This window comes from Myodes glareolus, chromosome 6 (assembly GCF_982192425.1).
Source record: "Myodes glareolus chromosome 6, mMyoGla1.1, whole genome shotgun sequence".
Taxonomy (NCBI): Eukaryota; Metazoa; Chordata; class Mammalia; order Rodentia; family Cricetidae; genus Myodes; species Myodes glareolus.
Window position 1 is genome coordinate 82,493,884 of NC_142031.1, and position 144,179 is coordinate 82,638,062.

The following is a 144,179-nucleotide window of genomic DNA, read 5'->3' on the forward strand; positions in this document are numbered from 1 at the left end:
ATTATGCAGACCAGGCTAGCCTCTAATTCTAGAGAGCCTTCTGCCTATGCCCCACCCCCATACTGGAATTAAAGGTGTGCACCACCATGCTAGGCTTAAAATTATTATTATTATTTTGTTTTTCAAGACAGGGTAGCCCTGGCTGTCCTGGAACTTGCTCTGTAGACCAGTCTCAAACTCCCAGAGTGCTGGGATTAAAGGCGTGCATCACTACCACCCAGCTTAATTTTTTTTTAATTATTATGTATGTGTGCAGATATTCATGGCCTCTCTTTTGAGATTCTATTTTGTACAAAGCCTATAGGTAATATCAGTAGAGTAAATGTATACAAGTCATATTGCAAAGAAATACAAGGCACCACTAACTCTACAAACTCTATGACTTTATTTATAAAATTCACCACGTTGCTTAAAGTTGTCCATGCCCATTAGACCCAGTTACAGATCTCAACTTCAGAATATTTTTGAAGACGTTTTTAGGTAAAATATCATTAAAAACTTGGGTACACTGCTCTCCCAGTCCTGATGGCAAGCACGGCAGAGCAGCACAAGGGCGAGCTTAGCCCTACTCTCTTCGTGCCGTTGGTGCTTTCTCATGTGACCTTTATTCGTGAAATGATTTCATTTACAAAACTATTATTCTGTGCGACCACCTCGGCTTTCAGCTGCTTCAGCTTCAGCATGATACTCTCCTCCGACATGCCAGTAAAGGGCACTTGCTTCACCTTGGACAGGAACTCCACAATAATCTTCTCACCTTGCTGAAAAACACCCATGTCCCACCATCATTAAAACGTCTGTTTAAAGTCGCTTTCAGCAGTAATGAACTTTTTCTTTTAAAGATTTCTTCTTATTCATGTGTCTGTATGACATATGCCCATGAGTGCCCTTAGAGGCCAGAAGATGGTGCTGGGTCCCCTGGAGCTAGATTTATAGGTCATGACCCAATTGAGTGCTGGGAACTGAACTGGGGCCTCTGGGAAGCAGCAAGCACTCTTCCTACTGTCCGCCAGAGCAATGAACTCTTTAACTTTAATCTAAATGAGCTACTCTATGTTTAGCAAGCACTTTATCATAGTAAGTGGGCAAGCAATTCTTAGAATCACAAAACCCTTGGTTGCTATGAATGTCTCCAGAGCAAGTCATTTATACTTATAATAATATACTCATAAGACATTTATACTTTTTGAGTTTTGTTTTGTTTTTCAAAACAGGGTTTCTTTGTGTACCCTGGAAGTCCTGGAACTTGCTCTGAAGACCAGGCTAGCCTTGAACTCACAAAGATTCGCCTGCCTCTGCCTCCTGAATGCTGGGATTAAAGGCCTACTGATATTTATACTTTATTCTCAGATGACAAGGAATTGAGATTTAGTAGTTCTTCAAGCCCTCTGCTTTAACTGACATGGAATTTAATCTCAGGGGAAAAGAATTTAAGGATTATAAGGCACACTTTAGTATAAACCCGAAATTCTCTCTTACATGCACATATGTGCACACATGCATGTACACAGGATGTTTCCATTTCTATTTACTGCTCAGTGTTGTACAAAGGACATGGTTGTTACTTTGAGGGCAAGCCCCTTAAGTCACACTCTCCATCTATAAAACGCAGCTATTATCAACTTCACACATCTGTCCTGAGGAGCCAAGTGACTGACAGCGGTCTGACGGCAGGCAAGGCACTGCGTCACTTACTGGAGCTGGAGTGGCACGCAGTGGCCTTTATCAGACGGGCACCAGCGAGCAAGATGGCGCAGAGGGCAAAGGCAAGCCTGGCCACCTGAGTTTGTTCTCTGAGACCTACATGGTGGCAGCTGAGAGCCAACCCTGTCAGCTGTCCCCTGAGCTGCACATGTGCACCAGGGCACACACAATCTCTCCCTGTCCCCCCGCCACCACTCACCCCTGCCCCAGGGGAACTCAAACTCCTGCCCGTACTTTCTAAAAAACAAAGACAAACCCTGTACTAACCGTAGTAAGAACATTTGTCTCCTTTAGCTTTAAAACTTTTCAAAGCATATCTTATTAACAAAAGAAGTACATGGTTTCAGTTTTCTTGGAAACCAGGAATTACATGGAGCAGACTGCCTGGTTCCAACCACCAGAATCTGTGAGTTTAATAGATGAAGGGGAAGGCGGATTTAAAACCACTCCATGCTCAGGGTGGCAGCATTCCACATCTAAAATTATGAGCAAATTATGGTTTTCCTTTTTGTATAGCAACTATCTACCCCTAAAAAACACGCTGGGTAAAAACTAAAGACATGCCAAGCCAGAGTCTCCCCAGTACACAGCACTGTGGTGCTGCCAGGGGAGGCGGCAGCGGAGACAAGTCAGACATCTGCCGCAGCACTGTGTGAGCATCTAAGTCTGACCACCAACTCAGAAGGCTCAACACAAGACCCACTCTAGGAACAAACATTCTGCCCACAAATAGCTCCTTAATAAGTCGGAGACACAGCCATTTCTCTTACTTGCTTAAATATATTCTAAACAAAATGAAGGGCAGGAACTGTTTCTGCTGTTTTATTTATTCAGTTTAGCAGGACATCTACAGCTATAAAACTTAATCTAGACTAACATAAATTTAAATTAATTCTTTATATTCCTTATTTCTAGTACTTTAAATGATACTGAGAAGCAGTATGGTGAGACAGGAGCTGGGGGAGCAGTGTGGGGTGAGAGGGGCGGGGGGCAGTGCAGTGACAGGGGCTGGCTCTAGAGACTCCTGCATACTAAGCAGGTCCTCTATCACAGGGCCCTTCTCTAGCTCCTGTATGTCCATCATACAAGGGAAGATGGTACAGAAAATAAAGAGAGAAAAGCTGGGAGCCAGATATGGTTGTTCACATGTTTAATTCCAGCGCTCTGGAGGCAGAGGCAGGTGGATCTTTGTGAGTTCTGGGTCAGCCCAGTCTAAACGGGGAATTCTAGCCAAAGCTATATCATGAGACCCTATGTCAAAAAACAAAACGACCCAGACAACAACAACAACAACAACGAACTCAGGGGATATTTTTCGTCATGCTAAGAAATGAGAGTCAATTAAGGCCGATCAAAGAGCAAGAACTGAAATCCCATTGGGGGAAAGCCCAGCTCACTGTGGTCCCAATATGTACAACAGAGGTACAGTGACTAAAGCCGAGATGACCAACCTCTCTGTCCAGGCAGCGTCTCTTTGCGGCCGGCTCCATTCCATCGCGTCCCTGTGAGGTCCCAATGTTCTGAAACTCCTCAAGCTCGAGAGCTTTCTGTCTGGCGCACTCTATTACATGCCGCGGGAAATCAGCAAGCTCAGCCACATGGATCCCAAAACTCTGATCACAGACACCTGCAGGACATCAGGGTGGAAAGAAAGAGCAGTTATGCTAATGGAGTGTCCTCTTTATTGTCCTGTTAGAAAATGTAGTTTAGATTATTTTAAATGCATTAGCCACACGGTTCAGGACACTCAGAGGAAACTTTCAACGACGTGGTTCACATCCTCACTCTCACTGCAGCGCTGAGCGCACTCGGCCTGAGTAACAGTGAGCTCAGAGGCTGTGCGACTGAACTAAGGACGAGTGACGCTACCACTACAAAGCTGCAGCGCCTCAATTATGCACCATCTGTTTAAAAAAACTAGGTCTACTTATTTATCTCACACACTCCCTAAAGCTGGACTGCTCAGTGGGACGTAAACAAGATCTGCTAGCACACCCACAACAAGTGTGAACTCACTTCTCTTCCTGAAGTCACAGCACACAAATAACAAAAGCAGAACCAGAGTTTCATGCTGAATGCTAGATCTACTACAAATACTGTCTTCTCTAACAAATATCAATAATGCAAACACAGTAACTCAAAGTACTTCCTAGTCAGCAAAAACAACAAAGAGGAAAACATCAAGACCATGTGAGCCGTGACAAGAACAAAAACATGTTCATGGGAAGTCAAGTCAGACAGCGAAAAACCTTATTCTGGTGACTGGTGAAATAACCATCCACTATGATAAAGAAGCCCCGATGGCTCATGGGAGGTCAGCACAATGGAGAGGGGACCACACCCATCAGCTTTTCTAAACCTATGCCGCAGCAGCAGATGCACACCACAGAGCCACTACTAACACTGTCAGTGAATCTGACTCACCAGGTTCAAATGAGCATGTTTCCAGAACACAACCTTAAAAACATGAAGAGCCAGAGATGGCTGAGTGGTTAAAAGCGTGGACAAGCCCTCCAGAGGACATGAATTCAGTTCCCAGCACAAGTCTCAACTCCAGCTGGAGGTCACCCAACCTCTCCTGAACTCTGCCTGTATTCACATGCACTAACCCATACACAGACAAGGCACACACAAACAATTCAAAAGAATGTAGATCCTTTGAAAATAAATCATGTCAACAGTCTCTCTCTTCCACACACACACTTCAAAAACAGTACCAACCTACATCTGTAACTGGAATAAACCAAGCCCTCTCCCCCTTTATCATTCTGATGCAGTAATGCAGATAATGTATACTGCTCTTTTCTCTCGACAACCAGTAGTAAACGTGTCCTTAAAAAACAACAATAACAGGGGCTGGAGAGATGGCTCAGAGGTTAAGAGCACTGCCTGCTCTTCCAAAGGTCCTGAGTTCAATTCCCAGCAACCACATGGTGGCTCACAACCATCTGTAATGGGGTCTGGTGCCCTCTTCTGGCCTGCAGGCATACACACAGACAGAATATTGTAAACAAAATAAATGGATAATAATAAAAAAAAACAATAACAATCAAGAATAAATAATGTGACAGACAGATACCACTTTAGGCAGGAAGTTCCTGCCTCGAGTTGCGCGTGCCCACCTTTTTTAACTTGGTAAAGCATAGTTAAGGTTTCTTCACTCGTTAGTGCAGTGACATGCAAATTGTTGACAGTTGGTATCTGGCTGGCCAAAGCAGTAAGTTCATGGAAATGGGTTGCAAACATGCAAAAGGCACCAATCTTCGTTGCAATGTACTCCGATATAGCCCATGCTAATCCAAACCCATCGTAAGTCGATGTTCCTCTTCCCAGTTCATCAATGATTATTAAAGAATCTTTGGTTGCTGATCTGAAATGTAGAATTACAGGACATAAAATGTAGTTTGAAGCCTGGTATGGTGGCACACATCTTTAATCTCAGACTTTGGAGGCAGAGGCAGGCAGATCCCTGTGAGTTCAAAGCCAGCTTGGTCTACAGAGTTCCAGGACAGCCAGAGCTGTTGCACAGAGAAATTCTGTCTCAAAAAGCCACACACACACACACACACACACACACACACACACACACACACACACACACACACACACACAGAGTGTAGCTCAGGGATCATCACAGAAGAGGGATGACAAAGAGGTCTTGGGTGTCTGCAGCAGAATATTATTTGTTGAACACAGGACACAGCACACATGAATCCACATCAGCGAGTTTGATATGTGTTATCTCTCCCCACACCCTCTCTCTTTTTGAGACAAGGTATGCCTTTGTAGTCCTAGCTATCTTACAGTTTATTATATAGACCAGGCTGGCCTCAAACTCACAGAGATCCACCTGCCACTGCTTCCCAAGTGCTGGTGTTGGACCCTATAGTCTAAGCACCAAGGAGGAGTCGCCCCAAGAGACCATCTCTCACATCTCAGCTGATATAAAAAGCATGAGGATTTTATTAATTCTGTCATGACAGGGTCTCTTAGCATTTGGGAAGCCGAAAAGACCTAATAATCAGCCCTCAACTGCTCAGAGATCTGGGGAATGCAATATTTAAATGTTTAATTATTTAAAAAAACTTTTCATAACCAAAAGAGACAGGTTGGCTCCTAGCAAACACTCTGTTTCCTCCAAGAAGACAAAAGACAGACGGTCACGTCACTGACCAGCATCCATCTGCAATTTGCTTTGACTGCCAAGCACTGACCAATGGGCAAAAACTGCCTATCACCTAAACTGGAGACCTCCAAATGTGGACAGGATCACTGGAATCGACAGTCTAGCTGCGCAGGTAAGGTAGACCTGTCTTCCTAAAGATTTCTTGGTCCACAGGGTCTTCAAAAGCTTGCCAGGCTCTATTAAACAACAAAGGTCAAATGCAACTTTCAGCGACCAGGGAGGACCAAAGAGTAGCTCTAGGTGCCAACCAAGTAAGTTCTCTGTCATTTTTTAATCAGTAACTCAAGTAAAATCTTATCCTTCTCAAAGATCTCTGACAGTTTGATAGCTGAGAGGTTTTGCCAGGTTGTTTCACCAAATAAAAATACTTTTCATTATAATTTCTGTTTTAACAAACCCAAGGAGTTCTTAATACAATATATATGTCTAAAACTTCTGTTTTTCTTATAAGTTCCAGGGAGCCAAATTAAAAAACCCACCATAAACAGGTCAGATACAAACCCCTCAATTCCCTGGTCCTAAAAAATTTTTTCCTCAATTTAACTTTGTTCTCTGTTCTGCCAACACCCTAACCAGGTACAAGAGACACCAGACATTTCCATGCCACAGACACCTGTCCTGTTGGGAGCAGAGACCAGCTATGCCAAAATGTGACCAACACCCAGCTTCTCTCGGATCTCCCTCACCGCCACACACCCCCCAAAGACGACGCCCACAAATCAGCTGGAAGCAGTCTTGAGAATTCGCCGCCCCAATTCCTTCAACCTGTAATGTCTAACCTTCTACTTTTTATTATAAAAAGGATCCGGGAATGTTATTCCATTGGCTCACTTTAAGAGCTAACCACGCCCATCCCAGCCACTTTTGACCCCTTCCCCTCGCCGCCATCTTCCTCTCTTTCTCTCGCATGTGTGTGTGTGTGTGGGTGTGTGCACGCACGTGTGTGTATGTGTGTGTGTGTATGTCTTTGTTTTATGTTTGTCTATATCTCCCTTTTTTAAGTAATAAATGTCTAGCTTTATGTATAGCCTTATGTCCATTTACTCTGCCATTCACCGTATCCAGCCGCCCGACTCTGCCGCTCGCCCAGGGACCCTGTACTGCTCCGGCGGCAGCTTCTGCCTGGCTTGCAGGCCGCCCGGGCCATCATATCATCATTAATAGCTGGTACAGGCTACTTTTAAAGGAAAAAGCCACAGAAGCAAGGGGTGTGTCTAGGAGTTCTTCTTTGACTATTATGATTGACTTACTCAGAAGGGCTATTACCAATAATTGGCTGGAGAGCAGTTGACAGTTCAGATGAGATTAAGAGGTCACTTTGATCCCGTTTCCCAGGGTCTGAGTCAAAACATACAAGCGTGGGTAATTGTTCAGGAACTGAGTCAACCTCTTAAAGGTTATCTTGCCCCAATTTTTGGAGAACATACATGCATGTGTAGCTGTTAGGCCCTTGATTCCGGGGGGGGGGGGGGGATAGCTCCAGAATTGTTTTTAAAGTTTTACACTGGGATTAAAGGTGTGCACCACCACTCCCCGAGTTTTACATTGGGATTAAAGGTGTGCACCACCACTCCCTGAGTTTTACATTGGGATTAAAGGTATGCACCACCACTCCCCGAGTTTTACATTGGGATTAAAGGTGTGCACCACCACTCCCTGAGTTTTACATTGGGATTAAAGGTATGCACCACCACTCCCCCGAGTTTTACATTGGGATTAAAGGTGTGCACCACCACTCCCTGAGTTTTACATTGGGATTAAAGGTATGCACCACCACTCCCCGAGTTTGCCTCTTTTTCTGTCAACTGCTGTCTCATTTTCTTTTTTAGTTTAAAGTTATAGATATAGATGTATTGATCAATTACTAAACCACTCATTAGTGTTAAACAGCAACCTCACAAAATATTTCAGTACCCTTTAAAACAGCAGTAGGAAACACAGCAAACAACCATGACTGTAAAAACCATCAGGGAAGAAGTATTTTCACCATTAGAATGTTAAAGATTGGGCTGGAGAGGTGGCTCGGTGGTTAAGAGCACTGACTGCTCTTCCAGATGACCTGGGTTCAATTTCCAGCACCCACATGGCAGTTTACAACTGTCTGTAACTCCAGTTCCAGGGAACCGGACACCCATGGCAAAACAACATGCACATAACAAAAGAACTTTAAGGAAGAGAAAGGATTTGAATAAAGGACAAGAAGGTTTTAGGTGTTGTGAACAGTGGAGGTGAAAGCAGAGGCGACCACTAGGAACAGTAAGGACTTAGTATTTATTTTATGTAGTGTATCTGTATGCGCTTGAGTGTATTATGTGCACCACGTGCACACAGGAACACATGCTGGCCAGAGGTTTCAGAGGTGTTACCTCTGCAACCAGAGTTACAGACAGCTGTAAACCACCATGTGGGTGCTGGGAACCAAACCAGCTCCTCTGCAAGAGCAGTAAGTACTCGTAAGTGGTGAGCCATCTCTCTGGTCCAAGAACTTTGTTTTTAAAAGATTACAAGCTGCTTCCCTTGCTTTGTTTTTGGACACTTGCTATGGAGCCCAAGCTCGACTCAAGCAACCAAGACTGAGTCACTCTCTGTCTCCAGATTAGCCGGGACAGCAGGCGTCCCAGCTCCAATCACCCCTTTAAGGTCACATAAAGTACATACAGCTCACAGGCAAACCATCGCTAACCTAAGAATGCCTATTTCATTTACAGATGAATCCATGAATGTAGTTTACACAGAATGGGGCCACGCGTCTCCACTTTCGGGGGACAAGGACACACACATACCTGAGGATAGACGCAGTCTCCAGCATTTCAGCCATGAACGTGGAGACACCTTTTAGCTGACTGTCACCAGCCCCAACTCGAGCCAGGATGCAATCCAAAATGGATACCTCTGCTGACTCGCATGGCACAAAACACCCAATTTGGGCCATGAGTACAATCACCCCAGTTTGACGAATGTATGTTGATTTACCTCCCATGTTGGGACCTATAAAATGAATTATATTAAAAAGGAAGACTTTTGATTTCTTTCACTAACAAGATACTGGTAGTTCAAAACAATATCTGAAGATTACTTAAGTCACAATGATACCCAAAGCGACACAAAAGCCATCAAGAACACATGCACAAAGTCACTGCCCACAGCCTCCAAATGCAACGTTCTTACCGTTTCTTCCAACATGCCTACACAGAGCCCTTTAACAGGAGAGAGCTCATGAAATATACAGCTAACCTGGAGTCTGACTGCGGCAAATAAATCTACATATACTACCCCGGCTAAAGATACCGGCAGACTAATTTAATGATGTCAAAGCAGAACCAACTGACAGTCAACAGTATTAGTCATTAATAAGTGGGCTAGTAGTGAATAATCAGCCTGGGCAAACTCCTCATATCACTTAAACTCCATGCTACACAACCCTTCTTTTTGGGTTAGGTTACACAATTTAAATACCCACTTGGGGAGGTGATAGAATGGAGTCACCACTTGCCCAGTGCCTGTGGCACTCTTACTTCCCTCCTGCTTTCTAGACTCTCCAGACAGCTCAGTTCCATTCTAGATGGAGCTACCCCAAGTTTTTCCAGCAAACAGGTCCAATCTTCCACACACTGACTCTGGTGAGCTTTGTGGGTGAAACAACGTTTCTTTTAAATGCTCTGAACACCTGAAACATTGTCTTCTAAACTTTAGTCACCCCAAAAGTTTTCCTTCTAATCAGGATCTGAAAGCATTACCAACCCGACAATGCATTCTTTCTCTAACATCAGAAACAGAGACTTCCTTCATCATTTATAACACATTATTTCCATTCCAGTGCTTTAAAGAAGTGTTAACTCTTTACACAAAGTCCAAAAATGGGTTTTTGGTTTGCGACTTTCCCCCTCCTTAAAGAATTTTTACCAGCGGAGTATTGGTGACTCACGCCTTTAATCCCAGCACTCAGGAGGCAGAGGAAGGTGGATTTCTGTGAGTTCAAAGCCATAGAACTGTGTTCCAGGACAGCCAGGCTACACAAAGAAACCTTTCCTTGAAAAACAAAAACAGTAACAAAAAACCTTACCGGTGATGATGTGAAACATCTGGGTGTCCTTTTCAAAGTGCACATCGTTCGGGATAAATGCAACTTCATCTTGGACCTCAACACAAGCATGCCTGGAGGCTTTCAGTGTAATTTTTCCTTTTCCTTTCTCCAAGATGACCGGCCGTACGTAAGGAATAGGTGCTGCATTTGAGACGTGTGCGAAGCTGACGACAGCGTCTAACTGAGCTAACACATCATTGAGCGTCTGCATCGGCTCTACGTAGCCTATAAAAACACGAAACAGGACATGCACACAGGACTATCAAATAGCAAAGATACATCTTAGAATTAAAGTTTAGCTCAAGACCATTTAAAAAATTGACAAGTTTGCTATAATGAAATTAGCCTAAAACTTGGGAGTAGAGAATTGGCTCAACACCAATGAAGAGCACCGGCTGCTCTTCCAGAGAACCCAGGTTCAATTCCCAGCACCCACATGGCAGCTCACAACTGCCTGTAACTCCAGTTCCAGGGAACCCAACACCTTCACACAGACATACATGCAGGTTAAACACCAATGCACATGAAATAAATAAATCTTTTTTAATAAAAAAAAGTCTGAAACTCAATGTCGTGTTAAATGTTTTTCTAGCCTTACATGTTTTTCTTATAAAATCTCAATTAACTAGCATAAAAAGGCACATTTCCCTGAATGCTGGGAAATTTAGGAAAGCCGTGACGACAGTGTTAGGATCACCACAAGACACAAGAAATGTGCAAGCTGCTGTCAGAATATTAGCTGAGTTTCAATTGTTCAACTGGTACATGCAGAGGATTTCTCCATAATTTGATCTGACAGCCATTTAGCACACATTTAAGTTCCACTCTGCCATAGCACTAGAACTAAAAGCCATCACATACAACTCCCTAACACAGGCTAGAAAAAAGACGTGAAGACAGCAATGGCCAAAATTTCAGAATGGATTCTAAATGCTAATGGAGTGAAGTGGCTGACAGAGCAAATCCACATGCCTCAAAACCTATCATGTGATTCAATCCACATGTCTCATAACCTATCATGTGATTACCAATGGCAGTACTTCTGGAGAGTTCAGGAAAATGCTCAATTTTAAGAATACATAAGATTTTCTGTTTAAACGGCTGAAAATCTGCTTCAAAATTTTGTTTTTTTAGATATGCTCTTACTGCATTAGGCCAGGCCGGCTGGCTTTGAACTCTGAGATCTGTTATGAAATTAAGAGTGTGTGTCAACTGGTCAGTAGTGGCACACGCCTTTAATCCCAGTAAGCGGAAGGCAGAGGCAGGAGAATCTCTGCAAGTTCCAAGGCCAACCTGGTCTACAGAGCTTCAGGACAGGCAGGGCTGTTAAACAAAGAAATCCTGTCTTGGAAAAACAAAAAACAAAACAACAAAAAAAGAACATGTGCCACCGTGTCCCAACATTACATTTTTTATTATCTTGTTGTACATAAAAGTAGATAATTAACTTAAAAATGGCCAAATAAAATAATCATCTCATATTATAAAATTATACTCCTGTTTTGTTGTTTGGAAGGAAATGAAAGTGTCACATTATATTATGAGAAAGCAGTAAGAACCTCTAGAAATTAATTAACCATAAATGTAGAACTTACTAAAATATACTTAATTTGAAATGGTAGGAAAAAACCAGGGCTCTGTGTGTGTTAGACGAGCCGCTCTCTACAGCTGTGCTGCACCCCCACTCATTATTATTTTAAACTTGTTAAGATTTCAACCACACTGGGGCTGGGGCGGTGACTTTGTGGTTGAGAACAATGGCCGCTCCAGCAGAGGACCTGAGTTCTGTGCCCAGCACTCACACTGGGTAGCACACTGTCTGGAACTCCATTTCCAGGGGTTCTAACGCCCTCTTCCGGCCAGTGCAGACACCTGCATGCATGGGTTGAATAGGGCTGTAATCTCAACACTTGGGAAACAAGAGGGTGATGAACTACTCAAGGCTAGCCTGCAATGTATAAACTATCTCAAACTTTAAACTATCTTTAAACTATTTTAAAACAAAACAAAATAACATTTTTATAATAAAAAATAGGCATTTACTTATTATGTGAGCATGCATGTGCACACACTTGGACATCAGAGGACAACTTCTGATGATCTGGCAACAGTCAGGTCTTTCCTCCCACCACGTGGGGCCTAGGGATCAAACCCAGGTCACACAGCCCAAAGCAAGCACCTTTATCCTCTAATGCATTTCACAAGCCCTATAGTTTTTGTAAAAGCATTTTTTCTCGACTTTGAGGCTAGCCTGGGTCAAAAACTGAACCCATAGAAAGGGACAGAAAAGGAAAAAGGAAATCTGAAACTGTCCACCGCATTTTAAAGAAGTCAGCATTAGTTCAGGCTGATGGCAAATGATACGAAGCCCAGGATTCAAAGACTAAAACCAGACCTTTACTAGCCAGGTAAAGACAGCTTCTGTTCTGTTTTAGGAAGACTCACAGTTGAAATGAACAGTATTTATAGTGCTCTTCAAAATGCAAATTAGATTCAAAAACACAAATCAACTTAATTACTGTGCTTCAGTTACCTGATATCATCAAGCAAGAATAAAATCTTCATAAACCACCCCATTCATTTCTGCACCAATATATACGGCATATTAAAATAAACCTTAAGTTGTTTCTTTTGCTTTATTATGAACACTCAAAAAGTAAAACAACTTATAGAATTAAACATGTATACAATCTTTCACATGTAATACACCTGATCACTGTAGTTCAATCCCTGGACTCACATAGCAGAAGAGAAAACCAACTCTTGCAAGTTGTCCTCTGGCCTCCACAAGCACACATGCATCCACAATTCAGATTAAATAAATATAACAATAAAAAATTAAAACAGAAGCAAAACTATCTTCAAATGTCCTGATGTTTTTCTATTAAACAAGAAAAAAACAGGAGATATTCAAAACATTCAATGCTCTATTAAATTTACCTGAAGAAATATTGACAATTTCTTTAACAATGGCATTCTGGGCCTCTTCATATTCGCCTTTATTTTTAGTATATTCTTCATTTAAAGAAGACAGTTCACTGCAAATCAAAACATGGCATTATTAAAAATATCAAAATGTTTGCCAGATATGTATTACGCAAAATATGACATATTTGTTTTATGAAGCATCTGAACAATGAAAATTAAAAATGGAAATACAAGTAGAAAAATGGGCAACCAAGCAGGGTGTTAGGATGCACACCTTTAATCCCAGCACTCAAAATGCACAGACAGGAGGATCTCTGTGAGTTTAAGGCCAGCTTGGTCTACATAGTAAGCTCCTTCCTGAACAGGATACACAAAGAAACCCTGTCTTGAATATCCAATACAAAATTAAAAAAAGCAAAAAACAAAAAACTTTTTACCTATGAATAAGTCTATCTAAAACTTCCTAAGATCAATTAAAAAAAAAGAAATTAAGTTTTTTCATCAGCAAACAGAAAATAGCTATAATATATAGAGAACAGATCCAGTAATGCAGTTAAATATCTCTCTTCACTAATGTATACATTCAGCTGAAATATCAGAATTTTTTTTCTTTCTACTTGATAAATGATAACTGAGACTTTCCTAGAAAAATAGACAGATGAGGGGACCAGAGAAACAGCTCAGCATTTAAGAGCGCTTGCTGCTCTACCAGGACCAGAGTTAACTCTCAGCACCTACATTAGGCAGCTCATAGCCACCTAACACTCCAGCTCCAGAGGATCCAAGGCCTCTGGATCCTTATGTACATACCCATTTGCAGTCACACATACCTAAATATAACTTAAAAAACAGATATAAACCTTTTTCTAAAAAAAATAAAAATAGTCAAAAATAAAGCAGAACAAGAGGAACTAGCTCAATGGACACAGAAAGATTAATTAATTATTCAACCTATCTGGATTTTTTAGAAGATGATGAGAAGATGAACAGACAGTCTTTCTGGTTTCGTTGCTTTGGGTAGGATCTGATGAATGAGATCACTTGAACTCACTGTGATTCCCCCACCCGTTGTGGAACTGGGACTCCAGACACAAGCGTGCCTCCTAGCTAGCAGAGCTGAATACATGATAAGCTTCTTGGAAGAAAGCAAAGCTTGACTCTTGTTTAAAAAACAGTGAACAATAATAAAAGTAAAAACTCTTTGTCGAAGGCATTCAATTTTTTCAGAAACCATCAACTACCAAAAGCTTGAGAGAACTTCATGTTCTCGGACCTGTTGGTGAACTTAACCCCGTTCTTCTGAATATCCACCGTGCTGAAGTTCTTGTTGTTGCGAAGGACTTTTTCTTCCTTGCAGGTTACACGAAAATAATATCCAAACTGTGTGCTGGAATCCAACTTAATCTGTTTGCCAGGATCCAATCCTTTATGATCAGAAAGAACAATTAGGTCATAACTGCATACTCTTTTCAGTGTAGATGGTCAAAATCACTACATCTGAATGCAGCACACTTATGACAGGGCAACATACTGGAAATTATCATCTCACTGGGAAAGATGCGAATCCCACTTCCCTGGGAAACCATGCAAACTATACCTATGAAATCCTAACCCCTCTTACAAATGCTGAGAAGATGCTTTTTATATGGGTGAACCCACCCAAGGGGGCAGAGTACCAATCGTGGGCAGCACACAGTTTCATATGTTGGATGCCGGTGGAAATGGTTATGGTACAGTGCGTGCTTAAGGAGCTTTGCACAGGGCTTAGTGCCTTTAACCACTGAGCTACCGTCCCAGCCAGGCTTCTCTAACCAAAGAATGTTTGAAAACTGGGGCAGAATTGAAAGTGGCCAAATGCGATTTCTAAAACAAAACTTTGGACAATGAAAGTCTAGAACTAGGCTTTATTCTTGTCAAGCAGAGCAAATTTCACAGAGCAAGCAAACTTTATGTATGTAAGATTTGTAAAATTTTCTATCATGGCCTCTGCTCATAATTTTACTCAAAGTGATTATTAAACCACACTAAAAATCAAAAATACTATACAGAAATTTGTTGGCTGAAGAACAGCAACTGAATTTAATGGCAACTATGGGCAGATCTCATCTGCAGAGAAAGAACAGCGGAGAGCCATGCGTAAATAAAACTAAGGTTAATAATAGAATCTCAGAATGTTCAATGTCCAGCAGTCACCATCTGCCATCAGCAAGTGCTCTCTCGGGTGGCAACGCGAAAGACTCAGGTACCAGTGTGAACACTTGAAGAATGATTCTTACCAAGCCCCCGGGCTGCGCTTATTAACGTAGACTGCATCTTCTTCTCTAGGCCGTCCATCACTTCTCTTAGTTCACTCAGGTTAGGATCAAATGAAGGCTTCACAAGAAACTCATGGTTTTCCACCTACAAACAGAACAAGGAGTTGCCAAATTATACAAACCAATGGGTGGGGACAGATTTTAGGAAGCATGCCATTTCTTCCACCTATGTAGTGGTGGCTAATAATGTGACTGACCACCCCTGAGTCACTCAGACAACACTGAGAACCTTCTACTCATTAACATTTTAATAGCTTAAGAGTTCTAGAAACACAGGAATCACCCATATGAAACAGCTACATAACAAGATGCACACATCCAGTGCTACCCTTACTACTAAAGAACGCTCAATATTCAGAACCATCGTCAAACTGCAGCTTTTCCCAAACCAAAGATCTAAAGAATCTCAAATAACAGTTCTAACACGGCACAACACCCCATTCCCAATAACCCACAACAACCACACTTAGAAAACCGTACCTAGAGAGTGCCGGCGAGATGGCTCAGTGGGTAAAAGAATTGCTACAAGTTACAGGCCAAGCCTGGAGACCTGAGCTCCACTCCTGGATTCCACTGCACGCAAGGTGAAAAATGACACTCCAAAGCTGACCTCTGATCAGCACATTTGTGCTATCCTTCCACAGATAAATACTTTACAACTGCCAGGTACGGTGACGCTTGTCTTTATTCCTAACACTCAGAAGACAGAGACGGGAAGATCTCTGTGAGTTCAAAGCCAGCTTAGTCTACACAGTGAGCTCCAGGCCACACAAAGTTTCATAGTGAGACTCTTATCTCAAAAAAAATTAAAAACCTGTTTTCCTCAAATTGAAGTTCAGCTGTGGCACTAGAGGGATGACTCAGTTATAAGAACACATTCTGAGTCCCCAGTCCCCACGTGTGTGCCTATAACCCAAGGGCCAGAAGCAGCCCTGGAGCTCATAAACGTATATACCACACCATGCACACAAAATCAGTGAGAAGATACAGTGCAGCTGGACATGGCGGTGCACACCTGTGATGGAGGGCAGTCTGGCTAAACGCGACCCCAGCTCAAAACAAGTCCCAAAAGTTCATCCAGATTTCATTATTTAAAAACACATTTTTGGGGTGTGGAGAGAGTGAGTGCTGGGTGAACCCCAGTCACGGCATTCTTAAATACCGTTGTTGTAAGCTGCTCCTACATGACTCCTCTGGAGACTGAGTCTCACTGTGGAGCTCCGCTTGCCTCTGCTCCAGAGCATTGGCACTAAAGGTGTGCACCACCATGCCTGGCTTTTGCATCTATTATTAACTAACAAGAAACTGTAATGAAAAATGACTATCATTTATAAGAGCAAAGACATACATGAAATTGTCAAGTCTTTATTATGTAGAGACCTTTATAAAGGCAATTTGTTTGAAGATTAAGTAGAACTGGTTTCAAGTGATGGGCCCCATGGAAACGGGCACTTACATCAGATGCTAAGAGCTCATCAAGCCCTAATGACTGTTCTTTTTTAGAAAACAAATGACTAAAATTTCAACAAATAAAATTACAAAGGAACATTTTAAAAAGCAGTCTATCTGTACCAGGCATTAAAATTATTAAATAGACAATTATACATAAAAGCTTAATAGGAGAGTGAGTCAATCTTCTAAAACAAGATGACAAAAACATATTCACTAAATAAGACTGAAACAAATTGCTCCTAATTATTATCCACTTAACCAGCGCACATCTTCACATTCCTAAAGTGAACTACATAAGAAATGAAAATCAAATTACAGAAAGCTAGCAGAAAATGAATAAAATATTTAAAACAAAATGTTTCAACTACATAAAATATTAAAAGCTAAAATTCTGAATAGATATTTTTAAAGATGAAAGATATACTATAGTTACCAAAAATAAAAAAAACATAAAGGACAAGATTTCTTTTTATCAAGGCAGTTCTTTGCATATTATGTATTAAGGTCATTAAATGAGCATGCATAAGTACCTAAAATGAGCAGCAAAGTAAGGGAGAGGGAACGCTGTAATAAGGTGACTGTTTAGACAGCCTTGATCTAGTCTACAGCTTCCTCTGCTCAGCGGTCCACCACAGCTTTTCTCCCACCTCCTGCCCCCCCTTCCGCCCCACCAAGAACAAGAAACCGCAGCAGACACTAACAAGGCTTCCCGAAACCACACTCTGGTGAGAGTGGACACTGATAGACTGCTTTCAGAAGGGCAAGGGCAGGTGGTGCACACACTTTAATTTTAATCCCAGCACTCAGGAGACAGAAGCAGACAGATCACTGAGTTTGAGGCCAACCTGGTCTACATTCAGAGCAAGTTCTAGGGCAGCCAGGGCTACAAGGAGAAATTGTGTGATGGACCAGCTCAGCCGGGGTATTGATTGGGGGTATTGGGACGTATGGGACAGGGTCTCAGGAACAGGTGGGTATGGAGTCGGTGAATGACAGACACAAGACTCAAAGGAATTGCATCTGAATGCATCTTTATTAGGCATGAGACTTATCCTTTTTTATAGAAAAAAACTGTTTAACTGCATGTAAAATTTTTATGTGATACAGATTATTTTTAGAATCATTATATCAGATACATGAGAATAGAATTTCATCAGACAGATGTCCCCAGTGTGGTCTATGGTTGCTCATGCTAGACATTGGCATTAATTTTGATATAAATTTCTATTTAGGTTATGAGTCTATGGCATTTTGAGCTGTGGGCAAGCAGTCTATAGTTTTTTTTATTTATATTTTTGTAATCTACGTAGAAGAACTTCTTTTCCATATTTTTAACTCCCTTTTAAACTTTCCCCCAAACCAATCTCAAGACATTATAGGCATCATCTCTCTCTTTTATTCTTATTCCATCTTTGTTGAATCTGTCTTAATTGTTCAATTAAGTTTGCCTTTTGTTCTTTATTCACTAAGCACCAGGTTAAACCTGGAAACCGTTTTCCTTGAATGCTAACCCATCTTCCTCCATCAGCATCATATGCTCCTGTATATGGCCATGTCTCATCAGTAGACTCTGGAAACGTAAACATACTATCTTCCCTTCCAGAAGAAACAAGATTGTGTTCCTTAGAACATAAGAAGGTAATGCCAAAAGTGCAAGGGCTCCAATGCAGGCAGCACGGCACACACACCTTCTCTGCCGGCACTCTTTTTTGAAGCTTGTGCCACAGCCTACGTGAGAGACCACGCAGACTCCACAGGAGGTGGCATAACAAGAAATCTTGTCTTGAAAAACAAAAACAAAACCAAGAGGTTGGAGAGATAGTTCAAGATGGTTCAGAAGTTAAGAGCACTGGCTGCTCTTCCAGAGGTCTTGAGTTCAATTCCCAGCAACCACATGGTGGCTCACAACCATCTGTAATGAGGTCTGGTGCCCTCTTCTGGCCTGCAGGCATACACAGACAGAATATTGCACACTAAATAAATAAATGTTTAAAGAAAAAAAAAAGGAAGTGTGGTACATAACGTGCTTCTTCCAGTGAACCTGCAGAGGTGAGGCAGAGGCCGGGCCAAGTTTCTACCCTCAACACCACCACCCAAAAACCTAATGCTGAGGCAGAACCCTGAGAATTCATTCTCACTGGCTCCAAATCACAAAACAAAACAAAACATACAGTTCTGAAAGTTGCTGGGAAACTGGAGAGATGGTTGGGCAGCTAATTGCTCTTGAAGAGGACCCAAGTTCAGTTCCCATCTCCAGCACCCACACAGAGACTCACAACCTCATAATTATAGTTCTAGGGGATGTAATGTCCTCTTTCTGACCATTTCTGGCTTCTGTATATACACATAAAATAAATATGCAACAAATAAATGTTTAAAACAAAAATGGAAAAGAAAGAGATGCTGAAAGACTTAAGCAAAACAAGGGGAAATGAACAACTAGGTTTTAACTTAACTAAAATAAAGGTTGCTAAAGGGAGTACATCAAATGGCCACCCTTCAGCAGTCTGTCACTTGCTCCACGTACGGCACAGTATTTCAAACACTATCACCTGTCCACAAGAACAAGTCACTGAGTCAGCAAAGGTGACAGACAAGCATGCGTGGGATGAAACCAAGAAACAAATGAAAGGAATGAGAAAAAGCGAGGTGGTGGTGGTGCTCACCTTTAATCCCAGCACTTGGGAGGCGGAGGCAGGTGGATCTCTATGAGTTTGAGGCCAGCCTGGTCTACAGAGTGAGTTTCAGGACAGCCAGAGATACACAGAGAAACCCTGTCTTGGGGGGTGGGGGAGAGAACAAGAAAGTTAGCCCTTCACCAAATCATTAGAAAACTCAATGCAACATAGATTTTGCTGAAATCAAATTACCAATATTGAAAGAATAGAAAGACTCCATAGAGGATGCATATCAAAAGATGAAGGAATTATAAAACTAATAAGTATAAAAGATATTATAAGTATCTTAAAATACTTTTAAGTTTTATATATTTTAATGTTTTGTATATATGAGTGATTTGCTTGCTTGTATGTCTGTGTGCACCATATGTGCCTGGTGACCTTGGAGACCTGAAGAGGACATGGAATCCCCTGGGACTGGAGTTACACAAAGTTGTAAACTGCCATTCCATGTGGGGACTAAAATCAAAGCTGGGTCCTCTGCAAAAGCATGTACCCTTAACTGCTGAGCCAATGCTAAATGCTAACTTTAAAAGCTCCACTACCCCATGAGTATTAGATAAAATATTATATATAAGCGTTCTTTTCCAAATAAATGAGCAGTTGGAGAATATTCCAGTCTAACTGCAGTCAAGGGAAGACTCTCCAACACACAATCAGAGGTTATTTCAAAATCTACTTCATGCCAGGTGGCATGAGCCTTTAATCCCAGAGGTCTGGAGACAAAGGCAGGTAGAGCTCTGTGCATTTGAGGCCAGCCTGGTCTTCTATACATAGCCAGTTCTGGAGCAGCCAGGGTGAGACTCCATTTTTTGTTGTTGTCTTAAAATATAGTCCAGCGGTGGTGCACGCCTTTAATCCCAGAATTTGAGAGGCAGAGGCAGGTGGATCTCAGTGAGTTCGAGAACAGCCTGGTCTACAAAGTTAGTTCCAGGGCAGCCAGGACTACAGAGAAACCCTTTCTCAAAAAAAACCAAAAATAATAATAACTCCTGACTACTAACTAGGTTTCCATCAATCTGACACAAGCTAGAGTTCTCTAAAAGGAGGAACCTTCAATTGAGAAAAGCCTTTATAAGATCCAGCTGTAGGGAATGAGTGATTGATGTGGGAGGGCCCTGTGGCCCGGCCCACTGTGGTGGGCAGGTGGTCCTGGGTTCTACAAAAAGATGGGCTGGGCAAGTCATACCAAGCAAGCCAGTAAGCAGCCCCCCTCCATGGCATCAGCTCCTGCCTCCAAGTTCCTGTCCTGCCTTCCTTTGGTGCTGAAGCTCCCCAAGCTGCTTTGGTCACGGTGTTTCGTCACAGCGATATAGTCTGACTAATTCTCAACAACGAGGAGAGTAAAGGCAGAACCCCCTCTACCAATAATGGGGTCTGGATAACAACTGCCTACAATTTATGCTGGCAAACAAAACCATGTTAGCTGCTGGCTTTTTTACTGCCCCTGCTTCTACTGTGGTCAAAATGATCTTTTTTTAGCAAAACATATAACTGAGATCAAAAATAATCTTTCCTAGCTTCCCTCAGAACCAGGTGTGGGGTTCTGAATCAATTCAGGCCAAGAGAATGTGAGCAAAAGCCATGTATACCATTTCCAAAATAAACGACCCATTGACGGCTGGAAAGAAGGTGAGTCCCCTTGCATCTGAAGATAGACGCAAGCTCAACAGTGGTGGGCAGCAAGACAGGAGCCAGGTCCTGCCACAGGGGTGCAGTCTGCCCCACTAGGCGGCGCTGACACCCTAGACTACCATCATGACACTGAAGCCCTAATCTCAGCACGGCGCCACCACACTGCCACTGTTTAAGCCGCCTGTACTCACTGCTGCACTGTTCTTATTTTCAGTGACAGCTAAATCTTCACCCGAATAAATCTGGACGCCCCAGGCTGAGAGGAAAGCTTGAAAGCTTCTCTGGGGATGGGCGTGGTGGTACATGCCTTTAGTCACTCTCAGGAGCTCAGGTAGGCAACTCGGGGTGGGTGACATCAAGGAAATCAGGGAAGATATATACAATTCATACACAATCCAGCTAAATACAAATTTATCATCTATACTCATGAAATGCATGAAGAAAAAGTCAACAGGACAACCATGTACCCACATATGCATACACACATACACACGCGAACACACACGTACAGAGATTCAACAGGAAACAGTGTACAGCCTAAGATCCAAGACCTAGGAGAAGGCTACAGGCACCACCGCGGGCAGAGTGTGCCACAGAGCATCTATAATGCACCTCCCCAACACCAAACACACACTGTAATTAACTTCAGATAAGGAAAATTAAATATTAAGACATTCAGGGCAACGGTGAGAAAGCAGCTACTACTTGAGATGGTAGGAAGCTAAACTGAACTGGAACACTCTTGTTGTTGGGTGGTGGCAGCGCACACCTTTAATCCCAGGCAGAGGTAGGCGGATCTCTGTGAGTTCAAGGCCAGCCTGGTCTGGTCTACAAGAGCTAGTTCCAGGACAGGCTCCAAAGCTACAGAGAAACCCTGTCTTGAAAAACCAAAAACCAAAAAATAGGGGGTGGGGAGAGAAATGCACATTACTTTCCCCAAAGCTAGAAAACATGATCGATCTTGAGTGGGTAAAGAACTTTTGAAAACTGGCACAGATCAAGCACAGATCAACATTCTTCTAAATAACTGATAATGGAAATAAACCAAACTGAGTAAATCATTCCTTCTTAATCCTGTGGAATGCATTCAGTTAAAGAGAAACATTGAAGGGAAGTAAAATGTCAAACACTTAATAAACCTCCAGACACGCCATGCCCACTCCCCCATCACACAAATGAAAGGGGACTGGAGAAATGGCTCAGTGGCTAAGAGTACTCGCTGTCTTCCAGAGTTTCCACCTGTAACTCTAGCTCCAAGGGATCCGTGTCCTCTTCTGACTGTCCTGGACACCTGCACACACAATACACTCAACATAAAAACAACAATAATAATAAGAGGGTACAAAATCAGTAATGTTTGAAAATAATGAAAGAGAAAGACAACTCAAAAGAATTGTCTTTAAGTCTTAAGTTCTCCAAACAGCTGAACTCCAAGGAGAGGGAAATGCTGGGGGAGGCATGAACATTTAATCAGAGAACATATCTTCAACAAGTACAGCAGCATCTTTAAAAATAACCACTGGGGTCAGAAAGACAGCTCAGAAAGTAAAAGTGCTTGTTGCCAAGTCTGACACCCTGAGTTTCAGCTGCAGGACACATATGAAAACTAATTCCCTCAAACTGTCCTCTGATCTCTACACGTGCATGCACACACACACACCATATGTAATGTATAATTAGCTAAATAATAAGGTCAAGCCAGTAGACATTCCAGCACGGATACAAGGGGTGCATGATGAAGCACTACTGACAGTCACAGCTACTGGGGAAGGAAGGGAAGGTCATTTGTCTCTGGAGTGTGGCCGTTGGAAGGTGGCCACTGGATGGCGCCACACTCACGAGCATGCAGGCAGGACTAACAAGACAGTCATTATTGAAAAAAGGAAGGCATGACAGTGGAGGGCCAGCGCAAGTGGACTTGGGTTGGATTATGTTTAAGATAAATTGTATACATGGACAAAATCGTCAAAAAAAAATCTTAAAAGAATTGATATAATTCACTAAAACACTAATAAAGGAAAAGTGTTTAGTTCTGTGAAAAATCAACGCCTTCTTGGAATCTTGGCTTAGGATAATTTTGATCTACATTAATTTTAAAAGTAGGAAAAACAGAGGACTTATGGAAAGCAGCCACAGAAACAGAGAGCTGGAGGGGAGAGGGGCACACAGCACACTGAGTAAATGAAGGCTCCATCACATGAACTCCTAAGAGCACAGTGGGAAAATAGTGAGGCTTTCAAAGATTAGATAGGAAAGTTGAAGAGTCCCTAGAGGATTTCTCAAAGTGGTTCTAAAACTGTAATTTAAATGCCTAAAATCATTACAAATATCTGTGTTAACTAACGGTGAAAGCCTGAATTTGCCTTATAACCTGGGATAAGGTTAGAGGCGGGGCATGGACACGAGGTAAGCTCCCAAGTGCAAACCGTGAGAGCCTCCAGTCACAGTGCAGGGCACAACAGTCCTCCCGCTCTGGAGGAAGCCAACACTGTAAGCAACTGTGCTTAGCTCAGACAATCATCACCATTACCCCACACAACCACTGCTTCAAACAGCCCCATCATGGCGCATGGCAGGGCTCAGGATGCTGGCTCACCAGCTCCTGGGAACTATTTTAGGGCCAAAAAGGAAACTGGCTTTGATTAAATTAAAATCCTAAGATCTCACTGGATCTAGCAATTCTAATTAAAATCTATCCTATCTTAGCCTTTTTAAACTATAATTGCTATTTTACTCTTTTTAGAATATGCTCTCACACCTGCATACCCACATAAATACAAATAACATACATAACTTAATACGACCAAAATAAATCAAGATCACATAGGGCAAATTACTAACTCAAATAAATTTACAAGTATTAAGAACCATAGACTAACAATTTAGCCAACCAAATCCAACCTGAATTACCTGGCTATCAATAATTTGAGTACATATTTCTTGCATGGTCAATTAATTGGAAATTTAGCTTAGGTCTTTGGGGGGGGGGGTACTATAGCTTTGGAGCCTGTTCTGGAACTCACTCTGTACATCAGGCTGGCCTTGAACTCACAGAGATCCACCTGCCTCTCCCTCCCCAGTGCTGGGATTAAAGACGTGTGTCAGCACCACCCAGGTTTTTTTTGTTTCTGAGGTTTTTATTTTTAAGTTTAGAAAAGTCTCAAGATGGATAGTGCGTTGCATGCCTGTAGTCCCAGCACTAAAAACGGGAGGCCAGGAGGACTGCCGTGAGTTGGAGACCAGCCTCGGCCAGAGGGACATAAGATTCTGTCTCCAAACACCCAAAGAAGGGCTGGAGAGATCATCAGTAGTTAAGAGCACCTGATGCTCTTGCAGAGGATCCAGGCTCGATTCCCAGCACCGCGTGGCAACTCACAATCATCTACATCTAGTTCCAGGCAATCAGATGACCTCTCTGGCTTCTGTGGGGGCCAGAACATACAGTGTAGACATGCATGCTGGCAAACACACACACATAATAAGTCTTAAAAATAAAATAAAATAAAAACCACTTATGCACATTTTAAGCAAACTAACCTCACCTCCCAAAAACAACTTCTCTACAGGAAAAACAGAAACGTTTTCGTTTACCCCTAACTTTTATTTTCTGAGACAATCTTACTTTATAGTCCACACTGCGCCTAAACTCAAACACCATGGCCAACTTCTCCAGCAACTAAAATCCCTTCTATGTTAGAACTAAAATATAATTCATTGAACATTCGGGGTTGTTATTCCATTGGGACACTTTAAGAACTAACCACGCCCATCCCAGCCAGTTTTGGACCCTCCCCTCGCCGCCATCTTCCTCTTTCTCTCTCTCACGCTCACACGCGCGCGCGCGCGCGCGTGTGTGTGTGTGTGTGTGTGTGTGTGTGTGTGTGTGCGCGTGCACGTGTGTCTTTGTTTTATGTTTGTCTATATCTCCCTTTTTAAGTAATAAATGTCTAGCTTTATGTATAGCCTTATGTCCATTTACTCTGCCGCTCGCCCGGGAACCCTGACCCCCCCCCCCCACCCCCGCCCCGCATAGCACTTCCACTTCCAGCTGCTCTGCAAGCTGCCCGGGACATTCCATCATCATATTCTTTTTAAAAGAACAATATTTTGGTGCCGCGGACTCAAGAGATTCACCCACCAAGGACCAGTCCCGGCTTCACATATCCTCCGGGATTCTGAGCTCCAACTTCCAGGACTGAATCGGAACCGAGGTCTCAACACTGACCCACCTGTTAGTGAAGCCGCTCCTCGTTCTGCTACAGAAATCGTGTTTGGACGACCCCGGGGGTTGGTCCGCTTGCGTTAGCACTGCATTCCCGTGCTGTGCATTCGACATTCGTCTGGGGACCGGGTCCTCAGTTTCTCTACCTTTTTTCATTTTCACTTCTTTTCTTTACTTTTTCTCTCCTCTCGTCATACCGCCGCTCCAGGAGCGGCCCCGGCCTCTGGTTTTATCCAGCTAGGCCCATAGCTCCCCACTCGTGACTTGAGGACGCTCATTCACGTGGTCTTGGGGTTTTCACGATTCAGACTCTGGATAACAATCGTCCGTGGCAGACAGTCGCAGGTTTTTCCATCCCAGCCATGACCTGGTGCAGTTTTTTTTTCGGTTCCAGACTTTTGCTCCCCTCTGTGGCTTATGGTTCGGCATGGCAGCTCAACAACAAACTGTAACTTTTCCCTTGCAACACATGGCCGCCGCCATGTTCATTGGGGTCAGGTGACTTTATCGCTAGATTCACTGAGAGCCAGATCACGCAACCAGGCCCTCCCACTGTTATGTATGTCCCGCTTTCCCCTCCCCCTCCTCAGTGTTCACTGAAATCTCTCCTTAGCTGTAATTACAGATGTTTTGCATAGTGACGTGCTTTCTGATAGGGCCCATCAGAAACATACACTTTGCCTAATTCCTGTTCTCTATGTATAATGATTGTTCATTTCATCTTGTTTCAGACTACAAAATCATAAACTGGTATGTACTTTTAATCTTAATGTTACAAACAGTTTTTTTTCTTTCTGTCTGTCTTTTTACAAATGTGGATCTTATTTATTAAGAGTCAATACAGTCAAACTCAAACCCAATCTTCCAGATAGATTCTATACTACAGCTACACCTAATAATCAGCCCTCAACTGCTCAGAGATCTGGGAAATGCGATATTAATTGTTTAATTATTTAAAAAACTTTTCATAACCAAAAGAGACAGGTTGGCTCCTAGCAAGCACTCTGTTTCCTCCAAGAAGACAAAAGACAGACGGTCACGTCACTGACCAGCATCCATCTGCAGTTTGCTTCGACTGCCAAGCGCTGACCAATGGGCAAAAACTGCCTATCACCTAAACTGGAGACCTCCAAATGTGGACATAATCACTGGAATCGACAGTCTAGCTGCGCAGGTAAGGTAGACCTGTCTTCCTAAAGATTTCTTGGTCCACAGAGTCTTCAAAAGCCTGACAGGCTCTACATTAAACAACAAAGGTCAAATGCAACCTTCAGCGACCAGGGAGGACCAAAGAGTAGCTCTAGGTGCCAACCAAGTAAGTTCTCTGTCATTTTTTAATCAGTAACTCAAGTAAAATCTTATCCTTCTCAAAGATCTCTGACAGTCTGATAGCTGAGAGGTTTTGCCAGGTTGTCTCACCAAATAAAAATACTTTTCATTATAATTTCTTTTTTTATAAATCCAAGGAGTTCTTAATACAATGTATATGTCTAAAACTTCTGTTTTTCTTATAAGTTCCAGGGAGCCAAATTAAAAAACCCATCATAAACAGGTCAGATACAAACCTCTCAATTCCCTGGTCCTAAAATTTTTTCCTCAATTTAATTTTGTCCTCTGTTCTGCCAACACCCTAACCAGGTACAAGAGACACCAGATATTTCCATGCCACAGACACCTGTCCTGTCAGGAGCAGAGACCAGCTATGCCAAAATGTGACCAACACCCAGCTTCTCTCGGATCTCCCTCACCCCCACACACCCCCCAAAGACGATGCCCACAAATCAGCCGGAAGCAGTCTTGAGAATTTGCCGCCCCAATTCCTTCAACCTGTAATGTCTAACCTTCTACTTTTTATTATAAAAAGGATCCGGGAATGTTATTCCATTGGGACACTTTAAGAACTAACCACGCCCATCCCAGCCAGTTTTGGACCCTTCCCTCGCCACCATCTTCCTCTCTCTCTCTCTCTCTCTCTCTCTCTCTCTCTCTCTCTCTCTCTCTCTCTCACAAGTGGGTGCGTGCACTTGTGTGTCTTTGTTTTATGTTTGTCTATATCTCCCTTTTTTAAGTAATAAATGTCTAGCTTTATGTATAGCCTTATGCCCATTTACTGTGCCGTTCACCGCATCCAGCCCCTTGACTCTGCCGCTCGCCCGGGGACCCTTAATCCCCCCCCCCATGGTACTTCCACTTGCAGCTGCTCTGCAAGCTGCCGCGGGACATTCCATCATCATATTCTTTTTAAAAGAACAATAGGTGTCACTTAGGACACTGACTTCTTTCAGGGGTGCACCCTTTAATCCTGCACTCTGAGCCGAGGCAGAGGACACTGAGTCACCCCTGTGCCCACCCACACACACTCGACCCCTGTTCCAGTACACACACTCAACAACCACTGCCGCAGCCTTTCTCTTCACTGAGGTGATTACTGGACTGGGCTGGATGGAGCACAGGGATAAGACACTTGCCCGCCACATTCAAGGCCTTGGATTTGAGCCTCAGGACTGCCTATCGAATCCACTTCTTCCTTGTCTGCCATTTAAATTTACGTCGACTGGCTTCCACAGGTGCCACACTTAAAAGCAAAAAAAAAAAAAAAAACAAACCCTCGAGAAATTAGACATTTTTCTCATTTTTTCTTATGTGCTCTTTTTGGCTTTCTTTATGCTTATTTTCTTTTCCAAAAATATTTTGCTGTGGGATTAAATGTAAACCGCATACCTGATCCATATCCAAAGTTGTTTCTATCATTTCTTGAAATTTTGAAAAATCAGAACGAAGATCAGTAAGAGGAGTCACAAAAACTGCCGACAACAATGCCTGGTGTCTTCCTAAAACAAAGAAAAACAAAAATAAAGGCAACAGCTCACAACAAAACTAAAATAATGAACACCATTTGAACCACAAAGCACAGACTGTGCAGGTCTCCAAACATAATTCTACTTTTATGTTTTAATCAAGAAGAACACTGAATTCATTCTACAGACACGGAAATACTGCGGCAGCGCCAACGCCTCCTACGAATGCACTGCCTTCCTGCGTGTCTGTCATCTCCTTCATAAGTGATGCAGAAACATTAATTACGACTAAATGAACACTGTTTCTTGCAGATCTAATAAGACAAAGTCAAAGCCATTAAAATAAGACCTCTAATTTACATTTCTAATTTCCATTAACAACATGGTGTTCCAGTTAACAGAGGCTAAATCAAGTCAAGTATTTACTGAACTTGGATGTGGAAGAGTCATGCTGGGGAATTAAGTGAGGAGGGGAACAGAATCAACAGAGTACGCAGACTCAGAGCTGGATGCCAGCCCCAAGCATTTTGCCCTTCGGCTTTCTCATCTGCAACTTGGTGTCCTAAGCCCTCTCTCCTTGTTGGTACAATGACGACCTGCCAGAGGACAGGTATGTGAAACAGCACCCAGGCAGTGCTCCACACTGAACAGTTACTGTACACGACCACTAGGAGTAGGTGGGTGTGGAGTAATCCTTCTGTATACTGCGTGAATATGTCACTATGATTGGTATAATAAACAAGCTGACTAGCCAATAGCTGGACAGGATAATAGCTGAACAGTTTAGCGGGAAAGCCAAACTCAGAAGGATGGAATGAAGAAGGGTGGATCAAAAAAGACGGAACCCAACCACCAAGGAAGCAGGACATACAGAAAAAGAGGTAACAAGCCATGAACAACCTGGCAAAGTACAGGTAAGAAATATGGGTTAATTTAAGTGTAAGAGCTAGTAACAAGCCTGAGCTATTTATAAATAATACTAAGCCTCTGGGTCAGCTATCTGGGAGCAGGTGGCCAGGGCAGGAAAACCCTATCTACAATTACTACTTGGGACACAAAGAATTTTTTTTCTCCTCATTGCCAATAAATTCTTAACAGGAATTCTGCAAGTGATCGCTGGCACACTGAATTTATTACTGAAGTAATACATTTCAATTTCAGTAGCTCTTGAACGAGAATTATGAAAAGCTATCATGGAGTCATGTTTCATTATTAATCACAACAGCCTCTGACACACTGAGAAAACAGTACATATGTGTGAAACATTTAGACAGACTGTAAACAACACTTTGCCTACATAGTGTCTGTTGTGTTACAATGCCTGGCTCTTTATCCCCTTGGCTTAGAAATTACTGGTAAAAGAATGAATGGAAGTCACACAAAACAGTGATACTGGATCATACAATGATTTTCTTCCCCTACTTCATTAATGTTTTCAATGGGATACAGTGGTGTGACCCTGCAACCCAGCACTTTGAAGACCGGGGTGGGAGAATCACAAGTTTTGAGGATGCCTAGACTATACTATGAGAGCCTGTCTCAAAAAAACAAAACCTACTCCCACCAAGAACGAACCTTAGCAACAAAGATCCCGAGCATTAGTTTAATGCCCACTTTGCTTTCAGCTGTGTTAAGATGTGCAGACCAAGGGTACACAAGGTCTGTCAACGCCTGAAAGAAAAGAAAGCCTCACAACAAACACGGGGGCGGGATTCTGACCCTCAGTGCAAATCTGAAACTTACTGAAACTGGACTCTAGAAAAAACAAACATTCTGCCATCAGGTAGGGTGGCACACGCCTTTAATCTCAATACTCAAGAGGTAGAGGCAGGTAAACCTCTGTGAATTCAAGGCCAGCCCAGTCTACAGAGTTCAGGCCAGCCACCAGAGAAACCATATCTTAAAAAAACAAGAATAAGGGACTGGAGAGATGGCTCAGAGGTTAAGAGCATTGCCTGCTCTTCCAAAGGTCCTGAGTTCAATTCCCAGCAACCACATGGTGGCTCACAACCATCTGTAATGGGGTCTGGTGCCCTCTTCTGGCCTGTAGTCATACACACAGACAGAATATTGTATACATAATAAATAAATAAATAAATACTTTTTTAAAAGAAAAAAGAAAAAAAACAAGAATAAAATCAAAAATAATAATAATAATAAAGGAAAAAGAAAAAGAAAAGAAAAAGTAAGTGCCTTTTGTTTTAATTTTAAGAAAAGAACCACGCTAGACTCCTACCATTTTTGGTCATTTTCTAGTAACTAACCACGTCTCTTAGTTCACTGCTTACACACATCTAACCCTGTTAGCCTTAAATGCTTCCCTGGCCAATACAGTGGTTCCCCAGCCTCTCACATCTTAGAAATTGGCTCTGTTTCATCATCCAAGTCCGATGTCAGAAAGAAATCTCTTTTGCTCACTCTGTCCCAGCTGCTCTGAATTCATGGCATTCCTCCTTCCTGCCTCAGTTTATCAAGTTGGGGTTACAGCTGTCAGCCACTACATATAATAGCAATTCCTTTTTTCAAAGTTTAAAACCTTAATTAAGTATATGGGTTTTCTACATGGTACCCCAGGAAGCCAGAAGAGGGCATCAGATGCCCTGGAACTGAACTTACAGATGGCTATGAACCACCAAGTAGGTGCTTGGAATCAAACCCAGGAACCCTGGAGGAGCAGCCAGTGCTCCTAAGTGCTGAGCTGTCTCTCCAGTCCCAATAGAGAAGCCGGACAGTGATGCTGCACACCTCTAATCCCAGGTGAATCTCTGTGAGTCCAAGGCCAGCCTGGTCTACAGAACTAGTTCCAGGACAGCTAGGGCTGTTACACAGAGAAACCTTGTCTTGAAACCCGCTGCCCCACCACCAAAATAAATATATATATATATACATATGCCTTTGGCTGCACCTAGCATTTCCCTAGGCTGCAGTTTTCTCTATCATATTTTACTATGCATTTGAAAGTCTCGCCTATTTATTTCCTTATTATCTCTTCTACCCTTCCATTCTCAAGGACTCTCCACAAGAGAAAGGTCCACAGCTGTCACTGTCACGCAGTCTTGTGGGACACCGTAAGCACAAAGCAGACACTTGGTAGTCATCTGCTAAGAGGACACGAGCAAGGAAACATGAAATCATCAAGCTCTGGCCATTAACTTTGACACTTACAGTGACCACATAAGGATTGTGGATTTCAGAGATCATGTTGGGAACTGTAAGCTTCCTAAATGAAGTGAAATGTGAAGTGTCAAGGTGGAGAGATGAACTGAAGACACCCATGCTCGTAGACTGGCAGAACACTGTGAAAATGGTACATTAAGCAACCTAAAGATTCAATGCATCTCCATCAATATTGCAAAAGCAGGGGGCTGGTGAGATGGGTCAGTGGTCAGGAGCACTGGTCGTTCTTCCAGAGGATCAGGGTCCGATCCCCAGCACCCACTGTGACTCCAGTTCCAAGGGATCTGACCACCTGTTTCTAACCTCAGTGAGCACCAGGCACGAACACGGTACATATACGGACACACATATATGTAACAAATGTGCAAGCAAAACACACACAAAATGAGACTTTTTGAGATAGTTGCAATATCTTAAACAAAAATCGAAGCTAAATTGGGCATGAACTAATCTGGACACCTACCTGATGAGCTGTTTAGCCTGCTGGAAATTTGTTCCTTTAGATTACACCCAGCATTTCTGAGATGACTGTGGGGGTCACTCTGCTGACAGAACTGGTCTGGCTGGGCAGGTGCTGTGGTGGTTTGACTGTGACTTGCCCCATGATCTCATATGGAGCGGCACTATTAGAAGCTGTGGCTTTGGTGGAGTGGGTGTGGCCCTGTGGAGGAAGTGTGTCACTGTGGAGGCGGGCTTGGAGGCTTCCTTTGCTCAGGATACTGCCAAGTGTCTTAGTCCACTCCTGTTGCCTATGATCAAGATGTAGCCAGTACCACATCTACCTGTAAGTGTAAGCCATCATGCTCCCCACCATGATGATAATGGATTAAAGCTCTGAACTGTAAGGGAGTCAACCCCGATTAAATGCTCTCCTTTATAAAAGCTGGTCATGGTAGGACAGTAACGAAGACAGGTGTCGTTCCTTCCCTCACGCTCCATGGGATCCCAACTAAAGCTACGCAGCCACCTTCCCCAAGAGAGAGATGTTCTTTTGTCAAGGGTGTTGAGCAGCTGCATCATCCCACTAGAACCTCCAAATAAGTCAGCAGGTGCCTATTTCTTACAGAGAAAACTTTAATCCCACAAATCTACTTTCCAAACCGTTGCTGCCCCCTGCTGTCTGGGAATAGACTTTACTTCCAAGGCTTTTTTCTAGACTGACAGTTAAGCCTAGAATTAATCAAAACTGGAATCACAAGATGACAAGTTATATGTAATTTCTAGAAATAATATATGCTAATATACTTTAAAATCATACCTTTGCTCTAAAAATATTACACTTGTTTTATTCTCTCTTATTACAAATTAGTCTGTTTGGTTTTCTCTGTGAAACTAAGGAACTGTGCTGAACTTTTCAAAACTAACGGAGATAGAATTACCCACAGAACAAGGAAATCAGGAACACAACAGAACAAGACGGCAGCAGAGAGTCTACCAGCTCAGGCTGCATCTGCTCGCTAGATTTAGCAGCAAACAGCTAACTCAGCAAACGCCAGTCTGGTCCTGTGTTCTAGGATGGAATTAAGCACATGGGTGAAGAGAAGAAGAAAAGAAGTGCAGGCTATCAGAGACTCAAATAGGAAGAGACAGAGAGAGTGGTATCAAAGACACAGACTTTGTAGTTAGTTAGTCTGGGTTTTGTTTGTCTTAGAACTCACTCTGTAGACCAGGCTGGCCCAAAACTCAGATTCACCTGCCCCTGCCTCCCAAGTGCTGGAACTAAAGGTGTGCACCACACGCCCAGCCTTAGAATCTGTTTTTGAAAACAGGGCAAATGTAGCCAAGCAGGGGTGGCACAGGCATTTAATACCAGCACTACTCAGGAAGCAGAGGAAAATGGATCTCTGAGTTCAAGGTCAGTCTGGTCTACAGCTTGATTTCCAAAAGGGCCAGGGATACGTAGAGAAACCCTGTCTCAAAATAAGAAAAAAAGAAAAAGAAAGAAAGAAAATACAGCAAGTGGGAAAATTTAAAAGTGCTAGTTCACACAGAGGTGGACAGCAGCGCACGCCTTCTATCCCAGCACTCAAGAGGCAGAGGCAGGCATCTCTGCGAGTTTGAGGCCAGCCTGGTCTACACAGGAAGTTCCAAGCCAGCCAGGGTACATGAGACCCTGTCTCAAAAAGACCAAAATAAATAAATTAGGTAATTGAATGTTTTAAAAAGTATGGGCTGAGATGTCAGAAAACAAAAAGATATTTGTTTACTTTATAAGGTGAGAGACACATTAAAAAAAAAAGTCCAAAATAGCTGACTTTATTATTTAGAGAGCCTATCTCCATAGTCATATTGCATCCCTAATGTCTGTCAATCACCTTATATTGTTTGATGATCTAGTTGAAAGCAGACAAAATGATATAATATGGAAATCGAAATGCTACTCATTTATGCAATGGGGAAAATGAGGTACAAAGAGGAGAAATTAATCAAAGTATGGAAACTGGAACATCCCAAGAACTCTTTTTTTTTTCCTTTTTTCTTTTTTTGGTTTTTTGAGACAGGGTTTCTCTGTGGCTTTGGAGCCTGTCCCAGATCTCGTTCTGTAGACCAGGCTAGCCTCGAACTCAGAGATCTACCTGAGTGCTGGGATTAAAGGCTTACGCCACTACTGCCTGGTCCCAAGAACTATTTTAAGTTTCTAAAGGTAAGATAAAATATAATGTGTATTCTGTCATCATGAATCTGAATTTAAATATATCTGGAAAAGAACCAAATTTTTCCACAATACTAAAAGATCTACTTCATAATACCGGGACTCAAACCCAGTCAGGCACACAAACCCTCCACTACTGAGCCACCGAGGGGTATGCTTTAATAGTTCTCAGAGTTGTTGATGTTTGGTTGAAACTTAAAATGCTTTACATATTAGATACTTAATAACACTACAGAAACTGAAATTGATGCTGAAGAAACTTACATTCATTTCAAGGTAAAAGCTACAGGCAAGGGCTCTTGTTCTCTTCTTCATATTCTTACTCATGGGAGTTAAGCTCAAATGCCAGCACCCAGACAAAGAGTGAGTAAGGCATGCTGTGCCTGCCTATCACCTCACTGAGCAGTAGCGCAGGTCCCCAGGCAGGAAGACAGAGAGCACAGGAAACACCTGACATGTTGCTCTTGCCACATGTATGCATGGGTGCATACACTGCGTTTACATACATAAACCACACAACATGCACACACACACATTTGTCAAGTAAGGTGACCTTACTCACTAATATTCTATTTGTTTATGTTAGTAACTTTTTTTTGAGACAGGATGCTGTGCAGTCTACGCTGACCTTGAACTCACATTAAGGGTTCTAGCAGGTCTGGGCATGGCGGACAGGCCTTACCCGTCCCCCTCCTTTTTCCCTAAAGCTAGTCACCAAGGTCTATCCCCTTATTTGGTCCCTTTCTTACGCCTGACTCATTCCTAAGATGGATCACCAAGATTCACCAATCAAAGATCCCCATTTGACTACCCGAGTTTAAATACCCCATCAGAACTTACCAACCCATCTCAGCTCATTCCAGCACAGAACCCCTGCCCCACTCTCTCTTTTCCTCTTAATATTAACACTTGCAAAGCTATTTGCTGGATTCTGACTCAGTCACCTTGTCTCTCTGCCTTGCTTAAAAAGGATCTCTTTGTATTTGGGCGCAGTCTGCGCCTAACCCAGGGTTCAATGAGGAGCATCCCGAAGTACACGGGTCCCTTCACTCACTATCAAGGACCACACAAAATTCCTGGTCTTCCTGATTCTACTTCTCAGGGACCGGCTAATAAGCTTACGCCACCACACCTAGCTAAGAACTTCACTCTGACCTCAATTGTGAGAATACCAAGACCCTTTGTCCTGTCATGGCATATGCACTGGGAGTTAATTCTACCAAGTCTGAAGTCAGCCTGTTGGCTAGATGTTGAGATACGGTTTTGCTGAATGGTCAGGCTGGTCTCAAACCCATGTTAGTCCTCCAACCTAGCATTCGGAAGAACTAGGAACACAGGTTCTGGCAGAGCCCAATTTGCCTGTTCCTTTTGTTAAGGCTCAAGTATGCTTGCTAAAGTCTAACTATAATAAACACACAAACGTAAACATACAAAGTGGTAGAATTTCAGAGTAGCTTGCTGAGCAAAATTCTCAGAGTCCGCTGTGGGGCTAAACTAAGCTTTTTGATAAGTTTGATAAGTTTGGCTTTGAGATAAGAATTCTAGCCCAGACGAGGCTCAAACTCTCAGCAGCTGAAGATGGCCTTTGCTTACTTCTGGGAGTGTGCCTCCACACCTATCCTTCCGCACTGCTGAGGACTGAGCCCAAGGTTTTGTGCAAGCTAGGCAAGCACTCTTCCAATTGAGCCATATCCTTTTGCCCCCAGAAAACATCTTAAAAGCCCCCATAGGACTCTCTGTGGCTCCAAAGAGCAAGATATACACCCTGATATCTCACGTTCCTGCTGGGCTGTTCTCTTCTACTACAGCCAGCTACAACTGTACACACTGTCCTATGAGTCCAGCAACGGCACTGTTTAACCGCCTGCTACCGTGTGACTAACCCATTAATAATAATAAACCCAGTAACATAACATTGCTCTTTAACTGGGTCAAAGTACTAGAAACTGTGTGTGCTAGGCAAGTGTTTGACCACTGAACCACATCCCAAGCTATTTCTTATTCCTTTTCTTGGAGATAGGGTCTTCTTCTGTGACTAGTCCAGGCTGGTCTCAAACTCAGAAATCCACCTGCCTCTACCTCTTGAGTGCTGGATTTAAAGGCTTGCACCACCATGTCTTGCCTACTTTCTGCTTATTTAGGTGGTTGTTTTTTACGAGCACAGCCCCGGCTGGCCAGAATTTGCTATGTAGGACAGGTTTGTCTCAAACTTACAGAGATGTGCCTGCCTCTTCTTCCTGAGTCCTGGACTCTTTATTTGTTTGTTTAGCTGCAGGAATCTCACGGAAATGCCCAGGCTAATTTTGAACTTACTCTGTGACCTAGGTAGGTCTTGTAGTTGCTAATTATTCTCCTGCCTAAGCTACACAGTAGCTGGGATACAGAACTGAGCCACCAGTCTCGGTGAACATTCATTTCGAAAGCGCCAAAGTCATGTCTAACTCCCCAGTATTGCAATATACACACATAGAATGCTAAGTAGCGGACAGTCCAAATTATCTGAAGACTTCCGACTTCTGCCATAACATACAGCTCAATACAAACCTATGAGAAACTAATCATCAGGGGGTTCTAGACCAGCCTTTCATAAAAAACAGTACATTTGCCCAGCATGCGAGAGTGAAGTAAAACAGGGCTGAGGAAAAGTTTAAAAACTAAATAAATAAAACAAGAGTTGTGGCTGGAGAGATAGCTCAGCACTTAAGAGCACTGACTGCTCTTCCAGAGGACCCAGGTTCAATTCCCAGCATTCACATGGCAGCTCACAACTGTTGTAGCCCCAGTTCCAGAGGACCTGACACCCTCACACAGACACACATGCAGGTGAAACACCAATGCACATAAAGTAAAATAAATAAAAAAAAAAAAGCAAGCGTTAAGAAAAATAAAGTTGTCATTACCCTGGTATTTCTTCAGAGCCTGCAGGACACTGGGGAGCTGGTTCACACCCTGATATATTCGGTAACAGTCTTGTAAGTTCGCTGCTTGTCTCTGAAATTTCTTGGCAAGTCGGTTAAGATCTGGAAATCGACGAAGTAAATCCTCCTGTAAAGTCTGCCTCAGTTCTGAATCTTCTACAAAAGCTTCCACTAAATCTAATCTGGAAAAAAATATTAGAGTAAAAGATAAGACGGCTCAATAGGTAGGCACTTGCCACCAAGCCTGAGTTCCTGAGTTCAAACACCAGGGGATCCGCATGGAGAGAACCGATGCCAAGTTGTCCTCTGACTTCCAGGAGTATGCCAAATACACACACATCCATTAAAAAAAAAAAACATATATATGTATTTTAAATATATATAAAGATATATAATAGATATTATTTATATATATATAATATATATTGTTTATATATATATTTATATATATTTTATATATAATAGATATTATTTATATAGATATAGATATATCTATATAAAGCCATGGGGCTGGACAGATGGTTCAGTGGTTATCAGAAGTTAAGAGCATTGGCTATTTTTCCAGGACTCGGGTTCAATTCCCAGCACCCACATGGCAGCTCACAGCTGTCTGTAACTTCAGTTCCAGGGGACCTAACACCCTCACACCAATGCACATAAAATAAAGTTAAAATAATTTTAAGAAGAGAGAGAGAGAAAAGAAAGAGAGAGAAAGGAAGGGAGGGATGGAGGGAGGGAGGCAAAAACCAACACACTAGCACTACATATGGGTCTCACTGTGGCTAACTTAAAAAAGGAAAAAAAGAAAAGTAGCTTTGAAAAATGAAGAAAGCTGGGTGGTGTGGCACACGCCTTTAATCCCAGCACTGTGGAGGTAGAGTCAGGTAGATCTCTGTGAGTTCAAGGCCATCCTGGTCTATGTGTGAGTTCCAGGACAGCCAGGGCTATACACACACAATAATAATAATAATAATAATAAACCTGTTGGGGGTGGGGGAATGGACAGGAGAGGAGAGAAAAAGAGTGAGAGAGAATGGGGACGGAGAAGAGAAGATGAGGCGAGAGAATGTCTACAAAACGAACCTAAGAGAGGCACAGTAAGTCATCTCAAAACGCCTAGAAGGTAAAGGCTATCCCTGCCTAACAAAGTGAGTTATATGACACCCTGCCTCAAAACAAAACCAATGCACTAGCACACAGCACTTGCAAAGCTCCCTCAGTCTGGCCCAGAATGAATTGCTAGTTTCAGAAGCCTGTTCAGTAAACCACTTCAGAAGTAATTACAGTGTCAGTTTACAATTCTAGATAACAGTAAAAACGGGAGAGACTTCTGTCTCCTTGACAATGTCACTTTAAAAATCACAAATTTAGACATATCAAAGCTACCACTGGCATTAACAGAGTATACCTATCAGTCACATTGAATTCAATCTCTCAGCTGCACAAAATTAGATATTACATTAAATCACAATTTAACTGGAATGCATGATAATTTTTAGGGTTAGTTAATCCCTAAAATTCCAACAGAACTCTTTGGAAATTAATCATAAAACATGTTTTTTTTAATTATTACACTTATCTCTCTGTGTGTGCACTTATACATGTACAGCACACACATGGAGGTCAAAGGACAAAGTTCAAGAGTCAGTTTTCTCCCTCGGATGAACTAGGTCACCAGACTTGGAAGCAACCACTTGAGCCTTTCACCAACTCAACATATGGTTTCTTGGGATCTGGAGAAATGACAGAGTGGCCAAGAGCACTGGCTACTCTTCCAGAGAAAGCAGTTTTGATTCCTAGTACCTATGTTCCAGCTCACTATGTGGGATTTCCCTCTGTATGCTGCGAATACCACTGGTTAATAAAGAAGTTGTTTTGGGCCTATGATAGGGTAGAGCAGAACTAGGTGGGGAAAACTAAACTGAATGCTGGGAGAAAGGAGGTGGAGTCAAAGAGAAGCCATGTAGCCCAGCCAGAGACAGACAATGGACAGAACCTTGCCAGGAAGCCACAGCCACGTGGTAATACACAGCCACGTGGTAATGGGTAAAATTAACATGTAAGAGTTAGCCAATAAGAAACCAGAGCTAATGGGCCAAGCAGTGGTTTAATTAATACAGTTTCTGTGTGGTTATTTCGGGAGTCCAACTGTGTATAACCTGGTTCGGGATCCGACACCCCTCTTCTGATGGCCTCAGGAGCTCACACATACATGATGTGCATACACTCAGATAGAACCTGGATCAGCGACAGGGTCCCGTGGAGGAGCATCAGTGATGAAAATATAGGAAAAAATTAGGAGAGTAGGGACCAGGAGGTCTTGCACAAGCTGATGGTTTATGTCAAATAAGCTTATTAAGAAGTAGAGCCATCACCAGGTGGTAGGTGACCCATGCTTTTAACCCAGCACTAGGGAGGCAAAAGGCAGGCAGATCTCTCTAAGTTTGAGATCAGCCTTGTCTACATAGTTCCAGGACAGTCAGGGCTAAACAGAAGAGAAAAAAAAATACCAAGGTTGGTTATGATAGGGCACACATTTGACGTCAGCTCTCTGGAGGAAGAGGTAAGACAACCAAGCTCTAAGGAGTTCAAGGCCAGCCTGGTCTACATATCCAGTTCCAGTCCAGCTAGGCCTACACAGTGTCTCAAAAATCAACAGTATTCTATCATTTCTTTTAAGCCAGTAAAGGCTAGAGAGTCAGATCAACAGTTAAAAGCACTTGGCTGCTCTTAAAGAAAACTCAGGTGGATTCCCAGCACCCACATGGCAGCTCAAAACCATCTGTAACTCCAGTCCCAGAGGATCTGACGCCCTCTTCTGACCTCCACAGGCACCAGGCACACATGTGGTACACAGACAAAACATTCAGACCCATAAACGAGATAACTCTAAACGCAGCAAGGCTGATCTTTTAAAGAAAAGTTGCTGTGGCAGTGGAAGGCTCAGCCAGAAAGAGGACCTGAGGTCAATCCTCAGGATGAAGAAAGCAGGCAAGTACCTTGGCCTAAGTACTACTGTTCTGACTTCAGATTCTATTTTATCTATGGGGTGACATCAAGTTCAAGTTCCCCAGCTGTAGGAAGGAGAGCTAAAACTTCCCAAAGGCTGATCAACCTCCTCCCCAAAAAACAGAAACAGTCCTTAGTCTTTCAGAAACATCATGGCTGTCCCTAACAGAAGGCTGCTCAGACTGAAAGGCTTGCACTGTATGTCAGTTGACAGCAATGGGAAACATAAGGAAAATCCCCAGTCATTAACTTCTGATCGGTGAAAATTGTAACTGTTAACAATTGTTTGTGACTGTTATGCTCATAAACCCCACCTCTGCACCTGCTTGGGGCTGCCGGGAGAACAAGGCTCCGGAGTTCTTGTCCTGCCGCCCTGCTCCATCAGTGACCGCTCCGGGAGTGAATCATTAGGGTCTCCGGAGCCTTAAGTGGTATCTCTCACCTTCCTCGTGGCGCACACAGCCTAGACCTAACAAGAACCTCAGAAAGTTGTCCTCTGCCCTCCACTTGTGCTCCTCCCACAAATAATAAGTAAAAATAACTTTTAAAACACGAAGAAAGGTTAGCTGGGCTAGGGATAGAGCTAAGTACAAGACCCTGGATTAAGTTTCCAGTTCAGCTTCCACCTTCAGCACCACATAGCTAGGGGTGGCGCCACCCACACCAGTGCCTGGGAGACGGGGGCCAGGATGGCTGGGATGACAACCCTCACTGAGAAACCTGACTATATCTGAGTTAGAATCCTGGAATCTACATTAAGGTGGAAGGAGAGAATGAACTCTACAGATGTATGCTCCACACCCTGTAAGCACCCCTCAAACACACACACACACACACACACGCTACATATAATTAAAATGTTTTTAAAAGTTAAAATTCATCCTCAACTAAAAATGAGTTCAAGGTCAGTTCAGGACCCACAACACAACAAAACAAGAAATAAACTGAGTGTAAACTGTCTATCAGAATATGTGGCATTATCATACAGGGTTAACAGTGAATTGCACAAAGGCAGGAGAAGCACACACTAAATGCTGTACCTCTCTTCTATTCTGTTCTTGTCCATGAGAGGCTGTTTAATCCACTGGTTAACCAATCTTTGTCCTTGAGCAGTTTTGCATTTATTCAGTAATGCAGCCAGAGACTGAGAGCCAGTGGTATCTTCAACAGAACCCTAGTAACACACGAAAGAAAAACCATCAGCAAAGACTTTATCCCGCCATGAAACAGAACTGGAATAGTGAGCACTGCTCTCCAAGGATAAACTGGGAACTGCCCACAATTAGTTCCCCTAAGGTGAAACCCGTGCATCTGCATTACTCTCAGCTGACTCACAGTGACTGCAGTGTCTAAATGAACTCAGAACTGTAAAGCCCTGCATTAACAAAGTCACCCAAATGACCAGGACAGTCTACACACACTGTCTGAGACTAGCAAAATAAAATACAATAGTTAAAAACAACTTATGGGGGCTGGAGAGATGGCTCAGAGGTTAAAAGCACTGGCCACTCTACCAGAAGTCCTGAGTTCAATTCCCAGCACCCACATGGTGGCTCATAACCATCTGTAATGGGATCTGGTGCCCTCTTCTGGCCTGCAGAACACTGTATAAATAAATAATTCCTTTTTTAAAACTATCTAGTTTAACTACAATAATGTTACAGAATACAAATTCCTTACATAGATCATTATTTGTGAAAGAGAACTTTTTAAAAAAAAAAATACTCAGTTTCTTGGTTTTCTTCTTCCCCAAGACAGGATTTCTCTGTGTATCTCTGGCTGTGCTGGAACTCGCTATGTAGACCAGGTTGACCTCAAATTCACAGAATTCACAGCCTGCCTCTGCCTCCCGAGTGCTGGGATTAAAGACCTGTGCCACATCGCCCAGCTAAATTATTCAATATTTTTAACCCATGTTGTCTATTTTACCTGGAAAAGGTTGAGGGCTCTAACTGCTGCCATGTCCAACTTCATGTATTGGTTGAAGTCAAAAGTAGTCAGTTCAAACTGTCCAAAATTTGAATCATCTGACAAGAGTTCTAAAAACTTGATTACTGCAGACAATGATGAAACTGCAACCTAAAAATAAATATTAAATAAAAGATTCTTCCATCACCAAGACTAGAAACTAGAAAGGCAAAACAAAAGCAAAGTAAGACTGAGCATGGAGGCATGTGCCTGGAATTCTAGTACTTGAAAGACCAAAAGAGGAAAATCTAGAGTTTGAGGCCAGTCTGGAATACATAGAGAATTTGGGGCAAATCTAGACTACAAAGAGAAACTTTGTCTCTCATGCTGGCGAGACAGCTTCATGGGTCTCATGGTCACAGCTTGATCCCTAAACCCACAGCAGAAAGTGAACTCCTGAGGTTGTCCTCTGAGCTTCACATACATACTGGGCACCCTAATGACCATACACTCATATTCATACCCAATAATTAATATTTACATGTATGTGCATGTTTAAAGTGAAACTCGCCAGGTAATATGGCACAGCCTTTATTTCCAGCAGTTGAAAAGCAATGGCAGGGGGATCTGTGAGTTCAAAGTCAGCCTAGACTACATTGTGAGTTTCAGGCCAGGCAAGGATACACAGTGATACTCTGTCTCAGAAAGGTAGAAAAACTCAGTCTCTTGGAATGGGGAACCAGCGGGAAGATGGTTTACATCTTCACTGTTTCATAACAGATCTTCTAGGGAATAGCAGAGTTTGCTGTTCTTTTTCTTTTTTCCTTTATTTCCCCCCCCCCCAAACTCTGCTTCAGCAAGATATAAAAAAATAAAAAAGAGGCTACGGGAGCTCATCTGATTCCAGGTCTGATGAAAGAAGGCCACCAAGAACCACATAGAATAAGCTGCACCAGGCAACGTCATGGCCCCTGCCCACCTCCAACAGCTGGTGGACGAGGAAGGTAAATGTACGGTCTGAGACACAGACAGCTAGGCATGCACCTGTGCGGAAGACAACCATCGAGACGTGGAGAACAGCTCAAGCTGGAGATGAAGGTGTCTATCTAAACACAGACTGCTGCGTCCTTCCTCACAGATGATGAGGTCATGCTAGGAATTCCCGCTCGAGGAGCTGAACTGGCTAGCATGCAATTCCGTGTGTCCCCTTACCTTCTTTGTATAGTTTACTGAATTAATATAGCTTTATTAAGTAAATATTTTTAGGTTGCAAAACTTGAATTTTTTTTAAAAGACTTTATTTAACTTTATTTCATGCGCATTGGTATAATGATGTCAGATTCTCTTGAACTGGAGCTACAGACAGTTGTGAGCTGCCATGTGGGTGCTGGGAATTGAACCCGGGTCCTCTGGAGGAGCAGTCAGTGCTCTGAACCACTGAGCCATCTCACCAGCCCAAAACTTGAATTTTTTAATCTTTATATAATTTAACACCAGTTCTCTGGTCTGGAAGAAATAAAGGCATGTATTCAGTCCTGCTAATGTTGCCTTTTTGCTGCTTCTTTGTTCTTTTTCCAAGACAGTGTTTCTCTGTGTAGCCCCTGATGTCCTAGGACTCCATCTGTAGCTCAGGCTAGCTTCCAACTCAAGAGAGAGCCTACCTATGCCCCCCGAGTCTCAAGTGGGTCTAAAGGCATGCGCCACCACTGCCACAGGCTGCCTTTCTACACTTCTAAAATACTGCTCCTTGAGACGGAGACCCACATTGGAACACTGGACTTAACTCCCTAGGTCCAAACGAGAAGCAGAAGGAAAGAGAACGAGAGCAAGGAAGGCAAGATCAGAGAGAACCTTCATCCGACGATGGATGGAGATACAGACGGAGACCCACATTGGAGCACCGGACGGAGTCCCCCAAGGTCCAAACGAGGAGCAGAAGGAGGAAGAACATGAGGAAGGAGATCGGGTCAGCGAGGGGTACGATCACCCACTGATACAAGGGGACTGATCTAATGAGAGTTCACCAAGGCCAGTTGTCTGGGATTGAGTGAGCACGTAATCCAGCCAGATTCTCTGATTGAGGTCAAATTCTCTGAATGTGGCTGGCCCGGAGTCTTTCTGAAAAGCCATCGACAATGACACTGGGACTTGTTTCCTCTGCATATACTGGTTTTTTGGGATCCAGTCTGTTTGGATGCTCACCTTCCTGGACCTGGAGGGAGGGGGGAGGAGCTTGGACTGCCCGCAGGGCGGGAGACCCTGACTGCTACTGGGGATGGAGAGGGAGGAGGGGAGGGAGTGGGGGGAGTGGGAGGGTGTTGGGAGGAGGGGCGGAAATGGAGACTTTTGTATTTTAATAAACTTGAGGAAAAAAAAAATACTGCTCCTTGTTATTTTGCACTCATTTATACATAAACCACACCATCATTTATTTTAGTACTTTTAGTATACATAGAAGTAGAAACCCTATCTCTAAAATCAAAATGGGGGAAAAAAGATATAAAAATATAGCCCTATAAATCATTTATATAAACAAACAAATAAAGGCAAACTAATCTATACTGTCAGAAGTCAGAACCAGAATAGACCACGACCACTAATGCAGATGAAGATAGTAAGGAAGTCTTAAAAAAACAAAAGCACACCGGCCGGGAAATACAAGAGAATCTCAATGATACTGAGTCATAGATGCTAATTAGTAACAAGCTGTAAGAATTTCAGTTACAAATTAGCATATGGGCCTTGTAATACACAAGACTATACAAGAATAAAGAACTAAACAAGTTTAAATTGTTTATATTCTATGTTACTGATAAACAATAAAAAATTAAAACAGCAATAACTTCAAGACATCAAATCATGACAAACAGTGGTTCAAGCTGCCCTTGAAAGCTAGCAAGATGCTTCACTGGTAAGCGTTTCCACTTGAGCACAGGGCTGCTGAACTGAGGTCTCTGAAGACTGTAGGAAAGTTGCCTTCTGACCTCCACACTCACGCAACCACACACAAAGAATACATACACTATATCCGACGAGCCGGACATGGTGGCCCCTACCTACAAACCCACAATTCAGGCTATGAAGACAAGATCAAGGTTCAAAGTTCACCTTGTCTCTATCGCCAATTCAAGGCCAGCCTGTATGAAACCCTGTCTCAAAACACTGATTCATTTCATATACTGATAATTGCCTGTGTCAAACTAATTAACAAACAAGGCTGCCCAAAGAACCTTCCCTATGTCACCAGGAAGCACACATCAACAGTCTTTGTTTTCTTTATGAGACAGAGGGACACTACGTGGCCTAGGCTTATTATGATCAGTAATTTTCCTGCCTCAGCTTCTTAAGTACTAGGACTAGTCACACCTAGTCATAAGAAATTAACAAAAAACTAACTAGATAGATAGATAGATAGATACATGAGTGAATGAACAAATGAATAAAAATAAAAGAAGAAAATATTGACTGGGCAAGGTGGCGGTGGTACACGCCTTTAATTCCAGCCTAGAGGAAGGCAGATTTCTGTGAATCTGAAGCCAGTCTGGTCTACAGAGTGAGTGCAGGACAGCCAAGGCCACACAGAGAAACCCTGTCTCAAAAAACAATAAACAACAAATAAAATATATACAAACTGACAAGCAGGGGAGCGCATACCTTTAGTTCCAGCACTCAAGGGGAGATAAATCTCTGAGTGTTCCAGGCCAACCTGGTCTACAAAGTGTGTTCCTGGCCAGGAAGGGTTACATAGCAAGAACTGGTCTCAACGAATAAGAAAGAAAGAGAGAGAGAGAGAGAGAGAGAGAGAGAGAGAGAGAAAGGAAAGGAGGGATGGAGGGAGGGAGGGAAAGAAAACTCCAAAATCCCAACAAGCTTCTCATTCTTAGCAAGGAAGACCATTTTTAACCCTTGAGACTTTCACTCATCCTTGTTTTTGCTTCTTCTTTTTTTTTTTTTTTTTTTTACTTTTTTTGTCTTTTTGAGGCAGTTTCTTATAGCTAACAAGGGTCTCCAACTCAGTATATATTTGAGACTGCCTCCATCTCCTGACCACGCTGGTTTCTTTAAAAAAAAAAAAAGGGGGGGGGCCGGAGTGCTCAGAGGTTAAGAGCACTGACTGCTCTTCCAGAGGTCCTGAGTTCAATTCCCAGCAACCACATGGTGGCTCACAGCCATCTGTAATGAGATCTGGTGCCCTCTTCTGGCTTGCAAGTAGTCAAGCAGACAGAACACTGTATACATAATAAAATAAATCTTTAAGAAAAAAAAGTAAACAGACAGGCAGTGGTGGCACACACTTTTAGTCCCAGCACTCAAGCACTCAGGAGGCAGGCAGATCTCTAAGCTTGACACCAGTCTGGTCTAAGAGGACAGCCAGGGATACACAGAGACACCCTGCCTCAAAACAACAAAAAAGTAAAAAAAAAAAAAAAAAGCGTTTTCTATTTCCATCCATTTGCATGCAAAATTCAAGACGTCATTGTTTTTTACCGCTGAGTAAAACTCCAATGTGTATATGTTCCACACCTTCTTTAACCATTCTTCTATTGAGGGGCACCTAGGTTGTTTGCAGGTTCTGGCTATTACAAATAGTGTTATGAACATAGCTGAGCCAAGGAAAATGGCAATGGGTTTTGATTCTACTGCATGGACTGACTTTGTGGGAGCCTGGTTTGTTTGGATGCTCACCTTTACAGACCTGGATGGAGGGGGGAGGACCTTGGACTTCCCACGGGGCAGGGAACCCTGACTGCTCTTAGGACTAGAGAGGGAGGGGGAAAAGGGGAGGGGGAGGGAAAAGAGAGGCGGGGAGGAGGTGGAAATTTTAAATAAATATATAAAAGTAGATTGGTGCTTCCAGGAAAAAAAAAAAACCACCAAAATAACAAAGAAAAAAACACTTCCAATAACAATTAACAATCCTTCAAATGCAGGCATATTTATCCTCATTTAACAGAACATTAAACTGTCTCTTAAAAAGACTAAGGGATTTATGAAAGACCCCCAAAACTGGTGCACAGCACAGCTGAGACATGCAACACTAGGCTATGTCTTACTCAAGTGACAGTAATCAGCTTCTTAACAATATTTTCCCTTCTCTCTCTGGAAACATGGACTCAGATCACCTGACCAGCCTCAAATCTGCTACAAATTTCTGACCCACTTTCAAGTTGCTGGAATCACAGGCTTCCATATCAGGCTCACACGCAAGTGGTAGACTCCTTCCATATAGAAACACCACAGAGATGAGCCATGTATGACCACAGGCGGCTGGAGAGATAGCTCAGTAGTAAGAGCCTGTGCTGCTCTTCCAGAGGACCCGGGCTCAGTTCCCAGCACCCACATTAGGTGGTTTACATCCACTGTAACTCCAGGTCTGTCCTCCAAGGGCAGCACAACACCCCACAGAGACAAAAATTAAAAATAAACCCTTAAATATAAGACTACCAGGTTATGCTAAAAATTTCCTAGTTCTTGAGTTTCCCCACAAACTTTATAGTACATAAAACAAAGAATACCACCGATGTGCCGCTTAGATGGGTGTGACACAAGCCTGGGCCAACAAGAGGCTCAGCAGGAGACGCACTCGCTGCCAAGCCCGGCAGGCCCAGTTTTGTCCCCGAGACTGACACGGCAGGAGAAAACTTCTTCAAAGTTGTCCCGACTGCCACCACTGTGTGTGCGCGAGAATACACACGAGCTGCTGCAGGATGTGGGGTCACACCGTGAACCCCGAGACTGTGGTGTGTCTCAGCCTTAACACACACCTTTAATCCAAGAGCTTTCTGCTTGAATACTGCAAACAGGATGGAATAAAATCAACCATAGGTCAAGATGCAGAGCAAGCACCAGTTGATAGGAAGTGAACATAGGATTATTAAGAAAAAAAAAATAGAGTAAAGAGGAGTTAGGAGGTCTTGTTGAGACTGCATGGGAGAAGGTAGGAGGCTTCTGGGACGCTGGCTGAGGAGGAAGGTCAGCGGGGTGCTCTCTCTGCCTTGCTGAGCTAGCAGGATTTCACCCCAGCATCTGGCTCCCAGGCCTTTATTGGTAAAACTGACCGACTGAGAATTTGTTAAAAGCAACACATGTAACCACACATGTAACAAATAAAGGCAATTTTTTTTTAAGTGACTGAATTAGTCTTTTAAAATGTTACTGTTATGATTTACAAATACATTCAACGCACATACCTGATTCTCCATCTCTGGTAAGACAGCGCTGTTTATCTGTTCTCCTTTCTTGCCTTTTAATAACCGGTTGAGATCCTGGCATATGTCTTTAGAGGAAAAGTCAGCTCTCTTTCTTTCTGTGATCAGAATCCCTCCTCTCTGAATGACCTGTTGATGGAAAACACTTCAAATCACTGAGCAAACCAATGACCAAAGGGAAACTCTAACATCAACAAATAGGAAGTAACGACTATGAACCCACCAAGTTTTGTTCACTGTACAAGTCCCTATGAACATCTTTTAAATCTATGAACAAACTCTGGAGGCAGAGGTAGATTCCTGTCTAGTCTTCATAAAGAGTTCCAGGTTAGCCAGGGCTACAAAGAAAGACCCAGTCATTCATTAAAGAAATAAAGAGAAAAAAAAAAACTACGATTAATTCAGCTTTAAAGTTATGAGAAAAACTTTCAAAAAAGTTCCTTGCTTGGTGTGGTGATGCACACCTAGCAATTAAAAGGCTGAGGCAGGATAGCAATGGGACGACAACCTGAGTAACAGAGTGAGACCCTTTCTGAGAGATGCTAGGGTTAAGTTCAGTACTAGAGAACTTGCCTGGCATGCTGGAAACCTTACCAATGCCAAGGATTGCAAGGGCAGTGGGTGTTCTCAGTCAGCAAGGCGGTACACACCTATAGCCCTTGGGAGGCAGGCCAGGCTGGACTATACAATTAGTAGATAGAATATCCCCTTTAAAAAAAATACCTACCAGGGTTGGGGACATAGCTCAGTGGCTAAGAGTACTGGGTACTCTCCCAGAGGACCAAGGTTTAATTTCCAGCACCTACATGGTGGTTCAGAACCTCCTGTAACTCTAGTTCCAAGAGATCCAAAGAAGCCTTCGAACGTCCATGAGCATCAGGCACTCATGTGCTGCGTAAGCATGTGTTCAGGTAAAACACCCATAAATTTTCAGCTGGGCATGGTGGTGCCCAGCTTTAATCCCTGTACTTAGGAGGTAGAAGCAGCTAGGTCTCTGTGAGTTTGAGGCCAGTTTGATCTACACAGCAAGTTCCAGGATAGCCAGGACTACATAATGAGACCCTATATAGTGGTCTGAATAGAAATGGCTCCTACAGACATGGGTATTAATGCTAGGTCACCAGGGAGCGCACTATTAGGAGGAGTGGCCTTGGTGGAAGAGGTGTATCACTGGAAGTGGGTTTTGGAGTTTCAAATGCTCAAGCCACTCCCAGAGTCTCTCTTCCTACTGCCTGCAAATCTGGATGTAGAACCCTCAGCTACCTCTCCAGTACCATGCCTGCCTGGGTGCCGCCATGTTTTCTACCATAAGGACAATGGACTAAACTTCTGAACTGTAACTCAGAATGTTTTCCTTTATAAGAGTTACCATGGTCATGGTGTCTCTTCACAGCAATAGAAACCCTAAGATACCATCTCAAAAAACAAAACTAAACAAAAAAATTCTAATTTTTTTTTAAAGTTCTATGTTAGGTTTGGCTACCTGAGACACTATCCTAAGCAAATCTAAATAGTAAAAAAAAACTACACACACACATACACACACACACACACACACACACACACACACACACACACAAATGACACAAACAAAACTTTGATAAAGATTAAAAAAAATCAGAAGCCATATGTAATGGCTTTTACCTGTAATCCCAGAACCCAGATACTGAGGCAGGTGGCTGAGTTCTAGGATAACCTGGACTATAATGTAAGACCATGACTCAAAAAAACTTTAAAAATCAGGACTGGAAAGATGGCTCAAAGGTTACAAGCACTGGCTGCTCTTCCAGAGGTTTTGAGTTCAATTCCCAGCAACCACATGGTGGCTCACAACCATCTATGAGATCTGGTGCCCTCTCTGGGCCTGTAGGCGTACATAGACAGAACACTGTATATATAATAAATAAATCTTAAAAATTGTTTAATTAAATAAAACTCTAGGTCTGGGTTGATACAGCTCAGTGCTACAGTAAGTACCTGCTCAGCATATTCCTGGCCAAGATTCCCAGAAGTATGCAAAATAAATATATCCTAAATAACTGTATGCTCTTTATAAACCATGCTAAATACAGTAATAGTTACCGTAATAATTATTTTCTTAAAGTGAAGACAGAAAGGGAGAGGGGGACGAGATCTAAGGCAGAGCAACTCTTATACAAACAAACACTGGTCCTGAAGACATTAAGGATTCCAAGTTTCTCTCAAAGCTAAGTATCAAATGTGGTTCCCCAAATAAACACAATTTTAATTAAAATTCACAGTTTCTTGCCCCACAAATGAACTGTCATCAGCTGGAATTACAGCTCAGCAGCAGAGCTCTTACCCAGCATTCCAGAGGTCCTGGCTTCAGTAAACATGGGGTAAGGGATATTAAAGACTTTCCTAGACTGGATTCCCTTACCTGCCTCAGATTTCCCATGTCGCCGGCGGTCTCTCCTCCAGGTAAAACGCATTCCTTTGGTCCAATCTGAATCAGCAGGGCCTCAAGGTTGGAGAACTGGTCATTATCAGGGAACTCACACAGTCCCAGCTTTCTCTGGATGGAATCGACGTACCCGACTCCGACTTGTCTCTGACCATCAACTGTGGACATTTTAACACCCACGACGCCAATGGAAGATGACATGTCATTGTTACCAAAAAGGATGTCTTCAAACTGAGAAAGGTTGCCAGGAGAAGCCTAAGCAAAAACATGGCAATTTTTAAGAAATTTTGAACATATTTAAATTTTTTGCTAGTGAATAAAACATCTAAACTTGATGAACTTTTTGTTCTCTTAAAAAAACATGCTTGTCTGTATACAATTTGTTTGTGTGTGTGCCTAAATTTGTGTTTGTGTGTATGTATGTGGGTTTTTTTTAATTTTTAATTTTATTTTATTGGTGTTTTGCCTGTATGTATGTCCGTGTGAGGGTGTTGGATCTTGGAGTTAGAGACAGTTGTGAGCTGCCATGTGGGTGCTGGGAATTGAACCAGGGTCCCCTGGAAGAGCAGTCAGTGCTCTTAACCACTGAGCCATTTCTTCAGCCCCTGCATGTATGTGGTTTTTCGAGGCAGAGTTTCTCTGGGTAACAGCCCTGGCTGTGCTGGAACTCACTTTGCAGACCAGGCTGGCTTTCAGCTCCCAGAGATCCACCTGCCTCTGCCACCTGAGTGCTGGAGTTAAAGGCCATCATGCCCAACTGAAGTTACCATTTTCTATCTAGATGGGCTTCCCTCGAAGCTTAGCCTGGCCTGAAAATAATGACACTGTCCTACCTTGAACACACAACACCATGCCTAACTCCAAGTTGCTTTTGTAACTTAGACACATCTAAAACCCATTCTGCCAAGGCCAGGTGTTGGCGCATGCCTTTGAACCCAGCACTCAGGAGGCAGAGGAAGGTTAATTTCTGAGTTCAAGGCCAGCCTGGCTGTTACACAGAGAAACCCTGTTTTGAAAAAAACAAAACAAAACAACAACAAAAAATTTTAAAAAATTATTCTGCTAAAAGTGATTTTCAAACTTTCCAGCACATGAGAGTCTAAGGCAGCAGGATGACAGAGCTCAATACAAGGTCAGCCTGGGCTATAGAAAGAGGCTATCTCAAATAAATAAAAAGTAAATTAAAAAAAAAAATCAAAACAAAAAAACATTCCAGGCTTATTTGAATCTACACCTTTAATGAGAAATATATATACAAAGATGCAAATATAATATTTATAAAAGAAATATTAGGCCGGGTGGTAGTGGTGGTGCACGCCTTTAATCCCAGCACTTGGAAGGCAGAGGCAGGCCGATCTCAGTGAGTTTGAGGCCAGCCTGGTCTACAAGAGCTAGTTCCAGGACAGGCTCCAAAGCTACAGAGAAACCTTGTCTCAAAAAAAAAAAAAAAAGAAAAGAAAAGAAAAGAAAAGAAAAAGAAAGATTAGGGACAATAAAAACAGTCTGACATACTTCAGAAATAATAAAATCTAAGCCAAATGTGGAAGAGCATGCTCATAACCATGTCAGCACAGAGGAAACTGAGGCAGGACAACCAGAAATTTGACGTTCTAAGCAAATAAAAAAGTGGCAACCTTTAATCCCTGACACGGGATGGTGAGTGAGACATTTTTCAAGGATCACCACGGACCAACCCTAGGCTACCCTGGGCTACACAGTGAGACCTTGACTCCAAAAGAAAAAAAAAATGGAGGCTGGAAAGAAAGATGTCACGTCTGAGGTCAAGAGCACTGGCTGTTCAGAGCGTCTAACTCACAGACAGCCCACGAGTCTAACTCCAGTCCCAAGGGTCCAGCGCCCTCTTCTGGACTCCTGGCAACAGGCACGAGAGTGGTGCAGAGACAGACCTAACACACATTGAAAAAATTAATATTTTTCATTAAAAAATTAAGTAAAACCAATCCCTTATTTAATAATATTTATGTTCAATTTATTATCCACAGTTATTTTAGGAACAGTGAGAGACAAGGCTCAGTGTTCAGAGACATTTTATAAGGACTACTGAACTTCTAAATTATGATTAAACTAAAAAACCAACACTAAGTTAGGAATGGTGGTGCACGCCCTTGATCCCAGCACTCAGGAGGCAGAGGCAGGCAGGTCTCTGTGAGTCTGAGGCCAGCCTGGTCTACGGAGCAAGTTCCAGGACAGGCAGGGCTACACAGAGAAACTCTGTCTCAAAAAAACAAAAACCCACTATATCAAAATTTCTCAAAGCATTTTGCTATCATAGCCTAGTTAATATGGTAAAACATGCACTGGATTTTTTTTTAACTTTCTAAAACAAACATTCAAAAGAAATATAATTACCTTAAATGCCAAATACCAATCGTTCTCCTTGGAGGCCTTGGTTCCAGCTTTATTCTTATAAACTTCAACTCTATACTGACGAACCAGAAGAAGATCTTTCACAAATGACTCAAAATTCATTTTACTAAGCACAACACTCTGCAGTGTCTTTGCCCCTGAAATAGACAATAAATAAATATAATTAAATGTTAAAGGTGAGATGCTGAGGTAACACATGTTCGAGCGCTCCACAACAAACTGTTAAACGAACAAACACACACTACAAGCCGGGCACAGGTACAGGTTCAGCTACCTGAAGTCTGAGGCTGAGGGATCCCTTCAGATCAGGAGGGCAGCCTGGACTAAACAGCAAAATACTATCTCAAAACAAATAAACACGGGGCTATCAGATAGCCCAGTGAGCTAAAGGCACTTGCCACCAAGGTGATCTTTCAATCCCAGGTACCCAGTTCCTGCACATCTACTGCACTGTTTAAACCCATATACAACACACAAAATAAATAAACGAATAAAAATAAATTTATGAAGGACTTTGGAGTTCTTTAAAATGAAATTGCTAGGGCTGGAGAGATGACTCAGCGTTAAGAGCATTGGCTACTCTTCCAAAGGTCCTGCGTTCAATTCCCAGCAACCACATAGTGGCTCACAACCACCTGTAATAAGACCTGGCGCCCTCTTTTGGACTGCAGGCAAACATGCAGACAAAACACTATGCATAATAAATAAATCTTTAAAACAAAATGAAATTGCTCAGGGCTCAGGTTTATGGCTCAGCATTAAAGCATTTTTCCAACACGGGTGACTCCTGGGTTAGAGTCTCAGCGACACAAAACAAACAAAACCCAGTCACTCACGGTCTGTTCACAGAACTCAGGAGTTAAGGGTTCAAGTGTTCGGTATCACTAAGTTTAATAAATGCGGAGCCTGTTCCAACAATACATAACTGGCTTTTATGTACTGGTAGATATGCATAGTGATTTCCAATCTTTTCAGCATCTTGAAATACTTCATAAGAACCCTTGAAATGCTTCAGGCTTCCAATGGGTTGAATGTGATAAACTTTTATCAAATAAAACATGATAAAGTTCTAAAATCCAACTTTATCACGTTTATGATTATAATAAACTGCCAGGCTATCCGCATCTTTTGGTTATGAGTAATCTATTTTCCTACAATCAACACAGAATTCTCAGAGGGCTGGGTGTGGCATATACCATTAATCTCAGCACTCAAAGCAAAAACAGGCAAGACCTCTGTGAGTGCAAAGTCAACTTGGTCTATATAGTTCCAGATCCAGGCTAGGCTTCGCACTGAAGACTCGGTCTCAAAATAACAAACATGAGTTTTCGAGGGCTGGAGAGATGGCGCAGTGGTTAAGAACACTGGCTGTTCTTCCAGAGAACCCAAATTAAAAGCCCAGCACCCATATGGTGGCTCAACCATCTATAACTCTGGTCTTAGGGATCGGGTGCCCTCTTCTGGCCTCTGTAGGAGTCAGACACACAGATGGTACACATACATGCAGACAAAATAGCCACACACGTAAATTTTTTAAAAAGTTTTCAAACTTTCTCATCAGTATCTCAACTGGGAGTAATTCTGCTCCTCCGGGGGAACATATAACAACACAAGGAGGCACATAAATTGTCACAAGGAAGCAGCACCACTTTGAGATCTAGTGACAGGAGCAGGCAAGCTGTTACTATGAACAGCACGGAAGAGCCATCACAATAATGAATTATTCACTCTCCAAAATATAAACAGTGCCAAGGTTGGGACCTGTCTTAGATGGAAAATAAGCATTTCAAGCTTAATTCTGATCTGCAAATACCAAGAACTTCATAAATAAAATCTGGGGCTGAAGAGATGGCCCAGAGTTTAAGAGCACCTACTGCTCAGTTCCCGACACTATATGGATAATAGCTCACAACTGACTGGAACTCCAATTCCAGGGGATCCAACACCTCAACTGTCATGAGGCACACAAACTGTATACACACAACACATACAAGAAAAACACCCATACACATAAAATACAGTTGTAAAGGGGTGAGATCTGGAGAGATGGCTTGGTGGTTAAAAGCACTGGCTGCTCTTCCAGAGGACTTGGGTTGGGTTCCCAGCACCCACAGATAACTACCATCTGCAACTCCAGGTCCACCTTCTCCTAGTCTCCTCAGGCACTGTACACTCGTGGTATACAGACAAGTATGCAGGCAAAATACCCATACACATAAATCTTAAAATACTATACTACATACACACACACACACATTCGAGTACATAAATAAAAAATAAAATCACCATCCAATAAAATAAAAACTTAATTTTCCCAGCACCCACATGGATGCTTACTATCTGTAACTCCAGTTCCAGGAAATCTGTACCCTCTTCTGGGTTCCACAGGCACCAGGCATGCACATGTGCACAGACAAGACAGACATGCAGACACAACACATACATATAAAAATCAAGTAACTCAATGTTTAAGAAGTCAGTCTGGTAGCGAATCCTATAATCTTAGTACTGGAGAAACAGGCAGGTGGACCACTGTGTGATCACGCTAAGTTCCAGACCAGCCAGGGCTACATACGGTCTCAAAAGCAAAGCAAAAAAAAAAATAAAAAATTTTAAAAATTGCCGGGCATTGGTGGCGCACGCCTTTAATCCCAGCACGGGAGGCAGAGACAGGCAAATCTCTGTGAGTTCAAGGCCAGTCTGGTCTACAGAGCTAGTTCCAGGATAGGCTCCAAAGCTACATAGAGAAACCCTGTCTCAAAAAGCCAACATAAATAAATAAAAATTTTAAATTATCAGCTTTCAATTTAGACAATAAAATGCAAAGTGTAACTTGGCAAAAATATTACAAGAAACAAATGGTTGTTTTAATTCTGGGACGGCTGTGAAACCAATCCACAAGCATGTGCCAGAACTCTTTTTGTTTGTTGTTTGTTTGTTTTTTCCAGACAGGGTTTCTCTGTAACAGTCCTGGCTGTCCTGGAACTCACTCTGTAGACCAAGATGGCCTCAAACTCACTAAGATCCGCCTACCTCTTCCTCCTAGGTACTGAGATTAAAGGTTTGCACCACCACTGCCCAATGTGGTCAGGGCTCTTGAGGCCCTGCAACGAAGGCTCATCGCTTCATGAAGTTCTCTCCAGACGTACAAGCCCCTCTGTTCTTTTTTATAGCTGATGTTTTTGTTGTTTTGTTTGAGACAGGGTCTCTTTATGTCCCTCTGGCTGTCTATAGACCAGGCCGGCCTTGATCTCATAGAGATCCACCTGTTCCCATGCTGGGATTGAAAATGTGGGCTACCTCGCCCAGCCTCTCTGCTTTTATGCCTAACTACTGTGCACAGCAATTGGCATCTACCAGTCACTAGCTAGAACCCAGAGAATTGTTTCTTGGTCTTTTCACAGCAGCTGAACTCACTGTTAAGTGTGTTGATTTCTAATGAATGGGAGTGAAGAGGTAAACGGGGTGACCCCCCTCTTCTAACCGTAGCATCACAGAGATACACAGACTTCCTCGGCAAGGTGCTGCACACCAGGATACTAAGGCAGCAGGCTGAAGACAGAGACCATCCTGTGCTATGCCAGAGATCATATCTCACAAAACGTTAGCTGGATGTCCACTGAAGACGCCATTTCTCTAGAAGGTGAGGTTCGTGTGACACACTGACCTGCAGTGCACACCCCTGACCTGCAGTGCACACCCCTGACCTGCAGTGCACAGCTGCTGGCCAACATCTGAAGGGCTTGTCTCTGTGTATTCTGTTCTTGAAGACCCACCTCTATAGGGAACAGGGCTGATTTTTCTACCATGAAACAAATGAGCAGAATTGAAAACTACCCATGTTCTACCCAAAAGGAATACACTCAAATTCGTACAAGATTCTCTTGAAAATAATTTAGAACCCCACTTACATTCAATTGTGCCAGGAGTTCGATTAAAAAAAAAAAAAAAAGATTTGAACCGGGTATTGTGATGATGCACATACGGAATTCCAGCATTTGAACTTGTGAGGGCTGGTGTAGGAGACTCTTCCCCAACCACAGGGTTTTATACTAATGGATCATTACATGATGACAATTAAGCAGGTAAAATGTCAATAAATAAATGCCAGATACAGGCTCCAGAGGAATATGAAAAACCAGTAGAAACCTTTCTGAGCCCATGGGATAGGATCCAGAATGCTGCAAAAAGCTGACTTACTTTTCTGCTGCATTGCTGGGAAGAACGGGCACACATGCGAATGAAAGTAAAAGTTCCAGAAACATGCCCAGTTGAGTGTGGTGGTGAATGCCTCCCAGTGCTCCGGGAGGCAGAGGCAGTGTGAAGTTTACAGACAACCTGAGAAACCACTGGGTTCCAGGCCAGCCAAGACTAAATAGTGAGACCGCATCTCACAAAAGCCAAAACGAAACAAATTCCCATGAACAAAGAGCTCAATAAAACGTGGGAAATCCACACAATTATTTAGCCACTAAAAGAAATGAAATAAAGACAACATGGAAGAGCCTTGAAAAAAAAAAGACAAAATATGACTTAATTTTCATGTTACATCCCAGAATAAACATATTTAGACAGAATAAACTAGTGGCAAGGGCTAGGAAGACTGTGGCAGAAACAAGTAACTAATGGACACAGGAGTAGGAGTGTGTGTGTGTGTGTGTGTGTGTGTGTCACTCTTTAACTCAAGGTAAGGAATAGCTGTCTAAAAAACAAATACAACTGGGTGTGGTGACACCAGACTACACACCCAGCCCTGGCCAGGTAGAAGTAGAAGGCTATCTTTTTCTGTCACGTCGTTTGCATATGACAGCTTAAGAATTAGAACTCACAATTCCAAAGTGTCCTAGAAGGCTCTTTCATTACAACTAAAAGAAAGAGCAATGGGGCGGGGGGAGTAGATAGATTATCTACTTAGCCTGCAAATGAGGTCTGCAACTGTTTTAGAGACGGACGATGCTAGGGGGCAGAGTCAGGTGAAAGAAAACAATGAGCAATGTAGCTTTCCAACAGGTCCAACACCACACAACAAACAGTGGTGGCGTGAGGGAGCTGCAACTGAAATCGGGGCAGTTCAGCTCCAAGACAGACCCCCCCTCCCGCCCCGGTACTGGCCACTTAGCAATACAACCCTTCAACAATGGTCCATCGCAAGGTCTCAAGCGGGACGGTAAAAAAATGGTAAGTTATGTTGGCAAAATGAGGGTAATGAAAAGGAATCTCCCAAGGAGCCCACTACTCCTCCCTCCTAGGCCGCTGACTGTAGTAAAAGATTAAAAGCTAAGCATGGAGGGACACGACTTTAATCCTAGCAACTCTGGAAGCTGAAACACGAGGGGTCAGGAGTTCGAGGACAGCCTGGACCAGGCGGTGTTTGATCATGTGCTCGACCGGGCCTAGCCAGCTTGCCACCCGCTATGGGAGGACGGATCGGAACAACACACTAAACGCGAGGCCCCGGGAGCCACCTCTCGCGCGCTGGGGGAGCAGCGCCGCTGTTGTCCCGCCGTTTGCAGGATGCGCGCAGGTTTCCGGCCCCGGGTCTCGGCGCTGCAAAAGTGCCCGCCGCGTTCCCGCCCCGAGCCGGTGAGTCGCCGCCGCTACCCTCCCTCACCTGCCGGACCCATGTACTTGATCACGCCCTGGGTCTTGAACACCTCGCGGGCCGCCAGCAGCGCGTCCTCGCCGTGCGCCGTGTAGAAGTCGCCGCGGTCGAAGAGGCGCACCGTGGTGCTCGGCTTCTCCGGCATGCCCTCGAAGAAGCGCACGAAGCCCACCTCCGCCGCGCCCTCCAACTGCAGCGTCTCCTTAGGCTGCACCGCCATTTCCGAACTCCTGCACACAACCCCAGCAGAAACAGCGCGACCCTGCGCCGGCCGGGTCGATTCCCGCCTCCCCTCCCACGCCGCAAGGCCACAGCGGACCCCCACCCCCCACCGGTGGAATTCGTCCAATCAACATGCAGCACTGGACCAGGTGGGTGGGACTCTTACCGCGATAGCCAATCATAAGCGAACGAGGCCTTAGCTTCCCGCGTTCTCTCAGACTCTAGCTCCTGCGCACGCTCGCTAGACCTGGGACTTGCAGCCTTGCAGGCGGGCATCCTTAAACCTCCTTCAGCAGCTATGCTTTAGGTCTGCACAGCAGGTGCCCAGGTGGGTGGGGGACTTGGGTGGGCGGGGTCATCGAGTGACCGGAAACGTGGGAGGGAAACAACAAAGAACTTGTAAACAAAGAACAGCTACTCTTTCTCCTCAACCCAGTCTTGAATATGTAACAAGACACAGTACTTTTTCCTTTTTCGGCAAACTGCCTACCTTAAGATTTCAGGGTGACCAGGTGGTAGTGGCACACGGCTTTAATCTCAGCACCCAGGAGCCAGAGGCAGATAGAGCTCTATGAGTTCGAGGCCAGCCTGTTCTAAAGAGCCAGTTCCAGGACAGCTAAAGCTGTTGTTACACAAAAGGGATAAATAAATAAATAAATAAATAAATAAATAAATAAATAAATAAATAAATAAGATTTCAGGGTTATCCACGACAACCTCCCACTAACGCAGTTTCTCATTTTATACGTCCGTTAACTAATTTATTTTTGGAAGCCAGGTGAGGTGGCAAAAACCCTTAATCCCAGAACTCAGGAGGTAGAGGCGGGCGAATCTCTGAGTTCGAAGCCAGCCTGATCTAACGAATACGAACGAATTCCAGGTCAGCCAGAGCTACACAGAGAAACCCTGAACACACAACAACAACAAGGTGACACTGGAGCACTGGAGAGATGGCTGAGCAGTTTCTCAACCTCCTAGTGCTTTTACAGTTGCCTACCTGAGTTCAGTCCCCAGCACCCATGCAGCTCACTCCAGATTCTCGGGGGGGAGGGGTGTTACATAAGCAATAATTTTTTTTTTTTTAATTTAAAGGAGAAACTCTACCTTGGAAGCAAGCATAGTGACCCATGCCTGAAAGCCCAGCTCTGAGGAGGTGGGAGTAGGAGGAACTAAAGTTCAAGGTGAGAACCTCAACTCAGTACCATCTGTGGATACACAGTCAGCTGCCGGTCTGAGCTCCCCAGACTGTAAATTATCGCTTAGAGGGAGTGAAAGACCCGGATAAATCCAGACCCCTCTAGCAGAAAGAATAGAGCCAAAAAGAATCTAGCAGGGAGAGAAGAGCCAAAAATCTAGGTTAGCTGGTTAAGTGACTGTTCCAGGAACTAGCTGAAGATAAAGTTAGATTATAATCTTGAGAAACGGGGAGTTACCCCCCTTGTAATGATCACTGGTATTTTCGGAATTTTCCAATGATCACTGGTATTTTCGGAATTTTCCAATGACGCCCTCCCTACCTCCTTTGGGTTATGGTTTCTTCCCCTAATATCCCCTCTCCCAGCTACTCGGGGGTCGAACTCCTCTACCCCTGCGTGGGAAATGAGTTTTGGCCCCAGCTGGTTCCTGTCCTGTCAATAAACCTCGTGTGATTGCACCAAGGACAGTCTCTCGTGAGTTCCTGGGGAGTCGTGTTATCCCCAAGACTTGAGTGAGAGTCTCCCCACTCTGAGGGTCTTTCAGGGGAAACCCCTGCAGTGTTATAAATATTCTACAGGGCTAATCAGCCGATCAAGACGTAAGTGATTGCAGACGGCTGAACTGTTGCAGGTCCAGCCTAATCATCCTGGGCTAATCTTGGTCTCCTAGAGAACTGTTTAATGCCCACTTCTGTGTTTACAGCCTTGTGACTGTCAGGTAAAGACTTTGTAAAATGTACAGACCCCTTAGTTTCTACTGACTCGAGACTAAAACTGTCATCCCAGAAGATCTAAGGCCCTGTAAGAGCACCACCCCCTCTGCCGCCCCTCTGCTGTAACTTGCCTACTTGATGTTTAACCAATACATTGGGAAAATGCTTTGATTTATAACTTTCTTTGTTCTGTTTCTGTGAAACTTCCTGAGGGCCATTGAAACGGCTCTGGGTAAAGTTTCTTGTACCAAGCCTGATGACCTAAATTCCATCCCTAGACCTGGGATGGGGTACCCACCAGAGAAGACTACTTGACATGGGTTTAAGTCAATAGAAGGTCTTTATTTGCTAACTGTTGACTACACTGGGTGTTCAGGATCCCAGTGTAGCGGAGCCTTTCTCAGGGTGAGCTTTTAAGCACAAAAACCATGTCCTGGCTTGACATGCTTCAGTTAACAAGAGCAGTTAGGAAGAAGTAGAACTACAGCAGCCAAAAAGCAAGGTTAGTACATTTAGAGATTTTCCCAGAACTCCAGACTTGGATGGATTAGGTCTTTGTTTTCGTTTTGGCAGGTGGTACTGTCTACCTGCTGAATTCTATGGCCTGACTCCTAACAAGGTTTTGTGTAGCCCAGGATGACCTCAAGCTCGGTATATAGCTGAGAATGATGGTGGAGTTTTGATGCCTCCACCTTCCTAGCAGTGAGATTGCAGGCATGAGCCGCCGTGCCTGGCTCTTTCCCAGTGTCTTTCTGACAGCCAGCTGAATTTAGAACTATTAGGCCCCATATGCACTGGAAAACACAGAAGCGGAGATGATCTAACTGCAGACTACCTCCCTGGCCACATTTCCTGGAGCTTGACAATAAGCTTGCCTCTTTCCCCAACACCCATCCGAGGCCTTGAGCTTAGCTTTCCCTGCAGCCTGAAGCTCCTAGACACACTTGACGTGCTCTAGAGCCATCCTCTCCTGGCCTTTCTTATGGAAGCTTCTGGTCATCCATCAATCCTCAGTCCAAATGCCTTCACAGGAAAGCCTACTCCGTTTCCCCACAAGTAATTAGTCTTCTAGTCTTCTTTCTTTCTTCTTTTAAATTTTTTTAAGACAGGGTTTCTCTTTGTAGCTTTGCAGCCTGTCATGGAGCTTGCTCTGTAGATCAGGTTGGCCTCGACCTCACAGAATTTGCCTGTCTCTGTCTGCCTCCCATGTATTGAGATTAAAGTTACTGTTTGTTCGGGGACTTTTTAATTACCATTTCTGATAGATGTTAATAGATATAAAATGAAGAACATTGGCTAGCCTCAGACTCAACATAGAGGTATAGCCTAGACTAACCTTGAATCCCTGCCTGTAGGGCCCGTGGGTCTACCCCTGCCCCCAGGGTTCATCTTGAGGACAGTTTCTGGCCAGCCAACTAAACATCCTATTTGTTCCTGTGCTCCCTCTGTCTTGCCTGGTAGTTAGTTATAGTACCATTGTTTACTCCACCTTGAGCGTGGCAATTTCCCACCTGCTTTCTCCATTGTGCAGAAGCTGGGTAAATAAGGATTTTCCTAAACTTGAATGAATGGCATTCGGCTGGTCTCCTTTCGAATGACCCAGGTCTCTTGTGTGTTCTTTCAATCTCCAGGCCCTTGCCCGACTTGCAAACGGTACAGTACCGAGAGTAATGTAGGAGTTACACCTGCCCTCTTGCCTACTTTCTGAAGTATTGGGATTAGAGGCACGTGTCCACTCTGAAAGGTTGTTTTAACATTTTTTTGCCAATAATATACATATATTAATGGCTAATAAACTCCTTTGTAAGTTGTTACCAATTTCTAATTCAAGCCTGGGCTTTTTTCCCTGTGAAGCTGTGGAATCACTAACAAAACTGTGGCAGTTGGGCAGTGAAGGAGACTTCACTTGGACAAGAATAGTCTAGCCCCTAGCCTGGCATAGTGAATGGCACACACTTATCTCAGCACTCAGGAGACAGAGGCAGGTGGATCTCCAAGGCCAGCCTGAGTTCCAGGACAGCCAGAGCTTATTACACAAAGAAACCCTGTCTCGAAAAACAAAAAAAACAAAACAAAAGTCTACCCTTTTCTGCTCTTGGTTATTCGAACCAAGGCAGGTGGGTGTGGTCACACAGGAAATAATCCCAGCACTTGGTGGGTAGGCAGGCGCAGATGGAGCAGGAGTTCAAGGCCAGCCTCAGCTATGTGTAGAATTTGGGCCCAGCCTGGGCACCAAGAGACCCTATTTCAAAACAAACAAAACCAGAACCCAAGAATGGAGCAGGAGAAAACTCTCAAACCACCTTCTCAATCAACTGGGGGCTGGGAGGTTACAGGTGCGGGTTAAGAGAACCCTAAATGCCTAGCGCTCAAGAGGCTGAGGCAGGGATGTTAGTTAGAGGATAGTCTGGGCCTAACTTGGGACCTTCTCCGAAAGAAAAACAAACCAGCCAAGAGCAAATGGCCCACACCTGTGGTCCTATTGCTCTGGAAGCAAAGACAGGTGAATTGCTGCACGCAAAAATATGGAGTGAAAAATTAGGGGCAAAGGATAGGCTAATGAAGGAAAAGAACATTCATGTGTTTTCCGGGAATGAGAGATTTTTCTTGAAATTGAACACCACCTCTTTTCCCATTGTTTACACAAGGCAAGAGAAAGAATAATATAGTGATTGCAGAGGGATCAGTGAAGACAAATTAGAGGAACGTGGATTTGTGATGGAGAACGACAGTCTAGTAACTTTAAAAAAAATGTAGGTTCTAGAGAATTTGGGGCTTGCTTCTTGTTGACACAACCAACAGATCCTTGCTTTTGCTTTGTGCTAGTGTTTGGTTTTTGAGGGGAGGTAGTCCTGGAGTTTACAGTGTATACCAAAGGGGCTGTAACTTCACAGGGATCATCTTGTTCCATACCACAAATGCTACCTGCCTATGTCACCAGGCCCCACTTGCCATTAAACGGTTGAGAGGAAACAGGCCAGATGTAGCTCAGAGGTGGTACACCTCACTAACACATGCAAGACCTGAGTCCAATCCCAGAAATGAAGACGGGAGGAAGTGAATCCCTGAAGGCTAGTTCTGTGAAACGGTTTGGAACTTAGTATGAAGGTAAGGAAATGGAGATTGTTGACCTGCTGTCTAGGTTGAATGGCAGGTAACTAAGGCAATGGATAGAGTCCTCCAGCAGGAGAAACAAATCCTGGAAACGTTAGTATTCAGAATTGGTAAGTGCAGAAAATAGCCAGGAGACACCAAAGATGACGTATAGACAACATTCTGGGTGGGGAATGTGGCAGATATCACCATGGGACGCCTTGCAGAGGATAAAAACAGAGGATAAAGACACGTTAACCTTAGCTGTAGCTTTGGAATAGAAAGCAATGGGTTAAATAATCTTAAAAAACAGATAAATAAATTTATGACCTGACAATGCTGAAGCACGTATGGGCAGCCTGTATATGTTGGTTCTATTGAACTTGTTCTTGTTGGGTTTCATGGTCTAAGTTGATGAGGACGACTGATCAGGTCTCTTCCTCAAGAGGGCGCCAAATCTTGTTACAGACCGTAGTGAGCCAGCATGTGGTTGCTGGGAATTAACTCAGGAAGAGCCATCAGTGCTGAGCCATATTGTTAAATAATGTACCGATTCCAAATTCGCCCTTTTGGCCGGGTTTGGCAAGTAAACATGGAGCTATGTCAGCAGAGGGCACTAGAGAGGCTCAGCAAGGGAAAAAGGGTTGTTCCTATTCAGATAAGATGCCCTGCGGCAGGTCCGTCATGCAGCCCCTACAGGATGTGTGGCTTCTCTAGCTCTCACAGACAGCAGCTTCTCCAAAACATCTGCTGGTGCAATTTTATAGAATGCCATTTAACTAATTAATTATTATTACTATTTCAGAAAGGGTCGATGGAGAAAGGTAGCTCTCTCGCGGCCCGGCTGGCCTCAAGCTCTCAGAGATTTTGTCTGGGAGTGCCTGAAGGATGCCTGTGGCTTTCAAAGTGGGCACTTCCTGCAGCTTTCTCCCAGGACATCAGCGGGTACCACTGGCTCTGCGGCTGTCGCTGAACTGCTGCAGTCGTGTTCCAAAAAGCTTTGCTTGTGTTTTGTATCATTTTCACATGCTAAGTAGCAGTATGCTGATTTTTTTCTCCGAAGCACCGAAAAGCACAAGTTTTAGTTACTTTTCCCATTGCTATAACAAAAAGACCCAACAAAGCATCATATAGAGGGAAAGGTCCACTTTGGCTCAAGTCCATCACGGTGATAGTAACCAGAGTGGTCAGCAGTGATCACTGCTGCAGCCTGGCTCATTTTCTGTGTGCATACATTCAAGTGAACATTGAACCCAGGGCCTCTCACATGCTAAGCATCTACCATCACTGAACCTCGATATCTCAGCCCTCGGAATGTTACTGGAATGTTACTGATGGTCGGGGTCTCACTGTGTAGCCTGGAACTCTGTATGTCTGCATAGCCTGAGCTGGCCTCAAAACCACAATCATGCCTTAGTCTCCCAAGTGTTGAGATTTAGGCATGAGCCTCAACACATCTTCAGAGTTCATTTCATTCAGATGGGGTCTCAGATAGCCAAGGTCAGCCAGTCCCTAACTGAATACGTAGCAGAGGATACCCCGCAAACCCTAATCCTCTACCATCTACCTCCCAAGGGCAAGAATTAGGTTTGTGTCACTTGACAGTACCAGAGCATTTAAAAGTTTATTATCTAATATATGCATATGCTAGGAAATTTGATTCAAACAAACTTAGAACTCAGTTTTAAAATGTTTTATTTCATTAAAAAAAGTTTATTATGTACAAGACTCAGGTATACAGAAAGGCAGCTTAAATCATCATATTCTCCCGTGGAATGTTTGTGCCACACACTCTCAATATTAAGCATAAATTATTTTAACTATGCAGGCTAAGTTCTGAGCTCCACACTGGACCTGCATATATAAGATATCTGTCTAATTTCAAGATTGGTAATGCCAATGTCAAGCTGCTTGTATTTATGAGTATAGATTTCCCTACTACAAAGATGTGATGGTAACCAGCAGGACAGGAACCCTGTAAAGGTCTTCATCTTGTCCCATGTTTGTACATTTGCCAGTTCTCCTTCTGGTAGTTCCATTCTCAAAGCAGGGCAGTTAGGCATTGAGTTCTCTGTGGATCTCACCCATCTCCTTTATCTGCAACAGAAAGGGAGGAGCATGCAAGAAAACTTAAGTAACTTCCAATTCTCCATTCAGAAAAGTTTTGTTTTTCACCCGCTTTCTCCAGGGTTTCCCTTTGTAGACCTAGACCTGGCTGTCCTGGAACTTGCTCGGTAGACCAGGCTGGCTTTGAACTCAGATATCCACTTGCCTCTGCCTCCCAAATGCTGGGATTAAAGGCATGGGACACCACTGCCCCCCTTTTTTCTTAAGTATCAGGAAGGGGTGGCGACTGCTGCATGACAAACATTGAGCATATCCCGTTGCCCGCTTACCTCAGCCTTCTGATATTTTGCTGATTTTTTCCTTGTAGTAATGATCTGAAAGAAAAACAATTAGTTTTAGAAACTACTACTCAGACCAAAGTGGCCAGAATGAACATCTGTGCTTTGATCCCATGTAAGCACGTGTGTACAAGTTTGGGGCAGGGTGTCTACAAACTGGTCATACAGGACCAATTCTTTGAAGAGCTATATCAATCCCATAAGTACGCTTCTGGAGCAAAAGCTTTTAACTGAGCGCAGATAAAATGTCTCATGTATGCATTTACCTAACCATTCTCCAGAAAATGAACACTCATTGCTTTCTAGATTGTTACAGATAACATAAATATATAGCCCTGAATGTGCTTCTTGGTGTTTGGTTGGCTGGTTGGTTCTTCTGAAACAGGGTCTCATTATGTAGCCCTGTGTGGCCTAGAACTCACTATGGGGACCAGGTTGACCTCGAACTCTGATGCCTCCTCGAGCAGCGCTGAGATTGAAAGCGTGTGCTACCACACTCAGTGAAGCTTCTTTACAATTACACTTCTGTCTATTCTGTGTGTTTATTTGCCAACTGAGTTCCTCATCTTTAAACCATCTAGCCCTACCTATTACCAATTTTTAATGAAAAGGAGGAGGTTGTTGTTTTAAGGCTCTAAAACATAGCTTAGGCTAGCCTAGAACCTTGACCTCATAATCCTCCTGCCTCGGCCACCTTGCTGGAATTATAGGTATATGCCACCATGTCTAGCTTTGTTGCATTTATTTCCATTCTGCGTGTGTGTGGAGGTGGAAGAACAGCGCTCAGGAGTCACCTTGTGACATCAGGGTTAAACTGTCCCCTGACCTGAGCACAAGTGTTCTACCACTGCCAGCCCGGCTGCTGTTCTTTGTAGGTTTCCTCATCAACTTGTAAGAATTCTTTGCATATTATGCATAATATATCCATTTTATTTTGTCAACTTGTAAGAATTCTTTACGTGTTATGCACATATCCATTTTATTTTATGGGTCATAAACATTTCCCCAGCTTATTTCTATTTTTGTTGTGGTTTTTTTGAGACAAAATTTCTTGTGTGGCTCCAACTGTCCTGGAATTCAGAGATCCACCTGCCTCTGTCTCCAGAGTGCCACCATGGCCAGCTATTTTTACTTTTTTACTTTGCAATATCTTTGCCATGAAAATGTGATTTTTTTTTTCTTTTGGTAGATGCCTAAACCATCTTCACTCTCAATCCTCCTGCCTCAGCCTCCTGAGGATCAGGATTGTAGGCATGAGCCACTAAGCCCAGCCCAAGATATTAAAATATTTAATTTTAGTTGGGCATAGAGGAACATTCATACAGTCCCAGGAAAGCAAGATGATCAACCAAACCCAGGAAGTCAGCGCCCACCTAGGCAGACTCTCCTGTCTGGAGAAAACATAACAAAAAACAAAAAGCAGAAGGCGCTGGAGATGACTCGGTGAATAAAGTACTTCTAGGTTTTTTTTTTTTTTAATTTAATTTTATTTTGGGTTTTTTGAGATAGGATTTCTCTGCCTCCCACGTACTGGGATTAAAGGTGTGTGCCACCATCATCTTTCCAGGCCCTGGCCTTAAGTCTTGGTCCTCCTGCCTCAGCTTCTCAAGGACTTGAAACACACAACTATGTCATCATACCCCGCTCAAATTGATTTCTGAATTCTGATATATTGATGGGAACACCTGATGCTAAGCACCCTGAAAGCCCTGGGATAACCTCCCAATGCTGGGATTATGGCCATGTACCCAGTGCAGATTTGCCGTTTATGTAGAATCACTGCTACATGTACTACTTTGATTTTTGTGTTGTTTTGGGGTCAGGCATAGCTCAGTGGTATGGTGATGGCCCGGAACACTTGCAGCCTGAGCTCAGCGCTCCAGCACCACCAAAAACAAAATCAAGTGTTGTGTTGTCCAGCTCTGAACATTCGGGAGCTCTCTGTTTCGCTACTGTGTTCTGGCAGGAGCGCCCAGTTCCTTGCAGAGGACTCAAGGCTATCTATAGCTGCTTGAAGGCAATGGAACTAGGCTGTGAGGTGGTTTATTCTTATGAGTAACCCTTTCTGACTACAGAAGGTGGCCATTGTGTAAAAAAGAACCGGAAATGTAGTACAGCCCTTCACTAATATTTTCAAACATGGATAGTTTTTTTTTTTTCCTTTTTGGTTTTCCGAGACAGGGTTTCTCTGTTTTGCCTGTCCTAGAACTCGCTCTATAGCCCAGGCTGTAGATCTCTGTAGATCACAGAGATCCGCCTGTCTCTCCTCCCCAGACGTGAATGGCACTGTCCAGCAAACATGGCTGTAGTTCTTGGCGATCACCCTCCCCGTAAGAACAACCCTTCAACGAGCCCAGACTGGTTCTGTACTCACCAGCACAACTACCCCCGCGATGATTGCTAATGCCACCACCACAATGACAGCGATGATGCCGGCCGTGAGACCCTGCATTGAGAACTCGGGGGCCTTTTCATCAACATAGAAAATCAGGGTCTGGCCAGGGTCCAGATCAAGCTGTTCGCCATTGACTCTCAGGTCCATTTTCTTAGAAGACTGGAACAAGGATTCCCCTTTCACCTACAACATAGGAAACAATGGAAAACGTTTACAAGGAGCAGCCGTGGGCACCGATAGTTACATGCCAGTTACATGCCAGAGGAAAACTGCCAAGAAGCTTTCCAGTCTTAAGGAGACCCCCTGAGCCAGTGAAATGTTGAGGCGCGTATTTACTCCAGGAATGTCATACACTAAAGTGGAAACGAAGCCTGGTCCCACCCTCCACGCTAGAACGCAGCAGCACCGTTCCTTCTGTCGCTTCATCTCCCATGCCCAAAGAAATATCTGACTGTAATGACTCGCACTGTGGGATCATGTCCTTCCTTTGTAACCCGAAGTCTTAGGAAGCTGAAGCAGGAGGTCTACCCTCTACCATGAATTCTGGGTCGACCTGGGCTGCTGTAAGATTCTGTCTCACACACACTAAAAGGAACAATAAGAAAAACCACAATAAATAAAAACATATACTTATAAATAGTTGGCCTTGAACTTAGTCCTTCTGCCTCAACCTCCAGAGTGCTAGGATTCCAAGAGCCAGGATATAGTGTGCACTATCACCTCTGGCTTTTACATAAATATTTTGAAAACAGAGACTGACTTGGCATCTCAGCAATTAAGGCACTTAAGAGGGCCTGAGTTCAGTTCCCAGCACCCACATCAGACAGGTCCCTGCGTCCACCTGGCCTCTGGTCTGCTGAAGGCAACTGCACCACCGTGCACACAGATACACAGACGCAGAATCTAAAATATCAGTCTTTAAGAAGGAGACTGTCTCCTAGTCTTAGACATGATTAGAATAACAGGTGGGGACGATAGATACCAATGTAGTAACTAACCAAAGAGAAGGCCAGGTGTACAGTTTAGTAGACTGTTTTTCCAGCATACTGGGGTAAACTACATACTGGGTTTAATCCCTAACAGCAGAGCCAGAGGGTAGACACTGGCAGAATGCTTATCTAACCTGTACAGGGTCCAGGATTAAGTCCCAGCATGACATAAACTAGTCATAGTGGTACGTGCTTGTAATCTAGCACTTGGGTCTAATACATCACGGACCCCTGTCTGCCCCCCTTCCCCCTAAGATAGCAGGCATACATTTCCCACCACCTTTGGTTTCTCTATCTCCTGCTAACAGAAACTGCATTTCCTTATCACTGCTGTTCCTAACAAACAACTCGGATGCCTGGCCCCCCTCCCAAACTGGCTTTGAGCTCTGGCCAGACTCCCCAGTTCCTAGGAGAGTTATTGGCCTGCTCCCCATGCCATGCCATCCAGGGTAGATCTCTATTCTTTTATTTTACATTTGCTTTAGGTTTATCTTTATTCTTAATTTAATTTCAGTTGACAGCTGCCTGATATGCTTGCTGGGGATCAAACCCAGGTCCTCTGGAAGAACAATACATGCTCTTAACTGCTAAGCCATCTCTCCAGCCTCATCTAACACCTAATGTTTTTACAAAGTCTGTATATAATGATCTCCCACCCCATGACTTCCGGAATGATGCACTGTCCCTCCAAACACTCCTACCTCAAAGCCCAGTCACAGCCCCCATGATCGCATGGCCCCTCGCCTTGTAGAGCTTGTTTCTGGAAAGCAAATTTCACATCACCTCCCTTCATGAATGGCTACTTCTCTTCTTTCTTTAATAGGGCCCAGTACTTAGGGCACGGAAGCAGGAGGATCAGGAGTCTAAAGCCAGCTCCACAGAGAGCTCAGCAGCCTGGACCGTATGAGAGCCTGTCTCAAGAAGGAACAGACACCAGACATGGTGTGTATGTCTTTAACCCCAACAACACTCGGAAGGCAGAGACCAGCAGATCTCTGTGACTACAAGGATAGCCTAGTCTATATATATCTTTAGTTCCAGGACACCCAGGAGCTATATAGAGAGGCCTGTCTCAAAACAAAACAAAACAAAAACAAACAGGGGCTGAAGAGATGGCTCAGCGATTAAAAGCACTGACTGCGCTTCCAGAGTTCCTGAGTTAATTTCCCAGCAACCACATGGTGTGACTCACAACCATCTGTAATGAGATCTGGCGCCCTCTTCTGGCCTGCAGGCACACATGCAGACAGAACACTGTATATATAATAAAAAAATAATAAATCTTAAAAACCAACAACAATCAGTCATAAACATAGTTTATACTTACATCTTTTTCAAAATAGTAAGCCACATCAGCTATGTCCACATCATCTTGAGTTTTCTGAGAAGAGTTTTGCATCAGATCGATAGTGATAACATTATTCTCATACTGGGGGGAATAAAAAATACAAATTAATATAATTAAAATATATGAAAATTTTGCTCAACAGTCAGAATATTTAGAATTTGATCTTCCATAATCTATACCCACAAGGAGCTCTTTTCATTGGTGAATAATTAAATGTATCACTGGTAATTTAAAAAAAACAATCTTTGAGAGAGGTCTTCCAATCTATCTTAAGAGAATAAAATAGCAATACAAACAATTTTTTTAAGAGTTAAGGAAAGGCTAACTGGGTAGGATGGTTAGCTGTCACCGTCAACTAGAACAAACATTTGAGTCACTTGAGAAGACAGTCCCAATGAGGGACTGTCTAGATCGGGTTGGTTGTAGGCTAGTCTATGGGGATTATCTTCATTATGTTAACTGACTGTGGGCTGTATCATGTCATGGGCTGCAGCCTGGACTGAATGAAAAGAAAGGGAAAGAGGTGGCCAAGGCGTGCATGTTTTCATTCTCTCTGCTCTTGACTGTGGACGGGGCTGGCTGCTGCATTCCTCCTGCACTGACTTCCCCGCTGAAATAAACCCTTTGGGGGCTGGAGACATGGCTCAGCAGCTAATAGCACTTGTTCTTCCTAGCTGCTAACCATCTGTAACACCAACTCTTTTTCTGAACTCCTGGGACACTGAGCAAACACGTGGTGCACATGGTACACATACATACACACATACAGGCACAACACACAAACACATGTAAAATAAACATAAAAATAAAATAAATAAACCTTTTCTCCCTAACTTGCTTTGTTCAGGGTATTTTATCAGAGCAACAGGAAAGGAAAGCAAGACACTGGGTAAGGACAGCCCATGGCAGTATATGCTGAGGCAGTTACCCCCAAGGACAGCACACTTCATGCGTAGTTGAGACAGTACAGGTTCTCAGGGGCAGTTGAGGCTTTCAAAGTCTATGGAAGGAAGACAACTTGGCTTCCATATTACGTGCCCAGGATTTAAACTGTTGCTAAAATCCATTTAGCTACCATTGAAAAATCACTGGCTGTCTCAGGGGGTGGCACACACCTTCAACAGCACTCAGAGGCACAGGCAGGAGGATCTCTGATTTCCAGGACAGCAAAGGGCTGCACAGAGAAACCCTATGGGGAGGGGGAGCAGGTTTATACCCAAACCATACTAACCTACCAACTTGCTGCTAAAGCTAACTTATTAACCAAGAAACAAAACCAACCAAACAAACAAACTTACCAGAATATTTTTGATAAATGTTGGATTCAGTTTGTATCGAGATGTAAACGTATCCTGAAGTGCACTGCAAATAATTTAAAAGTTTCTTTAGGGAAAAAAATTGTAACACATAATAGAACCTCTACTTTTTAGGCAGATAGACAAGAACTGGAAAGGGAGACTCTGCTTTGGTTTCCTGGCCGCCCATACCCAAATAATCACACAGAAACTATATCAGTTCCAACACTGTTTGGCCAATGGTTCATACATATTTCTAACTAGCTCTTACACCTTAAATTAACCCATTCCTACTCTTTTGTATTTTACCACAAGGCTCACAGTTTGTTACCTCTTGCTTCTTGGGCAGCTACATGGTATCTCCCTGACTCTGCCTACTCTCTTCCCTCCTGGCTTTACTCTGCTATGCCATTGGCCCAAATAGCTTTATTCCTCAACCAATATTAGCAACACATATACAGAAGGACATGCCACATCAAAAGACTGTTATCATTACTATTTTTTTTTCTTAAGAGATGATCTTACTGTGTATCCCTGGCTGACCTGGAACTTGCTATATAGACCAGGCTGGCTTTAAGCTCAGAGACCTGATTGTCCCTGCCTCTGGATGAAAGGTGTGCAACAGTGGCTAGGCTGTATAATTTTAATATCATTTTCCAACTATCATAGTGGTAAATGGTTTGCGCCAGCACCAGCCGTTGATCCTAGAGCTGCTGAGTGTCAGTTTGAGCTTCACAATGGAGAAAGCTGGCAGACACGGCTTGTAAAGGAACAAAGGACATCATGATTTCCTGACATGAGTACTGAGAAAGACACATGTCACTTATGTGGTTTTCTGTCAAGGGCATAATATGTACTATGTATGTAATTACCGTCCAGGTGCATAAATAAACTAGCATATATGTAAGTACTTACGTCTTCAGACTCTCAAGGTTATAAGGGTTTTCTCTTTCTTTGTGTTTTATTTCAATGATGATCCAGCTGTAGGACAAAATGGTTGACAGTCTTTAACTCATCCTTTTATGCTGTTTTCCAAAGAGGCAAATATTTAAATCCCAAAATAGAATTAGAGCTAACAGAACAAATAAAGTGTTGTGGTAAATATACTTCACACATCCTTTACAGAGAACACACCCAGAAGGAACCGCCCTTTCTTTTCTTTTCTCTTTTTTTTTTGGGGGGGGGGGTAGGGGGACGCGGGAAGGCTGGTTTTCAAGATACAGTTTCTTTCTCTGTAGCTTTGAGGCCTGTCCTGGAACTAGCTCTGTAGACTAGGCTGGCCTCGAACTCACAGAGATCTGCCTGCCTCTGCCTCACAAATGCTGGGGATTAAAGGCGTGTCCCGCCACCATCCAGCAAGTAACACCCTTTCTAATATTGACCTGCTGGTGACAATGACTAGACGTGAGGTCAACTGAAGTCAAGGCTAAGCTAGCCATGCTGGCCCTGTTCCAGAGAAAAGACAAAACGGATGGGCATGGTGGTGCCAGCCGGCACTGTGGAGGCAGAGGCAAGAGATGACCCAGATTCAAGGCAAGCCAAGATCCTAACATGAAACCATATCAAAAAGAAATGGGGGTGGGAGGTGGGGCGGGGGGAGAGAAAGAGAGAGCACAGAAAGAGACAGAAACAACAGACCACAAGGTCCCAAAAGTCGGAAGAAACAAAGTGCAGACTTTGGGCCTGCCGCCTTTCCAGTTGCTTGTCCCTTCCAATAGTCTTTTCTGCTTAAGAAAGCTTGAGTGGGTTCCGTTTGTTTTCATTGGACTCTCCTATCCCCTCCACCGTGCTAAGGTTCACCTTCAGCTTTTCTACCACGTCTGTCTCCGGCCCAAACACAATAAATGAGGAAATACAGTTTAAGTCATTTATATTCACTTAACACTAATCCAACTTCAAAATGCGGGACAGAGGTTGAACGGCAAATGGCATCAGTACGCTAACATCTCTGTAAACCCTAAGAGCCACCTATCTACAGAGAGAATTCATAAACCGGTTCTGGACACAACGTCAAACTGAAGAACAGCTACCGTTTCATGTGCATTAGGGAAAACCTTAAAGTCACATCAGGCCAAAGATTATTTCATGCGCCCTTCCATTTTCTCACACTTAATTACTGCCCAAGATAAGCTTCAGGCATCAGATGATTTCCACAAAATAACACGGTTGGTCCAGCGCCAATAAAATTAGCACAACTGGATTAGGGCCAATAAAACTCAACTCAAAACTGGTGGCACCAGTTTTATGAGGAATGGGACAGGACGGACACACTTATCACTCTACACCCTTTCCCTCTTTCTTGCTATGTTTGAGAGAGGATCTCAGCTCCCCCAGAGTACCCTCAGACTCACTATGTAGACAAGGCTAGCCCTGAACTCTTCACCCTCCTGCCCCCACCTCCAGAGCGCAGGGTTTACAGGTGTTTGTGACCATGCCAGCTTTTCCTAGCTTTTTTTTTTTTTTGGAATTCCAAACCACACAATCTTATTTCATATTCCAACCTAGATTCAATTAAACAAGTGTGAACAGCATGCTAACAACAAGAAAAACCACTCACTAGGTCCTCACTCGCTCGGAACACGTTATTTCCGTGTCTTTGTCGGTTCTGCGGACCCCTGCGGTGTTCACGCACCAGCACGTGGCGGTGCCATTGCACTGCTTGGCTTTAAAGAGCCCTTGCTCATCACAGTCGGGATCGTAGATGCCATCGTTGTTCTGGATCGCCCCCTCAGGTTTCAGCCTTCTCCCAGACTTGCTGTGAGTCATTTCCGCCTTCATCACCAAACATTTGGATGCCACTGAAAAGAAAACGTAACGTCGAACTGAAAAGTAACTACGATTTCACGTGCACATGGGGAAAACGTTTTAATTTAATGTCATAATCCCAGGCCAAAAATTATTTCACGATCCCTTCCGTTTTCCCACACTCAAATTTACTTGCTGGAAATAAGAACCTTGAGTCGGATAATTTCAACAAAATAACACAGTTGGATTAGAGTCAGTAAAACTGAGCTCAAGGGCTGGAGAGAAAGCTTAGCGGTCAAAAGCACTGACTGCTCTTCCACAGGTCCCTAGTTCAATTCCCAGCAAACACAAGGTGGCTCAACCACCTGTAATGAGACCTGGCGCCCTCTTCTGGCCTGCAGGGACATATGCAGGCAGAACACTGTATACATAATAAATCTTTAAAAACAAAACAAAAAACTTTAAGGTGCCTCAATTTAGAAAGTATTATCAAGATTAAACGTCCAGGCAATAAGAATCTTTTACTCGGGGCTGGAGAGATGGCTCAGTGGTTAAGAGCACTGACTGCTTTTCCAGAGGACCCGGGTTCAATTCCCAGCACCCACATGGCAGCACACAACTGTCTAAAGATCTAGTTGCAGGGGATCTAACACCTTCACACCAATGTACATAAAAAATAATGTTAAATAAACCATAAAAAGTATATTAAAAAAGAAAAAAAGAATCTTTTACTCACATTTGGAGCACACGACAGTATTCGTTGTGCCAAGGGACTTACACTCGCATTCTCCTCTTTCATTCAAAAAGCAGCTTGTCCCCAGCTTGTAGTTGTCACAGACACACTCTAGAAAATGTAAAGATTTAGTTTAAAATGAGCTACAACCCTCAACTCAGTCAATCATGCCTTTAGGAAGTGGGTCTGGGCCAGGTGTGAGGAGCACACCTTCACTTCAGCACTCGGGAAGCAGAGGCAGGAGGTTCTCTGAGTTTAAGGCCAACCTGGTCTACAGAGCAAGTTTCAGGACAGCCAGGGCTACACTGAGAAACCCCGTCTCCAAATAAACAAGCAAACGGACAAGAGGAGGAGGAAGAGGTGGACCTGGGGCTGGTGATGAGATGGCTCTGGTGCCTGCCATCAAGCCGGATGAGCCAAGGTCAACCTCTAAGCCCACATGGTGGAGAGAACAGTTAAACTCTAAGTGCTTGCGTGTCTACGCTCCCCAGTCTGTGACGCTAGAATGTCTAACCTTTGTATTCCTACTTCCACTTTTTTTGTATGTTGGGTTTTTTGAGGGGAGCAGCGTGAATTAAGATTTATTGGGGGGGGGAACTTGCACACCTTTACTTTCAGCATTTGGGAGGAAGAGGCAGGCAGATCTCTTTGAGTTCGAGGTCAGCCTGGTCTATAGAGCGAGTTTCAGGGCAGCCTGGGCTACACAGAGAAAGCCTGTCTCAAAAAACAAACAAACAAAAAAACCCAAGAAAACCTAAGGAAATGTGACCAAGACTGGGAAGAGCCCCAAGGGAGGAATAATTTGGGGCAATGTTGAGGATAAAGCCAGGGGCCCCACTCATACTAACTAAACCCCTCCCAATGAGCTACACCCTTGGCCTGATTTCATTATTATTGAGATAGCCCAGGTCAAACCCAAGATTCTCTCCTTTAAATGTATTACATTTATTAACTTATTGGGAGCAGGGATACCCTGTGGTATATTACAGAGGTCAGAGGATAAACTCTGGTCTGCAGGCTGATCCACGGCACCTTCATTCACTGTCCCCAAACTAGAGCACCCTCGGCCTCCTGAGTGCTAGGAAGAGAGGCGTTGGTTACTACCCATGGACAAGTTTGTTGTTGCTGGATTTCTTTTTATTTTTTAATTATTTTGTTTTTGAGGCAGAGCCTTGCTTACGAAACCCAGGCTAGCCTCAAGCTCACAAGCGTCCTGCTTCAGCCTCTTAAGGACTGGGATCACACCCATGCACCACTATAGCTGGTTCATCTGTTTCTGACTATGCAGTCCTGGCTGGCCTGGAACTCTTTCTGTAGACCAGGCCTTCTTCAACCCTTCTAGGCTTGCTTTGTACCACCGGCCCAGCCAGAAGCAAAGCTTTAAATACAGCGCTCTAAAGATCTTATCAGCCTTGCTTTTGCAATACAGGTCTTTTGTTTTTTAAAGCTACCGTTTACCTATTTACTTTGTGCATTTAGCTATATATTTTGCGTGTGCACACACATACACACACATGCCACAGTTCAAATGTGGAAGTCAGGTTGACTTGGGGAGTCTGTTCTCCCCTTCTGCCTGTGGGTCCTGGGGATCTAACTCAGGAGTAATTTTACTCACTGAGCCATTTTAATGGCTCGGTCGTTTAAAAAAAAAAGTTTGCCTTCCTTCTTCTCCCAGCAACACCCTCCCATTCTGGAAGTGTCTAATTCTACCGCCCAGGCTCACTACTGCCCTCTGGCCTCAGCTTTGCAAGTGCTGGTCTTAGGACTGAAGCTTCCTTTCAGTGTCTTCCTACTTTCCTTACACCGGGATCTACTCGTTCCTTTAACTTTTCAGTTCCAAGTCTGAGATCTATGGACCCTCCCCTTTTATCCCTCCCTTACCCAGTTTTCTTAAGGAAAGCCTGCCTTGGGGCCCAGTAGGTTTCTATTCAATCTTTTCTTCATTAAACAGGGTCTCCTATAGCCAGGCTAGACCCCAACACCTTGCCAGGCTAAAGATGACCTTGAACTGCTGATGCTCCTGCTTCCCCCTTCTGAAGTGCTAGGGGTTACAGGTACACACCTGGGGTGTTAGGAAATCAAGCCCAGGGTCTGCTAAGCCCGTACTCTATGCCCAGTCCTCAATCTACAATTTAGTCCCAGATTGAAGTTAGAAAAATATATATTGATTAAACCGTGTTACTTAAAGTGTGATTAGTGAATCTAGGCCACCTCTGTTGGTAGAGAATGAAATCCTTTTCAGGAAACAAAGCTAAACTACATTTAACTTAAAAACTGAGGAAGAAACCAAAGGGAGAATTCTTTCCAGCGTGTTTTGTTCAGTTGTCTCCGTTTCCAGACACCATTTTAGAAATAAATCATAAGTCACGGTCAGCTCTATAGTAAGAACAACTAGGATCAGACTCCATGTCCTCCTCTCTACAGATCGTCCGCTCACAGTTTAAGTGCAGTCCGTAAGGAATAAAGAAAGCGAGGGCAACGCGGAAGCTCAGGAGATAAAGGCCCATGACCAACTGAATTAGGGCCCTAGGAACGACGTGGTGGAAGGAACTGGCTCCCAAATAGTCTGACTCCATGCGCGCAAACACACACACATAAAAGACAAAAGGAAGTAAAAAAACTTCCTTTATGAATGCTGGATCACGATACAAATCCACTTGTATTCCGAAACCACGAATATGCACAATTTTTAACGAGGAATTCTTAAGAGTGGAAAGATTTTGGCATTTTTTAAAAAGGTTCTTACAGTTTATATCTATCCTCCCTACAGTAAACATGGCATTAGTCATGATTCTTAGAAAAGGAAAATCACACCTCCGGCAGGTAAGTCCCAGCAGGCCCGCCTCCGACGCGCAGGTGCATAGCGGCCTCTGGGGAGCTACCTGTCCCCTCCCGGGGCCCACATCCGGGGACTGCTGCAGGTACGGGAGGAAGGAGGGAGAACCGGCGGGTCGCAGCGACAAAGGCCCGCGCTTTGGGACCTGGAACCCCAAGTTGGAGCCGCTAGATCCCGGGCCACCGGTGGCCGCTCCGTCACCCTGGCCCCAGGTCCCAGGTCCCCGCTTGGTACCCCGCAGCTCTGCCTCATCCGAGCCTACGTCCGGCCCGAGCCGTCGGGTCTCGGGGACACCCGGAGGTCCCCTCCCCATCCCCGGCCCGACAGGACCCCCACACCTCCGCTGCAGGTCCCCGCCTCACAGTTACCTTGCTGAGCCGCGACCAGCGTCGCCGTGACCACCGCGAGCAGGAGCCCGAAGGCTCGGGCCTGGGGGGGCGCCATGCTGCGCGCGAAGCGGCGGGGACTCGCGGGGGCTGCGGCACGGAAAGGCTCCGGGGACAGACGCGCTGCGCTGCGCAGCGGCCGACGGACTGAGCGCTCTGGGCGCGCGGCGGGGCGGGGAGCCACCTGCGGACTTGCTGCCCCCGGGCCCCGCCCCGCGGTGAATCATCCGCCCCGCTCCCCGCCTCTCTCGCCAGGTGTGAGCCGCCCGGGCGACCCAGCGTGGGACGCGAGGCGGGGACAAGCCCGGGTACCCTGAAAGGACCGGATGTCGCGGACAGGATGACGAGACTGGACGTGAAGTCGAACGAGATACCAAGTCAAACCTAGAGCTTCCCGGACCAAAAGACAATAATAACGAACACTGCCTTGTCTTTGTGCTACGCCTGGCAGTTTGCTTTCCAGGACTTATTCAAACTCTTTTAAAGTACGTGTTATGTGCACGAGTGTTTTGCCCACATGTGTGCGCACCACGTGCTTGCCTGGTGCCCGCGGAAGTCAGAAGAGGGCTCAGAATCCCCAGGAACTGGAATTAAGGATGGCTGCGAGCCACCTTGTGAGTACCTGGAGTGGAACGGGGTCATCTGCTAGAGCAAAAGTGCTCTTAACCGCCTAGCCATCTCTCCAGCCCGAAGAAACTAAAAGTTTAGTTCTTGAAACTAAAGTGCTTCAGTTTTTATTATTATACATTTAAAATTGTTTCTTTTATGGTTTGAAATTATGATAGAATTACGTCGTTTCCCCCTTTTTGTCCCTCCCTCAAGCCCTACCATATACCCCTCCTTGCTCTCTTTCAGAGTGGCCTCCTATACGTATTAAAAAGAACAGTGTTGATAAATCAATTTTTTTCAAAAATTTAGGGAACGTCTTAGAAACAAAGGACAGTTTATTTCATTAGAAATTAATTCAGAGACATTTTAAGACTCTTTTTACAGTCTTAAAATAATTGTAATGACCTGACGATTTTATTAACTGTCGAAGTGCTAATATGTGAACTGAAGTTGGGAGAGTGAATGCCTGGGATCTTGCACAAGACCTGAGTTTGCTCCTCAGCGCCCATATGATGGCTCACAGCCCTCTTTCCTCTTTCCAGGGGACTGGTTGCCCTTTTCCGACCTCTGCCAGTACTGCGTGCAGTTACCCTCAGGCAAACACATACACATACCAAAATACATAGTTTTTAAAACACTAATATATTTGTGAGATTTCATAGCCAAATATAGTCCTAAAATCATTCTCAAAATTCAAATTTCTTTTCTAATAAAGTAGAATTGAAAATGTATGGGGGTTTTTTAGATTTACTAATTTTTTTGTGTGTATGAGTGTTTTTCCTGCAAGGATCTATGTGTATCACCAGTGTGCCTAGTGCCCACAGAAGTAAGAAGACATCAGAGATCCTCTGGAACTAGAGTTACAGCCGGCTGTGAAATTGAGAGCAACAATTTCTCTTAGCAACTGAGCCATCTCAGCCCCACCCCGCCCCGCCTCATTTTTTTGAGATAGGGTCTCTTTGTAGCCAGCCCTGGCTTTCCTTTAGTAACTCCCAGCTATCCTCCTTCCTCGGCCGGTAATCCATTTACCTCTGATAGGAGTAAAGGATGTTGTTTTCATGATAGGAGTATATATAGTCCCGTGGCAGCTCACTATGCGGCCAAGGATAACCTTCAGCTTTTGATGCTCCTGCATCCACTCCCCAAGTGCTGGGAGCACAGGTGTACACCATCCTTAGCCTCCTAGGAGCGTTCTTACCGATCTCTTCCAGAATGAGAATGCCTTAGGGGCAGGCAGGATGGCTCAGTGGATTAAAAACTTGCTGCTAGGGGTCTTGATCGGCTTCATTTTTCTCTGCCAAAGATTTTTAAAGGTAGAAAAAAATCTAGGGAAAGATGGGAAGCATCAGGGGAAGATCTCAAACACGACAGAATCAGGCATGGGAGTAAAAGGCTTTTATTAGGGAAGAGGAAACAGAGAGACAGAGAGAGAGAGAGAGAGAGAGAGAGAAAACACAGAAAGAAAGAGCATCCGCAAAGTCGAGAAGAACTGGAAAGCCCCAAAGTCCTACTCCTCCTCCGGGCTGGGTTGTAAGGGTCTTTGGGGAGGTCCTCATCCCCTAATTTGGGGTTGGTCAGTTTGAACAAAGACGGTGAGGCTGATAGGCTCACAACTTTGGGGCAAACTGTCCAGATCCTGTCTTGAACTCGTCAAACCGGTCCGCCAGCAGGGGGGCCTACTGGCGGGAGGAAAAGGAAGCCAGGCCTCTGGTGGCTGCCTGGCTTTTGTCTCAGTTCGGGAAGGTGAGGAAAAAGCCGGAAGTTTGACATCTTCATCCTCAATTTATGGCCCCTCCCTAAATGTCTGTGGATCAAAGATCTTCTAACTCCTAGTTCCTCACTGAGACCCGATGACCTAAATTCAGGCCCTGGGACCACCAGGTAGGACAGAGACAATCCGCATTAGTCAATTCTTTGATCCATGTGTCTGAAAAGTTGCTGTACCCCGATAAGCCTCTCCACAGATGCAACAATCCAAATCAGATCAAATCAAACCGAATTAGAAAGAGCCCAGGTTTAAAGGATACAACACTCCAGGGTGATTTTAAAACCCTCCAGAGAGGAGACAGAAAGGAAGGCCTGTCTATTTTTGGGAGTACAGTTTAACTACACTGTGGGCGTGGTCTTGAGCATCTCTGGGGGAGGGGTCATCATTTGGTGGGCTTTCTGAGATGTGACAGGGTTTGGAGAGAGATGGGGAGGAGGCTTGGGGTGGAGCATCCACGAGAACATTCTGGGTATAGGAAGGCCTAGGTTGGGATGCAGCTTCCACCAGTACAGGTTTCGCAGAAAGTATTAGACTAGATATCTCTGCATAGAGCACAGATAAAATTTTGAATGCAAAATTGTTTATAGCATTTCAAGGAGACTCCAACTCAGAAGCTGAACACATTCCCAGCCCTCTGGGGATGTGCATCACTTAGAAAGGTGTTTGTCTAGCATGCTTGAAGCTCTGCATTTGAAACCCTGGGTTTGGCCTCCAGCATTTCACAGCCTGGGCTTGGTGGCCCTGGGAAGAGTCAGAAGGTCATCCTCAGCTAGTTTATGCTGTTGGAGCCCAGCCTGGGCTATCTGAGACTCTGCCTCAAAAAAGAAAGCAAAACTGGGCTTGATAGCACAGGTCTTTAATTCCAGCACCCAGAAGGCAGAGGCTGGTGAGTCTCTGAATTTGTGGCCAGCCTGAGCTACACATTAAGCTCCAGGACAACCTGGACTACCTAGGGGGATCCTGTCTCAAAAACAACCAAGCAAAAGGCAGAGGCATTCACCTCCCATGAAGGGTTATGTGGTGAGTCCCTCCCTTTGCCACTGATGTTTGAGAAAGGATTGAACAGGTGACAACTTGCTTTATGTTGTTGCTGTTTGCTTTGTGAGACAGTTTCTTACTTTTATTAATATTTCATTTATTTTTATTTTATGTGTATGGGTGTTTTGCCGGCATGTGTGTCTGTACACCATACGTATGCAGTGCCTGCAAAGGCCAAAAGAGAGCATCAGATCCTCTGGAACTGGAGTTATAGACAGTTGTGAACTGCCATGTGGGTGCTAGGAACTGAACCTGGGTCTTCTGTGCTCTTAAGCACTGAGCCATCTCCCCAGCCCCAAGGAAGTGTCTTATGTATGGAAACTGCACTCAAATTCACTATGTAGTCCTCCTCCTCTTCCTCCCGGGTACTGGAATGCAAGTATGCGCCACAGTGCCTTTCTACTAAAGTATTTAGCAGCAGAGGAAACAGTGAGGGGATGAGGAGGGATGGAAGTTGTTTCCATAACCAGAAGTGATACAGACAGACAGACAGACAACTGAAAGTTTTCATTCTCATTGTTGACATCTTACAAAACCATGCTGCTCTATCAAAACTAAGACGTTAGCATTGGTGCAGTATTACTTACTAAACTATAGATTTTATTTAGACTTTCCCAACTTTTTTTTTAACTATTTTTTCCCCCTATCCCCACATTAAAGTAACAATAAAGGCCCTTTTAGGGGAAACTTCTGGTCAAGAGAATCAGTGATCCAGATAGAGACCTACTATTACAATTGTGCTGGGCCAATAGCCTGGCCCAGAGATCACCTTTAGGAAGAGGGGGTTCACCTTAAGTATGGCTAAATAGAAAGGTGGAATGTTTAGTCCTTTAATGAGATATTGTACATTACTTCCCAGATTCTGTCTCCCTAGTCCAGTCCTTACTAGCCAAGTCACCATGAGGTTCTGCTGGGTCAACGGTGTAATTTTTTCTTTTTCTCTTTCTGTTGCTGGTCTGAGCCTAAGTATGCTTTTCATGAGACCTGGAACTTCCTTATTTTCCACATCATGTGCTGCCAACTTCCATGTAGCTGACCCCTATGCTGGATTGACTCAGGAGGCATTGTTTTTCCATTTCTCTCCTCCAACTCCTCCATGGAAAGCTGCCAAGATTTATAGCTAGCCTGCCCTAGGATATTTTTCTTTTAAACTCTAATAAAAGTGTCCTTGAGCTTCTGGTTGAATTCATTCTTAAATTCTTTGGTTAGTGAGTCTAAGAACCCTGAGGGGATCCCAATCTCCCCTGTATCAAGACCAATCCCGAATCCCATCTTGCACTGTCCTTTGTTGTTGCTTGTTTTTTGAGATAGGTCTCAGGTAACACACACCAACTATAAATTTACTGTGTAGCCAAGGATAACCTTGAACTCTTGAATATCTTGCCTCTGGCTGGCAAGTACTAAGATTACAGACATAACATACCACACCTGATTGTAGCATAAATTCTAATTTTTCTTAAACACCTGGAGTCAGCTGGGCAGCGGTGGCGCATACCTTTAATCCCAGCACTTGGGAGGCAGAGGCAGGCGGATCTCTGTGAGTTCGAGACCAGCCTGGTCTACAAGAGCTAGTTCCAGGACAGGCTCTAAAGCTACAGAGAAACCCTGTCTCGAAAAACAAAACAAAACAAAAAAAGCTTGGAGTCAAATATTGGGGGGTGAAGGCTGAGAGTCCAGAGAAGCAGTGCAGCCAGCCACTAGAGAGACCTTCTACCTCTACCAAATCCTTCTACTGAAGAGGATATCCTGTCTATACAAACCTCAGACTGCATCTGTGGTCACCAAACCTCAGACTGCAATGAGCTCCTGTCTCCTCCCACGTTATATTCCTCTCTCTGCTCAGTCATATCCCTTCCTGTCTCTACTTCCCAAGTATTGGCATTAAAGATGTGAGCCACTATTACCTGGTTTCTCTTTGAGACTGGATCAATTTTGTGTAGCGCAGATTGGTGATGAACTAATAGAGATATGTCTGACTTTTTCTCCTGAGTCCTGGGAATAAATGTGTGAGCCACCACTGCCTGTCCTCTAGTGTCTTAGCTCTGCCCTCTGATCTTCAGGCAAACTTTATTTGTTAGAACACAAACAAAATATCACTGCACCTGACCTTGGTAATTTTGGGGGAGTTGTTTGATTGGTTAGAGTTTGGATTTTTTTCAAGACAGGGTTTCTCTGACTCTCCTGAAACTCACTTTGTAGACCAGGCTAGCCTTGAATTCACAAAAATATGCTGCCTCTACCTCTAGAGTGCTGGGATTAAAGGCGTTTGTTTAGTTTTGTTTTGGTGAGGGATCTCACTGTACCAAGTTGAACTCAACTCCTGGCAACCTTCCTACCTCAGCCTCCTAATTGTTGGCATTAGAAGCAAGAACCACCTTGCCTCCTACCTGTGACCTGAAACTGTGCTGAAGAGTGAACCCAGGACTTGACACATGCTAGGCAAGCTCTCTACATGTATCATGTATTAGCGTGTGTATCACCATCATCTCCTCCAGTCCATGGATGTCTAGTTCTCAGTCTTTCTATCCTTTCCTGAGCTTTCATTTTTGAACAGTGCTGTGTAGTTGGCAACTGCTTGCTCGTTTCCCGACTGCTCAGACCTGAATAATCACACAGAAACTATATTAAGTACAGCACTGCTTGGCCTATTAGCTCAGGATTCTTATTAACTGGCTCTTATATCTTAAATTAACCCATACATATTAATCTGTGTATTAGGACAAGGCTGTAGCTTACTGGTAAGGATCTGGCATCTGTCTCCTTTGGCAGCTACATGGCGTCTCTCTGACTCCACCTAATCTCTCTATATAGCTCTTCCAGCCTGGCTATATTCTGCCCTGCTATAGGCTTAAGTAGGTTCTTTATTAACCAATGGTAATAAGACATACTTATAATATAGAGAGGGGAATCCCACATCAGTGCTGTTCAGGTGTTTGATATACTATTCCTCAACTAGGGTCTATCTCATGTTTTCTCATGAGTGGATTGATGTAATAATGTGTCGTAATATTTTGTTTGTAATCTTACAAATAAAACTAGCCTGAAAATCAGAGAGCAGAGCTAAGCCACTAGATAGCCACAGAGGCCAGGTAGTGGTGGCACACACCTTTAATCCCACCACTCAGGAGAAAAAGGCAGATGGATCTTTGTGAGTTTAAGGCTACCCTGGCCTATGTGAAGTTCAATCTGTCTAAAAGAGAAACAGAGCTCACACAAAGGTGATCCCAGCACTTGGGATCCCACGCCTTTAATCCCAGCACTAGGGAGGTAGAGACAGGAGTGAAATGGCTGAAGGAGAAAGGAATATAAGGTGGAGGAGACAGGAGCTCAGATGCAGTCTAAGTATACAGCCTGAGCATACAGTCTGAGCATACAGTCTGAGAATTCAGTCTGAGCATTGAGTCTGAGTATACAGTCTGAGCATTCTCAGTCTGAGAATTCAGTCTGAGCATCCAGTCTGAGAATTCAGTCTGAACATACAGTCTGAGCATACAGTCTGAGAATTCAGCCTGAGCATACTGTCTGAGCATACTGTCTGAGCATACAGTCTGAGCATACAGTCTGAGAACTCAGTCTGAGCACACAGTCTGAGAACTCAGTCTGAGCATACAGTCTGAGTGTACAGTCTGAGCATATAGTCCGAGGTTTTGTAGAGACAGCCGCAGTCTGAGAACTCTTAGAGACAGGACGCCCCTTCGGCATGAGCATTGGTAGAGGTGGCAAGCAGACATTCTTCTGTAGCTGGGAATGGTGACACAATTATAATCCCTACATTTAGGAGGCTGAGGCAGGAGGATTGTGAGTTCAAGGCCAGTTTAGGCTCCACGGCTAGAGCCTATCTCAAAAAGGAGGAAGGAGAGACAGAGGAGGGTGAGGAAGAAAAGCAAGCCTCTGGATTGTGGTGCCTGTGGTGTCAGAGCAACATGCAGTAGGTTGGGCCAGGGTGGTGGTGACAGATCTGGAGTGACCAAGGCCTCAGAGGGAGTCTGAGAGAGGGACAGAAAGGACTTTGATGGGTTTAGAGGAAGAAATAGGTTAAGTGTGCAGAATTGGTATTGGATACCTAGAAGACCCTTCAGGGAATAGCTAGGGCAAGAGGAAATGTGGCACCGTGGGATTAGCATGCAGGGTTGTTGGAGGGGTATGGGAAATCTGCTTCAACTGGGGGAATTTTGAAGGTTAGAATCTCTGCTGCAGAATACTGGGATGACGTCTTCTACCTACGGAGAGGCAGGCAAGCTTGCTGAGAGCATCTGGTCCTGGGAAGGCAGCTGGTGATGGCTCACCTTAGTGAGCTAGAAAGGTTGAGTCACGCGTGATCATTAAGAATGATTAGAGCTGGGCGTGGTCACACACACTTTTAATTTCAGCCTTCACTCAGAAGGCCGAGGCAGGATCTCTATGAGTTCAAGATCAGCCTGGTCTACATAGAGTTCTAGGACAACTAGAGCTACATAGTGAGACCCTGTCTCAAACAAACAAACAAACAATAAAAAAAATCAAACAAATAACAAAAAGGGAATGATTTTTTGAAACTAGATGTGGCAGAGCAGACACTTCAGAAGGCAGAGACAGGTGGACCGCTGTGAGTTTCGGGCCAACCTGGGCTACATAATAAGATCCTGTTTCAAAATAACAAGACAAAGAATTATCTACTTGGTGTAAAATTTAACTCTTTAGCACTGTAAAAAGGATTTGCTGTCAGCCTGGCAAGAGGCTGAGTGAGGAGGATCGAGTTTGAGGTCTCTCTGAGCAACATAGTAAGACTGTCAAAAATAAGTGGGGGACAGGGGGACAGAAAGGAAGAGGCTGCATAAACAGTTAAGGGCACTTGCTTCTCCACAGGACCCAAGTTCCTAAGGCCCACATGGCGGATCGCAACCATGCATAACTCTGGGCCTAGGAGACCTGACAACCTTTTTCCACCTCTGTGGGCACCAAGTACACACAGTTGGTTCCAGAGAGCGCTCTGACTTAGACAGAAGGAAATGAGAGTGCAGAACAGAGCTGGACCTTCACCTTTGTCTTATCAGGGTTGGAGAGGGTGGGTCTTTATGAAGGGTCATTTACAGCGTGTGCCCTAAAGGAACCTCACGCTCTTCAGACATGGCAGTTTTCATGTTTAATGGTATCGCTGCCATGCATTTGCAGGGAACTACAAGGAAGTTGCCCCTCTCAGTAGCCACATAGTAGCAAAGAACTGTGCCTCTGTGGTTTCTCATGAAGCTGGTTGAGAGCTAATGCGTTGCTGTTTGCAAGCCATAATAAGGAGACAAGAAAAGTAAAACACATGCTTAGATGAATGTCCTTCCTGGAATAATCTGCCCCAATTCTTGAGCTGTTCCTATAAACCAAGATGTTTGTGAAGCATAAACATTACAGGGCTGGAGAGATGGCTCAGTGGTTGAGAGCACAGGCTATTCTCCCAGAGGATGCGGGTTCAGTTCCCAAACCCACATGGTAGCTCACAACTGTCTGTAACTCCTCACACAAACATACATGTAGGCAAAACACCAATGCACATAAAACCAAAGCAAATAAATTAAGAAAAAGTATAAAATTTTTCTTATAAATACTGCAAATGCAAAATGAGTTTGCAGTGTTCCTCAGGAGGCCAGAGTTATATGTCATAGTCCAGATAACCACACACAAACATCACTGCTTCAGAATGTGTGCGCTTGGAGATGTTCCTGGGAGTCTGCCTGTCTGTCACTACCCTGGCCCCTGACGGGCAATCCTTAGGACCAGGAAAGAATAGAGAGAATCAGAGACAGAAGAGGAAAAAGACATCAAGAGTGCAGGTGTGTTAGAAGAAAGGGACTTCTGGGAGCCTGGAGAGAAGTCTTGTTTGATTTCTGAGAGGGTCTTACTCTAAAGAGTTCAGCCTGGCCAGGGACTAGCTATATAGGCCAGGTTGGTCTCAACTTTGAAGTGACCCTCTCAGGTTCTATTCTACGTTCCTTCCCCATACTGCCATGTACCACCACATTATAAGTACGTACCATCAGGCCCTGTTGTTGTCGTCAGTTCTGGCCTCTCTGTCTTACACCTCCTACCTCTGCTGTTCGAGTTCTGGGATTATAGGTCTGTGTCTTTATTTGAAATGCTTCCATTTTAATGAGCAGTTAAGCAGTTCTGTGGAGACTGGGGTATATTTTCTCAAGGCGTTTGTTGCTTCAGTGGCCAGACCCCATTGCACAAAACAGACAGAATTGTTATCAGTCAGGCAGCTATCCAGTTCTAGACCATTATAATTCTTCTTTTTACTAAGATTATTTTATTTTTATTTTATGTGCATGGGTGTTTTGCGGGTCTGTAAGTCTGTGTACCATCTGTGTACAGAAGAGGACGTTGGATCTCCTGGAACTGGAGTTACAGATGATTGGTAGATACCACTGGTTGGTGGGAATTGAACCCGGGTCCTCTGGAAGAGCAGCCAGTGCTTTTGACTACTGAGCCATCTCTCCAATCCCAAAATAATTATAATTCTTAATGAGACAAACTCCTTTCCTTTATGACAGATTTTCTCAAAGATTCTCGTGCCCTTGGGAGCAGTGAGATGACTCAGCGGGCGAAGGCAATCGCCACCAAGCTTGAGACCTGACTTCAATTTCTGGGACCCTTCTGGAGAAGAGAGAACTGACCCTCACAAGCTGCACTCCAACCTCCATAGGCACACACAGTAGCACAGCTGCACACACACACACACACACACACCAATAATTAAAATAATGTGCTAAAAGTTAATTAAAAGGAAAAGAAGTTTCCCAGTGTGGGAGAGATGGTTCAGCAGTTGAGAACATGTACTGCTTTTCCAGAGGACCTGTTACCCATGTGGTCGCCCACACTAGGCAGCACTCATGTTGAGCACCCCACAATGGCCTGGAACTCTAGTTCCAGGACACCTGCATGAAATTAAATAATAAAATAAGAAGATCCCCTGACCCTGGATTTTCAGGGCCTCATTGGCTACTGGTCAGAAATCTTCCTAAGCAACTTGTCCACTCAGCCGAGCGTTTATAAATTGGAGAAGAAAGTGTTTGGAATGTTCTCATAGCGTTCTCCTTCCCTATCTCTGTCTTCAGAATGGAACACTTATCACTTATTCCCAATGACATGAGAAAACTGGTTTCAAAGCTATTTTATTTGGTGCGTGGGGACAAGACCTGGTCCTAGGTCTGTGGACTGCAAAGCCTATAGGCACAGCCCATGTGACCTCGCTGCTGCCAACCCAGAAACCTGTGTCTCGGTAGTCAACTGTTAGAGAGAGAGAGACATTTGTGTGTCTGATCCACACCAGCCCTTAACCTACATCCGAACCTTCGAGCTTGGGGATCAGGGCTCAGCTTTCTCCAGAGCCTTTACTCTTCCTAACCACCGTCAGTATCAGTCTCTCTGACCTCCTGGCTATAAAACAGTTGGACTTTGCTTACCTCTTGTAAAAAAAAAAATGTCAGAATGAAAGCAATAAAGAATAATAACCCTGGTAACCATAGGAACCTTCCCTGTCTGCTTCTTACTCAGTGTTGTGGGAGGACACGGAATTCTGCTTGGTGGCTGTCACCGGCTCACTCCCTTCAGTTGCTGCTGACTTCCGCCTTCTCAGAAAAACACACAAGGGCTGTTGTTAACATGGCGGCCCTCCCCATGGAACAGACAGACATGGGTGTATCTGTGTATGGACCCCAGCACTCAGAGGCCTGAGTCAAAGGACATGTCTTTTCAACCGGTTCCCACATGATTCTTCCTTTTCTTTCTGAACATAGATACTGGAAGTGGACTCAGACCCTTCGGGGTCACCATCCCTGGAGTGGGGTCGACTTTGTCTGGCTCTTTCCCTGGACACAATCCTTGGCCTAAACTCCCTGATAGAAATTTGTCACAAAATTAAGCTGGGCAGTGGTGGCACACGCCTTTAATCCCAACACTTGGGAAATTCGACTTCTCTGTGAGTTTGAGGCCAGCCTGGTCTACAGAGTGAGTTCCAGGACAGGCACCAAAGCTACAGAGAAACCCTGTCTCAAAAAAACAAACAAACAAACAAGCAAGCAAAAGCCCCCAAATGTTGACACTTTTTATTGTGTGTGTATACCTCTGTGTGTGTGTGTTGTGTGTGCGTGCATGCACACATGCCACAGCACAATCAGAGAGATCTTATGAGAGTCAGTTCTGTCCCTCTACCGTGTGAGTTCCAGGAATCAAACTCAAGCCGTCAGACTTGGCAGTAGGCACTTTAGCCGTTGAGCCAGCCCTCTTCCCTCCTTCCCTCAAGAGGGTTTGAAAGAAATGACAACAGACTATGCCGAGTGGGATTGCCTGCCCTATAATCCCAACATGGAAGAGGCGACGGCAGGAGGCTGAGAAAGCCAAGGCCAGCCTGGGGTACGTGAGACCACGTCAAAAAGAAGAGAAAAAGAGATGTATTTATTAAGAGCAATAATACTAGGGCCCAACTCAGAGTTCTTTCAGAAGAAGACACCAGTCTGTGAACCAGTTCCCAGAGGAGTGTTCAGAGGACGTTACCAACAGTTCTTTCAGAGCTCCAAAGTTCGGCTGACTACACATCACCTCTGAGCACCAAAGAGAATAATTATTATTTGAAAGTGTCCACGACCGGCCAATGAGCAAACATTTCAGCTGGAAAAGTACTTTGGCTAATAATTAAACATCATCGTTACTGTTCTAAGTTTCTATTCAACTATTTAGTTACTTCTAGCGATTTGTGCCTAAGAGCACAGCATTTCAGTAATTTGTGAAACCATGGCTTGCATGGTGTATTGACTAAGTTAATACTGTTGTCAACCCTATATTGATGTCTCAGTAGTCAAGGCTTGGAAAATGTTTGTATATTAAATAAGCAGAGGTACTTCTGATCGATCCCAGCAGGACTTTGTTACTGGTTGTTTGTCTTTATAAAGGGACTTTCACACTGCTGGAAAGAGATAGATGATTTATGTAATTGTGTTAGGAAACATGGACTGTACATTTACTGATTTATTTCTTTATTTTTGTGGTGTTGGAGATGGAACCCGGGGTGTGCGCATGCTAGGCGAATGTTCTCACTGAGTTACACATACATCCCCCAGTGGGTTATTTTTATCTTATTTATTTTGGTTTCACTATGGTGTCACTATGCAGCCCCAGTGGGGCTCAGACTCTCAATCCTGCCTCAGCCTCCCAAATGTTGGGGTTACAGGTATGCTCCACCACATACAGCAGGGCTATATTAAAAAGTCATTGATCTAAAGTCCCGATATCATGCTACGTTCTGATACTAACTCCACCTCAAATGACAAAATCATTTCCAAGAAAATCTAGACAAGGACTGGGGACGTAGCGCAGTGGGAGAGGCCTTGCCCAGCTTCTGCCAAACCTACTGTCAATCTCCAGTACTGGAAAAGAGTGACAGATAGTTATTTGCTTTCTGGGTGGGAAATTTCTACTAAATATAAAAGTAATGCAAGGTCTGATACGTGTAACTAACTGAGTATTAAAAAAGGAAATCTGTAAATTAAAAATAATATAAAATAGAACTGGAGAGATGGGTCAGAGGTTAAGAGGGCTTGCTGCTCTTGCAGAGGAACGGAATTGGTTTCCCAGCACTCAAGTCGGATGGCTCACAACCGCCTGTAACTCCAGAGGGACTTTTTCTGGCTTCTGAAGGTATTCATATAGAAATGTGTGTGTTCGTGGATCCCACACATGTGAGCACACACGCATACACAAATAAGTAAACGTAAAACATAATTTAAAGGTTTGAGAAATGCACTCAGTGGCAGTAGAGTGCCCACTTAGTGTGCTAATGACCTTGGGATCCATTTCCAGATGCAGCAAAAATAATGCTAAAATAAAATTACCCAAGTTCTGATGTTTTATTATAGAATAGAGTAATTACAGATAATGAGAATGCGCTAATTTTAGATTTATGTATTTTGCTTTATGTAATGAATGTTTTGCTGGCATGCATGTAGGCGCATTACAAGTCAGGTTGAATCTCCTCAGACTGGAATTGCAAATGGTTGCAATCCAACATGCGGGTGCTGGGAACTGAGCCCAGGTCCTCTGCAAGAGCAACAAGTGCTTTAAACCACCAAGTCATCTCTCAAAAAAACCCCAGTCCCCATTTTTTTTTTTAAAGGTAGGGTCTTAATTCATTCAGGCTAACCCTAAACTTACTGTGCAGAATCCTCCTGCCTCCAGGTTCTGAACTCTAGAGCACAGACGGAATTTACTCTTGAGCCACCAGTTCACAAAAAAGTCACACGGAGACTGACTGTTAATTTTGAAAGCTTGACTAATAGCTTAGTCTAGTTTTAACTAGCTCTTTTTCGTTTGTTTTGTTTTTCGAGACAGAGTTTCTCTGTAGCTTTGGAGCCCATCCTGGAACTAGATCTTGTAGACCAGGCTGGCCTTGAACTCACAGAGATCCACCTGCCTCTGCCTCCTGAGTGCTGGGATTAAAGGTGTGTGCCACCACCGCCAGACGCTCTTATAATTTACATTAACCCATTTCTATTAATACACTTTCTGCCTTGTGGCTTTACTGCCTCATCTCTGTAGTGCCCATCCCGCTTGCTCTGCATCTCCTGACGTCTCTGCCTTCTTCTTCCCAGCGTTCTCTCTGACCCAGAAATCCTGTCTAGCTATTAACTATTCAGCTTTTTATTAAATGAGTCACAGTGACATCTTTTCACACACTGTAAAGAAATATTCCAGAACATTTCCTCCCTTTTGTCTAAACAAAAATAGGGATGGGGGACTGGAGGAAAGGCTTAGAGGTTAAGAATACTGGCTGCTCTTCTATAGGTCCTGAGTTCAATTCCCAGCAACCATGTGGTAGCTCACAACCATTTGTAATGAGGTCTGGTCTGACATACAGACAGAACATTGTATATATAACAAATAAATAAATCTTTCTAAAAAAAAAAGCAAAGGTTTTAATTTTGTTATTTGTTTGTTTGTTTTTTTTTAAAGACAGGGTTTCTCTGTGTAGCTTTGGAGCCTATTCTGAAACTTGCTCTGTAGATCGGGCTGGCCTCGAACTCACTGCCTCTGTCTCCCAATTACTGGGATTAAAGACATGTGCCACCACTGCCCGGTGACTCATCTCTCTAGCCCCTAAAAGAAAAGGTTTTAAATATTTTTTGTTGTTGTTCTTTTGATTTTTTTTGCCACAAAGAAATGAAAATATTTGAGGAAATAAATACGTTTACCCTGATTCAAATATTATACAATGTTTGCAAGCACGAGGGCCAGTGAGGTGGCTCAGCAGGCACAGCAGGCACAGCAGGCTCAGCAGGCACAACAGGCACAGCAGGCTCAGCAGGCACGGGCTCAGGCACAGCAGGCTCAGCAGGCACAACAGGCACAGCAGGCTCAGCAGGCACAGCAGGCACAGCAGGCACAGGCACAGCAGGCACAGCAGGCACAGCAGGCACAGCAGGCACAGGCACAGCAGGCACAGGCACAGCAGGCTCAGGCACAGGCACAGCAGGCACAGGCACAGCAGGCTCAGGCACAGGCACAGCAGGCACAGCAGGCACAGCAGGCACAGGCACAGCAGGCACAGCAGGCACAGGCACAGCAGGCACAGGCACAGCAGGCACAGGCACAGCAGGCACAGGCACAGCAGGCACAGGCACAGCAGGCTCAGGCACAGGCACAGCAGGCACAGCAGGCACAGCAGGCACAGGCACAGCAGGCACAGGCACAGCAGGCACAGGCACAGCAGGCACAGGCACAGCAGGCTCAGGCACAGGCACAGCAGGCACAGCAGGCACAGCAGGCACAGCAGGCACAGGCACAGCAGGCACAGGCACAGCCAAAGACCTTGTCTCAAACAAAACAAAACATAATTTTTGGGTTTATACATGTAGGGATGTTGAGACAGGGTCTCTACACATCTTTGGTTGTCCAGGAACACACAATGTAGACCAGGCTGGCTCGAACTCACAGAGATCCTCCTGCCTCTGTCTCTGGAGTGCTGGGGTTTAAGGAATGCACCGCTGTGCCAGGCACAAAAGTTACAGTTCTTGATTAGCTTTTTGACTTATCCAAGTCATCTGTCTTTATTGTTTGTTTGCTCTTTAAGCAAGGTCTTGCTAGGTAACCCCGGCTGGCCTGTTTCCTTCGCCTCCACTGTTAATTATGGGTGTGATCCACCAGCCTTGGCCCAATCGCTCATAAGATCAACCATGGAGCTAGTCACAAGCAATTTACCACAGATCTCAAGTTAGAAACCAGACTCCACCACACAGCAATATTTCGTCTCAAAAAAGAAAAACCGAAAACAAAAACAAACAAACAACAAACAAAAAACAGAAGATAGGTGAACTCTACGACAAGTTTGGGAAACTGAAAGTGCCTGGACGTAGCTAGATTATTACAGAGTACGGAAGACGGGAGATGTGGCCGAGGGTAAAGGGCGGACGGTCAGGAGCTTGGCTGTTATCTCACTGATGACTCACTCACCTGGGGAGAGATGGGTAGTTGGTCAGATGTGTGGAAAAATTCCTTCGGTATTAATATGGAAGCCTGACTTAGGGGCAGAGGATGAGGCCCAGAAACCATGAGAAAGGAGAAAGCTCACTGGACCTGAGCTAACATGGTGCGGAGAAGGCCATGGAAACAGGGACCAAGTTCGAGAGGTCTTTGGAAATATGGCTGCCATAGTGTAGGAGCTTAGAGAGGAGATTTGGGATGACTCCCACCTTCCAGACCTGGTGACACTAAATTGTCCCACTCACGAGGACAGGGAGTAAGGACTGGGAGGAGCCTTGGAGACAAGAGTGAGCCTGAGGCACTTGAGCTACACAGAGACACAGATACTGGCGCAATGAAAGACATTATATCTCAGCCAGACATGGCGGCCTGTGAGTTCAAGGCCAGCATGGACAGGTGGATCTCTGTGAGTTCCAGGACAGACTCCAAAAAAAAAATTCTTAAATATAACTAGATAGCTAGATATAGTAGAATATCAGTCATTAGTATTAAGATTTGTGGCTGCTGTTTCAAGCATGTATGAATTAAGTACCTAAAAAGAGAAGAAAATTGATATTCTCTTCTAGGACCCGTGAGCCTCCACACATGTGGTATACATTCCTTCAGACACACACTGATACACAGAAATAAAAATAAACGGAGAAAAAAAAACTCCCACAAATAAGCAGCAAGATATGGTGAAAAAACCTGTAGCCTCAGTCAGGTGGTGACGCACACCTTTAATCCCAGCACTTGGGAGGTAGAGGAAGGTGGATCTCTAAGAATTCGAGGCCAGGCTGGTCTACAGAGTGAATTCCAGGACAGTCTGCAACACAGAGAAAGAGAAACCCTGTCTCTGGTGAGAGGAGGGGTGAGGGGGGAAGTTGAGGAGGAGGAGGGCAGGGAGGAGGAGGAGTACTTCTTACCTGGGTGTGGCACATGCCAATAAATCCCAGTACTTCGGAGACTGAGGCAAGAAGAGGAATGAGTTACACAGTGAGTTAGAGGGCGGGATGAACTATGTAAGTCTTGTCTCGACAACAGAAACAGAAAACAGGAGCTGGAGAGATGGTTTACGGATTAAGAGCTCTTCGTTACTCTCTCTCTCTCTCTCTCTTTCTCTCTCTCTTTTTTTTTTTCGAGACAGGGTTTCTCTGTAGCTTTTGGAGCCTGTCCTGGAACTAGCTCTTGTAGATCAGGCTGCCCTCGAACTCACGGAGATCCACCTGTCTCTCTCTGCCTGCCTCCCGAGTGCTGGGATTAAAGGCGTGCGCCACCACCGCCTGGCTCTTTGTTATTCTTATAGCCAGCCTGGATTCAGTCCCCAGTTCCGTACAGAGGCTCACAAGCACCAGAAACTCAGTTTCAGAGGATCTAATGCCTGCTGTGGCCTCCACAGGCACCAGGCATGAGTGCAGTGTGTGCTCGCCCCCCTCCACACGCATGCGCGCATAACATTTAAAAATCAATAAATCTAAAAGGAACCCCTCCACAAGCCCCACAGATATAGTGAAACAAAGAACAAAGTGAAACAACCCCACACAAAGTTCTGCTCTTGCCAGTTCAGCAAATAAGATTAACAATGACGCGCTGAAACGCGAGCTGGGGAAGAGGCAGAAGCGGGGTTTGGACATCACGAAGGTGGAGCAGAGGGACAATAAGGGGAGTGAAGGGTGCAAGACGAAGTCATATTTGGTCAGGTGTCTAGGACACCTCACTCGGCTCTACCCTACTCTTCCTCCTCCTCTCGTGGGAGGAGCACCTCATGCTTGGCACAGTGACCAGAGGGGAACGTGCTGGCTCCCTTCCCACAGCAGTGGCTTCCCACCGCTCTTAGAGGAAAGCCCTACTTCTCAACACCCAGGACTTTAGCTTCTCTGGCCACATTGGACAAAGCAGGATTATCTTGGACCACATTAAATACACAAACACTGAGGAAAGCTGACTGGGGATGGTGGTGGTGTCGGTGTATAATTTGTATGATATCTGCTACTACAAGGAAGCAAAATTTCCTCACCTAATAATCATAATTATGGGGCTGGTGAGATGCTCAGAGGGCAGAGGTGCTCATTGTCAAGGCTGTCATCCTGAGCTTGATTCCCGGAACCCCTGTGGTGGAATGACAGAGCCGACTCCCACAGGATGTCCTCTGACCACATACACGCACATGCACACGCGCGCGCACACACACACACATTAAATAAATTCCTCCTCCCCCAAAAACTCTAATTATGCAGCCCCCTTATTCAATAATAATCTTTTAAATTATTTTAACGGGTTCCCAAGTTTGTAATCACTAACAAAGAAAATGAATACACCTAAGTAATGAAAACTCACTGCTTGCTGGGAAGTGGTGGCACAGGCCTTTAATCCCTGCACTCAGGGCAGAGGCAGGCAGACCTCTCTGAGTTCAAGGTTCCAGGTCAGGCTGGTTCCAGGTCAGGCTACAAAGCTACAGAGAAACCCTGTCTCGAAAAACCAAAAACAAACTGTTTGGTTGGAAGTATCACCTCAGCCCCTAACATCTTTATACCCAAAGAGTCTGGAATATTTAGGTGGAAAGTTCCATTCCAAGCCCCCTTCCCCTGGGAGTTACCTCAGTCCAGACTCCACCTCTGAGAAAGCCCACCAAATGATGACCCCTTCCCAGAGATGCTCAAGACCACTCCCACAGGGTATTTAAACTGCCCCCAGAGAACAAACGTGGTTTTCCCGGTCTTCCTTCCGGTCTCCTTTCTGGGGCCTGAATGCCACCTGGGAGCTCAAGTATCCATTAAACCCAGGCTTCTTCTAATTTGGTTTGATTTGGTCTGATTTGGATTATTGCGTTGGTGGAGAGGTTTATTGAGATGTAAAAACTTTTCACAAACAAACAAACAAAAGTATAAGAAACGCCAATGTAAGACTAGGGAAGCATATGACATTGCATCTGGGACGCTAAGGTGTCTGTTGGACACAGGGGTGCATGCTACTCTCAGGGAGTCCTGCAGCGCTCCTCACATTTCGGTTCTAATTTACCCTTGTTGTCATTTGGTGTTGCCAGAAAGCAATGGTCTGACTTTTTCAACATTCAGACTCTATGCAATGAAAATTGGTAGGTGAAAAAAAAAAATTGGCAGGTGAGCCTGGCGGTGGTGGTGCATGCCTTTCGTCCGAGTACTCAGGAGGCAGAGACAGGGGGATCTCCATGAGTTCAAGGCCAGTCTGATCTACTAAGTGAGTTCCAGGACAGGCTCCAGAGGAACCCTGTCTCAAAAAACAAAAACCAAAAACCCAAACAAACAAAAGTGTTAAATATGGCCAAGTGGTGGTGGCGTATGCCTTTAATTCCAATACTTGGGAGGCAGAGACAGGTGGATCTCAGTGAATTCAAGGCCAGCCTGGTCTATAAAGCTAGTTCCAGGACAGCTAGGGCTGCTACACAGAGAAAACCTGTCTCGAAAAACCAAAAAATAAAAACAGTTACAAAAATGACCAGTGTCCTATAGAACAGTAGAAACATAGCTTCTATTTCCACCTGATAGTAACTATTTGTATCTTGCTGAACATAGCAGCACACATGAGCCTGCCATACCAGCCCCTCAAGCAGGCTAAAGTAGGGTTGGGAGCTCAAGGCTAGCTATGTCTGCATAGTAAATTCTAGGCCAGGCTCAGCTACAGAGTGAGGCCATCTTAAAACAAACAAAACAAAACTTTTTCCATTGGACAACGACCTGGAAATTAACATGTAACTTCAGGTATCTGGGCTATAATCACAGGAAATAGCAAAGACAGTGGATTCTTTGTTCTAGATACTGAATAACCCTCGGTGAGCCTGTCCAACCAGGCCAACCAACACTGAGGAGGCATGCGGTCATTTGGCTTCGTCTTCAGGTCTGGGGTTCTCTTCAGCACCGAGGCTGTCTGCAGGGAAGCAGATGGGCAAGGTAACGTTCTAGGGGTGTGAGCCCGAGATGAGAAGGGAAGCCCGAGGAAGTTCGTGAAGTGAGGTAAAAAGGAGAAGTGGCCAGATGTGGCCCAGGGAGGAAGGAAACAGGAGGAACAGGATTCTGTGTGGGAGAAGCTGAGGTATCTCAGTCCTGAGCGTTTTAGCACGCGGGGCGCCGGTAAGCTACAGCCTGCTGGGGTTCCCACTTGAGGAGCTATGCACTGTCCACATGGCTGCTGGCGTCTGTCTTTTGCAATATTAGTGGAGAAGCAGGGCTATGGTGAGCAGTGATTGTCGAACTTGTCGGGACTGTGTAGAATCACAACATTGGGGGAACTCGTGGAAAGCGGCAGGTGTTGCTTCTGTTTAGCCTGGTCTCTGTAGGTTATCACACTGGCAGCCAGGAAAGACAGCCTGACTCACGGAAGCAAGGACATACGGGAAATCAGGAGGACTGATTCTAGGCCAGGTCTGACTCTGGTTCCCTCAGAGCCTGATGCTGTGGGCACCTTGTAGTAGATGCTGACCTTCTTTAACTGGCACATGTGTGGCCCAGACCTTGGAAACTTCAGGAATTCTGTTAGGAGGTAGAGAAGCTGTGGGCCTGGTGTTGCCTTGTGCCTGTGGGTTTGCACCCTAGTAAGAATGCCTATGGGGCTGGGTGGTGGCGCACACCTTTAATCCCAGCACTCGGGAGGCAGAGGCAAGCGGATCTCTGTGAGTTCGAGGCCAGCCTGGTCTACAGAGCAAGTTCCAGTGCTACACAAGGAAACTCTGTCCAGGGTGGGTGTGGGTGTGATGGTGCGTGGTTTTAATATCAACACTGGGATGCCAAGGCCGGAGGACCTCTATGAGTCAAAAGCCAGCCTGGCTGCAAAGTGAGTTCCAGGACAGCCAGAGCTGCACAGTAAGATCCCACCTCAAAAGAAACAACAATAAGCTGGGCGGTGATGGCACAAGCCTCTCTTTAATCCCAACACTTGGGAGGGCAGAGGCAGGCGGATCTCTGTGAGTGTGAAGCCAACCTGGTCTCTAGTCCAGGACAGGCTCCAAAGCTACAGAGAAACTGGAAAAGCCAAAAAAAAAAAAAAGAAAGAAAGAAAAGGAAAGAAAAGAAAAATAAATGACAGGGCAGATTAAACACAACACTGAATTATAGAAATGAGTTTTTATTCCTTTCTGAAAAATTTAAATTCACAGTCTGCTCAACAGATTGTATTCATAAATTGCATCCATTTGGAAGTACGGAACTGTATTATGACAGCCACAAATATTCTAGATAATGGAAATCATAGATGTGAAGTCCGAGGTAACGGAGGACATGGGTCTCAGTATGAAAGCAGGTCCCGATTCATTAATATTCACTCACGTCTACCTCTCTGTGTGTCTGTTTGTTGGGGGCGGGCCCTGATTCTCGGCCAGTTTTCAACTCTCTTCTAGAGTGCTCTCATCATTCTGTTTGCATTTTCCTAAACAACATCAAATCTCTTTTCCAACGTTTCCGTTGGTAACAACCATTTGTCATAGGGCAATGTAGTTCTCCAAATATATGAATGTTGAAGACAGAGACGGAGAGGAAGCTAGTCCAGACCGCTCCAGAGGTGGGAGGCGACGCCTGACGATTGAAGGACACCCTAAAGGAGGCTCTGGTCGCGGGGCTTGAGCGGGCGGGGGAGCCCCTCTCCTCGAAGTGGGCTGGCGGGCAGGTGCAGCGGCTCAGTTAGCCCTTGCACAGCTAGAGTTAATTTTTAATATTCTTTGGATAAGGTAAAACACGAAGACAAACTCAGACAGGATGACTACTTCCTTGCAGGTCTAGTTTCCACAGCCCGCGCTCTTTGTTCCCAAGTCTCCTCCCTCGTCTTTGTCTTGGAGGAAGGCTCCAGGGTGGTCACGTGACACGCGGGGGTGGGGGTGCGGCGGTTCCTGGGTGTTGGGGACCAGGATTTCCCCTTTGTTTTGGTTGCTAATGTGGCTGCGTAATCGCAGCCCTGGGATTTTCTTCCCTCTAACTCCAGACACCAGTTTCTTAGCTGTGGTTTTAAGGTCAGTCAAAACTTTTTTAAAGAGCAGCGCTAAGCTACGAAGGTTTGACTCGGGAAAGCGATTTTGTCCAGCTCTTTCTAAAGCTCACACTTTTATGGTATCGTCCCCAGATATTGAAGAGTGCACACTGCTTAGGAGTGTTTGTAGGAAAAGTCTCAAGCCGGCGCTGGTAGCATCCCCTTCCTTCTGCATCGAACTCACAGAGATTCACCTGCCTCTGTCCCGAGTGCTGGGATTAAAGACCTGCGCCACCATCGCCCCGCTGAAACAAATTTTTTTTTTTTCTGAGCTGTTTGGCTCGGGTGAAATTGCAAGCCAACTGTCTTGGTAGGGCGGGTGGTGACTAGGCCCAGAGGGTTGAGGGAGTTACTGCTGAGTCTGACAGCCCCGTGTTAGATCCCTGGAAGACACATACACACACGGTGGAAGGTAAGAACTGGTTCCTGTGCGAAGTCCGGGTGTCCTGTGACCTCCACACTGGTGATGTGGCACAGGCTCAGAGCGGACCACAGTTACTGGTTATTTTTTGTCTGGAAGAAGTAAGTGGCTGTAATATGCTGTTTCTGAAGTCGTGAGCCTGGGGGTGGGGTAGGGAGGGTTGAGACTTCGAAAACCATCTTCCGCGTAGGCCAGAGGGAGATGGAAACACTTGGTAAAATACTCAAAATATACATCCCAGACCCTGAACGTGGCCGGTGAGGTCAGGCAGCCTTAGACTAAATTCTTCTCTGCCCTCCATAGAACAACCTGGGAAAGACAGTGCAGGACTGGAGGGATGGCTCCGCTATTCAGAGCACTGGCCGCTCTTTCAGAGGACCTGGCTTCAGTTCCCACCACCCACATGACAGCCCACAACTGTCTGTAACTCTGGTTCCGGGGCATCTGGCCCCTCTTCTAGTCTCAGCAGGTACCAGTCATACCAAGTAGTGCTCTGATTATACATGCAGGCCAAAGCACTTCAAACAACGTTCTAAAGTAGACTGTGTAAAGCCTCCTTTGCTTGTTATATTCCAGAGAAAACCAGACAGTTAGCATTCGGAGTGGGGTGTGGTGGTGCATGTTTGTCATCACTGCGAGGAAGAGGATGAAGAATCAGGACTTAGCATGACACCCCACTTCCACCTCAAAAGATCAAAAAACAAAAAACAGGGGGCTGGAGAAATGGCTCAGAGGTTAAGAGCATTGCCTGCTCTTCCAAAGGTCCTGAGTTCAATTCCCAGCAACCACATGGTGGCTCGCAACCATCTGTAATGAGGTCAGGTGCCCTCTTCTGGCCAGCAGGCATACACACAGACAGAATATTGTATACATAATAAATAAATAAATAGTAAATTAAAAAAACAAAAAACAAACCTGAGGGCTGGAGAGATGGCTCAGAGGTTAAGAGCATTGCCTGCTCTTCTAAAGGTCCTGAGTTCAATTCCCAGCAACCACAAGGTGGCTCACAACCATCTGTAACGAGGTCTGGTGCCCTCTTCTGGCCTGCAGGCATACACACAGACAGAATATTGTATACATAATAAATAAATAAATATTTAAAAAAAAAAAAAAAAAAACAAACCTGAACCAAAACCCAAAAACTAAAAAGCCCTATTAACCCCTGTGCTTCTGTCTATGTTAAAAACCTCTTCCAACTCTGTTTCATTGAATTTCCCCCCCCCCGGGGTATAACTTGGTGGTAGAGCACTTGTCTGGCATGTGTGAGGTTGTGGGTTCCTCCCCACCACTGCAGAAGTCAAATCAATCATTTGGGATTTGGTCGAATGGAGAGGAGCCTCTGCGCAGAGAACGGGAGGTGTGGTGGGTGGCAAAGCTGTACAAGAAAGGGGATGGAAAAATCTAGACTGTCTAGTTTTTGAGAGCTTGGAACACCCGACTGCTGGCCCCCTAGTCTGATAGCGCAGTCCCAAGTTCACCTTCAAATTGTTTTATTGCTTCTTCTTCTACTACTCCTTTTTTTTTCCTTGAGGTAGATTTCCATGTAATCCAGGTTGTTCTGGAACTCAAACTGCAGCTGATAACCGTGAACTCCTTGTCCTCTGCCCCCCTTACCCCCCCCCAAGTGCTGGAATCATAGGCCAGCAACACCTGCCTGTTACTTTCATGTTCTCCTCGTAGATCTCCCATTCTCTCCTTCCACCTTCACATGGATGCGTTCTCAGGAACAAACTCTGGGGACTTTTTTCTTTTTTTTAAGATTTTATTTATTTATTATGTATACAGTGTTCTGTCTGCAGGTAGACATGCAGGCTAGAAGAGGGCACCAGATCTCATTACAGATGGTTGTGAGCTACCATGTGGTTGCTGGGAATTGAACTCAGGACCTTTGGAAGAGCAGCCAGTGTTCTTAACCACCGAGCCAACTCTCCAGTCTGACTTTCTTTTGGGAAAGTATTGTAGGATATTTTTAAGATTCTTGACTATCACCTACTACATCTTTTATTATTATTATTATTTAACTTAATTTCATGTGCTTTGGAGTTAGAGTCCCTGGAACTGGGGCTACAGACAGTTGTGAGCTGCATGTGGGTTCCAGGAATTGAACCCAGGTCCTCTGGAAGAGCAGCCAGTGTTCTTAACTACTGAGCCATATTTCCAGCCCCATGTTTTTTTTTTTAAGTATAAATTTATTTTTTGTTTGTTTATTTACTTATGTCTGCTTGTAGATGTGTACATACATGCCATGGTGTGTGTGTAGAGGTCAGAGGACAGTGGGAGCCATTTCTTGCCCTCCACCAAGTGGATTCAAGGGATTGAATTTAGATCACGTCAGGCAGGACAACAAATGCTTTGACCTTCTGAGCCATGCTGCCAGCCTTCTGGCTTATGTGTGGTGGGAAATGAAGGAACACAACAAACTCTGTAACTAGGGGGCTGAATTCAGTCCAGCAAAGTCATAAACATTCCCAAGAAACTGCCCTGGTCAAAGTGACCCACCAGGGTACTCAAACAACATCTGTTTACATCTGCTTGCTTCAAACGTCCTTGCAGGTACCTGGTTAACCATGGTAACCAGCAGATGTCTGGAGGACATAAGGCAGCGGGGGGGGGGGGTGTTGGGGGGGTGTTGGATGGGAGGGGGAGTAGGGTGGGAGGGGGGGTTGTTTCTATCTCCCTTAGATACCAATAGCCTATCAGGAACTAACAGCTGAGCTTTACCTCACCTTTAGTCAATTGTCATATAGGATAAGGAATTTTGTATTTTGAGACTGTAACCTTGTGACTACTTTGTGTTTTTTGTCTTTATAATCCCCTTACAGTAGTAGTAGATGGGGTCCTTCTCCCTCCATCTGCTGTGTCAGACTATAAGGCAGAGGACCCTTGCTAGCCCATACTTAATAAACAAAACCTTACTTTTGCGTTCAGAAGTGTGGCTTCGTGGTCATCTTCTTGGGGGTCCTTGGACCCAGACACAACAGAAAATGTCTCCAAATGTCCCTTGATTAAGAAGTCCTGCCCCAGAGAAGTTCGCTCCGGGGATTTCGCTACACTGGGTAGTGGTGCTGATTGGCGTTGGTCTAGTGACCAGGACAAAAGGAGGAACTGATGTCAGTTTCTGCGGAGCTTAGCACTGTTTCCTTGTAGTTCTTGGAACTGGCGAACTGGGGTCTCCTTTGAGGCCCAGCCTCACTGAGTCCGCTTTATACATGATCTAGCCTTGTTCCTTCTCGTGGGAAGAGTCAACAGGACCACCGCAGCCTGCGCTCTTCCCCTAGACCATTCTGGACACAGTTCTCTGCATGAGTCAACTCTATTCTCGAGATTTATAAGGCCTCCTCCTTGGGTCACTTCTCTTTACTGTGGGCCACGCCTCAGGGAGGCCCAAATGGGGCCAATAGGTGTGTTTTGTGTTTAGTGGTTGTCATTGATGCTTTTAGTGATGTAGGTAGAGCTTAGATATGCTAGCCATATTTTGAAAGTGTTAGAAAAAGGCCTTTCCCCAACCCCCAGCCATTTAACAAAATGTAGTTGAGGGTACTGGAGAGATGACTCAGTCCTTAAGGGCACTGGCTGTTCTTCCAGAGGACCCAGATTCCATTCCCAGCACCCACATAATAGCTAACAACCATCTGTGATTCTAGTCCCAGGAAACCCCACACCCTCCTCTGGCCTCTGAGATATTTCACAGACTATATACAGGCATTATACCAATACACATAAAATAAAAATAAGTTTTTTTTTTCTTTTGAGACAGAGTTTCTCTGTGTAACAACTCTGGCTGTCCTGAAACTCGCTTTGTAGACTGACTGGCCTCAAACTCTCAGAGATCCACCAGCCTCTGCCTCCAGATGCTGGGATTAGAGGCCTGTGCCACCACCACCTATCTAGGAGACAGCGCTAACTCATTGCCAGCCGAACACTCTTGAAGCCCCGCGCCCCCACTACTCCTGGGTAGGTAGGTGTCGTCTCTGTTTGTCTCTCAATGGCATGACACATATGCTGCCCTCTCAGGCGAGGACTCTGGCCAGACATTGCTTAGTGAGATGTCGCCTCCGCAGGGAAGTGACTCGATGAGATGCTTTCCCCTGGTGGAATGAATCACTCTCCTGATTCTGAGCCCTCACAGCCTGTTGCTCCCATCTTGGCTAATTTCTGACCGATTACACCTGGCACAGGTGAATCTCCATCGAAAGGGTTCCTCCCGGGCAGAGGGCAGCTGACTCATCTGGCTTCCCCTGGAGAGCAAGGCTAGCCTCACACGGGGCTGGATCAATGCCCTTAAAATTCAATCCTTTGACTAAGTGACTGAGATCTGTGAGAAAACCAGTGCAGTCAGCTGTGTCCTCTGCTTTCTCCTTGGTCAGATCCTGAGCGGATTCGTTCTGTCAACATGGTGTCCGCCAGCCCCTCACTTTGGTGACCATGACGTTTCTTCAACCTGGTAAAGACTGGAAACATCTGGAAAAAGGAAGATTTTAAAAATATTTTTATCTGCTTATTTTATATTTTATAATGACAATTTCATTGACATTTTTATAGATATCTAAAATTTTTGATCACATTCTCCCTCCATGAAAGCCCTCTTTCCACCCTCCTGTTGTAGCTGCCGGCTTTCCTCCTAGCTACTCACTCTTTGATGTGTGTGTGCGCGCTTCCCAAAGCCCAGTGAGTTTCATCAGGGTGACTCATAGGCGCATGGATGACGACAGTTTATTTATCTGAGCATGGTCACCTTACCCATGACTACATCACTGAAGAAAATATCTCTCCCTCCCCCAGCAACCACCAACTTACCCGTAGCTCCTCAGAAGGTCTCAGAGCCCCTCCCTGCTCCGCCCTACAGCAGGATGCCTAAGGGCTCTGGAGCAGGTAACCAATTACAGGCTCTGAGTTGGAGAGTGTTGTGGCCAGGTGGCAGGGGCAGACAGAGTTCTATAGGCTCCACCTCGGGCTTCAGCTCCTTATTTCCCTTCATTCCTTGGTCCTGTTCCCTGAGCCTTGGAGGGCTATTATAGGCCTTCCTATTCGATAGTCACTTAGTCTCAGCACCTTGACCAGTCATGAGTCTGCAGTATGGCTACCTACTGCAAAGGGAGGTCACTTCTTTTGGTTTTGTTTTGTTTTGCCAAACAGGTTTTCTCTGTGTGTCGCAAGCGCTACTGAGTGGGCCTTCTGGCCTTACTTGGAGGTCTGCAAGTAACTGACACTCAGGATTGCAGTTCTCTGCTTTGTCCGAACTAAGTTTATTGTATAGGCACTTCAAGATCTTATAGTCGTTCTGGCACAGCCAATAAGCAAGTATCACAAACAAATATACATCATGACACAAGTGCATATTCATTCCGACTTCAATCCTATCATATATTTCTAAATCCTAGGTAGGGCATTACTATATTCTATCTAATAAGGCATTGGGGTGTACAACCTGATGATGGTTCGTGGCTCTCGACGTAGACCTCTGGATCAGCAAGTCTTGTTCTGCAGGCAAGAGCTTGTTCTCTGGCTCTTGGAAGCTCTCTGGTCCAATGTCTCATTGATTGATTGATTGATTGATTCTCGATGCTGTAGAGTTTTTCTGGCGCCTCTCTGACAGAGTCTCTAGCAGATCATCTTGAGAATGCCTTCTTGTCTTTTTGCCTCACTTTTTATACTATTCTTCAGCCTTACTTCACTCTTTCCTGCGTCACACTCCAGATTAACACTCCTGTCCGCCTGTAGGTCACTCTTAGCATCACTGCACACATTTTCTGCTAGTGCTGCTTCTCCTGGACTTGCCCCAGACTTGTCTTTACAGACTCATCTAGGTTTTGTCCTTACAGACTCATAACACTGTGTAACAGTCCTGGCTATCCTGGAACTCAATGTGTAGACCAGGCTGCCAGGCTGACCTCAAATAGAGGTCTGTCTTCCTTGTGTGTGCTACCACACCTGATCAGCACACACACACACACACACACACACACACACACACACACACACTTCTTTGATAGAAGCCGCATGCCAGTAGGGACATCTAATCCACTATAGATGGTTGTGAGCCACCACGTGGTTGCTGGGAATTGAACTCAGAGCCTCCGGAAGAGCAGCCAGTGCTTTGAACTCCTGAGCCATCCCTCCAGTCCCTTATTTGTTTCTTAAGACAGGGTTTCTCTGTGTAACAGCTCTGGCTGTCCTGGAACTTGATTTGTAGACCAGACTGGCCTCAAACTCACAGAGATCCTCCTGCCTCTGTCTCTGCCTCCTGAGTGCAAGGTGTAAGATACCACTACCTGCTAGTTTACTTATTGTACATGTATGCGTGTTTGCTTACATGAGTATAGGTGTCTGTGGTAGCTAAAAAAGGAATTTGATCCCCTGGAGTTAGAGTTACAGGTGGTTGTGAATTGCGCCACATGGGTGCTGGGAACGGAACTCAGCGCAGCCATTCTTCAAAGCCCGCGCTCGTTCATCAGCTGACACAGAATGGAGCACAGTGTGATGTTTTAGTTCTTGGGTACAACGGTAGTCAGGTGACAGTGGTGTGTGCCCTACAGGTAAAGACAGGAGAATCAGGAGTTCAAGGACCAAGTTCAATTCCTTGGTGAGTTCAAGGTCAGCCTGGTCTACAGGAAACACTATTTTAAAAAACAAACAAACAACACTAGAACAAACAAGCAAACAAACTGAAATCATCATGTAATGATCAAATCAGGCCATTTAGCATAACTCCCATCTCAGATAAGTCTTTGTGGTCTGAACATTCAAAACCTCTCTCTCTTTTGTTGCTGTGGAGCAGCGTCTTATGTAGACCAGGCTGGCCTCACACTCACTGTCTGACTCAGGACTGTCTTAACTGCACAGTGCAGTTGCCTTGGAAGGGTCTCGGGATTGTCAGACTAAAATGCCCCGTATCAAGCAAGGCCATGAGTAAAAACCAGATGGGATGGGTTATTTCTTCTACAGATAAGGCCTGGAAGTTCCCTTCAGCTCACTCTCCTACCTTTAGTGTTCCCGTGGAAGCTAAAAGAGACAGAGACATCCATAAATGGCTTGGAGTTCCTGTTGAGAGTCTGCTCACGTAAATATCACACGGAGAAGTTTATAGCAGGGGAACACAATAAAGTCTGATGTGAGCCTTCCCAGCATGCAGTGCAGCTCAATGGAGCCCATTCAAGTCCCTGAGAAAAACACTGGAGAGAGGCTGGAAGGAGTGGGTGGAACCAGAAGGTTCTAGGTCAAGGGTATGATCCGCACCAGCAACGCGAGGTTTCATGGCCTTGGGCCCCACGCCTGTGGAAAGAGAAAAACTGAAACAGAGCTGAGGTAAACTCCATGGAGTTCAGCCCAGTGTACACTCGGAGCTGCTGAGGTGAAGCGAAGGCTTCGTGGGAGTCTGGGACCGGACACTAGAGTGAGGTCACCATGAGTGAGCTGAGAAAGAAACAGTGGCTGGCAAAGGGCTGCCTATCAAACCTACCTGGCCATGTATGATGTTCTCTGGGTACAGACACTTGGGTGACCTACTCTCCAAAAGCTGGAGTCCGATTGATTTACAGTTCGATGCCTCGGGGGCTTTCCCCTTATTAAGTGTGAACGTGTCATCATGAATGGTGAATGGGTTTCTTTCCCTTCCTCCCCTCCCCTCTCCTCCACTTCCTTCCCCTTCCCTCCTCTCTTCATTCAGACTTCTCGTTGAGAGCACACCCTGCCAGCCACCTGAGCTACAGAAGTCGAATGGGAAGAAAGCAGGCAGAATGGAAATGCCTCTTTAGCCACCCAAAGAGCCAGTGAAAAGGCACAGGTTCCAGAAGTGTCCAAAAGGCAGAGGGAGGCCAGAGTGAGCTCACAGTCCCCAAAGCAGTGTCGATGGTCCAAAGGCGGCACTGGGGAAGGACAGAGGAGAATGTCCTACACAGAAATTCTCTGGCTCTTCTTATGTGGGACAGTCCAGCCCGGCTCTGGCTACAGGTCTGGTTAGGAACAAGTCTGAACTGTCTGTACTGAAAAGGGGGGCAGGGTCGGGTAGCAGTGGGGAAATCCAGGCAGGGAGACTGGGCCCCAGGTTAGAGCTGCTTGTATTTCTGGGACCAGGAACTCTGGAATCAGGTACTGGCTTTGACCTGACTTCAAGGTAGGATTAAGAGCAGGGATGCTGGGCAAGCTGGGTACTTCCCGAGAATGTTTGCCCTGCCCTACTCCCTGATGCCTAGCATTCCTTCAACAGGGAACCAAGACTTGCAGAGCAAACTTAAAATGGCGTGGGAAGTGAAACCAGAGCGAGGAAGAGGAAGTGTTGTGCGCACGTGTGCATGCATGTGTCTTTGCGAGTGGGTCTTTGCATCCATCTGTCGTGTGGGATAGTCTGGTTTTGCTCATGCCTGTTCCTATGAGGAAATAAAGCGGCTTTCCGTACTACAGTGGCAGCAGAATCGTTTCCAACTGGCTTTAGGTTGCCCAGATTTAGGCAGCGGAGGAAAACCAGGGCTTTTCCCCCTGGGCAATATTATGAAACCAGAGCGTGGCACCGAGGCCTCCAGTTCTTGTTTTAACTCGGCCGTTCTGAAATGCAGTGCTGCCCTCTGCTGGCCGTATTGCGGTATAGCGGCTGGAAAGTGCGCGGCGTGGGTGGGTGGGGCAGGGACGCGGCGGGGGGGGGGGGGGGAGCATGACGGGGATCCTGACCCCTAATCTGGGAAGAAAATCGATCGCACAAGAAACTGGACAAATACGGAAAGATCCTCAGAAAACAACTCCGGGTGTCTTTGGTTTTGAATTTAAACAGGGACATCTAATTCTCGGGCTCGAGTTTAGGCGATTAGGTTCCAGGGCCTTGAATGTTCAAAGAACAATGGCTGCCAGCCCCACCCATCTCCTGGATTCCAGGCCCTGGGCAGCCTCCCAAAGCCACACCTGGAGATTCTGAAGTTCCCTCGGGTTGTTTGTGGTCTGGAGGGCTGTGCCACGTGTTCGTTGCCCCCCTAACTGCCTCATAGTCACTTGCTCTGTAGAGACAAAGAGCCCAACTTTAAAAGAGCCAGAAGAAAAAGCGAAACTCCTCGCTAAGCCCTGGAGGCCTGACCCAGTGGCTCCTGAGACCTTAGGCAAACACTTAAAGTCCTGTGGTTCCTCACCCCAAAGGGCCAAAGGGCCAGCAAGTGCCATAAAATTTACTACTTCAAGATCATGAGCTGTCCTCTTAAGCCCTTTCCAAATATCCCACACAAAGGGCGCAGGAATCTTGCCAACTAACTCCTCCCACTCTCCCTCTCTCTTAGATTTATTTATTTTATATAATATATCTGAGTGTTTTGCCTACATGTATGTATGTGTACCACATGCATGTGCAGTGTGCAGACCAGAAGAAGTCAGATCCATTGGAGCTGGCGTTATGGATGGTTGTGACTCACCTTGTCCTCTGCAAGAGCAAGTGCTTTGAGATGCTGAGCCATCCCCTCCCCCAACTTGTCTTAACTGTTATCAAAGGACTTCATTACTTCAGGAAGGCTCTCTCCACAGTGCCTATTTTTTTCTAAAAATTTATTTATTTATTATGTACACAGTGTTCTGCTTACATGCATGTCTGCAGGCCAGATCTCATTATAGATGGTTGTGAGCCACCATGTGGTTGCTGAGAATTGAACTCAGGACCTCAGAAAGAGCAACCTCTCTCAACTCTCAACCTCTGAGTCATCCATCTGGCCCCAGTGTCTAGTTTACTCTTTAGTTTTAATTAATTAATTGCCATTTATTTTATTTTTTAAGACAGGGTTCTCTGTGTGACAGCTGTGTGTCTCTGTAGACCAGGCTGGCCTTGCACTCACAGAGATCTGCCTGCCTCTGCCTCCTGAGTGCTGGGATTAAGGCGTGCGCCACCATCTCCTGGCCCCAGTCTCTACTCTTTATTAAAACTTTTACTTCAGTCTGGTCTGGTAAACACTTCCCTCGTACCTCAGATGCATCGATCTCAGCAGGACACACTCCACTGAGGAGGAACTGGGACAAGGTATTCTGATGGCTCTTGCTGAATGACTTGGATGTTCCTTCTGCTCATCTAGACAGTTAACTCCTTCTAGTGGGTCAACAGGCAGAGTCTTGCATTTGACATGAGCCGTGGAAGAAAGACAGTCTATATTTTTGTGACATTAGGTGTCTGTGGGGCAACATAGAGCGCATTCTGGGTAGAGTAGTACAAGGCAGGGCTCTTGAATTATTTGTTAGTGTTTGTGTGTATGTGTGTGTGTGTGCACGCATGTGTGGGCATGCACATATGTGTGCCACAGCATGAATGTGGAAGCCAAAGGACAGCATTGTGGAGTCAGGCCCTCCTTCTATCTTTTTGTGGCTTTGGAGAATTGAACTCTGGCTTTTGCAGCACTTTACTTGTTGAGCCATTTTACTGCCACAGTAGGGACTCTTGACACCCACAAAGGACTCAAGGAGTCCCTAAACCCCACTTTTATACATGTGTAAAGCTACGGTTTCTATTGCAGTGAAGAGAAACCATGACCACGTGTGGGCAATGTTATACAGGCCACGTATTTCTGCATTGTGTGGCAGCCAGGCTCTCAAGCCACAGTCGCACCTGAGGTGGTCACACAGCACTTACAGGCCCACTGTGGCCTGGGTCAGGATATGCTGATGTTCTTCTGCCCCCTTCTTGGTAATTATGGAGATTGCCTGGGAAGAGGTGTTAATCCAAGCTAGTGACAGAGCAGCCATAGTTGCAGATATGACTTTTAGTCCTGCTACCCCGGAAACAGAATGCTAATGAACTTCCCCTCAGTTTACCTTTGGAGATAAAAGCTGTTTTGAGAATAAACATGGGGATCTTCAGGATTTGAATGGACCCTGAGACTCCCTTCTGATATGGCTGTGTGAACTGTGTCTCATTTATTCCCGTGCCTCCATGCCGGTCCAGAGAAACAGTTTATGTTGGGGTTGGACCCCGATACCACGGCAATACTTATAAAGGAAAACAACTGAGGCTGGCTTACAGCTCCAGAGGTGTAGTTCATCATCATGGCAGGTGCTGGAGAAGGAGCTGTAGGCAACAGGAAGTGAACTGAGTGTCACACTGAGTGTAGCTTGAGCAATGGAGACATCAAAGCCCACCTCCACAGTGACACACTTCCTCCAACAAGGCCACACCGAATCGAACAAAGCCACTCCCTATGAGTTTGTGGGGACCAATTACATTCCTATTATCACAACATGCAATTTTATAATATTTGCATGTATTTATTTCTCAGAGGAGTATCCATACTTTGCACCAGTTTGTAAAGTTCCAGAACCTCTATATGGTGAACAGTGCCTCCTCAATTCCTAAATCTACTCTCTTTTTTTGTTTTTGTTTTTTTCGAGACAGGGTTTCTCTGTAGCTTTGGAGCCTGTCCTGGAACTAGCTCTTGTAAGACCAGGCTGGCCTCTAACTCACAGAGATCCACCTGCCTCTGCCTCCTGAGTGCTGGGATTATAGGCATGTGTGTGCCACCACCGCCCAGCTTGTTTTTGTTTTTTTGAGAAAGGGTTTTTCTGTGTAGCCCTGGCTGTCTTAGAATTCACTCTGTAGACCAGGCTGGCCTTGAACTCACAGAGATTCTCCTGCCTCCTAAGTGCTGTGATTAAAGATGTGGGCCACCACTGCTAGCAATCCACTCTCTCTTTACATAGTCACATTGTTTTTTTTTTAATTTTTTTATTATTATTTTTAGTTTATGGGCATAGGTGTTTTTGCCATGGGTATTGGGTCCCCTGGAACGGGAATTACAGACAGTTGTGAGCTGCCATGTGGGTGCTGGGAATTGAACCAGGGTCCTCTGAAAGAGCAGTTAGTCAGTGTTCTTAACCACTGAGCCATCTCTGCAGCTCCACATAGCCGCATAGTTAGGGGAGGAGACTCACATGCACACATCTGCTCCTGGAGGGTCCCCGTATGGCAGAAACAATCAACACATTACATTCCTCTGTGTAAGAACAGACACTGCTTGAGACTTCTAAAGCCCTTGTTCATGGTAATAAAGAGGTCTTTTCTCTTTCTTTTAGTCATTGATGCCTAAGGAGCTGGCTGGCCACTGGTCTGGAGAAGAGATAGCACAGGACAGAGGGCAGAACACAGGGCACCACAGATGGGGAAACTAGCCCTGGATCAAGGCAACTCCTTGGATAAAGCTCTAATATTACTTAAGATACTGGAGGATTAAAGTAGCAGAGTCTACTTAAAAAGCCGGAAGGTGTCTGTCATGTCTATTATTCCAAGTATAAGGATATGCTGGGCTGGAAATGTGTGAGACCCAAGGTTTGATTCCCCAACAGCAGTGGTTTGAATGAGAAATGTCCACCATGGTGCATGCATTGGCACACTTGACCCTCTGTTTGTGACTCTGTTTTGCAAACTTGTGGAACTTTTAGGAAGCAGAGCTTTGCTGGAGGAAGTATGTCACTAGGGGAGGCTTTGAGAGTTCATAGCTTCACCCCACTTCCATTTCATTCTGCTTCCTCTTGGCGGTTGAAGATGTGATCTCTCAACTCCTTGCTCTAGCACCTGCTTTATGCTGTTTCTGCCATTATGGGCTCAAACCCTCTGGAACTGTAAATCAAAATAAAATTTCTTCCTTAAGTTGCTTCTGGTCATGGTATTTTATCACAATAATAGAAAAGTAACTAATATATTTGCATTGGGAAAACCAACCCACCAACTAATCAGCTAACTAACCAGCCAACCCACCAACCAATCAACTAACTAACCAATTAGACAACCAATTAACCAATAACCTAACTAGCCAACCAATCAACCAACCAAGCAAGCAAATAACCAATCAACCAATCAACTAACTAACCAACTGGTCAATCAACTAATCAACTAACCAACCAATCCACCAATTATTTAATCAGTCATCCAACCATTAAACCAAACATACACAAAAAATTTGGAAACAGCTTTGCTTACAAATTTTCAATTATGCAGATATCCCAAAGTTTTGGGTAGAAGAAAAGCATGGGTGATCTGAGCTGGAAGGAAAAATAATTAAATAACCATAGCTGACATAGTCAAGGCTCATGTATGCTCATCCCTGTGCCTTCGCTGTTATGCATATATTATGACTAAGGAAACCAGAGCATGAAGGCATAAGCAATCTTATAAGACCATTCATGTGTTGCTAGAAAGTGCCGCACTAATATCAAGCCTTAGTAGTCTGGTTTCAGCATCAGGGGCATTAACGGCAGGATGAAAGTATACACATGACCTGGGCCTCCCTGTCCAGCCCCATGCAAGTAGGGAAAGGGCTGTGGAGTGAAGAACCAAAGTTCCTCCATTTTGTCCTCCACTTCTGTCTTATGTTTTGTGTAAGCTACTTTCTCTAAAACATTCCAGTCCTCAGAAATGGCTAGGGGCAAAAGTAACAGGGTAGTTGTCTGGTTAGTGCAGATAATTACAGAGTGTCCCCACCTGAAGGTTAGCCAATAAGAAAACTTGACAAGCAACAGGCAAGGTTTGAATATAAAATTTCTGAAAAGTTCTTAGATACGAGTCAATCAGGATTGAACCTATCACCCCACACCCTGCTAATGTAACTTTTCTGGTTTTACCTTTAAATAATGCCCCCTAGAAGATAGGGTACCTCCTCTTACTGCTGCTGTGTCAGTTGCTTTGAGGAGGTCCTTGCTGGCTTGTAATTGTGCACACAATAAACTTTTATTTTGAGTTTTGGTGAGCCAGTCTTTTGGGGTCCCTATGGTCTGGGCATAACATGGTGGAAGACAGGGAGAGCTGTACTTAGCTGACTGCATTCTGTATTTAGGGTGGCTCTTCAGTAAGATCCAGCACTCATATGTTGGCACACAACTGTCTGTAACTCCACTACCAGGGACTCTAATGTTCTCTTCTGACTTTCCTGGGCACTACATGCCTAAGGCTCACAGGCATACGTGCAGACAAAATACCCATACACATAATACAAAAATAAAGGAAAACTGAGAAGCCAGGAGCAAATCCAGTCCTGGAAGCCAACCTAGTCCCAGGACACTGGCTGACCAGGATTGAGCCAGACACCTGACTCAGAGTCAGCAATCTCCACCAGAACCAGAGTAGGACAGAATCAGCTACCTAGGACAGAGAGCGAACAGGCTCCACCAGGAGCAGAAGCCAGGCGCAAATCCAGTCCCCTGAAGCCAACCCAGTCCCGGGACATTGGCAGATTATGACTGAGCCAGCGACCAGATCCAGAGTCAGTGAGCTCCACCAGAACAGATTCAACTCCAAGCCAGGGATTTCTGCAGGAGGGGATCCAGACCAGGATTTACAGAAACATGGCAAAGCTGGAAACCTATGCCAAAGTAGGCCTGAGACAGCAAACTGCAAGTGAACAGAGCAAAGCACAGGAGCACTGAGCTATCTCCAGGAACACAGAGTAACCATGGGTAACTAGAACTGTGACAGTGACTGTACCATGAGGAACAACCATCTGAGCTTTGGATTCACCTAGAAGATTATTCAACAGAATCTCAGACAGCCCCAACCACACCTATCAGAGGAAAGAATGAAAAGGGAAGATTGCATGCTATACCACAAAGAGCAACACAACACCAGTAAAACCTAAAGACCCTACAACAGCAAGACCTGAACATCCAAATATGGATGAACCAGAAGAAAATGACCTAAAAAATAACTTCAAGAGAATGTTTGAAATTCTTAAAGATGAAATGAGAAATTCCCTTAAAGAAATTGAAGAAAAGAATAACAAAAATAGTGGAAGATATCAGCAAATCACTTAAAGAAAACCAAGAAAAAGAAATCAAACATATAAAAGAAACTATTCAGGACTTGAAAACTGAAATAGAAACAATAGAGAAAACACAAGCCAAAGGAATTATAGAAACAGAAATCATGAGAAAAAGATCAGGAACTACAAACACAAGCATGAACAGCAGAATACAAGAGATGGAAGAGAGAATCTCAAGCACTGAAGATACAATAGAGGAAATAGACTCATCAGTTAAAGAAAGCATTAAATCTAACAAAAGCTTAACCCATATCCATGAAATATGGGACACCATGAGAAGGCCAAATCTTAGAATAATAGGTATAGAAGAAGGAGAAGAAGTTCAACTCAAAGGCACAGAAAATTTATTTTTTCTAAAAAAAAATTTATTTATTTATTTATTTTGTATACAATATTCGATGTGTGCCTGCAGGCCAGAAGAAGCACCAGAGCTCATTACATATGGTTGTGAGCCATTATGTGGTTGCTGGGAATTGAACTCAGGACCTTTGGAAGAGCAAGCAATGCTCTTAACCTCTGAGCCATCTCTCCAGCCTCCAGAAAATTTATTTAACAAAATCATAGGAGAAAACTTTCCCTACCTAAAGAAAGATATGCCTATGAAGATACAAGAAGCTTACAGAACACCAAATATACTGGATCCATATAAAAAGTCCTCTCTCCACATAATAATCAAAACACTAAATATACAGAGTAAAGACAGAATATTAAGAGCTGCCAAGGAAAAAAGTCAAGTAACATATAAAGGTAGACCTATCAGAATTACACCTGACTTCTCAATGGAGATGATGAAAGCCAGAAGGTCCTGGTCAAGCATTATGCAGACATTAAGAGACCATGGATACCAGCCCAGACTACTATACCCAGCAAAACTGTCAATCATCATAGAAGGACAAAACAAGATATTCCATGACAAATCTAGATTTCACCAATACCTAGTCACAAACCTAGCCCTACACAAAATACTAGAAGGAAAACTCCAACCCAAGGAAGATGAGTACATCAATAAAACACAGACAATTGATGATCTCATAACAGCAAATCCCAAAGAAGAAAAAAAATGCACAAATTAACATCACCAACGATGAAAACTAAATTAACAGGAGATAGCGATCACTGGTCATTAATATCCCTTAATTTAAATGGACTCAACTCACCTATAAAAAGACACAGGCTAACAGATTGGATACAAAAACAGAATCCATCCTTCTGCTGTATATAAGAAACACTTCTCAAACTCAAAGACAGGCATTGTCTCAGAGTAAAGGGTTGGGAAAATAAATACCAATCAAATGGACCTAAGAAACAAGTGGGTGTAGCTATCTTAATATCTAACAAAATAGACTTCAAGCTAAACTCAGTCAAAAGAGACAAAGAAGGTCATTTCATATTAGTCACAGGAAAAATTCAATAAGAAAAAATTTCAATACTGAACATCTATGCCCCAAATACAAGGGCTCCCTCATATGTCAAAGAAACACTTCTTTTTATGATTTTTTAAAAATGCTGGCGTGTCCCCAGTGGCAGTAGACAGGCATTAGGCCTGTCTCAATAATCAAATTGAGAGCTGAAATCAACAAAATATAAACACAGAAAACAATACTAAGAATCAATGAGACAAAGAGCTGGTTCTTCAAGAAAATCAACAAAATAGACAAACCTTTATCCAAACTAATCAAAAGACAGAGAGAGAATATCCAAATTAACAAAATCAGAAATGAAAAGGTGGACATAACTGTTATGGTTTCCGTCTTTTTAAGAGGCAAACCACGCCCACTCCTAGCGGCCCCTGCCCTTCCCCTGCCATCTTAGACTCTCTCTATTCCCTCTTGGCAAGAGTGTGTGTGTCTCTCTCGGGCCCTTCTCTGTCTCTCTCCTTTCTCTTCTCCTTCTTCCCCAACACTCTCTCTCTCCTTTATGTAATAAATATCCAATTCTATTCTGTACAGTGTGTCTGCCCATGTGCCTTCCTTCTACCCGCCATCTGCTCACACCCGCCTGCATGGTGGGACCAGCCTGCCCAGCCGCTCACTTCCCTGGGACCAGCAACCCCTCTGGGGATCTTGCAGGGACCCACAACCATCTCTGTCTGGGACTGGCTGCTCCCAGAGCCCACTGCCTGCCTACTGCTGCCGGGGACCCGCCAGCATTTTTTAAAAATCATAAAAATAACAACAGAGAAAATACAGAGAATCGTCAGGTCATATTTTGAAAACCTGTACTCTACAAAATTGGAAAACATAAAGGAAATGGACAACTTTCTGAATAAATATCAAAGTTAAATCAAGACCAGATAAGCAAATTAAACAGACCTATAACTGCTGAAGAAATAGAAACAGTCATCAAAAGTCTGTCAACCAAAAAAGTCCAAGACCAGATGGTTTCAGCTCAGAATTCTACAAGACTATCAAAGAAGAACTAATACCAATACTCCTCAAATTATTCCACACAATAGAAACAGAAGGAACATTGACAACTCTTTTTATGAGTCTACAATTACCCTGATACCCAAACCACAGAAAGACATTACTAAGAAAAAGAATTGCAGACCAATCTCACTCATGAACATTGATGCAAAGATACTAAATAAAATACTGGCAAATTGAATCCAAGAACACATCAGAACCATCATCCACCATGATCAAGTTGGCTTCATCCCACAGATGCAGGGATGGTTCAACATGAAAATCTGTCAACGTAATCCACCATATAAACAAGCTGAAAAATAAAAACCACATGATCATCTAATTAGATGCTGAAAAAGCCTTTGACAAAATACAACATCTCTTCATAATAAAGGTCTTGGAGAGAGCATGGATACAAGAAACATACCTAAACATAATAAAGGCAATATACAGCAAGCCAATAGCCAACATCAAACTAAATGGAGAGAAACTCCCAACGATTCCATTGAAATCAGGAACAAGACAAGGTTGTCCATTCTCTTCATATCTATTCAATATAGTTCTTGAGGTCCTAGCTAGAGCAATAAGACACCAAAGGGAGATCAAGGAGGATACAAATTGGAAAAGAAGAAATCAAACTCTCACTGTTTGTTGATGATATGATAGTTTACATAAGTGATCCCAAAAATTCTACCAAGGAACTTTTACAACTCATAAATACTTTCAGCAATGTAGCAGAATACAAGATTAACTTAAAAAAATAGTAGCCCTCCTGTACACAGATGATAAAAGGGCTAGGGAAGAAATCCGAAAGCATCACCCTTCACAATAGCCAAAAATAACATAAAATATCTCAGAGTAACTCTAACCAAACAAGTGGAAGACTTGTATGACACAAACTTTAAATCTTTGAAGAAAGAAATTGAAGAAGACATCAGAAAGTGTTAAGATCTCCCATGCTCTTGGGTAGGCAGAATTAACATAGTAAAAATGGCAATCTTACCAAAAAACAATCTACAGAATCAACGCAATGCCCATCAAAATCTCAGCAAAGTTCTTCAAAGACCTCAAAAGAACGGTACTCAATTTCATATGGAAAGGCAAAAAACCCAGGATAGCCAAAACAATACTGTACAATAAAAGAACTTCTGGAGGCATCACAGTCTCTGACTTCAAACTCTACTACAGAGCTACAGAACTGAAAACTGCCTGGTATTGGCATAAGAACAGACAGGAGGACCAATGGAACCAAATAGAATACCCAGATATTAATCCACACATCTTCGAACACCTAATCTTTGACAAGGAAGCAAAAAATGTCAAATAGAAAATAGAAAGCATATTTAACAATTGGTGCTGACATAACTGGGTATCAACACGCAGAAGAATGAAAATAGACCCATATCTATCACCATGCACAAAACTCAAGTCCAAATGGATCAAAGACCTCAACATAAAGCCCGCCACACTGAACCTTATAGAAGAAAAAGTGGGAAGTACACTTGAATGCTTTGGCACAGGGAACCACTTCCTAAATATAACACCAGCAGCATAGACATTGAGAGAAATATTTAATAAATGGGACCCCCTGAAACTGAATAGCTTCTGTAAAGCAAAGGACATGGCCAAAAAGACAAAACGACAGCCTACAGAATGGGAAAAGATCTTCACTAACTCCACATCAGACAGAGGTCTGATCTCCAAAATATAAAAAGAACTCAAGAAATTGGATGCCAAAAGAACACATAATCCAATAAAAAATGAAGTACAGACTTAAACAGAGAACTCTCAACAGAGGAATCTAAAATGACTGAAAGACACTTAAGGAAATATTTAACATTTTTAGTCATCAGAGAAATACAAATCAAAACAACTCTGAGATTTCATCTTACACCTGTAAGAATGGCCAAGATTAAAAACACTGATGACAACTTATGCTGGAGAGGTTGTGGGGAAAAGGGAACACTTCTGCATTGCTTGTGGGAATGCAAGCTGGTACAGCCCCTTGGAACGTTAGTGTGGCGATTTCTCAGAAAATTAGGAAACAGCCTTCCTCAAGATCCAGTGATACCACTTTTGGGTATATATCCAAAGGATGCTCAATCGTGCCACAAAGATATGTGCTCAACTATGTTCATAGCATCTTTGTTTGCCATAGCCAGAACCTGGAAACAACCTAAATGCCCCACCCATCGAAAAACGGATAAAGAAAATGTGGTACATTTACATAATGGAGTACTACACAGCAGAAAAGAATAACAACATCTTGAATTTTGCAGGAAAATGGATGGAGCTAGAAAACATTATTTTGAATGAGGTAACCCAGACACAGAAAGACAATTATCACATATACTCACTCATAGGTGGTTTTTAGACATAAAGCAAATAAAGCCAGCCTACAAACCACAGTCCCAGAGAACTTAGACAACAATGAGGACACTAAGAGAGACTTACATGGATATAATCTACATGGGAAGTAGAAAAAGACGAGATCTCCTGAGTAAATTGGGAGCATGGGGACCTTGGGGGAGGGTTGAAGGGGAGAGGGGAGAAGCAGGGAGGGGAGCAGAGAAAAATGTAGAGCTCAATAAAATCAATTAAAAAAAAAGAGGACAACAGAAAAGAGAATGCAGCCATGTCTTCTGAATGGGGACCAATGTTGCTGACTTGGAAGGTATGGTACACGGGAAGCCTGTGGCTGAAATGATCCAAACACTCTTGACAACATTTTTCTCATCTGTGCTGTCAATTTGCTTTTCAATAAAGTTTCCTTGCTACTCTGAAAAAGAAAAAGAAATTTTAATCTTGCCATAAAGCAGGAGCTAGCAAAAATGACCTGTCAAGAGCTGGAATAGTTTAAGCTTTGCAGGATATATAACAAAAAGAAAAATAATAATAAAAATATCTATCTATCTATTTATTTAAAGTATATATTATGTATACTGCATTTCCAGCATGCAAGAAGAGGGCACCAGATCTCACTATAGATGGTTGTGACGTGCCATGTGGTTGCTGGGAACTGAACTCAGGACCTCTGGAAGAGCAACCGGAGATGGCTCTTAACCTCTGAACCATCTCTCCAGTTAGAAACATGATTGTTTCTAACTGCTCCTGGTCGTCCTCACTACTACTGAGGAGAGGGACTGGATCAGAACAGAGACTTGGAAATTGGTTCTGGGCCCGGATGGAAGACCGGCCACCAATGCAGATATGTTGGGTCATAAATATTGGGTTTCCTGTGACATGACTCAATTAGGATTTCAACATGGAGAAAGGTAGGAAGAGGCTGAAAGTCTATGGCCAGATTCTAGTGGGGGGTCTCTGGGCTGCAGCAAGGTGGCCCACAAATTTGCCCAAAGTTAGTCAGGTATTCCAGGAGCCTGAAGAAACACCAAGAGCATTCTTAGAGAGTCTGATAGAAACTTATAAGACCTATATTCTCTCTTGGATATGGAAGCATCAGAGAACTGGTCTGCAGTTAGCCTGACTTTTGTTAACCATTCAGCACCAGCTATCCACTGTAAGGTGCAGACTAGAAGGGTTTGAAGGTAAGAGGTGGCTGAACTCATTGCAGTTGCTGAGACGGTATTCAATAATAGGGAGACCCAAGAAGACAGACTCAGGAACCCATGAAATCTTTAAAAAGACAGCTCCAAGAGCTCAGCAAAGTTCTTCTAGCTGTGACAGGCAGCCCAGAGGTTGGAAGACAAGCATTGGCCTTTGGAGACTCACTATGTGAAAGGAAAGACCTAAAACAGGAAAGGGCATAGTCTGCAAAAAGACCAATGTGCCTACTGTAGGAAGTTGGGTCATTGGAAGTATAAATGCCCTGAAAGGCAGAACTTAAATGTAAAAGTGCTGAAGCTGAAGAAAGAGACCTGGGTATTTGGTCCCTTGCCAGTAGGCCCGGAACACACCCTGGCTGCCAATTATCCCCTCCCCCCAATTACATGTGCTCAATGCATGTGAGCATGAACTAGCACACATGTGAAGTCAGAGGACAACTCACAGGAGTTGGTTCCCTGTGCTCCCATGTGGATTCCAGGCATCTAATTCAAGTCCTCAGGCGGTAAGAGCTTTTAGCAAGTGGGCCATCTCCTTAACCTTTGTAAATAGAGACTGCTTTTTTGTTTCCCCACCACCCAAACCTGAATAATCACACAAAACTGTATTAATTACAACACTGTTTGGTTGATGGCTCGGGCATATTTCTAGCTAGCTCTTACATCTTAAATTAACCCCATTTTTATTATTTTCTTTTTTACCACGAGGCATGGGGTTTGTTTTTTCTTGCTTCCTGGGCAGCTACATGGAGTCTGCCTGACTCTGCCTTCTTTCCTCCTCGATCTCTGTTTGGATTTCCCACCTTGCTATATTCTGCCCTGCCATAGGCCAAAGCTGTTTCCTTATTAACCGATGGTAATAAAACATATTCACAGTATACAGAGGAGAATCCCACATCAAACCACGCTCTGTGATTTCTATGTACTAGCCATTTTTGCTCAAAGATAAGTCTATGGTATCTTAGCCCTGGGGACCTTGCTGACCCTGCTTCTGAGAACCCTATTCCTGCTTTGGTGACCTTCCTGGTGCCTGTCTGCCAAGAGGAGGGGTAGGTAGCTGAGAGTCACTTCACCTACCTTCAAAAGCAATGAGCATTTAAATGGTGTGCACAGAGCTCAGGGCTCATGGGAATACCAAAGGCCTGGGTGGAGCTAGTGCCTGGAAACCTTCCTTCCTTCAGGTCCTTCAGGTCCTTATGACAGACTGGAATAGATGATTTTGCTAATGTCCGCTTTTTCTATGGTTCTTTTTTTTTACTTTTCCTTTTTTTTTTGTGAGACAGGGTTTCTCTGTGTAGTTCTGGCTGTTCTGAAACTCACTCTGTAGATCAGGCTGGCTTTGAACTCAGAGATCCACCTCCCTCTGCCCCCTGCATGATGGGATTAAAGGTTAATGTCCTATTTCACCCCAACTAGATAGCTCCCCCTCAACTCACTGTCATTGTGATTCTAATCTAGTATGGGACTTAAGACCTAGCAATGCCCACTGAATGTTTCTTACTGGTGCCGACCCTCTGACTCTCTTCTGTTTTGCTTTGGATTTTTTGTTTGTGTTTGTTTGAGGCAGGGTTTCTCTGTGTAGTGCTGGCTGTCCTGGAACTCTCTTTGTAGACTAGGCTGGCCTTGAACTCAGAGATTCGCCTGCCTGTCTCCTGAGTGCTAGGGTTAAAGACATGCTACACCGACTGGCCTCTTCTATTTTGCTGTAGAAAGTTTGGTTGTTGGCATTTTGCTTTCAACTCATACTTTTCTTGGCAGTGGTGGATGGGGGACACTGGAGGTCATGACCAAGTCTTAAAGGTTGTTCATAGGCTAGTTAAGACTGTGGGTTCACCAAGAGACCAAAAGTGGTGGCACACACCTGTAATCCCAGTATCTGGGAAGCAGAGGCAGGAGGATTAAGAGTTTAAAGCCAGATGGAGCTATATGGTAAGACCTGTCTTAAAAGTTAAAAGAAGAAGGAGAAGGAGGAGGAGAAGGAGGAGGAGGAGGAGGAGGAGGAGGAGGAGGAGGAGGAGGAGGAGGAGGAGAAGGAGAAGGAGAAGGAGAAGAAGAAGAAGAAGAAGAAGAAGAAGAAGAAGAAGAAGAAGAAGAAGAAGAAGAAGAAGAAGAAGAAGAAGAAGAAGAAGAAGAAGAAGAAGAAAAACATAAAAGAAGTGAATCCAGGGTGGGGCAGAAATATTTTGTTGCATGCCATTCCATGTTCATCCACCAAGAGGCAGTATTGTTCCACAAGGAAGGCCAGACGATGCCATGCTGGTGATGCAGCTATGTTCAAGGAGTGACACTTGCTAGTGTTTATCGAACGCCAAGAATGTGCTGACCTTTTAAAAACAGCAGGCAAAGATCCTACCAGAGAGGGGAGATGAAACATTTCTTCTGTTGTTGCTGTCTGCATTTATGAGACACCATCTGGCTATGAAGTTTATTCCAACGGTGAAATTAAAACGCATGGGAGAGATTAAATGACGTTTCCCGTGTCTTATGACTAGGGAGCGAATGGCTCAGGATCCGGAACCCTGTGCTCTCCCTGATCTCCGTGTCACGACTGAGCTCATGCTAGCTGCAGCCTGCCAGTGCTGTGCCCACGCGGCAGGCTCCTTTCTCATCTGGCCCAATTTACCATCTTCCGATAATCTAAATTAAACCCGGGGCCCACTGGCTTGCATCTAAAATTGTAAAATGGGTTATTGAACTGCCAGCCTGGAGCCCAGAGACCTCTGTTCTGTACGCACAAGGACAGAGGAGGACAACAGATGTGCCCTCCCGGGCCACTTTCTCTGGTGTGCATCATGTCATGTCCTCCCACGGCCCGCACAGCTGTCAGTGAGCTGCCGAGCATCTGTTCCTATGACTTTCACCACAGCCCTTCAAGAGTCCCTGCAGCTTCTAGGGGGAAGTCTCATTCCTGAGCCAACCCGCGCCCCCCCCCCCCCCCCCAGCAGGTGCTTCATGAACTGGATGGAAACAACTCTGCTTCCCTATTGGCTTGCAAATACCTGGGCCACAGCCCTTCAGCCCTTCGTGGAGCTGCTGCCTGTTCTAGAGGGGAGGATGAGGCCACCTCCCGCCCAGCTGTTGGTGAGGAGGAGAGAGCCACCAACATGCAGCTGGCACACAGTGGAGACAAGCTGTGTTCTTTGTCCCACCCCCCATGCTTGGACCTGTACAGGGCAGTACAACCTAGAAAGGCCGATCAATGTGACAGCATGTGCCACAAAGTAGTAGCTCTGGGTAAATGCTTCCAGGCACAGCACACACCATCAGGGGTATTATTTCACTTAAATCGATTCAGAAGAAGGAATTTTCTAGATTTTCTTTCTGCCTCGTTTTTCCCCCTCTTATATTCCTGGCAAGTCCCAATGTGACCAACCATCCCATAACTCCCAGAGTTTAACACTGGGAACAAAGTCACAAACCTCTGGTCGAACCCGATGGCAGGCCTTCAGTAGCATCTTTAGAAATATTAGTTGATCAATAGTGATTGGAAAAGACTGAAAAGCTGTAAGCATGGGTGGGTCATTCCAGGGTATCGTCATCCAAAACAGGCAGCATTGTCAAGAGCCTGCGGAAGCCCAGAAGAAACATGGCCCAAGACTCATTTCTTGGGGGCTGGAGAGATGACTCAGTGGTTAAGAGCATTGCCTGCTCTTCCAAAGGTCCTGAGTTCAATTCCCAGCAACCATATGGTGGCTCACAACCATCTGTAATGAGGTCTGGTGCCCTCTTCTGGCCTGCAGGCATACATGCATAAAGAATATTGTATACATAATAAATAAATATTAAAAAAAGACTCATTTCTCTCAGATGTAGAATCTGCCATTTCAAATCACAGGGTTTTAGACAAAAGCAAACGACACATGGAGCAGCCTGCAGAAGATTCTGAGGGCTGGGGACTGGTTAGGTTGGACATATTCAGACATAGAAATCTGTTGGGCATTCCCAGAATTCTGAATCCCAAGGACAGCCTTAGCCTACTCACTCTTCCCAGCTCCCAGGTTAATCTGTTTTTCAAACTCCAAGAGAGCAAAGCAACACTTGAGCAAAACCTATGCGGTGTCTTCCCATTCCAAAAACTAGCTTGGAACTCAGCCTGTTCCAGGAAAAGTCAGCTACGTGGATTCTGCCCTTGGCTGGGACTCTCCCTGCTCCCGCTCCCTTCAGGCATGCCTGGGGAGTTCCAGCTTTCCCTATCCACCTCCACACCTAAACTACCTGTTCTGGGTTTGCATGCTAGGTAAATTTTCTGGTCCATAAACATTTGCCTATTCCCAACCCTTCGGTCACCTGCTGGCTTGACAGTAGTCCCTGTTCTTGAAGACTTATCGTTATCAGATGGTCTTTAAACACCGAGCACACTACATACAGCTTATTCTCACCTTTAACTGGTTCAGGGACACCGTATTTTTGGTCAGGTGACATTCAGGGTGAGTGATCTCGTGTGCCTTGTCTCCTGCAAAATCACAGGGAAACTAGTCATTATTATTCCTAACAGAGATAGACCTTCAAGGTCACCTGGCAAAGTAAAACAGGGTGAGACCTCTGGACCTGTCCTTCAACACTTTAAGATCCAGGGCTTCGTCCAGGCCCTGTAATAGCCAAGGTCACATGCCCGTGTTTTACTGCCACGGTTGGCAACTGCGGTTGCAGAGGGTGTGGGAGATGGGTGTGGTGGGGCACAGCTAGGAGAGAGCTCCTGGTGGGGATCAGCTACAGCACTGGGACTTTGGGTCCCTGGAAAGAGCTTCCTGTTTCTAAATATCCTGTGTCTAAGCAGGGAGGAGTAAAGTCTGATGGCTCAGGCTGAGAGACCTGTATGCAAGTCCACTCTGCTCCTTACTGGCTGTGTAAACTTGCATCTCTGAGATTTTTTTAAAAAATAATTTATTTAACTTTATTTTATGTGCATTGGTATGAAGGTATCCTATCCCCTGGAACTGGAGTTACAGACAGTTGTGAGCTGCCATGTGGGTGCTGAGAATTGAACCCAGGTCCTCTGGAAGAACTGCCAGTGCTCTTAATCACTGAGCCATATATCCAGTGTAACATGAGTGGGGCCTGTTTGTTGGGGGTTTTTCTGTCCTGCCCGGCCCCCCAGCTGTTTAGTCCCAGAGAAAAATCACACACGAGATCTCCATAAGTTATAAATGCTGATTGGCCCTTTAGGTCAGGCTTCTTACTGGCTAACTCTTACATCTTGATTAACCCATTTTTCTGATCTATGTTAGCCATGTGGCTCAGTACCTTTTTCAGTGGGGCAGCTCACATCCTGCTGCTTCGGTGATCTGGGCAGGAGTGGGAGGAATCAACTTCTTCCTCCCCAGAATTCTCCTGCTCTCTTTTCATCATTTCTACTTCCTGTCTGGTTTTCCCGCCTACACCTCCTGCCTGGCCAATCAGCATTTATTTAAAACATGATTGACAGAATGCAGACAATTCTCCCACACCACTCCAGCCCTGCATCTCTGAGATTTTATTTAATCTCGTTAGGTGAAGGTTATATAGAACCTATTTTATAAAGGATTACACTGCTTACTTATCTTTTAGAGTCATGATATGTATGTGAGTGTTTTGCCTGTATGTATGTGCACTCTGAGTGTGTATGTGTGTGTGTGTGCATGTGTGTGTATGTGTGTTTGTGTGGTGCCTGAGGAGATCAGAAGAGGGTGTCAGAGTTTCTGGAGCTATAGTTAGGGTTGTGAGCTGCTGTGTGGACACTGGGAACCAAACCCAGGCCCTTTTACCTGCTGAGCCATTTAACCTGCCCCAAGGACTAAATACTTAAACACACATGCAAGTGTCGACTGAGGTTTCTGTCCTGCCCAGTTACTGCAGTCATTAAGTCCCAAAGAAATCACAGAGGTCTACATTAATTATAAACTGATTGGCCTAGTAGCTCAGGCTTCTTATTAACTCATAACTTATATTAGACCATAATTCTTGTCTATGTTAGCCACATGGTTTGGTACCTTTCTCAGTGAGGAAGTCACATCCTGTTTCTTCTGTGTCTGGGTCATGACTGCAGAGTGAAACTTCCCTCTTCCCAGAATTCTTGTTGCCCTGCCTCTACTTCCTGCCTAATCACCCTGCCTATACTTTCTGCCTGGCTACTGGCCAATCAGCATTTATTTAAAATACAAGTGACAGGGTACAGACCATTGTCCCACAGCTTGGAAGTGCCACAGAGCATGTGTGGAGGTCAGGGAACAGTTTTTGAGATCTGGATCTCTCCCTCCCGCATGGGGTCTGCAGTGGGACCCAGGTTGTCAGGCCCATGTGGCAAGTACCTTTATCTGCTGAGCCATCTTTCTGACCCACAACCTAATTTTTTTTGAGACAAGTTCTCCCACTTAACCCAAAGCTCACCCTTTTGACTTGATTGGGTTGCTACTGAGCATCTGGGATCTAACTTTCTTCACTCCTCAGTGGTGGGGTTACAGATGCGGGCTAACACATCTGGTCTCACTTATCAGTGGTGGGGTTACAGGTGTAGGCTAACACATCTGGCCTCACTCATCAGTGGTGGGGTTACAGGTGTGGGCTAACACATCTGGTCTCACTCATCAGTGGTGGGGTTACAGGTGCGGGCTAACACATCTGGCCTCACTCATCAGTGGTGGGGTTACAGGTGCGGGCTAACACATCTGGTCTCACTCATCAGTGGTGGGGTTACAGGTGCGGGCTAACACATCTGGTCTCACTCATCAGTGGTGGGGTTACAGGTGCGGGCTAACACATCTGGCTTTTGTGTGGGTGTTGGAGATCCAAACTTAGCACTTTTACCTACTGAGCCACCTCTCCAGCTTCCTTTTCAAATTTAGCATTATTTTGTGCGCACATCTGTATGTATGCCCATGCTGCAGCATGCACAGGGAGGCCAGACGATGACTTTTGGAGTCAGGTTTCACCTCCAGCCTTGACTCTGACATCGATGCTCAGCATGCACTAGTTAGCTGCCCTTGAGTCGCAGGGGTGATCCTCTTGACCTGCAGAGGCGAGTCTCCGGTCTCAATCTCCCACTTTGCCAAGGACACAGTGCAGGGAAGTACAAAGTTTGAGTCACAATGCCTGGCTTGAATCTTTCCTTAATGACTGCTGCTCAAAGCCTTTAGACATCAGTGCCACATTTGCAAGCGATAACCACGAAAGGTGATATTGTGTTTCAGGATGTGCCTTGTTCATTTTTCCTTTAGGTTGGAAACATCTGAAGGGTAAAAACTAAAGTCTTATGAAATAATAAATTTGTGTGGCACTGGGCTAAGCATTTTATATTTAATCTTCATCACCATTTTGGAAACAATTTCCATTTTCAAAGTGAGAAGACAGAGGAGGCAAACAGGTAATTCGGCCAGTCACACAGCTGAGTGGGCAGAATTCCATCAAACCCCCCCGCCCCGATTTTTTAAAACTTTATGTGTATGTGTGTGTGCCTGGCTGTATGTGGAAGAGCCCAAGAAGGTTAGGTGAGGTGCCTGATCCCAAGGAGTTACAGACAGTTGTGAGTTGCCAGGTGGGTGCTAGGAATTGAACCCCAGTTCTCTGGAAGAACGGCCAGCACTCTTAACCACTGAGCCATGTCTCCAGCCTCTAGAAGTGTGTCAGAGTGCAGATACAACTATCCTATCCGTAAGCCATGCTTTCTTCCTTGCCTTGCTGTGGTTGGTCATTCTCTAACATCCTCTAACACGGACAATGCAATTGGGAGACAGTAAATACACATTTAATGTTTGGCAACTCTTTGAAGTATTTTCAGAGCCATGATTGGACTATCACATCCCTAAAAATGATCCAATAGGTTTTTGAAGTCAGTTTCCTGTACTCTGTCCTTTGTGCCCCAACTCCTACCTCCAGCCACCAATGCACTCTATCTCCCTGGCAAGCCACAGCATGATGCATTCCCTGTGCCCCTACCCTGCTCTCAGCCCCTGTCACCGGGACCAGGTACACCACTGATGCTGTCTGTGGTGAGGTGTCACCTTGCCATGGACTTGGTGTAAGTTTGTGCACAGAGGACATGGCATGGATGGCCAGAGCAGAGACCATCCCCACAGGACAACCATGGATTCCTTCCCATCTCTTTTCTGCGAGCCTGTCTGGTTATTTGGGGCTCTTATCTGGGAAGAGGCAATTTAATCCTCCTTCTCGGAATCCTAAAGTCATTCACCCATTCCCCAGGGAGCTGGGGTAATAAAACAGAGTAAAGTTTAGTATTACTCTCTGATAAGAGACTTGTCCAAACAAGATCACACACAAAAGCCAGTCTGATCTCCAATACCCTTCGCTCTCTGCTCCCCTCCCCCGTTTCCTGCTCCTTAGATTTTTGAGAGTGTGCCATCCACTCCAGGGTTGTGCTTCAGCTCTGGCTCCCACTTTCAAGGACACACGTGTTTCCCACCACTGCCGGTCCCTCCCTGACCTCTCTACCTGAAGTAGAACACTGGCTCATTTGCATTTTGAAACCAGAGCAAAGTTCAGTACAGTGGTTGGTTCCAGTGCCCTGGAGTTGCCTGACCTGAGTTAGACAGAAGCAGAAAGCTGTAGCCTGGAGAACCCCAGAGCGTCTGGCGGAGGGTTTCCCTCTGCTCAGTTCCTGGCTGCACCACGGTGCAAACACTCAGGAGCCACCGTGGCTGTGGCCCCTCTGTTTGCTTTGGATGACCATGTAAACGCACAAATGAGAACCCTACTCTGCCCCAGCGATGAGGGCAGGGCCATGGGTTGTCATGATCTTTTAGTGTCACAGAAAATTGTCCCCCCCAGGCCTTTCTTCTGCAGAGCTGTCAGGAATGGCAATATGGGGGTGACATTGCAGCCATTTGAGAGAATCAAATGAGGGTGCACATCTTTGTCCTTTACCAGGCTGGCCGTCTCAGGCTGCAAGTTCCAATGCTAGCCCAGGCTGGCCTTCACAGGCTGCAGGCTCCCAGGCTACCCCAGGCTGCCCTTCAGAGGCTGCAGGCTCCCAGGCTACAGGGAGGACCAGAGTGCAGGTACCAGTGAAGGAAGACGAAGGAGCAACCCCCGCCACCAGAAATCATGACAGAACCCGGAGCTTCACGCAGAAGGGCCAGCTCCCTTCCCAGTCTGGTTTGCTGGATTCTAGGCCAGGGTCCAGCAAACCCTTCTCATGATGCTTCTTACACTCCACAGCATCTGAAAGGGCTTTTGTCCTCACACCCAGAGAACAAACAACAAAGGCCTGTTGTGGGGTGTAGGCTTGGAAAGGGAAACTTTTTGCCTGAGGAGTCCAGCTTTGCCTGTCGGCTTCAGCACTGATGTGGTCAAACGGATCAGGAGGAGGGTGGCTTCTGGTTCCCACACGTGTCTGCTATCACATGCCCAACACACACACACACACACACACACACACACACACACACACACACATGTACAGACTTCAACCAACTGTTTCTGCCCACACTAGAAGCTACGGTTGTAAGGGCCATGGGAAGGTGGTCACCCCTTCAGGAGATGATGTACCAGGTGCTCGGTTTTCCACGCACATCAAAGCTCACAGAGATGATATGGTTTGCTTTCCTTGGGGGCAGTGTAGGCCCAGAGTGAGCTACAACTTGGCCTGGGTCACCCCAAGCCTCACAGTGCCTACCCATGAGAACACAAGGCAGGTCTGGGGGGGGGTGGGGCGTGTAGCTCAGGCATAGAGCACTTAGCATGAGCAAGGTCCCAAGTTTTATGATTTTTAAAAAAATGTTGCAAGATCCCCGGCGGTAGTAGGCAGCAGAAATGCTGTAGGTCCCAAATGGTGGTAGCGGGCCATGTGGCGACAGACAGCGGGCCCTGGGAACAGCCAGTCCCAGGCAGAGATGGCTGCCAGTCCCAGAGCAGTGGCTGGTCCCAGGCAGAGAGACACATGGCAGGAGGGCAGGAGACAGAGACATGGATAGACACAACATGTAGAGTGAGGTTGAATATTTATTCAGGGGGTTATGGAGGGGGAAGGGAGAAGCGGGGACAGAGCGAGAGAGAGAGAGAAGAGGGAGGGAGAGAGAGAGAGAGAGAGAGAGAGAGAGAGAGAGAAAGAAGAGGAGAAAGAGACAGAGAAGGGGGAAGCGGAGAAGTGGGGAGAGAGGCAGAAGGGAAGCTGCCTCTCCAAGAGGAAGATGGAAAAGAGAGTGAGCTCAGGCCAGAAGCTGAAGATCAGCCTGCCTCAGCAGATGGGGGAGGGAGTGGGCGTGGTTTGTCTCTTAAAGAGACAGAACAACCATTACACTAAGCTCAGTCCCCAGTACCTCAGGAAAACACACAAACCACACATGAACACACAATAACATATGTATATTAAAGTGCTATAGGCAACACTGAAGAAAGATCCGCTCTCCACAAGTCTATCCCAGGGTCCCTTCAAATTCACGCCACTCAGAGTGTGTGGACAGAGTGAAACTCCAGGCCGCCCACAGAAACAGAAAACTCACTGTGGCTATGGGAGAGCAGGGTTGGGGAAGGGAGGTCTCCTCTTGCTCCACCCTCCTCTTTCATGTTCTCTGGTGACTGCCGTAATATGAAGCTGGGTGTTGGTAGAGCTTTGAGATCCGTTGGGGGAGGGGCTAGTGAGATGACTCAGTGAATTAAAGCACCTGTCATCGAGCTCGATGACCCAGGTGTGACCCACGGGACCCACATGGTGAAGGAGGTAACTGATTCTCCCCATTGCCCTTTGGCCTCCATACACACGCTATAAGCATGTATGTATCCATCCATATCGTCTTCCTTATGGTTTTATTGCTGTAGTAAACTCCATGACCAAAGGCAACTTGGGGAGAAAGAGGCTATTGCATCTTACAACATACAGTCCATCACCAAGGGGGGTTATGGCAAGACCTCAAGGCAGGAGCCAAGGCGGAGCACATGAGCACATGGAGGGGTGTTGTCTATTAGTTTGCTTCTTATGGCTTGCTCAACCTGCTTTCTTACACACGCACACACATACATATGTACACATATACATTCATGCACACACATAATGGCTAAAATGTAATTTAAACAATTTTGTGGGACTGAAAAGATGGCTTAATGGTTAAGGGCCTAGGTTCGATTCCTAGCACCCACATGGTGGCTTACAACAGTCTGTAACTCTAGTAAAATTGGATCCAACATTGTCTTCTGGACTTGAGGGCATTTGGACTTGCCAAATGTGGTAGTTTGTTATTTAGTAGTCATTTTATCAGACCTCATAAATAAATAGGATAGCCCAACTCATTTCCTGTGCACACTGTTACTAGGACACTCAGCTCTCAGTGGTAGTGATTAGTGTGTCCTGGCGTCTTCACAGACGCCTGACCTGGCATCTGTTCCAAAATCATAGGCTATCTTTGCGCTGTGTGGGGAAAAAAAAATCACAGACCTGAGGGAGTTGGGAAATCAAAGTATTGTTCCTGGTTCTGCCTGACTGACCAGTTCTCCCTGGGGTAAGTAAGACAGCCCCTCTCACCAGGCCTCCATTTCCTTGTTTGTGAACACTCTGAGCCTCCCAAACCTGCCTGGTGTGGAATCATCTGGCTAAACACACAGAGTCCTGGGCGGGGTGGAGGGGCGGGGTGAGGTAGGGGATGTGATGGGTAGAATCTGGGTTGGTTTGGTTTGGTTTAGACTTTGGAGACAGATTCTCGTAACTTACTATGTTACGAGATGATCTTGAACTCACAATATTTCTGCCTCAGTGACCCCCCTAACTCCTCCAACCCCCCCAACCCTCCCCCCCCACCAAGCACTGGGGTCACAAGCATCTGCCCATGTCTGATGTGGAGTCTCCACAGTTTCTCTTTCACTTTGGCACTGGGGACTCACTGGATCTAGGGCTACAAGCTTGCCAGGGCAAACACGCTGCCAACCATTCTAGGTGGGCCTTTAGCTTAACACCTACCCACCTGAGCAATCTGAGGATTGTAGGCCCACACCACCAGGCCAGGGTGGAGTCTGTATCTTTAAACCAAGCAGCCCAGAGGATTCTTATCTGACATGTTTGGAAGCCGTGAACACCAGATGGTTGCTAAGGGCTCAGACTATGCTACGATCTGTAATTTATAAAAATAGTCTTCTAGAAAAAAACAAACCATGTAGCTGGGAAATGGTTCTGACACAATGTCTCCTAGGACCCTCGGCTTTTATGACACATGAGGTGCACACTTTACGATGCCCTTGTAAAAATGGAAACCTAGCCCAGGTCATCGTTCCGAAGTGGTTTGGGCTGGAATTTTGCCAGGGCCCAGCCCTCCCCACACCTGCACACAGAGGTGGAAATTCTTTGGGGCCTCAGTGGCTGTTAACTCTGCGGTCCTTTGCACTCAGTGAGGCTTTCCGTAGGACTGTGGCTTGCGCCTGCTTTCCTCCTTTAGACTTGGATTTTTTCCTTAGTACCATCTAATCTACCCAGTCTTCCATCTCTGTGCTATTAGTCACGCGTCTGGTTCCTGCTGCATCCTCAGCGCTCGTGTAAGAACAGAGTAGAAGCTCACTAAGCATTTGTGGCTTCAAGGGAGGAGATACTTGGCTGGATGAACCGAGGGTGAGCCAGTGAAATGACTTCTGGGGAAGCTCCTGGTGTCTGGTCCATGGGAACAGCCACGGCAACCCCAAGCCAGGGACCAGCCTGTCACATTGCCTCCTTACCTCCTGGCTCACATCTGTGGTAATGGCTGCATACTGTACCCATGCCTCTGGTCTCCTCAGGTGCCTGCACTCATATGCAAAGTACACCCCCCTCCACAATTAAAAATAATAATAGACAAAGAAGGTATAAAAAATAATAATAAACCAGGAGAGATGACTCAGCAGTTAAGAGCACTGGACCTGGCTTCCATTCCCAGCACCCACATGGCACCTCACAACTGTCTGTAACTCCAGTTCCAGAGGATCCGACACCCTCACACAGACATACATGCAGGCAAAACACCAATGTGCTTAAAAAACAAAACAAAAGAAACAACAACAACAAAACCCAGTGTGGTGGTGCATGCCAATAATCACAGCACTTGAGAGTTGGCACCAGGAGAATTGATAATTCAAGGCCGGCCTGAGCTACACAGGAATTTTGAGGCCAGCCTGGGTTACATGAGACCATGAGACCATGTCCTTTTCCCTTTTCTCTCTCCTTTTTTTTTCTTTTTCTTTTTTTGAAACAGGGTTTCTCTGTAACTTTGGAGCCTGCCCTGGAACTCGCTCTGTAGATCAGGCTGGGCTTGAACTCACAGAGATCTGCCTGCCTCAACCTCCCAAGGGCCCAAACTAAAGGCTTGTGTCACCATGGCCAGCAAAGATATTGATTTAAAAATAGAGGGAACTGGACGCATACAGCAGGTTAAAATACTTACCTTCTATCTGTGGGGCAGATCCCTGAAACTGAAGAATCAATAAATCAAATAAAACACGGAGAAATTGCCATTGGGATCCACCTCTCACCTAGAGGCACAAAAAGTGACCAACAGGAGTAGGGAAGAGATGGAATTAAGCAGGAATCTTTAATCAGAAAACTAGCTTTTTGGCTTCTTCATCATCATTGGCCTAATGCTTGATGTAGGTGTCATGTGAGTTGGGGGAGTGTTACACATGCTCACCGCGGGAAGGTAACGGAAATTCAGTGCTCTGGCCCTGGGAACAACCAGCAGTAAAGGCTATCATAGCGTAGCAAGTGCTTTTTAACTTCTCGATTTATTTAATTTGCCCACCACCCATGAAAACAAAAATGTGCTGCTTCTGAAGTCAGTAAATAGTTCACATACTATATATGATCAGATCAAACCAAAACCCAAGCCGGGAGGTGGAGGATGGGGTGCATGCCACCCTTCTAGAGGACCTAGGTTTGGTTCCCAGCACCATGGGCAGCTCACAGTGTCTGTAACTCTAGGCCTCCAGCCCCAGGGCATCTGATGTCCTTTTCTGGTCTCCTTGGTACCAAGTACACATTTGATACACATCTGTTCAGGCAAATACTACTACTCCCAAAATTAAAATAAGTAATTTTAAACTAACAACAATAAAGTAACAAAGTGATGCACTTTTTATGGACGTGGTGATGCACGTCCATAATCCCAACACTTGGGAGGTGGAGACAGGAAGATCAGAAAATGGAGGTCATCCTTTGCCACAGAGTGAGTATCAGGTGAGCCTGGGCTACCTGAGATCTGTTTCAACAACAAGGGGAGGGGGGTGGAGATGTAGTTCAGCCGGTAGTGAGTGAGTGAATACACTCACTTGGAAGCCCAAAGACACAAGGTCCCCTTCTCTATCACTCTCTGCATATTCCTTTGAGGCACAGTTACTGCCAACCACGCTGGAAACCAGCAAGCCCCAGCAGGTTGGTGCAGTGAAGCCAGACTTGCCGTGTGGGTGCCGGGATTTGAACTCTCCACCCTTACGATTACAGAGCACGTGCACTTAGCTGCTGCACCAGCTCTCTGGCCCCGTCTCCCCGCTTTCCATGCTATTTTTAGTTTTGATGTCAGCTCCTCTTGTACTTTTTACAAGCATTTTTTTCCCTTTCCTTTTCCAAGGCATCTGAGTTTTCCTTTGATAAACCTGGGATGTGAGTTGTGCTAATATTAGCCTGCTTTAGAGATGAGAAGATTGAAGCACAGGATGATGGATCACATGTGAATTATGACTGCTGCGTGATTGGCCCAGACACGCCAACACCTGTGACTAGAGAGAGACCCAGGGTTGGCCCTGAGTCGACATTTTTCCCTGCTTTTTTCTTCTTGCCTGTGTTTTTATCTTATCTTTAGAAAGTAGAATTAACTTGCTTCCCTTTTACTGTTTACTTACGCACCCTAGGCTGACCCCAAACTCACTTGTGGTCAAGAATGACCTTAGCTCCTGATCCTCCCAAGTCTCCCTCCCCAGTGCTGGGATCACAGGCGAGGGCCTCCGTTCCCATCCCAGCCGCCGCTCTTATACAGTGAACAGTTTGAACTGTTAGAGGAAATATGCCCAGCGAAAGGAACTCATCTAAAAAGAAACAAGAAAGCACTGGAGGGGGAGTGAGGGTCCACAAGGGAGAAAGGGAAAGGGACCGCAGAGGAGGCCCAGGAACCGCTATGGAAGCACAATGTCACCCCTGGGTGGGCGCCGAGAGGAGGCTGTAGGACGAAGCATGAAAATTAAGCACCATCCCTGTGGCTCTTAGTTATCCCGGAAACAGCCAGGGCCCATCTGAACAAGTGGGAAGCTGGGAAATGTGGTGCCAAGGTACTTCTGTCTTCACTCTGTCTTCCCCCTCTCCTTGTGCTTGCCTTCCTTCCTTCCTTCCTCCCTCCCTCCCTCTCTCCCTCCCTCCCTTCCTTCCTTCCTTTCTGCCTGCCTCCCTCCCTCACTTCCTCCCTCACTTCCTTCCTTCTTCCTTCCTCCTTCTTCCCTCCTTCCCTCCCTCCTTCCTTCCCTACCTCCCTCTGTTTCTTTTTCTGTTTTGTTTCTTGTTTTTGTTTTGTTGGTTTTTTTGTTTGTTTGTTTTGTTTTGTTTTTTGAGATAGGGTTTCTCTATGTAGACTTGGCTCTCCTGGAACTCACTCTGTAGACCAGGCTGGTCTTGAACTCACAGAGATCTACCGGCCTCTGTCTTCCTGAGTGCTGGGATTAAAGGTGTACGCCACCACAGCCTGGCTCACTTGCCTTTCTCACATGCCCAATGCCCTAGGTCCTAGTATTCTGCCATCCTTCATCCCGTTCTAGTTAATTGTATCATCTACAAAACAGGCTCAAAGATGTAGCCGGCAGGTAATAGGTGTTCAGCAAATGCAGGCTCCCCCACTTTGCCCTCTGGAAAGGCTCTGCTCTCGCTGAGTCTCCCTAAGTCCAAGTGGGAATTTGAGTCATCTCTCCGCTCCCATGTGTATGGGCTAGGATGCGTCATTAAATAAAACGTGTGACTAGACCTTGGAGAATAAATAACTCACAGCCTGTTTTTATTTTTCAAATATTTATTTATTATTTGTGTGTGTGTGTGTGTGTGTACACGTGTGTGCACACACAAATATATGGCTATGGGTACTGTGCTGATTTTTCTTTTTTTTCTTTTTGATCATCAGGAGTGGAAGTGCTGATTTTTCTTAGCTTAAATTAGCTTGGATTTCAGTAGAGGAGAAGTGTGAGACTTTGACATTTGTGACTGGCTGTGTGTGTGTTCTGAGAAATACACTTTGACATTTGTGACCGGCTATGTCTGTGTTCTGAGTTTTCTTGTGTATGCAATCAGCATCTGTCGATGGCGACAGTGAGGGGCGGGTACAGGTTCTCACTCTGTGGCCCTAGTTGGCCTGGAACTCATGATGTAGACTAGACTAGTCTTGAACTCACAGAGATCCACCTGCCTCTCCTCCTGAGTGCTGGGATCCAAGGCGTGCACCACCACGTCAGGCCTTCACGCTCACTTTGAGGAGTACGATCTGCTTTTCTTGCCTCTTTGAGAGCCATCTCTGCTTGACTTTTGAGAAACCATTGTCTCTGTCATCAGCAGATCTGCAGACACTCGACAAACTCTGGTTCCTTGACAACTGGTTTGCCGAGGCGCAAGGCCCATCTCATGTGCCAGATAGCTCCATTTCTTCACCATCAGAGGCATGTAGGTCTAGCTGAGAAATGCCTTCGAGATTGGGGACAAGGTGAGCGAGGAGAGCACCTCCTGGAGCTACTGCCCCTGAAGCTGCAGTCCAGCGTCCCAGTCACTTGCCCTGTGCCCACCAAGCACTTGGACTGTGATTGCTCCAATGAAATACACACAGGATTTCAAAGACTCAGTGATTTAAGAAAAAGAACACACAACATTTATTAACAATGTTTTAAAGCTGGCCATGGTAGTCCATGCCTGTGATTCCAGCAATGGACAGATGAAGGCAGAAGAATCAGGAATTCAAAGTCATCCCTGCTTTATAACAAATTTAAGGCTATCCTGGACCACATGAGACCCTGTCTCAGAAAACCAAAATAATAATAGCAATAATAATTGTAGCATGACGGGGGCCGGCTTGTTGGGGCTTCTGTCCCGCCCGGTACCCCAACAGCTGGCAAATCCCAAAGAGAAATTACACACAGGACTCCATAAGGTTATAAACTGATTGGCTCATTAGGTCAGGCTTCTTGTTAACTCTTATAACTTATATTAACCCATTATTCTCATCTATGTTAGCCATAATGGCTCAGTACCTTTTCCAGCGGGGGCAGCTTACATGTTGCTTCTTCAGTGATCTGCGCAGGAGTGCCGGAGGGACCTTCCTCCTCCATAACCTTATTCTATTCTCTTTGCCCCGCCTCTACTTCCTGTCTGGTTGATCCGCCTATACTGCCTGCCTGGCCAATCAGCGTTTTATTAAAATACATGATTGACAGAATACAGATAATTCTCCCGCACCAAATAATGATAATACTATTTAAAAATTTAGTTATATACTGATATATACCATTATGTTCTGGCAATATTTTTTACACTGGGGCTATATAAAGCTATTAAAATTAATTTTTGCACTGGGTAGCTCAGTGAGTGAAATACTTGCTGGGTAATCATGAGGACCTGAGTTTAGATCTCCATGCCAAAGCTGGGCGTGGTCAGACTCTTGCAACCCCAGGACTGGTGGAGAGGAGACAGGTGATCCTGGAGACCACTGACCAGCCAGCCTATCCTAACCAGTGAGCTCCAGGTTCCCAGAGAGAGCCTGTTACAAAACAAACAAATAAGACAAAACAACAAAGAAAAAAGAGGAGGAGAGTGAGAGAGGAAGATGCTTGACACTGACCTCTGGCCTCTAACCTCCCATTGCACATCAGGAAAGCACATCTGCATATATGTGCTCACACATACAGCCCCCGCATCTGCACATACACACACACACACACACACACACACACACACACACACACACACACATACAGTCCCCACCTCTGTACATATGTGCACACAGAAGAAGACCCCCACATCTGCACATACATGCACACACATACATCTCCCACATATGTATGTGCACACACATATGGCTTCCCCACACTTAATTTCACTTTTGTCTTTTTCAAGAAGATTTTTTATTTATTTTATTATTCTATTTATGTGTTTCTATGTATATAAGCTCAAGCACTGTGCAGTGCCCTGGGAGGCCAGAAGGGAGTAACAGATTTCTTAGCTCTGGAGTTCTAGGCCTTTGTGAGTCATCTGGTATATGTACTGGATTTGAACTCCTCTTAACCTAGCCACCAAGCCACCTCTCCAGCCCATTTTCTTTTTAGCATGTGGCTTCTAGGAAGTTGAAAGTGATCTATATATTCACATCCTAATGTTTAGACAGTAATGTCAGTCTGAAGGGCTGAGTGGCACGTGACCAGAACATTGATTGAAGGTGTTACTATACACTCGTATAAACATGGGTGGTGAGCCTGCCTTCACATAGAGCCAGGCTCAGATATGAACCAAATCACCATCACATTCAGGATGAGTTCAGAGAGAAAAGGGCATGCCCACTGTTATAACTGGTTTTCCTAATTCTCCACAATTTGCTCTGAACTTCTGACTTTTGGTTCAGGCTAGATGATAACAGGGTTTAACACAGTAGGTCTATTTTGTGGAGAGAAAGTCCCAATCTGTGAGAGTAACAGAAGACGTTTCTAGAAGGTTAGGGCTTAGTCATTGCTCCTGTCATTGGCTTTTGGTTGTTCTTTTCTTTGAATTCCAGCAGGCACTGGTGGAGGGACTGGAGAATTACATTATAAATGAGGGAAGCCCATCAAGTTGTTTAAAAACATCATCTTGAGGTTTGATAAGTAGAAATTATTTTACTTTCTTACTATATCCGTTAGAATTTTCTAATCCCCACTCCCTTATTTCTCTTTGTCCTCTCTCCAGACAGGGTCTTGCTATGCAGCCCAGACTGGTCTTGAATTATTGACTCTCCTGCTTTTGCCTCCTGGGTGCTGGCATTACAGACATGTGCTGCAAAAGATAGTGTATGTGGCATTGGGGGTTGAACTCAGGACATTCTGCATAGTGGGCAACATTCCCACTTAAATAGAATCCTACAGAAGTCTTATAAATTTCTAACTGTAAATTAAACAGCCACCAAACCCGCCTATAAAAATGTGTGGTAGTCAGGCATGGTGGCATAGGCCTTTACTCCCAGCATGAGGGAGACAGAGACAAGAGCTTCAGGTCAGCCTGATCTACATAGTAGGTTCTAGGCCTGGTGTGGGAGAATTGTCTGTATTCTGTCAATCATGTTTTAAATAAACGCTGATTGGCCAGGCAGGAAGTATAGGTGGGTCAACTAGACAGGAAGTAGAGGCGGGGTGATGAGAACAGGAGAATTCTGGGAAGGAGGAAACCCATTCCTCCCAGTCCTGCCCAGATCACCGAAGAAGCAGGATGTGACCTGCCCTGCTGAGAAAGATAGCGAGCCATGTGGCTAACATAGATAAGAATAATGCATTAATATAAGTGATAAGAGCTGATAAAAGCCTGAGCTAATGGGCCAATCAGTTTATAACCTATTGTAGACTCTCTGTGTGATTTCCTCTGGGACTAAACAGCTGGGGTACTGGGCAAGACATAAACCCCAACAATCTGGCCCTCATATTACATAGACCGACGTAATTTATGTAGTATATTCTAGGCCAGCCTGATCTATATAGTAAGTTCCAGGACAGCCAGGACTATACAGTAAGGCCATGTCTCTAAAAATAATAACAATAATATATTATTAATGGGTACATATATGAGTAAGTAAGTAATGCAATGTAGCGAGGCAAGAACTTTTAAATTCATCAGATGAGAAGGCCAACCCAGAATCTGAACTACAAGGAAGTCTGAGCCCTGTTATAATCTCACAGAGACCCTCCCTGCAAACATGAAGTGCTGGGTTTCCTGTAAGCCCACCCTCTTTCCCCACAACTTTCTTTCTCCAGTTTTTTTCTTTCTTTTAAGTTTATAGGTGGGTGGAAGGAACATTATGTTCTCAACCATCTCTTTTCTTTAAAATCTCATGCACACGCTGGTCTATAATTACCAGCTATACGTAGATAACTCCTACAAGAATCCTGCGAGCTCTCCTCTGAGTTCCAGGCTGGTACAGTCAGCTGCCCATGTTTCGTCCACTCCCAGAGTTCTCAAATGCACCCTGAGCTTAACAAATGCAAATAGAAGCCATAGCTCTCAGCTTAGAGCTGTAGCTCTTCTATTCTTCCCAGGAAAAAAATGAAACCAACCAAGCCATGTGGTGTGCCTTCCCCCGCCACTCCTCTGCCACGCCCCTGCACCAGTTACCCACAGAGACCCTCTTAGAACGCCAGAGTTAGTGTATTATTCTAAGTGAGGACATTGGGGTTTATGGGTGTACATCAAAGCCTTCTCCACACTTCCTTCATCTGAAAGTGGACACATCTGGGGACTGGGGTATCTAGTCATTCCTCTTCACGGCAACTTTTACTGTCAAGAAAGACACCAAGAGTAAGTCTATGTAAATCTCCTCTACTGATGGAGGAGGGTTATCTGTCTATTGTGTTATTTTCATTGGTCAATAAAGAGACTGCCTTGGCCCTTTGATAGGACAGAAAATTAGGTAGGCGGAGTAAACAGAACAGAATGCTGGGAAGAGGGCTATGAGGCAGACGCCATGGAGGCAGCCACCAGGTCAGACATGCTGAATCTTTTCCGGTAAGCCACCACCTCGTGGTGCTACAGATTATTAGAAATGGGTTAATATCAAGATATGAGAGTTAGTCAGTAACTAACTCTCTAGAGATAATGGGCCAGGCAGTGCTTAAATGAATACAATTTGTGTGTTGTTATTTCTGGGACTAAGCTAGCCATGCAGGAGCCGGGTGAGGCGAAAAGCAGGCCTGCCTATAGCCCCTCACTACATATGGCGCCAACGTGGATAACTGAATCCACAGAAAGCTTGAGAAAGCTTGGGAACGAATAGAGTAAAGCATGTTTTCTTGGTAGCAGCAATTTCTCAGGTCTGCTCTGTTTGCTAGAGCAAGCAAGCACTCTCATCTAAGGGAGGCTTCCTGACTCAGCTTTAGCTGCAAAACTTTGTAGCTCATTAAGAGGTCCTGCCACGAAACACTTAAACGGTGTTGGTGAAAAACTGAACGCATGCTTTTCGGTTTTCAGCCGTAGCAGGAAAAAAAGCTGCGCTGTTTTAAAATGCCGGCTTTCTGAACCGTCCTGCCAGGGCAAACTCTGACTCTTTCAGGCAGGCAGTCTGACTGAGACTGGTCTGTGAGCAGAATGCTGCAGCTTGCTTGCTGACAAGGACCTTGAAACGCCATAGAGTTGTGGCAGTGAACACAGCTCTGGCTGGTACCTCTACCATGAGTCTGGAAAGCTAAGAAATGGACTGGGTCTAGCCATCAAAGCCACGGTTTTAGACTCATGTGGTCAGAAAAAGAGATATACAGTAAAAAAAGAGTCAAAGAGGAAGTAAAGCCTCTAAATGGTTTACTATGAGTTAAAAATATATGTAGGCTAAAGGTTAAAGTTCTTAGGGTAAAAAAGGAAGAAAGAGAGTAATTGGGTGTGGTGGTATACACCTTTAATCCCAAAACAAGGGAGGCAGAGGTAGACTGACCTCTGTGACCTCAAGGTGTGGTGGTACACACCTTTAATCCAGTGCCTGGGAGGCAGAGACAGACAGATCTCTGTGAGTTCAAGGTGTAGTAGCATACACCTTTGAGCCCAGCACTTGGGAGGCAGAGACAGGCAGATCTCTGTGAGTTCAAGGACAGCCTGGTCTACAGAGTTATTCCAGGACAAAGATATACAGAGAACCTGTGTCAAAAAGTAAAAGTAAAAATAAAAGAAATAGAGGTTAAAAATAAAGCTGCACAAAGATGGAAAAGACACAGAGAATCGTGATACTGTATGCTATTATGCTCTCTTTGAATTGTTTGAATCCTGAGGAAGGAGCAACAGCTGTTAAAAGATATTTGTTTATAAATGCTGCTGAACTAATCCAAGACAGATATTTTGAAAATACCTTGACTTCAGAATTTGGATCTAAGGATATGATACTTTGGAAAGGAGGTTCTTCTTTTGTTTTCACAGAGAATGAGACCCTGTGGATTGCTTCTATCCCAATATGGTATGATAGACCACGCCCTCCTGAAAGGTTTCTGTGAACACCCTCAAAAAATTACTTCACTCAACTGCCGACTGAGATGAACCTGGCAGACAGGTTATACCATGAAAGACCTGATTAACTGCGCCCCTATACAGCAGGAAGAAGTTTGGAGAGAAATAACTACGTCCATATTCCCAAATATTGCTTATAAATGTTCTTTTACCTTTAAAGGGGGATAGGATATAGATATGAATAATTTGCTTTGTTATGGATTTTAAGGTCAATTTTGTTATATGTATATATGTTTTGATCTTGATTAAGGTATTGTGATTGTGTAGTTTATTTAAAAATGCAATGTATAATTAAAAATATAGGTTGTTAATGGATAATACTAGCTTGTAGTAATGTTAGTCTGATTTTCTAGAAGTGCATAGATATATTTCAGA

At 44.7% G+C, this 144,179-nt stretch overlaps 2 protein-coding genes and 4 long non-coding RNA genes across 9 annotated transcripts in view; 3 read left to right on the forward strand and 3 right to left on the reverse strand.

Moving 5' to 3' along the window:
- Positions 1 to 362: 362 nt before the first annotated feature.
- On the reverse strand, positions 363 to 58,511 carry Msh2 (mutS homolog 2). Its single transcript, XM_087907287.1, has 16 exons — positions 58,301 to 58,511; positions 52,672 to 52,826; positions 50,278 to 50,556; positions 47,859 to 48,005; positions 41,689 to 41,838; positions 40,800 to 40,933; positions 36,733 to 36,932; positions 27,926 to 28,035; positions 15,179 to 15,302; positions 14,176 to 14,326; positions 12,915 to 13,012; positions 9,954 to 10,199; positions 8,674 to 8,878; positions 4,827 to 5,074; positions 3,156 to 3,331; positions 363 to 761 (listed from the first exon to the last, which is right to left on the reverse strand). Exons 1-16 carry the CDS (start codon positions 58,509 to 58,511, stop codon positions 594 to 596), a joined length of 2,802 nt encoding a protein of 933 aa, XP_087763413.1. The 3' UTR covers positions 363 to 593.
- Positions 58,512 to 58,539: 28 nt separating this feature from the next.
- LOC148121874 (uncharacterized) lies at positions 58,540 to 68,498 on the forward strand. 2 transcript variants are annotated; one of them, XR_015738138.1, is made up of 3 exons: positions 58,540 to 58,662; positions 59,606 to 59,694; positions 68,195 to 68,498. It is a non-coding gene; the product is annotated as an uncharacterized LOC148121874 (long non-coding RNA). The 2 variants fall into 2 exon arrangements; XR_015738139.1 differs by lacking the exon at positions 58,540 to 58,662 and adding an exon at positions 58,733 to 58,841.
- Epcam (epithelial cell adhesion molecule) lies at positions 65,194 to 78,798 on the reverse strand. The gene is made up of 9 exons (XM_087907288.1): positions 78,630 to 78,798; positions 75,429 to 75,536; positions 74,505 to 74,745; positions 72,863 to 72,928; positions 71,951 to 72,014; positions 70,632 to 70,733; positions 68,295 to 68,498; positions 65,912 to 65,956; positions 65,194 to 65,612 (listed from the first exon to the last, which is right to left on the reverse strand). Exons 1-9 carry the CDS (start codon positions 78,703 to 78,705, stop codon positions 65,571 to 65,573), a joined length of 948 nt encoding a protein of 315 aa, XP_087763414.1. The 5' UTR covers positions 78,706 to 78,798; the 3' UTR covers positions 65,194 to 65,570.
- A 24,820-nt stretch (positions 78,799 to 103,618) lies between these two features.
- LOC148121875 (uncharacterized) lies at positions 103,619 to 132,241 on the reverse strand. Of its 3 annotated transcripts, XR_015738142.1 has the most exons (4): positions 126,929 to 127,008; positions 126,064 to 126,137; positions 106,383 to 108,226; positions 103,619 to 105,415 (listed from the first exon to the last, which is right to left on the reverse strand). It is a non-coding gene; the product is annotated as an uncharacterized LOC148121875 (long non-coding RNA). The 3 variants fall into 3 exon arrangements; XR_015738141.1 differs by lacking the exons at positions 103,619 to 105,415; positions 126,929 to 127,008 and adding an exon at positions 132,118 to 132,241 and having other exon boundaries at positions 106,171 to 108,226; XR_015738140.1 differs by lacking the exon at positions 103,619 to 105,415 and having other exon boundaries at positions 106,171 to 108,226.
- LOC146894303 (uncharacterized) lies at positions 108,127 to 113,552 on the forward strand. The gene is made up of 2 exons (XR_015002357.2): positions 108,127 to 108,259; positions 112,979 to 113,552. It is a non-coding gene; the product is annotated as an uncharacterized LOC146894303 (long non-coding RNA).
- An 11,802-nt stretch (positions 132,242 to 144,043) lies between the features above and the next one.
- LOC125388291 (uncharacterized) overlaps positions 144,044 to 144,179 on the forward strand; it is a 334,710-nt gene continuing 334,574 nt past the window's right edge. The window contains exon 1 of the long non-coding RNA XR_015738143.1: positions 144,044 to 144,179. This exon is cut by the window's right edge and continues 861 nt beyond it. This is a non-coding gene — a long non-coding RNA (uncharacterized LOC125388291).

Excerpts from the sequence above, each read along its gene's own strand:
- Epcam (XM_087907288.1), bottom strand. The coding sequence starts at position 78,705 with ATGGCGCCCCCCCAGGCCCGAGCCTTCGGGCTCCTGCTCGCGGTGGTC. Across the intron at positions 72,929-74,504 it reads TCCGAGCGAGTGAGGACCTA|CTGGATCATCATTGAAATAA; the intron begins GTGAGTGGTTTT and ends TTTGTCCTACAG. Across the intron at positions 72,015-72,862 it reads AACCTTGAGAGTCTGAAGAC|TGCACTTCAGGATACGTTTA; the intron begins GTAAGTACTTAC and ends AATTATTTGCAG.
- Msh2 (XM_087907287.1), bottom strand. The coding sequence starts at position 58,511 with ATGGCGGTGCAGCCTAAGGAGACGCTGCAGTTGGAGGGCGCGGCGGAG. Across the intron at positions 15,303-27,925 it reads CAACTTTGGATATGGATCAG|GTGGAAAACCATGAGTTTCT; the intron begins GTATGCGGTTTA and ends TTCTGTTTGTAG. Across the intron at positions 5,075-8,673 it reads GAGACTGCGTCTATCCTCAG|ATCAGCAACCAAAGATTCTT; the intron begins GTATGTGTGTGT and ends TCTACATTTCAG.